The following is a 144,179-nucleotide window of genomic DNA, read 5'->3' on the forward strand; positions in this document are numbered from 1 at the left end:
TGTTATACAGAGGATATAAACAGCATCTCCTGTCATGAGGGGGGCATGATGGCTACACTTGTTATACAGAGGATATAAACAGTAGCTCCTGTCATCAGGGAGGGGCATGATGGCCACACTTGTTATACAGAGGATATAAACAGCAGCTCCTGTCATGAGGGGGGCATGATGGCCACACTTGTTATACAGAGGATATAAACAGTAGCTCCTGTCATCAGGGAGGGGCATGATGGCCACACTTGTTATACAGAGGATATAAACAGCAGCTCCACCATGAGGGAGGGGCATGATGGCCACACTTGTTATACAGGGGATATAAACAGCAGGTTCTGTCATGAGGAGGGTATGATGACCACACTTGTTATACAGAGGATATAAACAGCAGCTCCTGTCATGAGGGAGGGGCACGATGGCCACACTTGTTATACAGAGGATATAAACAGCAGCTCCTGTCATGAGGGAGAGGCACGATGGCCACACTTGTTATACAGAGGATATAAACAGCATCTCCTGTCATGAGGGGGGCATGATGGCCACACTTGTTATACAGAGGATATAAACAGTAGCTCCTGTCATCAGGGGGGCATGATGGCCACACTTGTTATACAGAGGATATAAACAGCATCTCCTGTCATGAGGGGGGGCATGATGGCCACACTTGTTACACAGAGGATATAAACAGCAGCTCCTGTCATGAGGGGGGCATGATGGCCACACTTGTTATACAGAGGATATAAACAGCAGCTCCTGTCATGAGGGGGGCATGATGGCCACACTTGTTATACAGAGGATATAAACAGTAGCTCCTGTCATCAGGGGGGCATGATGGCCACACTTGTTATACAGAGGATATAAACAGCATCTCCTGTCATGAGGGGGGGCATGATGGCCACAATTGTTATACAGAGGATATAAACAGCAGCTCCTGTCATGAGGGGGGCATGATGCCCACACTTGTTATACAGAGGATATAAACAGCAGCTCCTGTGATCAGGGAGGGGCACAATGGCCACACTTGTTACACAGAGGATATAAACAGCATCTCCTGTCATCAGGGAGGGGCATGATAGCCACACTTGTTATACAGAGGATATAAACAGCAGCTCCTGTCAGGAGGGTCATGATGGCCACACTAGTTATACAGAGGATATAAACAGCAGCTTCTGTCATGAGAATCAGAATCAGAAATCTTTTAATCGCCAAGCACGACTGGGTCGTGCCCGGAATTGGGTTTGGCACATACAATTGCTCAGAGAGAGAGAGAGAGAGTAGTATCAACATAAGAAAAAAAAAGCATAGTCATACAATAATACAGTATAAGGGCATAGTCCTACAAAAACATACAGTGTAGTCAGTGGTACATATTAATAGTCTGCTGTGCAGCGGTATAGCGGTAGTCTGCAGGGTGCAGTTTAAACAGTTTTATACTAGACAGTCCATCAGGTCGGCAACTGCAGCATTTGGGGGGGGGGGGGGGGGGCAGCATTAGAGATGAAGGGAGTTTAGAAGGTTGACGGCAGAGGGGAAATAGGAGTCTCTATGCCTCCAAGTTCTGGTGTAAATGGCTCGAAACCTGCGGCCTGAATGGAGCCGGGGCTGAAAAAGCGGTGGCCCAGGTGTGAGGGATCGCTGGCAATTCTCAGTGCTCTAGATCGTAATCTGGAGTTGTGGAGGAGGTCGAGCGAGGGGAGAGGTCTACCGATGATTCTCTCCGTCGATCTAATGACCCTCTGGAGCTTGTATCTGTCGCTGTTGGTGGAGCCAGCGTACCAGACTAGGATGGATGAGCAGAGGACGGACTCAATGGTAGCTGCGTAGAAGTTCGTCAGCAGCTCCTGAGCCATGCCAAACTTCTTCAGTTGGCGGAGGAAAAACAGCCTCTGTTGTGCTTTCCTCTGGGTCAAGGCGGTGTTTGCCTTCCAGTTCAGGTCCTTAGAGATGGTAGTGCCCAGAAGGCGGACACTAGCCACTCTTACCACCTCTGTGCCATCAATGTAGATAGGTGGTGGAGTGGGGAGGGCATGATGGCCACACTTGTTATACAGAGGATATAAACAGCAGCTTCTGTCATGAGGGAGGCATGATGGCCACACTTGTTATATAGAGGATATAAACAGCAGCTCCAATCAGAAGGAGGGTCACAATGGCCACACTAGTTATACAGAGGATATAAACAGCAGCTCCTGTCGTGAGGGAGGGGCACGATGGCCACACTTGTTATACAGAGGATATAAACAGCAGCTCCTGTCATGAGGGAGGCATGATACCCACACTTTTTATACAGAGGATATAAACAGCAGCTCCTGTCGTGAGGGAGGGGCACGATGGCCACACTTGTTATACAGAGGATATAAACAGCAGCTCCTGTCATGAGGGAGGCATGATCGCCACACTTGTTATACAGAGGATATAAACAGCAGCTCCTGTCGTGAGGGAGGGGCACGATGGCCACACTTGTTATACAGAGGATATAAACAGCTCCTGTCATCAGGGAGGGGCATGATGGCCACACTTATTATACAGAGGATATAAACAGCAGCTCCTGTCATGAGGGAGGGGCATGATGGCCACACTTGTTATACAGAGGATATAAACAACATCTATCAGAAGGAGGGTCATGATGGCCACACTTGTTACACAGAGGATATAAACAGCAGCTCCTGTGATCAGGGAGGGGCATGATGGCCACACTTGTTATACAGAGGATATAAACAGCAGCTCCTGTCATGAGGGGGGCATTATGGCCACACTTGTTATACAGAGGATATAAACTGCAGCTTCTGTCATGAGGGGGGCATTATGGCCACACTTGTTATACAGAGGATATAAACAGCAGGGTCTGTCATGAGGAGGGTATGATGACCACACTTGTTATACAGAGGATATAAACAGCAGCTCCTGTCATGAGGGAGGGGCACGATGGCCACACTTGTTATACAGAGGATATAAACAGCAGCTCCTGTCATGAGGGGGGCATTATGGCCACACTTGTTATACAGAGGATATAAACTGCAGCTTCTGTCATGAGGGGGGCATTATGGCCACACTTGTTATACAGAGGATATAAACAACATCTATCAGAAGGAGGGTCATGATGGCCACACTTGTTACACAGAGGATATAAACAGCAGCTCCTGTAATCAGGGAGGGGCATGATGGCCACACTTGTTATACAGAGGATATAAACAGCAGCTCCTGTCATGAGGGGGGCATTATGGCCACACTTGTTATACAGAGGATATAAACAGCAGCTCCTGTCATGAGGGAGGGGCACGATGGCCACACTTGTTATACAGAGGATATAAACAGCAGCTCCTGTCATGAGGGAGGGGCATGATGGCCACACTTGTTATACAGAGGATATAAACAACATCTATCAGAAGGAGGGTCATGATGGCCACACTTGTTACACAGAGGATATAAACAGCAGCTCCTGTGATCAGGGAGGGGCATGATGGCCACACTTGTTATACAGAGGATATAAACAGCAGCTCCTGTCATGAGGGGGGCATTATGGCCACACTTGTTATACAGAGGATATAAACAGCAGCTCCTGTCATGAGGGAGGGGCACGATGGCCACACTTGTTATACAGAGGATATAAACAGCAGCTCCTGTCATGAGGGAGGGGCACGATGGCCACACTTGTTATACAGAGGATATAAACAGCAGCTCCTGTCATGAGGGAGGGGCACGATGGCCACACTTGTTATACAGAGGATATAAACAGCAGCTCCTGTCATGAGGGAGGGGCATGATGGCCACACTTGTTATACAGAGGATAAAAACAGCAGCTCCTGTCATGAGGGAGGGGCACGATGGCCACACTTGTTATACAGAGGATATAAACAGCATCTCCTGTCATGAGGGGGGCATGATGGCTACACTTGTTATACAGAGGATATAAACAGTAGCTCCTGTCATCAGGGAGGGGCATGATGGCCACACTTGTTATACAGAGGATATAAACAGCAGCTCCTGTCATGAGGGGGGCATGATGGCCACACTTGTTATACAGAGGATATAAACAGTAGCTCCTGTCATCAGGGAGGGGCATGATGGCCACACTTGTTATACAGAGGATATAAACAGCAGCTCCACCATGAGGGAGGGGCATGATGGCCACACTTGTTATACAGGGGATATAAATAGCAGGTTCTGTCATGAGGAGGGTATGATGACCACACTTGTTATACAGAGGATATAAACAGCAGCTCCTGTCATGAGGGAGGGGCACGATGGCCACACTTGTTATACAGAGGATATAAACAGCAGCTCCTGTCATGAGGGAGGGGCACGATGGCCACACTTGTTATACAGAGGATATAAACAGCATCTCCTGTCATGAGGGGGGCATGATGGCCACACTTGTTATACAGAGGATATAAACAGTAGCTCCTGTCATCAGGGGGGCATGATGGCCACACTTGTTATACAGAGGATATAAACAGCATCTCCTGTCATGAGGGGGGGCATGATGGCCACACTTGTTACACAGAGGATATAAACAGCAGCTCCTGTCATGAGGGGGGCATGATGGCCACACTTGTTATACAGAGGATATAAACAGCAGCTCCTGTCATGAGGGGGGCATGATGGCCACACTTGTTATACAGAGGATATAAACAGTAGCTCCTGTCATGAGGGGGGGCATGATGGCCACACTTGTTATACAGAGGATATAAACAGCAGCTCCTGTCATGAGGGGGGCATGATGCCCACACTTGTTATACAGAGGATATAAACATCATCTTCTGTCACGAGGGAGGCATGATGGCCACACTTTTTATACAGAGAATATGAACAGCAGCTCCTGTCATGGGGGGGGGGGGGGGGGGATGATGGCCACACTTGTTATACAGAGGATATAAACAGCATCTCCTGTCATGAGGGGGGCATGATGGCCACACTTGTTGTAAAGAGGACTAGTTTTTTTTCAAGGGAGCATGGGGGCCATTTTTTGTCTGAGAGAGCCATTATGTCCATACTGCACTTGCTATATCGGTGCAATGATGCTTTACACTTGTTATATATGTGAGACTAAACTGCTGCGTAGGACAAACACGGCAGGACCAGTCAAATTACCCTAATCTGGTGCAATGCCTTGCTGATTTTTGTATGGTGGGGAAGGCAACAGACTTGAGTACTATAGCTCCATAGCTAATAGCACATCAGCGAGAATACCTGTTTGATGTCTTCAAACAAGCCCTGACCAACTGTGCATTAGTCTTGGTTTGGCAGGATTCACTCCTGACTGTTTTGGGTGCATTTTCCCACACACAAATTCACATTAGAACTTTTTGGTCCTTTTTCAATTGCAGAGTGCTAAAAAGTTATTTTAACCAGAAGATGAAAAATTATCTCCTAGGAAAAAACTCTGGAGATAAAAAGTGAATTGGATCGGGACCATACACATACATATACCATACACAGTGTAAATTCTTACACTGGCTGCAAATTCTTAAACTGGCTGCAGTTTACATGTTCCCAGTGAAATTTGTATTTGTCTCCGCTCATTGATGACCTGGCGTTGCCCGGGTATGTATTAGGCTAGTGTTGGCTGCACCCACTTTTAAAAAACCCTAACTCACAATTACTAAATGACCAAGTGTGTGAGCTTTGCGGTCTTTGGCATCAATAATTTGCATTGAAATTAAACAAATTTGATTGGCTGTTTGTGGCTCCACCACCATTTCTGAATTTGAACCCTAATCACCCAATGACCAACTGTACCAGGTTTGAGGCTCGTGCCATTAACAGTGTAAGAATAGCAGCAATTAAATATTTCCCTTGAAAATCAATAGGTGAATTTTGATTGGCTTTTGTAGGCTCCACCCACTTTTCTAAATATTAATCCCAGTCACCCAGTGACCAACTGTGCAGAGTTTGAGAACCCTGCCATTAATAGTGTAAGAATGGCTGCAGTTTACATTTCCCCCGTGAAATTTGTATTTGTCTCTGCCCACTTTTTGGTTATGGATAAAAAAAGTATCCTACATGTTATTCCAGGTAATGTACTATGTGTGTGCCAAATTTCATTCAAATCCGTTCAGCCATTGTTGCGTGATTAACAAACATCCAAACTTTCGCATTTATAATATTAGTGAGATAACGTACGTATCACATAAGCAGCAGTTTGTATCTATCCTTCACCATTTGCGGACCGACGCAGTTAAAATCTACATCCTGCATGTGGCAGTGCAGATCTGACAGGACGTAGATTTCAATCATCCTGCCGCGGAGTCGCGCCTCTCCCGCCGATCGCGCTGTTTTCTCCCCGCCACAATACACTCGCTCTGCCGCCTCTATGACGGCAGAGCTCTGTGAGGCGGTCAGGAGCCGTGTTTCATTGGTTCCTGGCCCTGTCATCACTGAAAGCCAATCTCATTGGCTTACATTGATTGACAGGGTCAGGAGCCAATGAAAGCAGCTCCTGACCGTCGCACAGCGCTCTGCCGTCATAGGGACAGCAGAGAGAGGGACATGCGGCGAGGACAGAACGTCGTGACCGACGGATTATTGCGTCGATTTGTCGGGAGGCGGCGTTTTACCGTACTAGCAGTCTCTGGTCCTTAAAGAGAAACCGTGACCAAGAATTGAACTTCATACCAATCAGTAGCTGATAACTCTTTCCCATAAGAAATCTTTTCTTTTTCACAAATGGATCATCAGGGGGCTCTGTATGGCTGATATTGTGGTGAAACCCCTCCCACAGAGTGATGTCAGGACCATGGTCCTGATAGTTTCCTGTCTGTGAACCTCATTGCATTGTGGGACATAACAGCTGTTTACAGCAGTCCAACTGCCAAAAAAGCAAGCAGCATCGCCTTCCACTGACATCACCTGCCAGCAGCAAAAATGTTACCATGTGGTAGGCCCAGTGCACACCAAAAACCTCTAGCAGATCTGCAAAATGCTACAGGTTTTTGAAGCAAATTTCAGAGTGATTCTAGGCATGTTTAGAGAGGTTTTCTAAACCTGCCTAGCATATTTTGGAGCGTTTTTGTGTAGCAGATTTCATATTTTGTTACAGTAAAGCTGTTACTGAACAGCTTTCGTAACAAAAATGCCTTGAAAACCGCACTGATCTAGCATTTTTCAGAGCAGTTTTCCACTTTCCTATACTTTAACATTGAGGCAGAAACTCCTCAGAAATCTAAAAAATGCTGCAGCCCCCGAGTTAGCGTTTGTGGAAAAAATGACCCGCTCTGGTGTGCACCATGCCATTCACTTTCATTAGCCAAGCGGTTTTCCCCCTGCAAGCGTTTTAAAAACCGCTCCAGAACCGCTCTGGTGTGCACCAGCCCGTAAACGTCAGAATGTAAATCAGGGAGAGGAAAGATTTTACAATGGACAAACACTGACTAACATTTCATACACAAACATTTAACATATAACATTTATACATAATTATTATACATAATTATTGTAAAAATGAAGCACTTTTTTTTTATTAAATTATTTTCACTGAAGTTCCTCTTTAAAGGGGTACTGTGGATCAGATAAAAGGGCAAAAACTGAAACTTACCTGGGGCTTCTATCGCCCCCTGCAGCTGTCGCCGTCGTCCTACGATCTTCGGTTTTTCGCCGCCGGCACCAGCCTATTATTCGTCTAACAAGATGAATAATGCTTGCTCCCGCTCGCATCTCCGGGAGCTTACTGCGTAGGCGAAGTATGAGGTTTTCCTGTACTGCGCCTGTGCAGTAAGCTCCCGATGACGCGGTGGGTACGAGCACACGTGCGGCCACGGCCGTGCAGCCGCAGTTGATCATCTGGGTCAATTGTTCCGGAGACGGGGAACGGGTGATCGGAGGAGGACGGCACGGGACATGAAAGCTACAGGGGGCTGATAGAAGTTTGTCAGTTTTTGTGTTTTTTTTTTTCTGCTCCACAGAACTCCTTTAAGGGGGCAGAGACTGCTGGTACGGTAATGGTTAAAGAACCACTATCACAAAAATTGTAAATCTTAAAATACATAAAAACATAAATAAAAAGTACATTTCTCCCAGAGTCAAATATGCTATAAATTGCCTTTCTCATATATTGCTATCACTTATAGTGGGTTTGAGGTTTTGGACCTACCCATCTCCTCCTGAGTGATTCTCAGGGTTTTCTTTATTTTCAAAAGCACTTATTAAGCGTCAGTTGCTCAGTCCAACTAAGTAAGAGCAGGGGCTGCCGCTGGTGGGCGCTGTGGCTGGGTCATCTCCTCTCAACCAACCAGCTAGGAGGGAATTGATGAAGGCATATATCACCACAGTATTAACAAGGATAGGAGGCAGAATACCTTCCTGCCTATACCTGGGTCTAAATTTAGATTACCACTGCGATGATCACTACATGGTTGCACTTGCATACATGTGTCTTATCAGTGAATAATGCTTCTTCCCAGCCTTGATGATTGTTAGTGAGGCTACCCATCAGTAGCAAAAAGCAGCACACAGGAAGCAGAACTGGGTGGGGCTTAGCCTCTGACGAAAAAGAAAAGTCACGGGTTTGCATTATTACAGAATCCTAGGATTTGGGGCTACCGGAAATCTTGGCACAATACATATAGATGCCTGCAGGTACACATGATGGCAATTTACAAAACTGGACCCAGGTTCACCATAAAGGGGAACCATGACGAAAACGATAACATTTAACAATACACACTATGGTGTACATGGGTTCCGGAGTAAAGTGTAAATGACTTTATTTCTATGTAGCTGTCACTAACAGTAAGGCCCTGACCACAGACTCACAGTGCTCAATTGCATAGCAGAATAATTCTGCATGTCTACTCACTGCCAATATAATTCTATAAGGCTGTTCACAGTATTGTGTTGTAACTGGTCACGTTATGCTAACTCACTGCATGCAGGATTTATATTACAGGCTGGGAACACACTAGGCAGAAGCGCAAGTAAAACGCAGCCATTATGCATACAATGTTAGTGAATGGGCCGCATAAAAAACCGCATATGCGCTTTAAAATATGCGTTTTAAAAACCTGGTTTTTTTGCATATTTTTCAAAAACGCACATAATGAAACTCAATGGTGACGCAATGTAATGCGTTTTGTATGCGTTTCTATATGCGTTTTTGAAGAATAAACTATGTTTTCTGATGTATTTGCTCTTCCTGTTGACTTCCTAGTGATTTACATAAAATGCAATAGATAAGCATATGCGATCCGCAAATGCATTATAACGAACACAAAATGAAAAAAAAAGCATGTGCGGGACCAAAAAACGCGAAACGCATGGAGAACGCAATACAAACGCATATGCATAAAAATGCATTGTTTCCCTCACTGCTAAGTGTGCACCCAGCCAGTCTATGGTCAGTTTCCACTGCATTTCACACTCATTATTACGCGTACATTATAAAAATGACCACTGTGAACCTAGCCTGAGTGCTTTTAATCTGATGTTTCCTGCCTGATACCGACTGATTTTGGGCCAGACCTTCTCCTCAAGGAAAAACTTAAAGGGCAACTGAAGTGAGACTATGGAGGCTTCCATATTTACTTCCTTTTAAACAATACCAGTTGCCTGGCAGTCCTGCTGATCTATTTGACGGCAGTAGTGTCTGAATAATACCTTAACAAGCATGCAGCTAATCTAAACCCCTGAACTGCATATGCTTGTTCAGGGTCTATGGTTGAAAGTATTAGAGGCAGAGGATCAGCAGGATAGCCAGGGAACTGGTATTGCTTAAAAGGAAAGGAAGGATGTATGGCAACCTCCATTTCCCTCTTGCTTCAGTTGTCCTTTAAAGGCCTCCTTAAAGTGTGCCTGACCTGAAGCTCGGGTACAAAATAAGATACCAAAGAGTGGGAAGCCTCAGGATCCTATTGAGACTACCCTTTGTATTCTGATGTCCCCTGTCGTTGAGTGCGGCCGCCCGGAAGATTAGCGACAAGGCATTGTCGCTAATCATATTGGGGCTGTGTAGCTCCACTCCCTGCAGTGCAGTCGTGCAGTAGACGCACGAGCCTACCCGCGCATGCACAGTAAACCGGAGCCGCTCGTGTCCAAGCAACTCCGTGCTACTTCACATGCACAGATGGGCTTGCGCGGCTGCTGCGCAGCTGAGCTCGTAGCAGAGGAAGTGTGCAGCCCCAATCTGGAGGGGAGCTCAGCTCAGCAATAGGGGACAACAGAGTAGTGAAGGAAACCTCAATAGTGTCCTGAGGCTTCCCTCTCTTAATTAACGACCGCCTAACGCCGATAGGCGTCGGCAGGTCTTAAGTGGTTTACCATGGAAACGCCCGCGGCCTTTCCATGTCAGTTCACAGAGGGTGTCTCCGTGAACAGGCGGAGAGCCGCCGATCGCGGCTCGCCGGCAAAATGTAAACACGCGGGGAAGAACTCCCCGCTGTTTACATCATACGGCGCTGCTGCTGCGCAGCAGTAAGGCAGATCGGCGATCCCCGGCCTCTGATTGGCAGGGGATTGCCGGCATATGATAGGCTGAAGCCTATCCTACAATGCGCAGGACGGATATCCGTCCTGCGCAGCCCATGGAGGGAGAGAGAGGGACGGGAAGGAAGAGAGCGCCGAAAACGCTGCGGAGGGGAGCTTTGAAGAGCCCCCCCGCAAAGCGCAGCAAGCCGGCGGCGATCAGACCCCCCAGCAGGACATCCTCCTAGTGGGGAAAAAATGGGGTAAGTCTGATCGCCCTGGCATAATACTGATCTGTGCTGCGGGCTGGAGAGTCCACGCAGCACAGATCAGGCAAACCACCCCTGGTCCTTAAGTGGTTAAGGTAAGTATCTGATTTCCACTTTAAACCCAGCCATACACTATATAACTTTGTTGTCAATCAGCACATCATGCTCGACATCGATCAAAAACCACTATTGCGGTTCAATATTTTGAATGTGATGTCACTCAAACACAAAAATCCTTGTCCAATTAGATGTTTTTGTCTAATCAAATTGGGAAAAAGAAGTGCATAGTATATGGCTACCATTATTTTTTTGTCCTGTCCTGAAGAAGCGTGACATTCACGTGAAACAGCTGTAGACAGAGGGGCTTTTCTTCTGTACCTGTGCTATGTGGCTTCAATAAAATGATGATTCTTTTGGCGTGCCGGATTCCTTGCGTTTCCTTTCAGCCAAGAATTCTTTTAAAAGCACTTCCTGGCAAGGAGCTCTACAAAGATGCCAGATAGACAGACAGCCTCCCCCTCACTTGCACACTATTTCTGGCAATTGCACTGAGCAACTGCCATTTGGTAAGTGCTTTTAAAAATAAAACTTGACAATCCCCCATGAGGAGATGGCCTAGTCCAAAACCTTTTGGTAACAGGTCAGAACCATGGGAAGAAAATCACTAAGTGACAGCTACCGAGAAAGAAAGCCATTTGCAGTGCATTTTACTTTGAGACATACTGGATGTACTTTACAGTTTTTTCTGCTAGTACCTTTTTAAAAGTATAACACTGAGAAACTTGTTATTAAACTTCGAAAAAATTAAAATGCTTTGAAAACAATAATCCGATACAAGAAGAAAGAACAGGGAAGGGCAACCTTTGTTACCGCAGCTGTTATTGAAGGCCTTTTTGGCTGTACATCATGTTATTAATGTAATGAACCTAACAGTGATCTCTCCCTCATACATCACCCATCCCTTCATTCATCTTTCCCTCCATCCATCTTAGTCAGGACATGCATTTACTGTCTGTTCTTCATGGCCTTTCAGGACAAAATCCTGGTACACACATGCAATTTTGATTGACCAATTTTACCACTTCCATGTAGTATGACAATTTACTTACACAATCTGTTCATAGTATTCACCATCTGTTGGGCCACATCCTTCATGGAGGTGGTAAGATTGACCAATGATTGGCCAACTTCAGCGGACCTCCTCAGGATGGCCAGCATTTGCTCCTTTTCTTTCTCTTCACCCAAACTTTATAGAGCGTTTACCCCTTTAGCCAGCAGGGCGGTGTACTGAGTAGCACGCTCACCTTGCAGCACTAGACTCTGTGCCTGTACAGGTGTTTGTCTCTACATATTTGCATGGATTTCCTCCAACATCCCCAAAACATACTGGCTTCCTTCCCCCCCAAAAAATGGTCTTCAAGGTAATATCCGAGATGCCTCCCCCCAAAAAATGATATCTATTTACCCGGGGCTTTCTCCAGCCCCTAGCTGATGATATGTCCCTTGCCGCAGCTCCACCCTCAGCCGCTGGCTCCCGGTCCCCGACGGTGCAGAGGCCAACCTCGCCAGGTCATCCTCTACACTCCACACCACGTGCGTGTGATTGACAGCGGAGCTCGCGCAGGTGCAGCAGAGGACGACCTGGCGAGGTCGGCCTCTGCAACGTCGTGGACCCCGGGCCGGCAGCTGAGAGCGGAGCTGCGGTGAGGAACATAGTGGCTTCTAGGGGCTGGAGAAAGCCCCGGGTAAATAAATGTCCTTTTTTTTTTTCAGCTGGTGGGTTCTAAGAATCCTAATAGCACACAGAGGCTGGGTCTGCATATACTGCCCAGCCTCTGTTGCTATACTGCTCCCCCCCAGCCTCCCTCTGCGCTCTGCTGTCCCCCATAAATCATACGCCATAGCAAAGCGCAGGGGAGAGAATGGGGGAAACAGTATAGCAACAGAGGCTGGGCAGTATATGCAGACCCAGCCTCTGTGTGCTAATAAGATTCTTAGAACCCATCTTGGGTTCTCTTTAAAGAGAACCTGAACTGAAAACAAAAAGTCAAAATAACCATAAACAGGTCATACTTACCTCCTGTGTAGTCTACTCCTCAATCTCTTTCTCCTCTTCTGTGTCCCATTTGTCCACTGTGATCAATGGAATTCTCCATTTCCATTTTAAAAATGGCCATTACCCTATAACAGCTTCCTGGTCAGTACACTGTTAAACTGTAATTATCACTTACATGAGCCATAGGGAAGCATGGACATTACCTTGCACATTCAGTTGTAACTGACAACTGCTGATATATAACTGACAACAAATGGTATATTTCACTTCTGACAAAATATTGTCAGAACTGGAAGGGATCACTGTAAGAAGAAAAGGGTGAGCTTCTGAGAGGAACTGACGGTGAGGTAAGTATAGAATATTCATTTGCAGCTACGTCATGTGTTTATTTTAAATAATTTTACCCGCTTCAGTTTCTCTTTAAGAACATTAGACCATGACTATGGAATGGATTAGATTGTGAGTTACGCTGAAGAACAGTTAGTTAGTTAATTGTGCTTGATATGCTAGTAATATTTAAATAGTAATTAAAACAAACATTAAGGACCCTTTTCTACCAAAGTTTGGAAGGCTATCCGTGCGACCTAGGAGCCCCCCAATGTTCACGCCCCTTTTCCTTGCCTACCCCTGGTGACCCATCATGCAAGGATCATAAAACAAGTCCTAATCATCAAACTCATAACAAGTGTAGCCACAAAACCCCCTGATCTGAAGCATGGACTCCTTTATCAGAGGTAGTGAAGTAGTAGTTCAGTAGTAGAGTAGAGCAGCACTTGAGTACCTAATACTGGGGGGAACATCAAACTCATTGCTCTGCCTGAGGCCCTGTATATTCTTTATCTGGCTCTGGCAGGAAGGAACATTACTAATCTCAAAGACATAGCACTAGCTCGAACGGTGTATTCTGGAGACACAACTTTCTTATAGACTCTGCATCTGTCCATTGCTAGAAACAAGGTAACTAAATATCTGACCACATGCTAAAAGGAATGTGAGTTGCATTGCTGGCTCCTTCTCTATAGTAAAATAATCTTTACAGATATATGACCCAACCCACATACGAGCTCTCCCTCTCCATGGCTTACCCTAACTGATCTCCCTGGTGATGCCTAACCCTAAGGACCTCCGACCCCTGACAGAGACCCAGAGCTACGAACTTATGCCTGCTAATTGGCAATGGCACTCGTCCTGCCCTGAGCCCCTGCGGGTTCGTAGTGCTCGTTATGCTACTCTGATAAGGTGTGTTAACTTTGATAAGGTGTGATATCTTTGATGAGGTGTGATATTTGAGTTATCACGGTTTAGTGAATCAACCCATAGGTGTGATAAATCCTATAGGAATATCATTGCATGGGGTTGCAATGATATTGTCCTTTGCAGCACAACACAACAGGACTGAAAGAAATAATTTTGCACTGTACAGGTACTCTTTTTCCACATGAAAAAGTTGGGACTTGGGAGGATTGTAAATAATGGGGTTTCCGTGAGGTACCATCGCCTATCTCACCTACTAGATCACTTCTTATTGAATATTGGCCATAATACAGAGCTGAGACATTCTTAAACATCCTTCTTTTGCATTTTCCTCACTGATAGTACATTCAAAGATATTATTGACATTGAGCTGTGCAGCTCAGACCATCTCTGGCTTTTAGCGTTGGTTTCTATAGGTGCCTTAGGGGGCTTCTCACCCCACTGGCTCCCATTTTTCCAGGGCACACAGCATATCAGGGATGGCTTGTGTATCACTTAGCAACTTTCCCACGTCCCTTGAAGTGTGACAAAGGCTGTCCTCCCCCTCCTCGCCTCTCCTCCTGCCATACAAGCACCAGTGCGGCTTTCTCAGGCAGATGCTGCTGCTAGCTAGCTGCACACCCCCTCCCTTTCTTAGCATTGTCAGGAGAGGGTCCCGCCCAGCTAGGACCCGGTTAGCCTATTACAGGCCGGCCCAGGCACCACCGCCTGCTGTGATTGGACAGTGGGAAGCACTATTGAGCCATCTATCACAGTGTGAATATAGACAGTGCTCTCACCATACGCGGACTTCCCTTTATTGATGGGGAGAGTCCGGACCCCGGGCTGATACAGATACAGTCAGGTCACTATCTGGCAGAGGGACAAGGTAAGTCCAGCCCTGGGGTTGTTTCACAAGCACCCCAGCCCTTTGTGTTTGACCTTTATTTGACAGTATTTATTGTTTCCTTTTTTGTGTTTATTAATCTGATCTTGCCTTGCAACAGAATTTCTGTCATCTGGCAGATCTGTGCAGAGACAGCAGGCGCTAATAGCAGCCAGGCCCTGCAGATTAAAAAAAAAAAAAAACTTGGATGGTCTAACCTATTGCAATATGCAAGCTGTCCTCTGCCACTGTCTCAAGGGTTAAACTTGATCACTGCTGATGCTGTGGCATGTGTGATGAGGAGTTACACTGGAGATAGTACTTCTCCTTTCCACACTTACAAATGTCTATGTACTGCCTTCACAACTGCTGAAATGTCTCAGTGTTTAAAGTGGACCTGAACTCTTGCACAGTACAGAAGGAAAACAGAGAAATGTCTTATTCCACCTCGTCTGTGACTAAGCACAAGTTGTAATTTGATCCCTCAGCTGTGTCAGCTGCCTGCCACAGCAGAGAGCAGATGTTAATGGTATGTCTGCTTCCATGAAAGCAGGAAGTAGATACACTGCAAATTTATTGCAGGATTTGTATCAGTTGTGACAAAGAAATGTTTTTCTTTAAAGATTATCATGCTGTTGCGTATCTTATAGAGCAGAGAGGAAGTTCTGAGATCATGTCCGCTTTAAACTTCTCAGTGTGCCATGTGTATGTGACATGTTACTGCATAGTGTAATACAATACAGTATATGACTTACAATGCTTGCTGGCTAAGCCTGTGTGGCGGGGGATGTGCACCTGGACTTACTATGAGTAATACGTTTACAAAAGAGGGCCTGGCAAGCAAGTCAGACTTCAGACAGAGTATCTGAGCTGCATGCTTGTTCAGGATCTGTGGCTAAAAGTATTAGGCCACATACAGACATCAGACCATAGTCTTTGGAAAATGAAAGATCACAGACCAATCTTACCACCCTTCCTGTAGTATAAGAGCCATACTCTACACAGTCTTTTCTATGGAGCTGAACTCCACATCAGGAAAAAATCTTTGCAAGATGCTGCACACACAGATGCTGTACAGACACAAAAGATCAGTATCTGCAAAAGATCTGTTCCTGCCAAAAAATCCATTCCTGCAAATTGCAATGATAGTCTATGAGATCTGCAGATCATCATACACACATGATTTAACTGACATTCATCTGCAGATCAGATCCACCAGGATGGATTTTCAGATCTGCAGATCTGCAGATGAATGTCAGTTAAATCATGTGTGTATGATGATCTGCAGATCTCATAGACTATCATTGCAATTTGCAGGAATGGATTTTTGGCAGGAACAGATCTTTTGCAGATACTGATCTTTTGTGTCTGTACAGCATCTGTGTGTGCAGCATCTTGCCAAGATTTTTTTCTGATGTGGAGTTCAGCTCCATAGAAAAGACTGTGTAGAGTATGGCTCTTATACTACAGGAAGGGTGGTAAGATTGGTCTGTGATCTTTCATTTTCCAAAGACTATGGTCTGATGTCTGTATGTGGCCTTAGAGGCAGAGGATCAGCAGGACAGCCAGGCAATTTGCATTGTTTAAAGGAGAACTGTAGTGAGAGGTATATGGAGGCTGCCATATTTATTTCCTTTTAAGCAATACCAGTTGCCTGGCTATTCAGCTAATCCTCTGCCTCTAATACTTTCAGCCATAGACCCTGAACAAGCATGCAGCAGATCAGGTGTTTCTGACAAATTTAGACAGATATGACAAAATTAGCTGCATGCTTGTTTCTGGTGTGATTCAGACACTTCTTTAGGCAAATAGACCATCAGGGCTGCCAGGCAACTGGTATTGCTTAAAAGGAAATAAATATGGCAGCCTCCATATCCCTCTCACTACAGTTCTCCTTTAAAAGTAAATAAATATGGCAGCCTCCATATCCCTCTCACTGCAGGCATTCTTAGGGTCCTTTCATAGTGCATCAGTTGTATTGCAGGATAATTCTACATGTCAACTCACTGCCCATACAATTCTATGGGCTCAATTTATAAAGGAAGCATCTACCATATATACTCCAATACAAGTCGACATCGTGTATAAGTCGACTCCAATATTCAACCCTCTTAATCTGGAATTTGTATTGACTCGAGTATTAGTCTACCCAGCAAAGTTAATTGCTGCACTTGGGGCTCAGGAGGGGTTAATGACTGCACTGCATACAGTATTGCAGCCATTAACCCCTCCTGTCCATTAAGTGCAGCCAATACCTCCTCCAGGCCCCCAAGTGCTGCAGTTATTCTCTCCCTTTTATGCAGCCCAGTGTTTCCTCCCGCCCTTCTCTTTGTTAATTGTTGTGGCCAGGACTTTCAGACCTGTGTTTTCTTGGCATTTCCTTTCATCAAAGTATCACTTACCACAAGGTACATTGCTGCACATGGGAATGTCACTATTAGTACACACATTACTCAGTGTGCTCAGTGCTGCCCGTGACTTGTGTATAAGTCGACCCCTATACTTTTATGAAGTGAATCAGTCCTACATTTCTAGACTTATACTCGAGTATATACAAGATGGACCTAAGAAGAGGGAAGCTTTTGGATCCTGCTGCCGATCACTGTGACCCTTCTTAACATCGGGGCCGCACTCTTATTCTGGCACAAGTGCAGTCATGTGGCTCTCACGTGAGCACAGCCGCGTCAGCACTGTAGCACGAAGACGCTCGTACACAAGTGTCTTTGGCCTATTGCACAGACATGGCCGCACTTGTGCCTAAAGAGTAGCACAGCCATGATGTTCCTACCAACAAGCCCTTGTCAGTAATCATCAGGGTGTCAGCAGGAGACTGGAGGGCGGCGTGGGAGGCCTCTATAGGATTTAGAGGCTTGCCTCTTCTTAGGTAAGTATGAGCTTTCTTACCCAAGGTTGACCACGGTTACTCTTTTAGCTCTGTTTTTTTGCACTATTAGCATGCTTACAGGAGAAGAGACTGCGGTGCTTATTTTAGTGGTGTAATTACAAGTCATGGGATCCCATAGCAAATGTGGCCATCAGACCTGGGCACACCTGAGCAATACCACTTTCCAGCTCCTCTATCACTTGAATATGAGTGGATATTGCGATGTCCACTGACCTATAAACACAGTGCATGGAGCCTCATTCATTTTCATCCCCCTTTTTTTTTAGGAGCCTGATGGGCTGATTCACATTTTAGAATTTACGCTAAAAAAACAGTTTGCCATTATTTTCTGGGCACTTTTTCCTGTTAAGTGTATTTTCTGCAGTCTCATTTAAATGCATACAAACGTGCCATGAAAGGTGTAGGCAGAAATGAGTGTTTTTTGCAAATGTGAACATGGTGCAATGGTCGGTTTTCAATCAGGATGGGCAGCAGAGCATCAATGTAATTGCTTCCCTATGCACAAGCCTGTTTTCACCAGATTCTGGTTTGACCATTGTGACATCATTGCAATGGACTTTTTATGTGTGAACACAGCCATAGAAACACATACAAAACTATTGCCAACTGTCAAAAACTGACAGGACTGGAAACCTTTTTCAGTGTAAACCTTGGATTTGTATATACCCACCGATTTTCCCAGTTTCTGCACATTATATATGTCCCACCCCCCTCACTGATTTCTACCGCTTGATTAACCCGTTCGGACCGCATGGCTTTGGCCCCTTAAAGAGGAACTGTTGCGAAAATCTTAAAATGTAAAACACATACAAATAAGAAGTACATTTCTGCCAGAGTAAAATTAGCCATACATTACTTCTCTCCTATCTTGCTGTCACTTACAGTAGGTAGTAGAAATCTGAGAGGGGATTCTCAGCATGGCCTTTATTCTTTATAAAGACATTCCCTGAAAAAGATTTATAGAAAGATGCTGGCCAGCCCCTGTGCTCGCTGCACACTTTTTTGGCAGTTGGAGGGAGCAACTGCCATTCACTAAGTGCTTTTATAAATAAAGAAAACCCTGAGAACCCCCTATGAGAAGATGGGCTACTCCAAAATCTGTTGGTAATGTCATATTTCTGAGAAGCAAGTGAGAAAAGTATCCAGGTCATCCTCTGCACCTCTTCCCAGTCGTGTGTCTGATAAGTATCTTCTTACTTTTTTTAATTGCTGCTTGGATATTATTTTAATGAAGATCATTGAAAAGTTGTTTTACTGCTATTGTGAGCTGCTCCTGGATACATTTTCTCTTGCTTCTGTGATTTATGGACTGTTTTTTTCTGGATTTTGCACCACCAACATGGATGTATGAAGTTTTGCAGCATTTTTAAGGTGTGCACTCGCCACATATATCTTGTCTTGGAATGTCATATTTCTACTACTTACTGTAAGTGACAGTAACATAGGAGAAAAGTAATGTATGGCTAATTTTACTCTGGAAGAAATGTACTTCTTATTTGTATATATTTACATGCATTTTAAATTTTAAGATGTTCGCAACAAAGGTCCTTTAAGGACCAGAGCCGTCCTTTCCCTATTGTGCCCTGCGATTACTGTGACTGGCTCAGGGTAATCACAGGGTCAGGAACCAATTAACTTATCTCCTGACCGAGATGCGGAAGCTCTGCTGTCACTGAGACAGCAGAGCGAGCTGGTGCAGCAACGGAACAGCGGCCAAGACAGCATGAGTGTGCAGCAGGGAACAGCTGGAATCTTCGTCCTGTCAGAACTGCACAGCCACCAGCAGGACGTATATTTCAACTATGTTGTTATGGAACCAGTTAAAAGTCCTCGTCCAGCCAAATTGTTATTATTTAGCTTTCTCACTCCCCCGGTAGTCTGGCAATAATGGGGTGAAGCTAAGTAAACACGAACTAAAGATACAAATCATTGTTTACGAACAGTTCCTGATAAACAACCCCCATGTGGGAAGGATGTGACATGCAAGGATTCTGTGCATGCTGCAACCACACAGTTATTTACAACACTGTCCAGACTTCTGAGGAATCCTGAAGTTCATGTATGCACTTGCACCAACAGCCCTTTGTGATCTTATGATATTTGTACACGGTATCACCTGAGTGATAATCACCCAACTGGATCAGCCAGGATAGACTGTACATTGTGCTTGTGTCATTGGTTGTTGTCTTTCCGCTTCATTCAACTGTTTATCAACGAGTGGTTTTCAGACAAGCGATCGTGGATCGTTGGTTGACAAAAACTTTTATCTAGCCTGCGTTTGAAGTTAACCATTTAAAGGGAACCTGAAGTGAGAGGAATACGGAGGCTGCCATCTACATTCTCTAATAATCAGTGACAGTTGCCTGACTTCTGAGGTGAAGCTCTGTGTCTTAGACTTTAAAGCGGAACTGAAATAAAAAAAAAAGTTTTACTTACCTGGGGCTTCTGCCAGCCCCCTGCAGCCGACCTGTGCCCACACTGCCACTCACTGATGCTCCGGTCCCACGGCGCGGCTCACTTTCACTTTGCGCAGTGCCCTGCGCCTGTGCGCCCTGGCCGCTCGCATCCCCGTTTACACTCCCGTAGCCGTAGAGATTTTTTCATTCTGCACTCCTGGCAAAGGGAAAGTGTACTAGCATGCGTTTGGCCAGGGCACAGTGGAGGTCGCCTCAGAAGTCGTAGATCAACTCATAGAGTGTGCACGTGGCCGGCACTATGAGAATTATAGTCTCTGAATGCAGGTTTCATATGAGGGTATAATGAGCGGGAGGTACAAAGATACCACCTTGATCTAGCAAACTACGTGCTCATGAAGTAGTAAATAGATGCATAACGTGGATCATTGAGAATAAAAACAAGTTCTATCAGGCACTGCAGTTGTTTGAAATGTATTCAATGGTCAAGCATTGAGCGTATCACAACATGTGAACTTGCTGTATACAAACGTAGGTACATAGGTCACAAGCAGTGGATTCGTGCTGTAGTGACATAAAAAACATTTCCATATGAGATAGATGTCCTGCCATATCAAAGGTGGGTGCCAGGCAAAAACAGCACGGCGGTGCTTCTTCTGAGGCTGTTCCACTGGTGAGGCTGTTCCACTCGGAAGAAGCACCACCATGCGAAGCGGCCATTAGGTTACCCGTTTTTGCCCTGCACCGGCCGCTACCCACCTTTGATATGGTAGGACATCTATCTCATATGGAAATGTTTTTCATGTCACTACAGCACGAATCCACTGCTTGTGACCTATGTACCTACGTTTGTATACAGCAAGTTTGTATACAGAAGTCGGCTTACACTGCGTGAAGAAAAGTGAGCTGCGACAGTGGCACCGAGGATCGGTCCAGGACATTGAGGGCACAGGTCGGCTGCAGGGGGCTGGCAGAAGCCCCAGGTAAGTGAAACTCCTATTTTTTATTTCAGTTGCGCTTTAAGGCTGCATTCACAGTAACATACTGCAGTGTGTAGCTTGTGAGAACACAATTGCAACAGTGGAGAAAAGTCCAATTGTGTGTTGTGTGTGCAGTGCGATGTATACAGTACCTACAAAGTACAGTAATCTTAACTGTAATCAGGGCTGGAATTACCATAAGGCACTTTAGGCACATGCCTACAGGCCCCTGATGATGGAAAGGTGAAGTACCTCCATCCCTCCTTCCCTATGTATTCAAAACATTTTATTAAGTGGTAATTTGTGATACAGAAAGGCATTTCTAACTATACAGAGTTCAGCATACCACCATTTTAAACTAAACAAGCACTTCTCTACATTATATCATAAGTACTGTATATAATATGGAATTATATGTGCTCTTATTATTTAAAACATAAGTGAAAGAAAACAATATACAGTGGCTTGCAAAAGTATTCGGCCCCCTTGAGGTTTTCCACATTTTGTCACATTACTGCCACAAACATGAATCAATTTTATTGAAATTCCACGTGAAAGACCAATACAAAGTGGTGTACACCTGAGAAGTGGAACGAAAATCATACATGATTCCAAACATTTTTTACAAATAAATATTTGCAAAGTGGGGTGTGCGTAATTATTCAGCCCCCTGACTCATTACTTTGTAGAACCACCTTTTGCTGCAATTACAGCTGCCTGTCTTTTAGGGTATGTCTCTACCAGCTTTGCACATCTAGAGACTGAAATCCTTGCCCATTCTTCTTTGCAAAACAGCTCCAGCTCAGTCAGATTAGATGGACAGCATTTGTGAACAGCAATTTTCAGATCTTGCCACAGATTCTCGATTGAATTTAGATCTGGACTTTGACTGGGCCATTCTAACACTTGGATATGTTTTGTTTGAAACCATTCCATTGTTGCCCTGGCTTTATGTTTAGGGTCGTTGTCCTGCACCCCCAGAGGATGATGCTTCCACCACCATATTTGACAGTGGGGATGGTGTGTTCAGAGTGATGTGCAGTTTTCTGCCACACATAGCGTTTTGCATTTTGGCCAAAAAGTTCCTTTTTGGTCTCATCTGACCAGAGCGCCTTCTTCCACATGTTTGCTGTGTCCCCCACATGGCTTGTGGCAAACTGCAAACGGGACTTCTTATGCTTTTCTGTTAACAATGGCTTTCTTCTTGCCACTCTTCCATAAAGGCCAACTTTGTGCAGTGCACGACTAATAGTTGTCCTATGGACAGATTCCCCCACCTAAGCTGTAGATCTCTGCAGCTCTTGATTGCATTTCTGATCAGCGCTCTCCTTGTTTGGCGTGTGAGTTTAGGTGGATGGCCTTGTCTTGGTAGGTTTACAGCTGTGCCATACTCCTTCCATTTCTGAATGATCGCTTGAATGATCCGTGCGATATTCAAGGCTTTGGATATTTTTTTGTAGCCTAAGCCTGCTTTAAATTTCTCAATAACTTGATCCCTGAACTGTCTTGTGTGTTCTTTGGACTTCATGGTGTTGTTGCTCCCAAGATTCTCTTAGACAACCTCTGAGGCCATCACAGAGCCGCTGTATTTGTACTGACATTAGATTACACACAGGTGCACTTTATTTAGTCATTAGCACTCATCAGGCAATGTCTATGGGCAACTGACTGCACTAAGACCAAAGGGGGCTGAATAATTACGCACACCCCACCTGCAGTTATTGATTTGTAAAAAATATTTGGAATCATGTATGAATTTCGTTTCACTTCTCACGTGTACACCACTTTGTATTGGTCTTTCACCGGAAATTGCAATATAAAATTGCTTCATGTTTGTGGCAGTAATGTGACAAAATGTGGAAAACTTCAAGGGGGCCGAATACTTTTGCAAGCCACTGTATGTACTGTATTACCTAATTCTCTTATGTAAAGAGAAAAAAAGAAGACTTTTCAAATTAAAAAGAAAAGAGAGAATCGATGAATATAGGTAATTTCAATCTGCTACATATGCCTTTAACAACAAACATAATTCACTGCAAATCAATACATCATGACTTTTTAAGTCCCAATGAGAGTGTAAATGAGAAGTTATCCACCTAGCTCCCTGTTCCACCAACAAGATCTCCCTTCAGCCAGGGGCAGCTCTTGCTACTTACAAGACACCGAGGTGAAAATAAACAAATATAAACAATTGTATCTATTGTCCTTCTCCTAAAAATTACTTTTACAAATATTCCACGGTTTTATTTTATATTTAAATCTATTTGTTAAGTTTTTGCTGTTTTCTTGATTTTGCTTAATGACATATTCATTGAAGTATGCCAGAGCTAAAATCTATGAACTATTAAAGAGAACCCGAGGTGGGTTTGAAGAATATTATCTGCATACAGAGGCTGGATCTGCCTATACAGCCCAGCCTCTGTTGCTATCCCAAACCCCACTAAGGTTCCCCTGCACTCTGCAATCCCTCATAAATCACAGCCATGCTGCTGACAAACAGCTTGTCAGAGCTGGCTGTGTTTATCTCTATACTGTCAGTCTGCTGCTCTCCCCGCCCCCTGCAGAACTCCGGTCCCCGCCTGCATCCCTTCCCTCCCTGCTGATTGGAGGTAAGGGACGGGGGCAGGGACCGGAGCTATGCAGGAGGAGGGGGAGCAGCTGAGACTGACACTACGGAGGTAAACACAGCCTCACAGCACGGCTGCGATTTATGAGGGATTGCAGAGTGCAGGGGGACCTTAGTGGGGTTTGGGATAGCAACAGAGGCTGGGCTGTATAGGCAGATCCAGCCTCTGTATGCAGATAACATTCTTTAAACACACCTCGGGTTCTCTTTAACACTTTTTATCTTTTTTCCTGCTCTCAGAAGCCATTTTCTGCTAGGAAAGTGTTTTATAGTTGTAATTTCTTATCATTGAGGGTCACACTGCAGTCTGACCCAGTCCAGACTTAGACAGGAACTGCCACTTACATACCTGATGTTTAACTCTTTCAGGTAGAGAAAAAAAAAGGAACACAGCATAGTTATTTGTGTGCTAGGCATTGTACATACCCATGTCTATCTCATTATGTCACTTGTCACCTCGGGTATCCTTTAATACTGAGGTTCCTCTAGCTAATACTTGGTGGCACCTCTAACTTCTTAATATTTAGGGAGCTTCTGGATACCTAATACATAGAGGCAACTGTAGCTATGACAGACAAGGGAAGTAAGGGAGAAGCTATAGCTGAGACAGCCAGCACACTTGTGGTGCAGTTTGGTGGGGGTTGGTAGGTTCATGAAGGGCGAACTCTAAGGTGCTGGACATATGTGCCTATAGGCTCCTGTGGGATAAATCTGAGCCTGACTGTAACTGTTAATGGCGTGCGGCATGCCAACACGCTGCATGCACTGCAATACGCAAACCTTGCACATCAACAGTGACAGTGGCATGACTTTCCCTTTCTGTTGCATTCCTATTCTTACAAGGAGTGTAAAGCCCACTATGCCATAGCCTGACCCTTCAGCCGTTTCACTGTTTCACCCTCTATGATTCAGGTGAGGACTTCTATGACATGTTACTTAATAGCCGACAAGTTTAAATCCAAGCCTGGTTTGAAAGACCTCTGCAGCTTGGGAGATCCTTAATAATTCAGTTATTTTGCTCTAGATAAAAAGATTTTCCCCAAAGCACACCGCAGAAAGTCCATGGCGTGTTTATTTGGCACACAGTCCTTTCATAGTGGTGGCACCATTGAATTCCATCCCTGTAATACCTCATGCATGCAGCATTTGTCCATGTCCTTCCATGGTGGCCTCTCACCAAAGCCCCCTCCTGTGCCTGCAAGTGCCTCTCTATTCCTGAGAAATTATTATCCCAAACTTACATGTACTCTGTTTATCTTCCAATCATTCCAGGAGTTCCCAGGCCTGAGGTGCTCATTATGGATGTAGCCACCTGCAGCTCCAAAACTCCAACTTTGCTAAGTCAGAATCCCATCGTGCCTGGTTCAGCTCACATGAACTATCGCTGTGCTAGAACTCCGGCTGCAGGGCTGTAAAACAGGATTTGCATATTTACTGTGTACATGGCCAGTTTACATCAAAACCTGCAATAGAACTGCTTTACTATGTGCAATCCGCTGTCCCCTCTACTGTCACACACAACGTGGCCAGCTAGGGTTGTGAGCAGAAAATACAGCACCCAGGAAGCCAGTATAATGACAGAGACCATACGCCCAGTCCGCACATCAAGCTTCATGTACTAAGTTGTCTCTGGAATGGAGAAATTGAACCTACAAACCTCTTATGCTGGGAACACACAATGCAATTTCCTGACGAATCGACGAGTAATCTGACAGGAAGTTGCATTGTGTGTAAATGTCCAAATTGTAATAACTTCAGAAAATCAATCCCGTTATCCCGTTATCGAATGGGAGCCGATCGGACATGACGGAAACTGCATCGTGTGTATCAGGCATTACTTACTGTGCAGCTGCCCTTTTTCCTGAGAAAGTACAATGCTGAATACACACAATGCAATTTCCCATCTGATTGATGGGAATCAGACAACTATTTCCGTCATGTCCAATCTGCTCCCGTTCGAAAGCAGGATCGATTTTTCAAAGTTATCATGGAAAAATCGATCCCAATTGGGAGCAGTTTGGACATGTTTACACAATGCAACTATCTGTTACATTACCCGTTGATGGGATTCCCTTGCTATGGATGAGTCCCAAGTGGCTGCTTGGTGCACCTGGGCCAAGCAGCACCCCTGCCCAATTGGTTGGTTAGGAGCTCAGCACTTTTCACTCCAGGAACCAGGCTTACTAGAGTTTGGGCTTCGGAAATGCAGGTTGGTGGATTATTAGAATGTATTTGTGTCTATATGCTTTCTTTAAAGGAATACTGTAGCAAAAATGTCTACAATCTCCTACCTCTATAGTCATTCATGTAATTATACCATCAGACTGAAATCCCACCAATATGTCCAAAAAATTGCTCAGAAATGCCACTTCTCAGCAGATTCGGGCAGATTCTGCTGACAGAAACCGGGATCCCTCCTCTCACGGTGCGGACAATAGATCGCATTCTCCACTGTATGATTCAACCAAAACTGCAACTGGTTGAACAAAAAAGTGGAAGACAAAAGAGGAGGAATCTCTTCACTTTTGGCCCTGTATAGCTTTATAACAGAAAAGGAAGTGTTCCTTCTCTGTACACCACAAACAAATGCGGAACAGAAAATGATGGACTATTGAACAACAGTTAGCGTGAAACAGATTAGTGGATTTTTATACTGACAGAATTATCATTATTACATTGCCATTAGCCAAACAGAGCTATTTTATACAGCCTTACCTCTTATGATCATTATACCTCTGCGACAACTCTGCACCAGTAGCTTATTTTACAGAAAACTAAAGTGCAGACTTAGAATTCATTTCCTCTGGGTTTTTCATGGACCAGAATCTATCATGTGTATGGAAGCCCACTGACATTGCCTATAGATCTGGGATGCCGTCTCTGTAGCGATATCCAACAACCAAGCTACCCCCAAGGGAATTATTCTTGCTGCCACCCCACCTGCCTGTACAGCGGCCCAAAACTTTTGCCAGAGGGATCGTATCTTGATTCCCTGCCGGGTCACGGTCCTCATATGTGAGTGCAAGGCTTTAGATAACAGTGTTGTGAAAAAACAATGGCAACCCCATCCCCATTTCATGACACAGTAGTCCCTTTAGGCCCAGTGCACACTGAGCGGATCTTGATGCGATCCGCCGGCCGCATCCGCCTATAAAGCCGCTCGGGTAATGTACTTCAATGGGCTGGTGCACACCGGTGGTTTGAGGTCTTTAGCAAACCGCAAACGTTTGCGGTTTGCTAAAAACCTCAAACCGCCGGTGTGCACCACACATTGAAATAGAATAGCCAAGCATTTTCACTGGCTGATGCGGCCGGCGGATCGCACACAAAATCCGCTCGGTGTGCACTCGGCCAAATATCGGCTCTCTGCTCCAAAAACCGCTAGCGTTTTGACGATCTGCTAGTGGTTTTGGTGTGCACTGGGCCTATGTCTCGCTCCTAGAACTTTGCTGCTTGCCCCTAGCATTGCCTTACATCAGCATGACCTAATGGACTGCAATGTATGCGCACACAGCAATGCTAATTACACCAGAGAGAAAATGTGTGCATTAACCACCCTGGCGTTCTATTAAGATCGCCAGGGCGGCTGCATGAGGGTTTTTTGTAAATAAAAAAAAAACTATTTCATGCAGCCAACTGAAAGTTGGCTGCATGAAAGCCCACTAGATGGCGCTCCGGAGGCGTTCTTCTGATCGCCTCCGGCGGCCAAAATTAACACGGAAGGCCGCAATGAGCAGCCTTCCGTGTTTGGCTTCTCCTGTCGCCATGGCGACGAGCGGAGTGACGTCATGGACGTCAGCCAACGTCCTGACGTCCGCCGCCTCCGATCCAGCCCTTAGCGCTGCCCGGAACTATTTGTTCCGACTGCGCAGGGCTCAGGCGGCTGGGGGGACCCTCTTTCGCCGCTGCTCGCGGCGGATCGCCGGCGATCGGGCAGCACACGCGGCTGGCAAAGTGCCGGCTGCGTGTGCTGCTCTTTATTTCAGCAAAATCGGCCCAGCAGGGCCTGAGCGGCAGCCATCGGCGGTGATGGACGAGCTGAGCTCGTCCATACCGCTAAGATGGTTAACCAAGTGAACCTGACAAATCTGGCTTTGCAAATTTGGCCTATTGGCTAATCACGAGACATTGCTCATGCAAATATGCATTTGCTTTCGCATGCCAATATATGCAGGGTCAAAAACCAAAACCGCAAAGCGATCGCCCTGCGGGAATTAGTTCATGCTACATTAGCACTATCCAGGGGCGCCACGAGGAGGCTTCCCTATGGGCCCCCCGCGGCCCCCCGGTTGTATGGGGGCATAGGGAAGCCTCCTCGTGGCGCCCCTGGATAGTGCTAATGTAGCATGAACTAATTCCCGCAGGGCGATTGCTTTGCGGTGTTGGTTTTTGACCCTGCATATTTTGGCATGCGAAAGCAAATGCATATTTGCATGAGCAATGTCTCGTGATTAGCCAATAGGCCAAATTTGCAAAGCCAGATTTGTCAGGTTCACTTGGTTGATGCACACATTTTCTTTCTGGTGTAATTAGTATGCACACAGCATATTCTGGATGCATGCTATCTAACCTGAGTTTGGTTTAATACAATATTTTTCAGTGTTTATAGAAAAGTTCCTGGAATTTCTAGCTTAGGAATACTTAGCATTTACAGTGCCGTTTTTTTGTTACACCCTTGATGTGTTGGGTATATAACCACGCTTAGGATGGAGTGGTGGGTGGGGGAAGGATGGAAATGCTCCTATATCATTATTCTTTTAACCTTTTTATCATTCATGAGGAAACTCCTATATCATATTTAGTAAGAGCTTGGCATAATACCCAAACAGCTGCCACAAGGATGGTACGTCCCATATAGCCCTATTTCCACCAAGCCGGAACCCGGGCTGAATTGGCAGCATTTCCCCACATACAAGAGAGGCTGGGAAAAACTGCCTATCTGTAGCAAGGCTTGCCGTCCAGATTGCCTTTCTATGTGAATCTGGACGGTATGCTGCAGATTTGTGCAGCATCCAGCCGAATACCTATAGCAATTCAGACTGCCGCTACACAGCAGAATGGGAACCATGACCGAATCGGAAACGGACATGATACCAAGTGGAAACCGGCTATTTCTCTTAGTTTGGGTATGCTTTGATGAACCATTTAGGCCTGAGACCCTCAGCAGCTTGTGATTTATGTTGTCTAGTAATCCCAAAAATGCTTCCCTGCTAAAAGTGAATGGCCATGATCCCACAGGAGCAAACATGGTTTGCTGCTTTGCCCAAAATAATTTCCCCTGAAATCAATTCAGAAATCTCTCCGCTTTTAAGTGGCAGAATTGCTCTCAAAAACTTTTTTTTTTTTAGAATGTTTTGCAATCACAGGTGGGTGCCAGCCAGTCCTAAGTGTTCTAACTTTGTTAAAGCAAACCTGAAGCAAAAATAAACTAATGAGATAATTAATTGTATGTGTAGTACAGCTAAGAAATAAAGCATTAGGAGCAGCACATACGTCTAATATTGTTTCCAGTACAGGAAGAGTTAAGAAACTCCAGTTGTTATCTATGCAAATTGCCATTTAGCTCCATGACTTTCAAAGTCCTAGAGAGCTCTGTATTCTGAAGGTTGTTATCTGAACTGTATTGTTTTTTCTTTTGCAGAGAACGGTTCAGGACAGGTCAAAGTTCACTGCCTGTTCTGTAAATACATTTAGAATGCTGAGTAGTGTGTAAACTGCAAATATTAGAGAATGATAATGAAAAAAAGCTGTATAACTGAAAAAAAAATTTGAGAAAACTTTTTTTTGCTACTAATGTTCCAGAAATTATTCATACTATACAACCAATTCATTATATTATAATTTTTTTTCGCTTAAGTGTCTCTTTAAACAGCCAAAAAAAAAAAGTAAAAGACAGCTAGATATAAGGTTTTACTTAGGGGAGTTCAAAGGGTCATTAATTCTGCTTTGTTTTATAGCTTACAAGACAGAGTGTGGTTTTAACACTGCAACTGTGACAGTATAATGTAATGTTATAGAAAAAAAAAGTAATATAACTGAAAATAAAAATGTGAGACCTGTTTCTTTGCTACTAATGTTCCATTATTTTTCCGTACTACACATACAATTCATTCTATCATAAGATTATTTTTTTTCCACTTTAGGTTTGCTTTAATATTCTGTATGCACACAGTAACCAGGGAGATGAAGTGGGAGCCTGGTATTTGCCAGTTACAGTCATTATGGCTCCCGGGTCTCTTGTTAAGTATCAGAGCTGCTGTAAATCACATTCTGATACAGTATTTAGTGAATACAGATGGAGTAAGCATTACTGTACATCCTGAGATGTCATAACCTAAATGACTGCATGTCCGAGGAACAGCTGTGCTGAGCCTTCTGATGAGAGGGCTGTGGATGCTGTACAAGCTGATCTATCTGCAGTGTAGTGTAGGGGAATGTCAGATTATCAGCACACTGCAGCCTTCTGCTGCGTGTTACTCATCTGTGCTCATCGGGCAGGCTTTGTAAGCTGGCTGCCATCATCAGCTTGCAGAAGAGGAAACTCTGTGACTATAGGAAGGAAGCCACTCTCCTGTCACACGCCTTGATGACAGGCCAGATCTCTAGCGGCATGTCTGCAAACAGGAAGTTAAGTGGAATTTCATAATGAACAGAAAGGACTGTGAATGCAGTGCACGCGGTGGCTGCATCTCTGAAACAGCTCACGGTGGCTCCACCAACATCTGACATTCTCCAGTAGCTGTGACACTTCAGCATGGGCTGCTGCTAATGGGCTGCTAATCTTCTCTATCCAGGACTACCGTCTTCACAAACCGGGTCAGTTCCACACCTCGAGGACACGTGTAAACTGTATGTACAGCTGCTACCCAATCAGGCTGCAAATATTAGGATCAGGTGTCAGTTAGTGATGATCATAAAATTCAGTAAAACTGCAAATTTTGGTTCTACAAAAGACAGATTTGGAATAGATCCTGTGTCATTGTTTAGCAGCTCTGAAATCTGATTAGCTCCCTGGAAAGTTCCAGCTCAGACCTGCTTATTCTGGCTTGTATGGGACCAAAATTTTCCATTTTGTTAGAGTTTTTAAGTATCACTAGTGAGAATCATATGCCCATGGCCGTATTTTAGGCAAGGCCACAAGGGCCATGGCCTAGGGCGGCAGGAAGCAAGGGGCGGACAGCAGGCTGGCACACACATGCAATAAAGCAGCCAAACATGTGTACCACAGAGGTCGGGCAGGTGTCTGGGACTCGTGGGATGAAGGGGCAGCAAATGTGTGACCTATGCTTATATTCACCATTACCGCCGGCCGCTCTTTGAGTCCAACTCTGGTCTCCACCCAGCTCCAACCTATCAGAGCGGTGGTGGTGTGTGTTGGGGGGGTTGCTGTTGGTCAGAGGGCGGCTGGTAATAGTGGCCTTTGGTAGTAAAAAGTTAAAATACAGCCCTGTATATGCCTGTCTGTTAGTGTGTCTTCACAGTAGCAGCAATAGCTGGGGTTGTAGCAGTTGCTTTAACAGTGATAAAAACTATTTTGGAGTTGTGGATGTTGTCATAGATTGTATGTTCCTTTACACTTAAGACTCACCCACTTCTCACTTCCTTCCACTGCTGGTAAGAGTTTTAACTCTTTGCAGCCAGCATTGCATCTGTAGCTGAGTCTCATAAGGCTAAGAATGTTGGCCACAAAGAGTTAAGTTCGAAGCTATACAGAAAGGTGATAGTGTGGGTGATTGTGTAATGAGGCCAATCTAGAACCATCCACTGACTCTCCTTGCAATTGCAAGCTTCTGTGAAGAGATCTCTTGTCATGTGACTGACTTTTCCAAAGGGGCTATGAGGACGGAAGTAACCTGCTTCATACTGACATACCATAGATGGTAACAGCTCCTCTAACATAGCATAGTAGCCATTGCAGCTGGAGATGCTTCATATTATGAGATTCTGCTGGTGTTTTGGATCACTGACCTTTCTGCTGCTCTAGCAGAACGTGGATTATAACCTGATGTTGTTCTTCTTCCAGGCTGTCCCTTCCACAGAGCAAGGCATGAACACATGGAGCAACCACCGGAGACCTCACTAGTCCCATGCGGGAAGGATAAGTACATTTCCAAGTGAGTTTTTCCTGCTGACATTCCCCAGCTTTATCCTTGACCTCAATAAATCCACTGTGGTTATTAAGAGTTCCTCCTGTCCTTTCCTGACCCCCAGTGTCCTGTGTGAGGAGAACTCTAGGGAACAGCCCTGCCATACAATATGGCAGCAAGCTTAGCATGCCCTCTTCTGTACCTCTAATCCTATTGTAAGGGGCTTCCTATATTTCCTTTACACTTAAGCCAGTCCTCTGTGAATAATGAGGAATAATTGACCTACACAATACAGGAACGGCGGATTAAAGGAATTTTTTACAATACCGCTCCGAGAGGCCAATACAACTTTGCGGTTTCTCCACACACTATTCATGTGACTGTTACTTCATGCTACCTCACTAGATACACGCCACAAGACTTTAATGCTGCTGCTATTTTCCATATTAGATTTATCATCAAGAAAGGAGTTTTCTTTCCTGAAAGCAGCAACAAAAAACATGTTCATATTTCACCATGCATATTTTAGGCAGTTCCCCTCCCTCATCTCCACACTTGCCACCTGTTCTAGCGTTACACAACTTCCTGTCTTCAAGTAAGAGACAAAAGTTAGCATCAGGAAACTAATCAGTTGTGTAACCTAACCGAATATTGCCAGCCACAATGGACACAATTGTTTTTATTGTCTTTGTGAAATTAGATCAGTTTTCTTTTGGTATAAATACGTTTTCACCAACTAAATTAATAATAAGGGAAGTGGTTAACGAGGAACTGTAGTCAAAATAATTTTTTGTATGTAGAACAGATGCGCCAGCAGAATAAAAGTCAATAACATTTTTAAAAATTGCTTGAAGGAAGTGGTGGGCTTGCCTCCCAAAAGCAGACACGAGATCCTGTCTTCATATAAATCAATACATTTATTATACGGTACCCCAAAAACAGTGCAACGCGTTTCGCAGGCCCAGACCGCTTCATCAGGCAATAAACATGGGGACAAAACAGAATTTCGGAAATAGCAGCTGTAGCCCTGAGGCGCACACGCAGCCGGGCATGAGCAACGAAGCATGACTCGGCTTAGCTACCAGGCCGTCCAGCGGGGGACAGGGTCCCGGGGAGACAGTGAGGGACTAAGCAGTCTCAAGGGAGCTAGAGGAAGCCGCAGGTAAGTATGCAATCTAATGCTGGGAATACACCATACAATTTTCTGTTAGATTCTTCTGTCATGCTGGGATTACACGATACTTTTTTTGTAAGAATCGTTCCGATAGATGCCTTCGATGATAAAATTCCGACATGTCCGATGTTCCGCTTGATTCGTTTCCGCTCGATTTCTTATAGAAGTCAATGGAAAAAAGATAAGAAAAACGAGTGGAAGATAAGAGAATCGAGCAGAGAATCGAATGTCTAATAGATTGCGCGCTGAATCGAACGCAAAAAACGTATCGTGTAATCCCAGCATAAGATTTTTCTGTTAGATTTTCTGTTAGAATGCATAATTAGATTATTTTCTGTAGAGAATGGTCATTATCTCTGGTGCATTGTCTTCTGTTTATCTCCTGCTAGGTAGAACAATGCCTAAAGCCGGCCATACACTAGGCCGGTTCCCGCCAGATCGACAACAGATTCGATCACTGGGATCGAATCTGCTGTCACATCGTTCCCGCCGAATTTCGATCTATCCCGTCCGATCCCGTCGATCGCTCCGTGCGGAAAATTACCGTCGATCACCCGCGGGTAGGGAGCGCGTCGCTAGCAGCGTTTGAGTGCCCGACGACCGACGCAATAGAGCCCGCATACATTACCTGCTCCGCCGGCGCGACTGCCCCCGGTCACCGCTTCTCCGCTCTGGTCTCCAGGTCCGGCATGCTTTACTTCTTCCTGCCCGGCAGGAAGTTTAAACAGTAGAGCGCCCTCTACTGTTTAAACTTCCTGCCGGGCTAGAAGAAGTGAAGCATGCCGGAGACCAGAGCGGAGACGAAGCAGCAGTGACCCGTGCAAGGGGGGGTCGGGAGTGGCGGCAGCACCGCCACAGATTGTGAACGGTTTCAGGCTGAAATCTGTTCACAATCTGTTGGCAGTAAAGGTAGCCATACGATCCCTCTCTGATCAGATTAGATCAGAGAGGGATCTATCTGTTGGTCGAATCTGATGGCATATCGACCAGTGTATGGCTACCTTAATTGCTCGGCAGATAGATGGTAAGATAGATACATTTCCAACATGGCGAACTTTATCTATCTGGCAGCAGGGCCGGATTACCGACCAGGCAACAAAAGCAGTCGCTTGGGGCCCCATTCAGAGTCAAAGGGGCCCCATTAGCACATAAACCAGCCCTTGCCATCCTGTCAGCGGTGGCTGGAAGGTATAATGGTTAAAGGGACTCTGAGCAGTGCAGTAACTATGGAAAGATGCATATCATTTTAAAGCTCTCTTTCTCCTCTTTCCAATGATATCTAAACGGCTGCTCTATGCCTTTTAGTTTTCGATATTTTCGCGATTGAAATCGCGGCCACAGGACGACTTTTCTCCAAAGTCAGCGGTGGCTGGATGGTATAATGGTTAAAGGGACTCTGAGCATTGCAGTAGCTATGGAAAGATTCATATCATTTTAAAGCTCTCTTTCTCCTCTTTCCAATGATATATAAACAGCTGCTCTATGCCTTTTAGTTTTCGATATTTTCGCGATTGAAATCGCGGCCACAGGACGACTTTTCTCCAAAGTCAGCGGTGGCTGGATGGTATAATGGTTAAAGGGACTCTGAGCAGTGCAGTAACTATGGAAAGATTCATATCATTTTGAAGCTCTCTTTCTCCTCTTTCCAATGATATATAAACAGCTGCTCTATGCCTTTTAGTTTTCGATATTTTCGCGATCGAAATCGCGGCCACAGGACGACTTTTCTCCAAAGTCAGCGGTGGCTGGATGGTATAATGGTTAAAGGGACTCTGAGCAGTGCAGTAACTATGGAAAGATGCATATCATTTTAAAGCTCTCTTTCTCCTCTTTCCAATGATATCTAAACGGCTGCTCTATGCCTTTTAGTTTTCGATATTTTCGCGATTGAAATCGCGGCCACAGGACGACTTTTCTCCAAAGTCAGCGGTGGCTGGATGGTATAATGGTTAAAGGGACTCTGAGCATTGCAGTAGCTATGGAAAGATTCATATCATTTTAAAGCTCTCTTTCTCCTCTTTCCAATGATATATAAACAGCTGCTCTATGCCTTTTAGTTTTCGATATTTTCGCGATTGAAATCGCGGCCACAGGACGACTTTTCTCCAAAGTCAGCGGTGGCTGGATGGTATAATGGTTAAAGGGACTCTGAGCAGTGCAGTAACTATGGAAAGATTCATATCATTTTGAAGCTCTCTTTCTCCTCTTTCCAATGATATATAAACAGCTGCTCTATGCCTTTTAGTTTTCGATATTTTCGCGATCGAAATCGCGGCCACAGGACGACTTTTCTCCAAAGTCAGCGGTGGCTGGATGGTATAATGGTTAAAGGGACTCTGAGCAGTGCAGTAACTATGGAAAGATGCATATCATTTTAAAGCTCTTTTTCTCCTCTTTCCAATGATATATAAACAGCTGCTCTATGCCTTTTAGTTTTTGATATTTTCACGATCGAAATCACGGCCACAGGACGACTTTTCTCCAAAGTTGGCAGCTCGATTCAGCACAATGCAATGAAATATAAGGAACCCAGGGGGATATAATTACAAACATCATGCTGGTAGGTGAGAGGATGTAATGAATTAGTTGTGGGTATGCTTAAAGGCATATCCACAGGCACTGCTTGGAGTCCCTTTAAGGGCTCTGCCGCTGACACAGGAGACCAGGGTTCGAATCTCAGCTCTGCCTGTTCAGTAAGCCAGCACCTATTCAGTAGGAGACCGTAGGCAAGTCTCTCTAACACTGCTACTGCCTATAGGGCGCGTCCTAGTGGCTGCAGCTCTGGCGCTTTGAGTCCACCAGGAGAAAAGCGCGATATAAATGTTATTTGTCTTGTCTTGTCAAATGATGCCGTGCGCTGCTGATTGTCTTCAGAGCCAGGCTCTCCTCCTAGGTCCCCCTCCTGCTACTGTGCGCTCTGCCGCTGCCCACTCCACCCTCCCTTCCCACAGAGAACCACAGCTGCAGCAAGAATGATAGCAGCAGATGGCAAACGCTCACTCACCTATCCATGATCCAAGCAATAGAGATCCCGTCATCTGAAACCCATCTGTCTCTTCTACAGTGCAGCTGCTCGCTCTGAACTTCCTGATTCTCAGATCAGACATGAAGTAGGAAGTAGTAATAGTAGTAGTAACAGAGCGGCAGCACTCTAGAGGAGACAGATGGGCTCCGGATGACGGGACCTCTATTGCTTGGATCGCAATAGGTGAATGTGATTCATCTGGTGCTGTCATTCTCCCCCACTGCGGCTGCCTTCTCTGCTGGACTATCGTATTCACTGGGGTGGAGGCTGCATGGTGGCTGTCTAGTTTGGGAGGAAATTGGTTGTTCGGTGGTGGGAGTGGTTATGTAATTCTGTCTGGGGAACGGCTTCCGGTTTGGCGGTGTCCAGAGCTTTCTGCTATTGCCAGGCTGGAGATGCAGGGGGAAAGTGCTGCTGCTGTGATATCTGGCGCCCTCTTCACAGGGGTGCCCCAGCCCCTGAGTGCAAATGTCCCAGCCATTCATCTCTCGCTCTGCATTTTGCCGCTGCTATTCCCTGCATTGTGCACCCACAGAGGAAAGCGTGCTGTTGCCCATAGCAACCAGTAGCTCGGCTGCCCGGTGTGTGCGACATATTGCTGTGCAGCTGCATCTTCTGATTCTATTACGACATGATGGGGGGGCCCAAATCAGTTACTTTGCTTAGGGCCCCGTTTAGCCTTAATCCGGCTCTGTCTGGCAGGTATATCTTAAACCCAATCTACACGATACGATTCTTGGTGCGATTCGATTACGATTCTATTTACGATCCAATTAAATCTGACATGTCCGATTTGGATTCGATTCAATTCGATTTGATTTGCCTTTGCAAAACAATGGCAAATTTAATTGAATCGAATCGAATCCCGATCGGAAATGGCGGATTTAATTGAATCGTAAATAGAATCGTAATCGAATCGCACAAAGAATCGTATCGTGTAGATTGGGCTTTAAGGTAACCATACACTGGTCGATTTGCCATCAGATTGACCAACAGATAGATGCCTCTCTGATCGAATCTGATCAGAGAGGGATCATATGGCTGCCTTTACTGCAAACAGATTGTAAATCGATTTAAGCATGAAACCGATCACTATCTGTGAAGCTGCCGCTGCTGCCGCCCCCCCCCCGCGCCGCATACATTACCTGATCCGGCCGGCGCGACTCCCCTGGTCTCCGCTGTCTTCTTCTCCGCGCTAGGCTCCAAGTCCGGCAGGCTTCACTGAACTTCCTGTCCTGGGGAAGTTTAAACAGTAGAGGGCGCTCTACTGTTTAAACTTCCTGCCGGGACAGGAAGTTCAGTGAAGCCTGCCGGACTCGGAGCCCAGCGCGGAGAAGAGGACAGTGGAGAGAGCGGGGACTCATGCCGGCGGTGCAGGTAATGTATTGCAGCTGTATTGCGTCAGTCGTCGGGCATTCGAACGCCGCTATCGATGCACTCCCGACCCGCCGGCGATCGAGCAAAATCTTCCGCACAGACAGATCGACGGGAATGAACAGGAACGATTGATTTTGGACGGAAATCAATCGTTCTGTCAGCGTTTGCGCAACGATTTCACAGCAGATTCGATCACAGTGATCGAATCTGCTGTATATCGGCTGGAAAATCGTTAGGTGTATGGGACCCTTTACAGAGAATCTTACAGAAAATTGTATGGTGTATTCCCAGCATTAGAATTCTTTTGTCTCAAGTTCATTTTAAAGAATTTGCTGCTATCGTATTGGAGCCAGATAACGCAGAACATCTTGGGGCGAATTCACATAAAAAGGTAACATTTTTGTGTGCAGGTAGTGAATTTTGCTGGGTATTGCACAAACTATGCTATGCACATTAAAGAGAACCCGAGGTGTGTTTATAGAATGTTATCTGCATACAGAGGCTGGATCTGCCTATACAGCCCAGCCTCTGTTGCTATCCCAAACCCCACTAAGGTCCCCCTGCACTCTGCAATCCCTCATAAATCACAGCCATGCTGTGAGGCTGTGTTTACATCTGTAGTGTCAGTCTCAGCTGCTCCCCCGCCTCCTGCATAGCTCTGGTCCCTGCCCCCGTCCCTTCCCTCCAATCAGCAGGGAGGGAAAGGATGCAGGCGGGGACTGGAGTTCTGCAGGAGGCAGGGAGAGCAGCAGACTGACACTATAGAGATAAACACAGCCAGCTCTGACAAGCTGTTTGTCAGCAGCGTGGCTGTGATTTGTGAGGGATTGCAGAGTGCAGGGGGACCTTAGGGGGGTTTGGGATAGCAACAGAGGCTGGGCTGTACAGGCAGATCCAGCCTCTGTATGCAGATAATATTCTTCAAACCCACCTCGGGTTCTCTTTAAGTAGTTTGCGTAACGTGCATTATACACAAAACATGTATGTTGCTTGCATAACACACGTTACGGCGCATTTGTTACTTATGTTGTGCACGTTATACAAGCAGCTTACACAATGTATGTGTAACACATTCTGCACAAACTATGTAACGCACCTTACGTAGTTTGCTTATCTCCTGCTAAAATTTACATGTGTTGCCTGCGCACGTAAATGTTACAGTTTTTTGTGTGTGAGTGGCTCCCCTTATGAGGTTTTATGGAGTCCATACCTTGAGGGCTCATTCACCCTAGGGGCATTTTCGGCCTTTTTTCAAGCGCAGGCGATTTTAAAAATCGCCCACAGAAAGCTTGTGCAATGAATCTCTATGAGAAGGTTCATATCAGCGCGGTTGGTACGCTGTGCGTGCAGAAAAGCGGTGCCTGTACCATTTTGGGGGTGATTTTGCCTCAATGGAAAGTGTAGGAAAAACGCAAATGCTCACAAAATCGCTTTGTGTACTGATTGCATTCTCGCTTTTCAGAATAAATACATTGTATTTATTCTTGTCCGGATCAAAGAGTTCACTTCCTGACTTGCTTCAGGGAGAGAATTACAAAACCGCTCTGGAAAAGCGCTTTACCAGAAACACTGTGGAGCGCCGGGGGGGGAAGCACACATAAACGCAAAATGCTAGTGTTTGCGTTTTTGATTTTAGGTGTGAATGAGGCTTAAATGTGCCTATTAATGATACAATATTTTCCTCATATGCGATCATACGATCAGATACAGTATGTGGGATCGTAGGTAACCGGAAGGTTATTATCGAATATTGTTCCCATAAATGAGTTGATTAGGGCACCATTTCTCTTCAGATACAAATGTAAAATCCAACATTCTGTTCAATGAAATTCTGTATTCCAATCAACCACAAAATCGTTTCATGCCGATTTTCTCCACTGCGTGTTTTCTGATTGAATGATCGCATCTGAGGAAAATATTGTACCGTGAATGGGCACCTTAACAGGTCAGACCTATTTTGGTGGTAAAGGGATACCTACATAGTATGAGGGATGTGGATTTAATGTTTTGTTTGTTTTCAAAACAATTTTATTAAGTGGTAGAGATCTGGTATACAAATACAATAGTATCATCTGTTTTAAAACATAAGAAAGTGAAGTACCAGCACTCTTCTTAGATTGCAGCAAGGGACTGGACCGAACTGTAATTGGCAGTAGACTGCAAGAGTACCGATCCCTTAAGTAGCGTGCACAGGCTTGGAGCAGAGAGCAATCTTGTAACAAATGGAGAGGTGGAGCAAGGCCAGCACTGCAAAGGGATTGTTTATTAGAAAATGGATAAAATCACTAACAGTAAGCGTGCAGTTGGAAGCAAAGCGGATGAAGTGGACGCCAGGTCTATGTCCCCCTGCGGACGTCCGTTTTCACAAACTGCGCTTGTTCACCGCAATGGGTGAACAAGCGCAGTTTGCGCGAAACGGACGTCTGCAGGGGGACATAGACCTGGCGCCCACTTTATCCGCTATGCTTCCAACTGCACGCTTACTGTAAGTGATTTTATCCATTTTCTAATAAACAATCCCTTTGCAGTGCTGGCTTTTCTCCACCTCTCCATTTGTTACAAGATTAATCTGTTTTAAATACCACTCATTTTGAGAAATATAGCATACTTTTAAGGTGGGTACACACGTCAGATAAAAGTCTTTGGAAAATGAAAGATCACAGACCAATTTTACCCCCTTTCGTGTAGTATGAGAGCCATACCCTACACAGTCTATTCTATGGAGCTGAACTCTCCATCAGATAAAAATCTTTGCAAGATGCTGCACACAAAGACTGCTGTACACATGCAACAGATCAGTATCTGCAAAAGATCTGTTCCTGCAAAAGATCCGTTCCTGCAAAATGCATTCATAGGGCTGGTGCACACCAAAACCCGCTAGCAGATCCGCAAAATGCTAGCAGATTTTTAAACGCTTTTTTTTATTTTTATGAGGCGTTTTGCTAGCGTTTTGCGGATTGCTGCTGCGGTTTTCAGTATAGTAGATTTCATATATTGTTACAGTAAAGCTGTTACTGAACAGCTTCTGTAACAAAAACGCCTGCAAAAACGCTCTGAAGTGCCGTTTTTCAGAGCGGTTTGCGTTTTTCCTATACTTAACATTGAGGCAGAAACGCATCCGAAATCCAAAAAATGCCTCACCCAGGCATTTTTCGTTTCTGCAAAACGCCTGCCACTCTGGTGTGCACCACCCCATTGAGATACATTGACCAAGCAGATCCGCAGCCGCAAGCGGATCTGAAAACGCCCAAAAAGCCGCTCGGTGTGCACCAGCCCATAGTCTATGATATCTGCAGACCTCATACACACCTTGTTTAACGGACAATTATCTGTAGATCAGATCCACCAGGTTGGATCTTCAGATCGGCAGATAATTGGCTGATATGCAGATGAATGTCCGTTAAACAAGGTGTGTATGGGATCTGCAGATATCATAGACTATGAATGCATTTTGCAGGAACGGATCTTTGGCAGGAACAGATCTTTTGCAGGTACTGATCTGTTGAATGTGTACAGCATCTTTGTGTGCAGCATCTTGCAAAGATTTTTATCTGATGGGGAGTTCAGCTCCATAGAATAGACTGTGTAGAGTATGGCTCTCATACTACATGAAAGGGGGTAAAATTGGTCTGTGATCTTTCATTTTCCAAAGACTTTTATCTGACGTGTGTACGCACCTTTACACTTAGAAAAACAGGGAAAAGATAGATAAACAGTGTAAAAGTTAACATTCTGGATATTATAAGTTCAAAAGTATGCAAAGGGAACTTTAAAGGGATACTGTAGGGGGGGTCGGGGGAAAATGAGCTGAACTTACCCGGGGCTTCTAAAGGTCCCCCGCAGACATCCTTTGCCCGCGCAGCCGCTCACCGATGCTCCGGCCCCGCCTCCAGTTCACTTCCGGAATTTCTGACTTTAAAGTCAGAAAACAACAGCGCCTGCGTTGCCATGTCCTCGATGCCGCTGATGTCACCAGGAGTGTACTGCGCAGGCACAGACCATACTGGGCCTGCGCTGTGCGCTCTTGATGACATCAGCGGGAGTGAGGACACGGCAACGCAAGCGCAGTGGTTTTCAGACTTTAAAGTCAGAAATTCCAGAAGTGAACCGGAGGCGGGGCCGGAGCATCGGTGAGCGGCGCGGGCAAAGGATGTCTGCGGGGGACCTTTAGAAGCCCCGGGTAAGTTCAACTCATTTTCCCCTGACCCCCCTACAGTATCCCTTTAAGCCAGGGGTCACACTTGAGCAGAGCTTGCGTTTTGCCGCATAATAAAAATGCATGCAGAAATACATATGATGATGGTCTATTGTGCCTATGCGTTTTCCGCTTAGCGAAATACTACCTGTACTACTATCCCGCACAATGCATGCAGCAGTTTTTCACTGCATTCACTGCTACTGCAAAAAAAAAAGTTAAAAGCTTTGCAATACTCACTATTGTGTGGAAAAATGCTTGCAGGGAAAGTGTGATCTCTCCATAAAGTTTGCTACTGAGGTTGTTTTCTCAGTTCAGTGCAGCTCTGGTTACTTTGGCAATAACTTTATCACTATCTATCACACCTAAATGATCTATATATTGCTTTTTTCAGTACAAATTAGACTTTTTGTGTGTGAATTTTTGTAATTACCTTATTTTCTATGCATTTTAAAGGAAAATAGGTAAATAAATGAAAAAAAAAATACACTATTCATCAATTTTAATCCATAATAAATCTAATGTAAACAAGACAAGACACATAACATTTATATCGCGCTTTTCTCCTGGCGGACTCAAAGCTCTATAGGCAGTAGTCATTCCTTTTCAACTCTAGCCTTTTTATCAGCTCAGAGATTATTAAACGGCGTTATTAGGGATTTTATAGAGGGAAGAGTGCAGTGATGTGCTTTCATGTCTTCTGGTAGGAAGTTGAATGCAGAAACTACAAACATGCCATAGCATAGATATCTTAACCAAAATAGTTACGTGAGCTCATAGTAATTTAAACAAATTTGATGAAAAACAGGATTCTTGGGATAAAAATAATCTATCAAAGCATTAAAGAGACTCGGAAGCGAGAATAAATCTCGCTTCAGAGCTCATAGTCAGCAGGGGCATGTGTGCCCCTGCTAAAACGCCACTATCCCGCGGCTAAACGGGGGTCCCTTACCCCCCGAAATCCCCTCCGAGCAGCGAGGCATTTCTTCCGGATTGAGGCAGGGCTAATGGCCGCAGCCCTGCCTCACGCGCGTCTGTCAGCGCGTATTTCCGCCTCGGGGGAGAGGCGGCTATGCGCCGCTGATAGACGCGCTGTGAGGCAGGGCTGCAGCCGTTAACCCTGCCTCAGCAGCAGCAAAATCTATGACCAAGTTGGTTAGAGATTTTGCAGGGGGGGGGGGGGGAGGGGTTGGGGGGTCAGGGACCCTTGTTTAGCCGCGGGATAGCGGCGTTTTAGCAGGGGCACACATGCCCCTGCTGACTATGAGACAACAAGAAGCAAGATTTATTCTCGCTTCAGTGTCTCTTTAACGGGTTTCTCTTTTCTATGCTCCTTTTTCTTTCTTTCTTTCTTTTTTTGGGGGGGATATCTACAAAATAGGTAGTCTATCCTCTAACCGCTAAGTAGTGGGAAGGATGTGGTATAATACAACTATGAAGAGTGCACAGGAGTTATAATGTTTTGGCTGATCAGTATGTACACAAGCCACTGAGTCTGTTCTGATTCTGAAGGAGAAGAGAGCTGAGAAGAGATAATTGTGGCTTTGCTTCTTGATTTTCTGTTCTGTGGGTTCTGCATCCCAGTCTGCCAGCATCAACAGTGACCTACATAATCCAACAACTGACTACATATCATGTTATCAGGGCCGGCGCTACCATTAAGGCAAAGGAGGCAGCTGCCCCAGGGCCCCAGAGCTTGTAGGGGCCCCCAGTGGCTACAAGAGGAAAAAAAGATTTTTCAAATCGACCTTATAGTTTTTGAGAAAATCGATTTTAAAGTTTCAAAGGAAAAAAAAAATACACATTTAAAAACCTGCTGACTTTAATGGTTAATAGCAAATCCACCTTAAATGCTAGAAACCCTAAATTTGCAGGATATGTTAAGGAGATCATTAGGAATAAGAGGAAAAAACAATTTTTCAAAAAGACCTTATAGTTTTTGAGAAAATCGTTTTTAAAGTTTCGAAGGAAAAAAGTATACTTTTAAATGCGGTAAATGTCACTTTTAGTAGCAAACCTAACGGTAGCGTAATTTTACATGCATCAAACGAAAGCGCAATAAATTTCCTGGCGGGGTTTCCAGGGGGTCTATACGTAGCCACAGCGCTTTGGCCAGGGATCGCTATACAGCCGCAATATGGCTGTATGAAGATCCCTGGCATTTTTTCCTATTTTCCCAATTTTTTTAGAGTGTGGGATTTTTATTTTTTATTTTTAAATTATGTGGGGTCCCCCCTCCTGAAACTTTGTAACCCCTTGTCCCCCATGCAGGCTGGAATAGCCAGAATGTGGAGCTCCGACCGATTGGGACTTCACACCCTGTTATACCAGCTGCAAAAAAGGTCCCCTAATGCCGATTTTTGTTCCGGGGTATATGTTGGGGGGGCCCCCCAGGTTTATTTTGCCCTGGGGCCCCATTGTTGCTTAAACCGGCCCTGCATGTTATCATCTTACCCAAGAGAGTGTCGACCTATTCTCATATGAGAAAGACTGATCATTGTCTCATCTGCAGATCTGTTCATGTAACCTGTACATAAAGAAGCGTGTGTTCAGCATGTGTATAGATGTTGTACATCGGCTCCTTACAGCTGTGCATTACAAGAACAGAACACTGAAAGAACTTGAGAGTATGTTTAATCCTCTCTCTCCAATGAAAACATCCACTTGACAGGTTGATCTATATATAGCCTGTTATGTCTGAGGGGAGCTGGGAATCTAAGCTCAGTTTTGTCTTTCTTCTCTCATAGGACTGAGCTGCTGGCACATCTGAAGAATTATAATCTGTACTATGAAGGTCAGAATCTTCAGCTCAGGCATCGAGAGGTAAAAATGAAACCACAAAAATGTACCAGGATTCTTGCACTGAAAACATCAATAATACTGTTGAAGCTCTGCCTCTGTCTGTAAACTGTACTTGGTTACCCTTCTCATGCATGAAGACGGGTCCAAACTGTTTGTTAGAAGTAGCCCTTGGACATACTGTATAACACAACAGTATTCATCTAGGTGTAGGACACTATTTTGATTAAACCTGAATTACAATCAAAATTCCCCTGTACATCAATCGACTAAGTACACTAATATAGTTGTGTGGTTGTGACATCACGCACCAGGCTGGGTGAATGAGGAGAACAAAGCTCTCAGGTGGCAATTGGCCAAATCAATCCTTCATGCTGATCTCTGGCCGACGCATCGGGCAGTGGGGGGGCGCCATGCACACACTAGATTCTCGGCAGAGGCGGTCGATATTGGATAACTTGGCTGATCTCCATCTTGCATTTGTACAAAGCTTTACACCTGCACAGATTGTAAGCAGCCCCACCCTTGGCCAGCAGGTTCCTCTATACCATGTGGACCCCCAACCTTGGCAAATAAGTCCCAAATACCATGTGCTCCCCCCACCTTTGCCAACAGGTCGCCACACCCCACCTTTGCCAGCCGGACCCCTATACCATGTGTACCTCCCAGCTTTACCAGCAGATCCCCTATACCATGTGCACCCCCCACCTTTGCCAGCAGGTCCCCTATACCGTGTCCCTCCCCACCTAGGCCAACAACTCTCCTTACTTTTTGGCCAGCAGGTTCACCTACACCGTGAGCATTCCCCACCTTGGCCAGCAGGTCCCCTATACCATGTGGATCCCCTACCTTGGCCAGCAGGTCCCCTATACCATGTGGATCCCCTACCTTGGCAGGCAGGTCCCCTATACCATGTGGATCCCCTACCTTGGCAGGCAGGTCCCCTATACCATGTGGATCCCCTACCTTGGCCAGCAGGTCCCCTATACCATGTGGATCCCCTACCTTGGCAGGCAGGTCCCCTATACCATGTGGATCCCCTACCTTGGCAGGCAGGTCCCCTATACCATGTGGCCCCCTACCTTGGCCAACATCTAACATTGCAAGTGCATGATTTGAACTATTAAAGCCATTAGATTTACAGGACAGATAGGAAATGGCATTTCTGGAAGGAGGATAAACAATGTTTCTTTAATCATTACTCAAGATTTCCTGTAAATCTATAGCTTTTTCTGCCTTGTAGTCTCTGCAAAGCCAACAAACAGAAGGTTGCATTGCAAGGAGATACAGTAGTGGTAACATTACTCTGCTATGATAAGCTGCTCACTAATGGCTCTGTAAAATGGAATCTTTGCGATATGCCAATATTTTCAGCCATCAGTCCGCTGATCTGTTAAACACAGAGTCATGATATATGATTTATGTAGCGATCAGATGAGTAAGCAGAGACTACCAGCCCAAAGTACAGATATGAATGGAGACAATGGTGCAGTTATTGCTGCCTGTGCATCTATATATATAATAGACTAAGTGCCTCAACCTTCAAACAAGAAGAAGAAGTACTTTGCATGAGAAAATGTATGCGTGCTCAAACACCAAGTTTAAGGCCTCTTTTCCACGGACTGTTGAGCTGTGTGCTCAGCAAGCAGTTACCAGGCAGCAGCAAGCAGTTACCAGGCAGCAGCAAGCAGTTACCAGGCAGCAGTGAGCAGATACCAGGCAGCAACAAGCAGTTACCAGGCAGCAGCAAGCAGTTACCAGGCAGCAGCGAGCAGTTACCAGGCAGCAGCGAGCAGTTACCAGGCAGCAGTGAGCAGATACCAGGCAGCAACAAGCAGTTACCAGGCAGCAGCAAGCAGTTACCAGGCAGCAGTGAGCAGATACCAGGCAGCAACAAGCAGTTACCAGGCAGCAACAAGCAGTTACCAGGCATCAGTGAGCAGTTACCAGGCAGCAGCAAGCAGTTACCAGGCAGCAGCAAGCAGTTACCAGGCAGCAGTGAGCAGTTGTGAGAGTTTGAGAGCCATTTCACTGCCTATTCACATGGAAAAGAGGCCTTACCCTAGCAAGTCTGACATTGCAAATCTGGCCTAATTGGCTATTCATGAGGCAATGCTCATGCAAATGCATGCACAAACCAATACCACAAAGCAGTCACCCTGCTACATGCTACATTAGCACTATCCGGCTTAGTGCACACCAGAGCGGTTCGGCAGTGTTTTGCGATCCACTTGCGGCTGCGGATACGCTTGGGTAATGTATTTCTATGGGCTGGTGCACACCAGAGCGGGAGGCGTTTTGCTGAAACACATACTCCCGAGGTGAGGCATTTTTTGGATTGCGGAGGCGTTTCTGCCTCCAATGTAAAGTATATGAGAAACGCAAACCGCTCTGAAAAACGGCAGTTCAGAGCGGTTTTGCAGGCGTTTTTGTTACAGAAGCGGTTCAGTAACAGCTTTACTGTAACAATATATGAAATCTACTACACCAAAAACGCTTTACAAAACCGCAAAATGCTAGGTGAAATGCTACAGAAAAATAAGAAAAAGCGTTTCAAAATCTGCTAGCATTTTGCGGATCTGCTAGCAGTTTTTGGTGTGCTCCAGGCCTCCAGGAGCGCCACGGGGAGGATTCCCAATGCCCCCTTTTTATACAACTGGGGGGACCTCAGGGTCCCAGGCTCTCTCACTGCCTGTAAAACCACAGCGGCACCCCGGAGGGGGAGGCTGGGTGGCGTGGACGACCCCCCACCCAAGTGTGGCCAGCGCCGGGGAGAGCCGTCTGCACCCACCTCCCAATATTAAAAACAGGCACTTACCTTAACGTCCATTGCGTTCTGCTACATGCGCATTAATTTGGGGGCACCACATGAGAAAGGAGAGAAGTATGGGTCACCCCGAGCTTTAGAGCTCAGGGCTGGCTCACATACAGCACTCCAGAGGGGGGGGGGGGGGGGGGGGGGGAACAGGCGCACTCACTCCAGGGTTCACACCACCGGAGCAAGCCATCCACCACCTGCCTCCAAAGGATAGAAACTGCACAAAATGCTTTCCATGAGAAAATTAATGCGCATGTAGCAGAATCCAATGGACGTTAAGGTAAGTGGCTGTTTTTAATATTAGGAGGTGGGTGCGGACGGCTCTCCCCAGCGCTGGCCACGCTTGTGGGGGGGGGGGGGGAGGCTGCGCCACCCAGCCTCCCACTCCGGGGTGCCGCTGTGGTTCCCAGGGAGCGAGAGAGCACTTTGCAGTATTGGTTTTTTGACCCTGCATAGTTTGGCATGCGAAAGCAAATGCATATTTGCATGAGCATTGCCTCATGAATAGCCAATTAGGCCGGATTTGCAAAGCCAGACTTGCTAGGGTTAAACTTGGTGTTTGAGCACGCATACATTTTATCATGGAAAGCCTATTTCTTCTTGCTTCAAGGTTGAGGCACGTACTCTATTACATAGATAGATGCGGCGTATGCTACGACGCGGGTTGGCTAGTTTCCTATATTTCACATGATAATTATCTATCTCACAGGAAGAAGGGGAGCTGATAGTGGAAGGTTTGCTGAATATCTTTTGGGGCTTGAGACGACCAATCAGGCTTCAGATGCAAGATGACCATGAAAGAATACGCCCACCTCCATCGTCCACATCCTGGCATTCCGGCTGCAACCTTCTCACTCAGGGGTAAGATTGCAGAACAGCGTTTTTGCACATTTCTTTAAGAAAAATCGCTCTAAACATGTACAGGCAGAACGCTCTATATTCTGTCAAAATGGAAACGCTGCAGTGAGAACACCTTCGTAGGGTAACACTGCTGTAGCGCTTTGCTGGCGATCGGCAAACTAAGCGCAATCGCAAACAGTGTGAACCAGCCCTTACACCAGGCATTTTTTTTATAAATCCAGAGAGGTTTTCTGTATCTCTTGTATTCTCCAGTGCTCTGCAGCTCAGTAGAACTTTCTTACATCAGGCCCACTGATGTATAATATAACATTTCACCAGCAATCCGGCAGTTCAGCTCGAAAGCTACAGCCTGGTTTCCATTACAATAGAATACTTTAATTAGAGTCAGCAATGACATACTGAAATAAATATGTCCATTGAGCAGAACTGTGTTTGTTACATAGTCAGACAGCAGACACAATAGACGGAGTTAGCACGTGAATGGAGCTTTACACATCGCTCATAGCAACAGAAAGTGTTATTTATCTAGTGCAGATTAGCATTGTGTCAGTGTTGCAGAAGTTATAAAGAAGCATGTGGCCAGCTTAATCTTGTGACAGATTGCCAAGGCTCTGATTTGCTGTTTACGATCATGTGCCAAAGCAGGAAGTGACCACAGCAAATCAGAACCTTACACAGTGATCAGCTGATCAAACTGATCATGTTCTCTGTGAGGTCTGCCACACACCAGCAATGCTGCTGCTTACTCCTCCCACACCATCAAGTGCCCCACTGTCACCACGCCCCCCCCCCCCCCCCCCCCCCCCCAAATCATAGCAACGGACTTGTGATCAAACTCTAAGGGATCGTGTCTCGCCCCCTCCAGGCAATTGTCATTGTGGGCAAGGGTGCCCATACATTCCTCAATATTGGAGCCCGATCAACCTTCTGATTCAATAATTTTTCAATTGGAAGAGAATCAGTGCCGCAACATGACCGGCTGATTGATCTTTTGATCTATTTCCTGCCAAAATGGTCGAATGGAAAGTCAGAAAAATCTCGGTCACAAGGGCTCAATAGAGTTGGCAGCGGTAACGCTGTTCAATATCTCAACCACCGATAGACTCCTAGCCAGTGTCCTCCCAATTGTAAAGTGTCCTCCCCCAACCCTCGTGCCGTGTGCAGTGTAAAGTCTCACTTCTCCCCTGGAGCGACTCCTGGACTCCAGTATCTGTCACTGCGACCGCCTGCACCACATGGCGTATGTATGACGTCACAACATTTGCCGAGTCACGTGCTCTCAGCTACAGCGGAACACCAGAGGAGGCCAGAAGTCACACCGACAGAGAGATGAGACTTTAAAACACAGAGCACGGGCCACCATGGGGACACAGATACAAGTGGGCCCTGCAGGCAGTGGCTCGAGGGCGATCGTGCTGAAATCTACTAGAAATCTCTGTGCAGTTTGTGCAGGCAATAGATCCCTCTCTGATCAGATTCAGTCAGAGATGGATCTATCTAATGGTCAATCCGGCCATACATTGAGTGATGTATAGCCAGCTTACGGTATTGCAGCAGTTGTTTTAGCTGCAGTCTCACTTTCCCTTTTGATGCATTAAGGCTGCTGTATGGAAAACCCTGACCTGCCCTCCGCATTACTCTTATCTGATGGCAGCAGCTGGATAGCTATGCACAGGACTCAGGACTGGCTTGTGAGAGGGGGCTGGAGGCGGGATTTATAAGGTTTTTCCTTGGCAGTGTCCTGTGACTTCTGGATTCCTGGCGCTTCTTCCAAACACAACAAAGAGGAACGCTGAGCTTCAGGACATGTGAAAATCATCTGCTCTGCAGTCCCCAATCACCCCATTCAGCTATTTCATGGCTGGAAAAACATTTTTCCATGATTAGTTTAAGCTGTACAAAGTAAGAGCTTAGCAACAGATAACATCCACAAGCTTCAGATAGCATCCACAAGCTGTGCTGCTGCTGCCTGTTAATAGCATAGTGATATGCGGACCTGAACTCACAACTTCCTCTCTGCTCTAAAAGATAAGCAATGGCATAATCACCTTTAAAGAAAAAAAACATTTGTGAGGGCTGGTGCACACCGAGCGGCTTTTTGGGCGTTTTCAGATCCGCTTGCGGCTGCGGATCTGCTTGGTCAATGTATCTCAATGGGGTGGTGCACACCAGAGCGGCAGGCGTTTTGCAGAAACGAAAAATGCCTGGGTGAGGCATTTTTTGGATTGCGGATGCGTTTCTGCCTCAATGTTAAGTATAGGAAAAACGCAAACCGCTCTGAAAAACGCCTGTTCAGAGCGGTTTTGCCGGCGTTTTTGTTACAGAAGCTGTTCAGTAACAGCTTTACTGTAACAATATATGAAATCTACTATACTGAAAACCGCAGCAGCAATCCGCAAAACGCTAGCAAAACGCCTCATAAAAATAAAAAAAAACGTTTAAAAATCTGCTAGCGTTTTGCGGATCTGCTAGCGGGTTTTGGTGTGCACCAGCCCTTACAGCTGATACAAATCCTGCAATAAATCTGCACTGTGTCTACTTCCTGCTTTCATGGAAGCAGAGAAAGGGTTATCATCCTGTGTTTACAAACTGGCTGCTCTGCCAAGGCAGCCAGCTGACATAGCTGAGAGATCAAATCACACTTGTGATTAGTCACTAATGAAAATGGATTAGACAGGCTAAACTCTCTAAATACGTATGTACTTAGAGAGTTTAGCCTGTCTAATCCACCCTCATCTTTGACTATTCACAAGTGTGATTTGATCTCTCAGCTGCTTCAGCTGGCTGCCTTGGCAGAGCAGCTAATTGCATGCATTTCTCTATGTTTTCCTTCTTTCCGGTGCTAAAATATTGAGGCCACCAGCAAAATGTTGATGCCCCCCCAATTCTCCCAATGTTCACATCTTTTCCTACTACTGGTGACCCTCACAGTCTGGGGCCTATCTTGCAAGGGTCATATGACAAGTGTGGCTAGCATGATCTTCTGAAGACATAACAACAACAGTTGTTTAGGTGATACCTTTAATGACTAACTGTACAAGATTTCTCTGCAGTCTTTTAAAACTTTTAAAGTGAACCAGAGACGAAGCACCCTCCTGTATTTTACCATATATATCAGTGGAAACATTAGAGAAAACACCTACCCTGCTCTCTGTTTCATTATTCACTGCTCAGTCTGCTTGTTAACAGCCCTGATAAAAAAATCCCTGACTGAGCATTCAGTCTAGCTTTGCTTAGGAATCATTATAGCTGAGTCTGTCTTCTCTGATGTCTTTTCAAGCCCAAGCCTGCCCCCTTCTGGCTCTGCTATAATGACTCAGCTATAATGATTCCTGAGCAAAGCCAGAGTAAATGCTCAGTCTGGGATTTTATCAGGGCTGATAACAAGCAGGCTGAACAGTGAAGTATGTAACAGAGAGCAGGGTGGGTGTTTTCGCTAATGTTCCCACTGATATATATGGTAAAATACATGAGGGTGCTTCGTCTCTGGTTCACTTTAAGTTTCTGATTCAGGCATGTATGGTTTTGATCCAGTTCTGAAACATGCCTGAAGAAGAAACTAAAAGAGACTCAGAGATGAGTCAAGTGGCCATTTTTTTTACTTACCCAGGGCTTCCTCCAGCCCCATAAGCATGGATGTGTCCCTTGCTGTCCTCACGGAATCCTCAGCCACAACCAACCCCCAGTACTCGGATCAGTCAGGCTCAGTCTGACTGAGTGACGTCAGCCGGGGTCTTCTGCGGTTGCTAAGAAGGTCCGCGCATGCGCAGAAGGCCACCCACTGACGTCACTGAGCCAAATACCGGAGAAGATTGCGGCTTAACGGAGGCACTCGGGAGGACGGCGAGGGACACATTCATGCGTATGGCGCTGGAGGAAGCACCGGGTAAGTAAAAAAAAAAACGGCCACTTGAGTCTCTTTAAAGTTTTGAAAGCTTGCAGCAAAATCTTGTACAGTTAGTCATTAAAGGGTATCACCTAAACAACTTTTGTTGTTATGCCTTCGAATTTCTCTCCATGACTAATACGGAACCACATGCAACTAGCATGATCTTCACACCCATAACTAGTGTAGCCACAAAAACTTCTGATCTGAAGGATGGGCCCCTTTATTAGAGTAAGTGAAGTAGTAGTTATGGACCCCCTGCACAGCTCTGCCCCCCCCCCCCTGCAATAGCAGCGGCTGCCCCCCCCCCCCCCCCCCCCCCTGTAGTTACACTCCTGGTGATATGTGTGGCTGGAGAAGAGCATGCTTGATCAAAACAGAAGATCATTTATCCTTGCTAACCTCTGAAATGCAGGAAGATATATCAGTATAAATAGCAGGAGGACGACTTCTCTGCTACAGAACAGAGCTGTGCACTTCCTGCAGCCCCAGCCTGGTGGCTTCATGTGTGTTATCCATGCTGATAAAACCGGGGGTTGGGGGGGGGGGGGGGGCTTTATATCAGCCAGTCACCATCTGGAGAATAAATGGCAATACGCTCATAAGTGATGTATGTGGAGCGCTGTGGGTGGAGCAAGCAAGCAATCAGAAAACAATGAGGCACTTAATTGCATGGGGCGTCTGGAAAAATATAGTTGTGTCTGAAATTAATTAGAAACAGAGATATTAGTCATACATGTCTACAGCCATGGGAAGCCACAGCTGTCTGTAACTGCTGCCGTGTTCTGCATTGACAGTATTCAGCAGAGGACCACTGCAGCGGGTACATACTAAGAGCAGATTGCATGGAGTCTGACCTTTGCCAACACTAGGTACAGCATGTGGCCAGGTACTCGCCATACCTACTGGCTGCTACAGAACCTGGCTGGCACGCCATCTTTTAGTGGAGATGGATCAATGTACCCCTAACTACTATGGTGGCATAGTGGTCAGCACTCTCGCCTTGTAGAGCTGGGTCCCAGCCGGGGCACTATCTGCACGGAGTGTGTATGTTCTCCCCCTGTCTGTGTAGGTTTCCTCCAGGCACTCCAGTTTCCTTACACTTCCAAAAAACATACAGACAAGTTAATTGGCTTTCCCCTAAACTGGCCCTAGACTATGATACGTGCACTACACAATACATACATAGACATATGACGGGTAGGAACTAGATTGTGAGCTCCTCTGAGGGACAGTTAAGTGACAAGACAATATACTCTTTACAGCGCTGCAGAAGATGGCAGCCGTATATAAATCCAAAATAATCATAATAACTGGGCCTCTAAAAAAATGACTAAAGCCCATGGTGGGCTAGATTACCTTTTTCAGAAATGTGCTGCTGCTGCTGCTGGTTGTCCTCGGGGTCTCCCCATTCCTGGTTCCCGGTGCGTTTCATATTCAATGAAATCCTCCAGTCGAATATGAAAATCAGGATGCTCCCCCTAGTGATGGCCCATAAATCAGAACTGCACAGGTTCAAGTTCCAAACCGCGCAAGCACAGATAGCAGGCAGCTCGAGACTCATGCCTGTGTACTCCAGAATAGTTCTACATCGCTCGGAGGAACTTTTAGGTAATGCGGGAGCTTCGGGGACTGGGAAAGGAGGAGACCCTGAGGACAAAGAGAAGTGGCAGCACACTTCTACAGCGGTTATCTAGCCACCACTCACTTCCACTTCCATTAATAAATGAATATGTCAGCCTCCACATGTCTCTCACCTCGGATTCCATTTAACCACCCTGGCGTTCTAGTGAGATCGCCAGTGCGGCTGCGGGAGGGTTTTTTTTTAATTAAAAAAAAACTATTTCATGCAGCCAACTGAAAGTTGGCTGCATGAAAGCCCACTAGAGGGCGCTCCGGAGGCGTTCTTCTGATCGCCTCCGGCAAGCATAAGTAACAAGGAAGGCTGCAATGAGCAGCCTTCCTTGTTTGTCTTTCCTCGTCGCCATGGCGACAAGCGGAGTGACGTCATGGATGTCAGCCGACGTCCTGACGTCAGCCGCCTCCGATCCAGCCCTTAGCGCTGGCCGGAACTATTTGTTCCGGCTGCGCAGGGCTCGGGCGGCTGGCGGGACCCTCTTTCGCCACTGCTCGCGGCGGATCGCCGCAGAGCGGCGGCGATCAGGCAGCACACGCGGCTGGCAAAGTGCCGGCTGCGTGTGCTGCTTTTTATTTTTTCAAAATCGGCCCAGCAGGGCCTGAGCGGCACCCTCTGGTGGTAATGGACGAGCTGAGCTCGTCCATACCGCTAAGGTGGTTAAACAATTACTGCTGGTTTTTGATGCTTAAACCTGTTAAATTACCCAAAAGAGGTAGTTATCTAAAAGAGTTTACCCTTGGTTTCTCTGTGTCCTCTTCCCTTATTACAGTGGGTTGCAAAAGTATTCGGCAGCCTTGAAGTTTTCCACATTTTGTCATATTTCTGCCACAAACATGCATTAATTTTATTGCCATTCCACGTGAAAGACCAATACAAAGTGGTGTACATGTGAGAAGTGGAACGAAAATCATACATCATTCCAAACATTTTTTACAAATAAATAACTGCAAAGTGGGGTGTGCGTAATTCTTCGGCCCCCTGAGTCAATACTTTGTAGAACCACCTTTTGCTGCAATTACAGCTGCCAGTCTTTTAGTGTCAGTCAGATTAGATGGACAGCGTTTGTGAACAGCAGTTTTCAGATCTTGCCACAGATTCTCGATTGGATTTAGATCTGGACTTTGACTGTGCCATTCTAACACATAGATATGTTTTGTTTTAAACCACTCCATTGTTGCCCTGGCTTTATGTTTAGGGTCGTTGTCCTGCTGGAAGGTGAACCTCTGTCCCAGTCTCAAGTCTTTTGCAGTCTCCAAGAGGTTTTCTTCCAAGTTTGCCCTGTATTTGGCTCCATCCATCTTCCTATCAACTCTGACTAGCTTCCCTGTCCCTGCTGAAGAGAAGCACCCCCAGAGCATGATGCTGCCACCACCATATTTGACAGTGGGGATGGTGTATTCAGAGTGATGAGCAGTGTTAGTTTTCCGCCACACATAGCATTTTGCATCTTTGCCAAAAAGTTCCTTTTTGGTCTCATCTGACCAGAGCACCTTCTTCCACATGTTTGCTGTGTCCCCCACATGGCTTGTGGCAAACTGCAAACAGGACTTCTTATGCTTTCTGTTAACAATGCCTTTCTTCTTGCCACTCTTCCATAAAGGCCAACTTTGTACAGTGCATGACTAATAGTTGTCCTATGGACAGAGTCTCCCACCTGAGCTGTAGATCTCTGCAGCTCGTCCAGAGTCACCATGGGCCTCTTGACTGCATTTCTAATCAGCGCTCTCCTTGTTCGGCCAGTGAGTTTAGGTGGACGGCCTTGTCTTGGTAGGTTTACAGTTGTGCCATACGCCTTCCATTTCTGAATGATCGCTTGAACAGTGCTCCGTGGGATGTTCAAGGCTTTGAAAATCTTTTTGTAGCCTAAGCCTGCTTTAAATTTCTCAATAACTTGATCCCTGACCTGTCTTGTGTGTTCTTTGGACTTCACGGTGTTGTTGCTCCCAATATTCTCTTAGACAACCTCTGAGGCCATCACAGAGCAACTGTATTTGTCCTGACATTAGATTACACTCAGGTGCACTCTATTTAGTCATTAGCACTCATCAGGCAATGTCTATAGGCAACTGACTGCACTCAGATCAAAGGGGGCCGAATAATTATGCACACACCACTTTGCAGTTATTGATTTGTAAAGAATGTTTGGAATCATGTATGATTTTCGTTCCACTTCTCATGTGTACACCACTTTGTGTTGGTCTTTCATGTGGAATTCCAATAAAATTGATTCATGTTTGTGGCAGTAATATGACAAAATGTGGAAAACTTCAAGGGTACCGAATACTTTTGCAACCCACTGTATGTGCCCATCGCAAGTTCCAGCCTCTCTACTTGTGCACAACTGGCATGACACGGTCATATGACTTATGACATGTATCCATCTTACTGAGGTGATGGATGGGAAATTGGGGGCAGTACAATAATGAGCACAGTAATAACAAGAACTATAATATGAGGACATTATTGTAAAGGGCACTATAATAAGGGGTACCATGATAAGGGCACTAATTTGCGGGAGTGCTGAAAATACCTGGTCCCTGGTTCTGAGTGGGACAAAAGCTCTTCAGCCGACCAACCCATATGGGCTAATAGGCAAGAATCTCATGAGAGATAATTCCACAGTTGGCTAACCAGTTTTCTCAAATTGTCTATTGTGTGCACTCTCTCCCCTTGCCCCTCTTCCCCTTGTCCTTTACAGATATCTTCACCACCCAGAGTGGCTTTTAAAGGAGCAGCGCCAGCTAATACACTTTGCCTATACCTTACACCGGTATTGCCAAGAACGCGCCCTCCCTGTTGAGTACAGAGGTCAAACAACCGTTTCTTCTTTCTTTTTTTCTTTCTTTCTTTCTTTCTTTCTTTCTTTCTTTCTTTCTTTCTTTCTTTCTTTCTTTCTTTCTTTCTTTCTTTCTTTCTTTCTTTCTTTCTTTCTTTCTTTCTTTCTTTCTTTCTCCATTTTAATCTTGAAACCAGGCAAAGACCTTGTATTTGCTGAATCATATAGACTGATCTCCCTTTTCACAACGGATATCAAAATCCTAGCCAAAGGTTTAGCCACCAGCTTGACCCAAATAATTACTAAATTAATGAAGTCTGATTGAACTGGAGTTGTTCAACTAAAATCCATAACAGTGAATGTTAGAGAAGCCTTCTTGAATCTACAAGTGATGCCTCTTAAGGTACAATTTTTTCATCAGATTCGATCTTTCAACATGATTTGAATGATCTTACCTAATCGGAAGGCATTTATTGATTGATATGATTAAAGGAGGTTTTGCGTTCAGATTCGATCGCACAATCCAACTTTCGAATCGATAATTGTTCCTTTTCCGGTCGACCTAAGAATCATATCTCATTGATTTACACCACAAGTCATAAAAGGTGCATCAAAAGATCAAATCTGAAGAAAAAATCGTACTGTAAATGGGCACCTTTAGGCAATAGGGTGGATTTGGTCTCGAGGCCTTTGAAAGTGCAGTGTGTTAATACCTATTTGCTGTTCTTGAAAAGCTAGGGTTTTTTTGTTATATGTATTTGTATATTGCATGACTTTCCCATTGTCAATTTGAGTGTAAAAAAATGTCTTCAACCACACCCACTTTTAAGATCATGCCTCCTGCAATACAAATCAGCAGGTTATCTGCTAATGTATTTTTATATATCAGTTCCCTCAGATCCTTAAGCTATTTGGAGGGTTCCTCCATGGTTCCTCCGCAGTAACTGAAGGCCTCTCTACTAGCATGATGGGGCGAAGCAGAGGTGTGGCCAGTCTTTCTCATAAATATTTGTCTCTTTAAAGGGACTCCGAGCAGTGCAGAAACTATGGAAAGATGCATATCATTTTAAAGCTCTCTTTCTCCTCTTTCCAATGATATATAAACCGCCGCCCTACGCCTTTTAGTTTTCGCCATTTTCGCGATTGAAATTGCCGCGGCCGCGATTTCAATCACAAAAATAAAGAAAACTAAAAGGCGTAGAGCGACGATTTAGGTGTCGCCAGAAAGAGGAGAAAGAGAGCTTTAAAATGATATCCATCTTTCCATAGTTACATTGTATTACACAGGAGGACACTTTCCCCAGTGTCAGCAGCTCCATTCAGCAGAAAAAGTCGCCCTGTGTAATACAATATAACTATGGAAAGATGGATATCATTTTAAAGCTCTCTTTCTCCTCTTTCTGGCAACACCTAAATCGTCACCCTACACCTTTTAGTTTTCTTTATTTTCGCGATTGAAATCGTGGCCGCGGCAATTTCAATCATGAAAATAGCGAAAACTAAAAGGCGTAGGGCAGCGGTTTATATATCATTGGAAAGAGGAGAAAGAGAGCTTTAAAATGATACGCATCTTTCCATAGTTTCTGCACTGCTCGGAGTCCCTTTAACATGAATTAATAGCTAACAGGACTCTCCCTCACCCTCCTTTTAGAGGCCTTATGATTTAAAGCAGGATTAAGCTAGAGTTATTAATAAATCAGTTTGGTAATGCTGCTAGATTTAGAAAGGCTTGTGGCAAAGGACGAAGTTGACAATTTGTAGACAATGACATATGGGTCCCTGCTGTGCAATTCCTTTTATTTCTCTATACGGTTTCATCTACATAACATGTACACGGCAAATGTTTTTTTTGGTTTTTTTTTTTTACCAGACTTGTGCTGTTTGATATGTCCATGAAGTGAACCAGAGGCTTTACTACTGTTATATAGCACATAGGGATATTTCCTGTGCAGTTTGTGGCACACATAGGTATGTGGGAGATAGGGAGGTAATTACTGGTGGGATTGTCAGGACAGGACCTGGTGACCCCAGCACTGGTGGTTGGCACAGGTTCTCCCAAGACACAGAGTGTAAATAATCACTGGTCTTCCCAAGAACGCCTTGCAAGGGATGATTGGTTGCTACCTCCACCAGGTCGTGACCAATGGAAACATGCTAGAGACAAAGGATGGGTGATTCTGCAATTAGGAGACTTTTAAGTCAATAAACAAGCTGAGGTCGATATTGGTGCAAATTAAGATGAAGGTGGTGAAGAGGCTGAGGTCAGGGCAGGCATCAGACAAGTCAAAATAATTTAACAGGCAAGAGTTGGTACAGGTGGCTAATAAAGCAAAGTCCAAATTCAGGCCAAGGTCAATAACAAGGTTAAAGCAGAAGGCAAGGTCAAAACATTAACAGGTTGTTACATCACAGGTAGGGTAATAGAGCTACTAGTGCTTGTCAGAACAGTCAGCACTGGCTGACAAGGAGGGTTTAAATATACGTGTCTGTTTAAGTGGCCTCCCAGAGGTGAAATGGCATCACCTAGTGCGCCTGTGCAGTAGGTTTTGCGCGCAAGCTTAACTGGAAATTCATGTACGAACAACGCACATCGGCCAACAGTAAGCAATAAGGTGCGACCAGAAATGTATACGCATATAAAACTAAAAAAACAGTAACTAGTAACAATTACAGTACAGGATCCAAGACATCTACAGCCACAGCCAAGTAAATGAGCAGTGAATGATGTAAAATTCACCCTCATTTGATTTGACAATGGGACAGGCAACGCTGTCACATAGGGACTGATGTAGACATTATCCACCACAAGCTGGGCTAGAGTTGAATAAAACATTTTTCCAGAGTTGGATCAGAAATCCAAACTGATGATAAGCTGTACACTGACCAGATAGGATACATGTAAGGAGCCAAATTCATCTGTTGAGAGTTGATGTGGCACCCAAAAAACCAAAGCGGGAAATTTGGGTGCCACTTATTGGCTGAAACTTGAGCGCCACCATAGGTGCCACTATAAATTGCGTCAGTAAAATTTGGGTGCTTGCTCTGCCCGATATATAGCAGGTGCTCCCGGGGAACCCATTATGTATCGGGCTGCACAGGCTCCCAAATTTCACAGCATGGACTAATTACACGGCGAATATGAATCATTTCTTGATTTGCAACTTTTTACTTTTGCTTACTTTTTCCTTTGTCGTGATTTTTTTTTTCCCTCAGTGCTTTCTTTCGGGAAAATTCCTCTTTAAACCAGAAACAGAATGAATTCTTGTGCCCCAGAGACTAGAGAAATGTCTGGAGCAAAAACTGTCATGTTTATTATTGTTTTTTTTTTTTCAGAAAAGTTGCCAAACCAGCCACCATCCCTGACATTCAGGTGACAGAAGCTGAAGACACGCCTCCTGCTGGTAAGTGACTAGGATTGCTTTTGGTTTTTAAATCTATTCTTTTAGTTTTGTAAGCCAGAAATGTGATTTATGGATCTTTTAAAACATTGCAAAAAAAATAAATAAATATATATAAATACCAAAGTAACCTTCCAGTAATTTTTAAAGATGCTCGATTGTATTGAGATCTGTGAAGTTTGTGGGCCAAATTCTGATTCATCAGACCAGTCCACCTTCATTCACCCTTTGCGTCCAATTTTGGTGCTTAGCCCCGCCCCATTCCATACAAGTGCATGGCGGAGATGAAGAGTGCCACAAAACGCCATAGCACCCGTCTGCAAAGAGGCGGGGCTAAGTGCACATTGGGTCTCCGAGGCTGAGTAACACTGAAAACACCTCTAAAGTTTATATATTATGGGCTTGATTCACAAAGCGGTGCTAACCTAGTTAGCATGCCTAAAGACTTTGGGCGTGTAAAGTAGGGTGCTAACTAGATTAGCACCGTTTTTAAAATGAACTCACGCGCAAAGTCCCGTGCACACAGCGCAGTGTGCGCGAAACGTCGCAGCGCGGTGCAACGAAAACAGGGCACCCGATGCGCCTATAAGGTCGACCTTATAGACACATCGGGTGCCCCGTTTTCGTTTCGCGCGCACCGCAAAACTGCGCGCGGGATTTTGCGCGCAAGTTCATTTTTACACGCCTAAACTCAGTTTAGGTGTGAAGAGGGGCTTTTCACAAGCGTGCTAACAGTTAGCACTGCTTTGTGAATCTAGCCCCATAACTTTTTTGAAGAACACCGTGCACACCAGGTCAATTTTAGACTTTATTGTCTTTTTAATTCTCCAACTTTGACACTTTAAGCGGAATTGTAAATTAATTTATAAAAAACAGTTTCACTTACCTGGGGCTTCCCCAAGTCCACAGCAACCGTCCTGTCCCGCGCCGGTCCTGCACGAGCCTCTGTTCTCCCGAGCCAACTAGTTTTGTTACCGTCGACGGCAACTGTGCCTGCGCGCCCCAGGCTACGCGAAGCTTTCTTAGCATTCCAGCCCGCTAAGTGCAGGATGCTATTGTGAGCGGGAATGCAAAGAAAGGTTTGCGTCACCCGGGGCACTGGAGAACGGAGGCACATGCAGGACCGGGGCGGGACAGGACGGCTGTTGGGGAAGCCCCAGGTAAGTGAAACTGTTTTTTTTTAATTCATTTACAGTTCCGCTATAAGAGCCAGGGGCGGAGCATAATCTCAGAATTTTGCTCAGAGTAAAATGATCAATATATATTTTTTATTTCACTTATAGTAGGTCGTAAAAATCTGACAGATCACAGGTTTTGGGCTAGCCCATCTCCTTATGGGGGATTCTCAGTTATGTCTTTATTTACAAAAGCACTTAGTGAATGGCAGTTGCTCAGTCCAACTTCTGAAATATAATGTGCAAATGAGGGGAGCTGACTGGCATTTTTGTATGGATCCTTTGCAGGGGGTTCTTTTTTTTTTGTAAAGAATCAATATTGAGGATCTCCCATAAGGAGATGGACTAGTCCAAAATCTGCCAGATCAGTCAGGTTTTTACTGTCTACTGTAAGTGGCCCTGCATTGCCATGGCCCAAACTCGCATGTGGCGCTCGTTTTGTAACCAATGTGTAGCTAACCTTCAGAGCACAGCTCCGTGTTATCCAGAACTGAGGTTGCTGCGGCAGCTGGCGTTCTGGCACGCGTTTTTTTCAGGAGGATGCTGCACATTGAAGACCGGCGGTGACGTGGAACTGTTGCCTGAGCCGGGGTTACTATGGCAGCGACGCCTCTGGCATTCAGGGACACGTAGTTGCGCTTTTGTTTATGTTTCCATGGCGACGGAGGGTCACGTGGGTGGGCCGGACTCATGTGCCGACCTATCCCAGTGCCCTATCGCAGTGCGCAGCCGCGATGCGCCACGCATCTATGAGCGAGGCGGGGAAGAGTCTACCCGATGCTGAGTGACGCCGGCAGAGGCCAGTCCAGTGCACCGGTCGGGTGGGCTCACTTACAGTGGAGAGGCAGGATTTCCGCCCCAACGGTTGGAACAGAGTGCTGGTTTGGGAGTCCTTGCAACATGACGAGCTGGGGGACGACGTGGGGGACCCAGCAATTGGTAATTGCGCCTGTTTACACTTTAGGGGGGGGGGGGGGGGGGAGTGTTCTCTCCTGATGTTTAGCAGATGTTTGATGCATAAGCATTTGAGGCTTTGTGTACATATGCTAATTATGTCTTGCAGCGGCAAATTTGAATGTACTATGGGAGTGGCTATTGTTTTGAGGGATTGCTTATAAGCAGTTAGGCTGCTTCACACAATGTCACCATTCTGTGTTTTGTTACCTTGACAAAGGGGACCCTACGGGGCCCCGAAACGAATCGTTGGTTTATGGAATGGCATGTGTCACTTTTTTTGAATTAAAACATTGAACTAGGTTCATTAAGAGTGTGCGGATTCTCTGGATTTTTTTTGAACGAATATGCTAATCCAGCACCTCTGAGGTGGTGTGCAATTCCCCAGCGGACTTTTGCATCTCCTCATGGGGGATTCTCAGTTATCTCTTTATTTACAAAAACACTTAGGGCTTGTTTCCACTGTTGCGACGCGATTTCGCCGGCATTCCGACGCTTGTAAAAACGCATGCGGATGCGTTTCCGCATGCGTTTTTACCCGCGATTTCGCGTGCGATTTCGCATGGCAGGGTGCCATGCGAAATTAACCATGACACTGCCAGGGCAAAATAAAATTGAAAAAGGTGCGAAATCGCACGCGAAATCGCGGGTAAAAACGCATGTAACAAACGCATGCGTTTTTACTATTAAATACATTAGCGGCGATTCGCATACATTCCACTCGCAGGCGAATTCGTTGGCTCTTTTGTGCGTTTTTTTACCGCTGAAAAAAACGCACCTCAACAACGCTACAGTGGAAACAGGCCCATCCACTTGCATTACATGTGCGAATCTGCCTGCGTTGGACGCATGCAGATTCGCGATAGTGGAAACGAGCCCTCAGTGAATGGCAGTTGCTCAGTCCAACTTCTGAAATATAATGTGCAAATGAGAAGGGGAGCTGACTGGCATTTTTGTATGGATCCTTTGCAGGGGGTTCTTTTTTTTTTGTAAAGAATAAATATTGAGGATCTCCCATAAGGAGATGGACTGGTCCAAAATCTGCAAGATCAGTCAGGTTTTTACTGTCTACTGTAAGTGGCCCTGCATTGCCATGGCCCAAACTCAGCTCAGCAGCCACAGTCTAATTGGTGGCTGTTGAGCTGGGGTGGGCCACAACAAGCTGGGGTGGGCCATATGCAGATGGGGTTGGTCAAAGTTTAAGAATACTGTACTCAAAAAAAAATGCAGCAACTGTCTTGGTGATGAAGGGGGCAGGGCTTCCCCTTAGATGACAGGCTCTGTCTTTTTACTCTTTAGGGCCTATTTCCACTACATGCAGATTCTGGATACAGAAAACTCCAATGAATGCCTATGGGAAATCTGCACAAGAAAAATCGCGTTTAGTGGAAACAGGCCCATAGACATTCATTGGAGTCAGTTTTTCTGCATCCAGAATCCGCGTGTAGTCTTAGTTTTGTGTAGCAACAAAGGTGGACACCAATGTCCTCCCAGATTCTTGTAAACAGTGCCTGTACTCATAATGCTACTATTCTTCACATCTTGGTGAAGTTCCACCTAGATCAGCCTTTCTCAGCCTTTTTACCCTGGAGGAACCCTGCAAATAACTTTTCGATATCAAGGAACCCCTGCAAGCAATTTTTTGATCTCGAGGAACCCCTGCATTTATTTTGCAGGAGGCGTGGTCTTTAAATGTATATGAGGCGGTTTATTTCACTACCACCTATTACACGGCCACTCATTATACTGTCTCCTTAACCTAGTGCTTTTTATTAATGTGCTCATTATTCTGACCCCCAATTTAGTGCTTCTTTTAACAGTACCCCCTATTATAATGTGCTCTATTATACTTCCTCCACAATGGGGGAAAATGCCAAGCAACCCCTGCAGAGTACTCAAGGAACCCTGTTTGAGAAAGCCTGACCTAGGTGGACTCAGACTCACCACCAGGTGGTGCTGTAGGTGGACCTGCAGATCAGTGCTTCCAGCATCTGGAAAACTTTACGGCTGTAGAAACTGTGTTTTTTCCATGTTACTATATAACGCTCTCCAAATTATTTGTGGACTTTACAGATAATGTATGTCAGGCACCGTGATGAAGATTTGAGCTCGTACAGAACATGTGACTTAAAGCCACATGTGCTATTATGAAAGAGTGGATAACAAGGAGTTATTTGTAGGATGGATCTGCAGATACGAGTGAGAGTGTACTTTCAGCTGTTACTGGTGCCGATCCCCTCACCCTGCTGAGGATGGCGAGATTGCTGTGCTGCCGAGCTCTGGTCCAAAAACTCAAGGACAGCTTGGCGGGCAGGACAGTGAGTCCTGACTATAGAATATTATTTTTATGCATCTTATTCAGACTTTTTTAAAACCCAACTGCTTCATTTCAAATCTTTCATTGCAAGATGTCCACAATCCAGGGGCTTAACTACAAATCATGGGGCCCCCAGCAAAATGTTGATGGGCCCCCTGGTGACCCTCACAGCCTGGGGGCCCATCTTGCAAAATACATAAAACAAGTGTGGCCATCATAATTTACTCGCCCATAACAAGTGTAGCCTTAAAAACATCTGATCTGAAGAATAAACCCCTTTATCAGAGGGAGTAAAGTAGTAGTTGGGGCCCCCTTACAGCTCTGGCCCCCCTGCATTCCCGGGGGCTGCTCCCCTTTAGTTACGCCCCTGCCACAACCCCCGCATAAAAAGTGACTTTGTGTACACTTTAAATAGTCAATTTGCTCAGTACCTGTGATGGTCGCTCTGTACTTTCTCAGTAGAGTTTAACCACTTTACCCCCCGCGGTACGAATTTCTCCGTCCCTTTTTTCCCCACTAAAAAACCAAGGGACGGAGAGATTATTATTATTATTGATTTATAAAGCGCCAACATATTCCGTGGCGCTGTACAAAGTAAGAAACAAACATGGGGTACATAATTTGGACAATGGTGTACACTAATATACAAGATACATAATTAGTGACAAAATACAAAAAATGATACAGCATACAGAATACAAAATAAAGAAATGGTAATGACAGTGATAAAAGTAACATGTTGAATAAAATGTATAATGATTTCCAAGACACAAAAGGGGGAGAGAGCCCTGCCCTTGCAAGCTTACAATCTAAAGGGAATGAGGGAAACAAGAGGAGGGGTAGTATACGATAAAATATATAAAGGCAGTGTGTTTTAGGATACCTAGTAGGAGTGCAATTTGGTCTTAGGACAAAGGGAAGTGACCTAGGGTAGCGCATATGCTTGTCGGAACAAATGAGTTTTTAAAGAGCGTTTAAAAGTAACAAAGGTTGGTGAGTGACGGATGTGTTGTGGGAGGGGATTCCATAAAAGGGGTGAAGCGCGTGCAAAATCTTGTAAGCGTGAATGTGAGGAGGTGATTCTAGAGGAGGACAACGGAACATCGTGTGCAGATCTGAGATTGCGATTGGGTTTGTATCTGGAAATTAGTGATGATATGTACCGGGGAGAGAGATTGTGGAGAGCTTTGTAGATTAGGGTTAGGAGTTTGAACTGGATCCGTACCTTCCATAGGGTTAGGAGTTTGAACTGAATCCGTACCTTCCCTGCTACCGCTGCTGTCCGTGCGCCCGCCGCTCGTGCGCGCGCTCCCGACGCTTGTGCATGCCGCCGCCCGCTCACCCGGAGATCAATGAACGGGAAAATCCATTCCCGTTCATTGATCTATGCCCCCGCAATGATCTGCTGCTTCTTTGAGAAACAGTGCGATCATTGTGATTTTGCCAGCCTCGTAGTGCTCCCTGTAAGCTTACAGGTCGCATGTAAACATACTCACTGTGGCCATCTTGTGGCCAAATAGTAAAACTACACCCTAAAGCATTTTACATATACAAATACATTACTTTTACACAATAAATTAACTAATTACCTCCCACACTCCCCAATTTATTTATTTTTTTGTAATTTAAAAAAAAAATACAATAAAAAAAAAAACATAAATAGTTACCTTAGGGACTGAACTTATATTTATGTCAAGAGGGTATAACACTGTTACTTTATAAACTACGGGCTTGTAATTAGGGATGGATGCAAAACTGAAAAAAATGCACCTTTATTTACAAATAAAATATTGGCGCCAAACATTGTGATAGGGACATAATTTAAACGATTTTATAACCGGGACAATTGGGCCAATACATTTCATGGGTTTTAATTACAGTAGCATGCATTATTTAAAAACTATAATGGATGAAAACTTAAAAATAATATTTTTTTCCCACATTTTTTCCTATTTTCCCATTAAAACACATTTAGAATAAAATAATTCTTGGCATAATGTCCCACCTAAAGAAAGCCTAATTGGTGGCGAAAAAAACAAGATATAGTTCATTTCATTGTGATAAGTAATAATAAAGTTATAGACGAATGAATGGAAGGAGCGCTGAAAGGTGAAAATTGCTCTGGTGTTCCAGGGGTAAAACCCCTCAGTGGTGAAGTGGTTAAGGCTTCTTTCACAGTGGGAAGTTGCGTTTTGATGCGACGTTAAAGTCGCAACGCAAACTAACAACGCAACGTCCCAAAAATGTCACAACGCAACTCTATGCCCTGTTATTGTTGCATACAATAGGGCATACAGGCAATGAAAAGTATGCTTCCAGGTCATTACTGAGCATGTGCAAACAGTCCAACGCAGTTAAAGGGAATGTCCAAGCAAAATAAAAAAAATGAGTTTCACTTACCTGGGGCTTCTACCAGCCCCATGCAGCCATCCTGTGCCCTCGTAGTCACTCATGGATCCTCTGGTACCCTGTTGGCAGCTTGTCGACCTCGGAGGTCGGCGGGACGCATTGCGTACATTTTTACGCATTCCCGCTAGTGCAGGAACATTAACACATACATTTTTACGCATTACTGGTTCAATGCGTAAAAATTTACGCATTGAACCAGTAACGCGTAAAAATGTATGTGTTAATGTTCCTGTACTAGCGGGAATGCGTAAAAATGTACGCAATGCGTCCCGCCGACCTCCGAGGTCGGCAAGCTGTCAGTGGGGGACTGGAGCAGCAGTTAGTGACTACGAGGGCACAGGATGGCTGCCTGGGGCTGGTAGACGACCCAGGTAAGTGAAACTCATTTTTTTTATTTTGCTTGGACCTTCCCTTTAATAACGTGTATAACGCACAGCATGAAGCACTTTCTAATAATGCTACACGTTACACACAAACGCAACGTGTGCACTGTGAATGTTGCACAGACTTAGTATTGCTGTGCGTTAGTCTGCGTTAAAACATTTTCTAACGTGCGACTTTAACGTCGTACTGTGAAAGAGGCCTAAAACAAAGCTATAAAATGTATCTGGGGTACAATGAGACCAGGCTGTGTAAGATAATGCTTTCCCATAATGTCTGGGGAATCAGGAATCACTGTACAGTAGCAGATTTATATCAAATTAAGTAAATTCATACCTAGAAGGACACCCAATAGTGTGAGCACCAATATGTGGCCCAATATCAGGTGGCTTGCTAAAAATCAACTCCCCATCACCAAGGCCAAGTGTGTTGCGTCTCCCCTTTCTTGTGCAGCAGCGTCCCTCCCATTTCATGTGCAGCCCCTCCTCTATGTGTATTATCAATGCACTGTAGCCCCTCCTCTATGTGTATTATCAATGCACTGTAGCCCCTCCTCTATGTGTATTATCAATGCACTGTAGCCCCTCCTCTATGTGTATTATCAATGCACTGTAGCCCCTCCTCTATGTTTATTATCAATGCACTGTTGCCCCTCCTCTATGTGTATTATCAATGCACTGTTGCCCCTCCTCTATGTGTATTATCAATGCACTGTAGCCCCTCCTCTATGTGTATTATCAATGCACTGTAGCCCCTCCTCTATGTGTATTATCAATGCACTGTAGCCCCTCCTCTATGTGTATTATCAATGCACTGTAGCCCCTCCTCTATGTGTATTATCAATGCACTGTAGCTCCTCCTCTATGTGTATTATCAATGCACTGTAGAGCCTCCTCTGTGTATTATCAATGCACTGTAGACCCTCCTCTATGTGTATTATCAATGCACTGTAGCCCCTCCTCTATGTGTATTATCAATGCACTGTAGCCCCTCCTCTATGTGTATTATCAATGCACTGTAGCCCCTCCTCTATGTTTATTATCAATGCACTGTTGCCCCTCCTCTATGTGTATTATCAATGCACTGTTGCCCCTCCTCTATGTGTATTATCAATGCACTGTAGCCCCTCCTCTATGTGTATTATCAATGCACTGTAGCCCCTCCTCTATGTGTATTATCAATGCACTGTAGCCCCTCCTCTATGTGTATTATCAATGCACTGTAGCCCCTCCTCTATGTGTATTATCAATGCACTGTAGCTCCTCCTCTATGTGTATTATCAATGCACTGTAGAGCCTCCTCTGTGTATTATCAATGCACTGTAGACCCTCCTCTATGTGTATTATCAATGCACTGTAGCCCCTCCTCTATGTGTATTATCAATGCACTGTAGCCCCTCCTCTATGTGTATTATCAATGCACTGTAGCCCCTCCTCTATGTGTATTATCAATGCACTGTAGCCCCTCCTCTATGTGTATTATCAATGCACTGTAGCCCCTCCTCTATGTGTATTATCAATGCACTGTAGCCCCTCCTCTATGTGTATTATCAATGCACTGTAGACCCTCCTCTATGTGTATTATCAATGCACTGTAGACCCTCCTCTATTCGTATTATCAATGCACTGTAGCCCCTCCTCTATGTGTATTATCAATGCACTGTAGACCCTCCTCTATGTGTATTATCAATGCACTGTAGCCCCTCCTCTATGTGTATTATCGATGCACTGTAGCCCCTCCTCTATGTGTATTATCAATGCACTGTAGCCCCTCCTCTATGTGTATTATCGATGCACTGTAGCCCCTCCTCTATGTGTATTATCGATGCACTGTAGCCCCTCCTCTATGTGTATTATCGATGCACTGTAGCCCCTCCTCTATGTGTATTATCAATGCACTGTAGCCCCTCCTCTATGTGTATTATCAATGCACTGTAGCCCCTCCTCTATGTGTATTATCGATGCACTGTAGCCCCTCCTCTATGTGTATTATCAATGCACTGTAGCCCCTCCTCGATGTGTATTATCAATGCACTGTAGACCCTCCTCTATGTGTATTATCGATGCACTGTAGCCCCTCCTCTATGTGTATTATCGATGGACTGTAGCCCCTCCTCTATGTGTATTATCGATGCACTGTAGCCCCTCCTCTATGTGTATTATCAATGCACTGTAGCCCCTCCTCTATGTGTATTATCAATGCACTGTAGCCCCTCCTCTATGTGTATTATCAATGCACTGTAGACCCTCCTCTATGTGTATTATCGATGCACTGTAGCCCCTCCTCTATGTGTATTATCGATGCACTGTAGCCCCTCCTCTATGTGTATTATCGATGCACTGTAGCCCCTCCTCTATGTGTATTATCGATGCACTGTAGCCCCTCCTCTATGTGTATTATCAATGCACTGTAGCCCCTCCTCTATGTGTATTATCAATGCACTGTAGCCCCTCCTCTATGTGTATTATCAATGCACTGTAGCCCCTCCTCTATGTGTATTATCGATGCACTGCAGCCCCTCCTCTATGTGTATTATCAATGCACTGTAGCCCATCCTCTATGTGTATTATCGATGCACTGTAGCCCCTCCTCTATGTGTATTATCAATGCACTGTAGCCCCTCCTCGATGTGTATTATCAATGCACTGTAGACCCTCCTCTATGTGTATTATCGATGCACTGTAGCCCCTCCTCTATGTGTATTATCGATGGACTGTAGCCCCTCCTCTATGTGTATTATCGATGCACTGTAGCCCCTCCTCTATGTGTATTATCGATGCACTGTAGCCCCTCCTCTATGTGTATTATCAATGCACTGTAGCCCCTCCTCTATGTGTATTATCAATGCACTGTAGACCCTCCTCTATGTGTATTATCGATGCACTGTAGCCCCTCCTCTATGTGTATTATCGATGCACTGTAGCCCCTCCTCTATGTGTATTATCGATGCACTGTAGCCCCTCCTCTATGTGTATTATCAATGCACTGTAGCCCCTCCTCTATGTGTATTATCAATGCACTGTAGCCCCTCCTCTATGTGTATTATCGATGCACTGTAGCCCCTCCTCTATGTGTATTATCAATGCACTGTAGCCCCTCCTCTATGTGTATTATCGATGCACTGCAGCCCCTCCTCTATGTGTATTATCAATGCACTGTAGCCCCTCCTCTATGTGTATTATCGATGCACTGCAGCCCCTCCTCTATGTGTATTATCAATGCACTGTAGCCCCTCCTCTATGTGTATTATCGATGCACTGTAGCCCCTCCTCTATGTGTATTATCGATGCACTGCAGCCCCTCACTTTCATGAACAGCTCCCTTGGGCATGTTTTTCCTTTTTCATGTGTTGCTCCCCATTTTCATCAATTGTTTGTAACTATTTGTAACCTCTGAACATGAAAGACCCAGGAGTAGATTGATGGTGGAAGTTTTGCAGCCTATGCCTGATTTATTGTTTTCTTAAAGCAGACCTGAAGTGAAAATAAACTGATGAGATTAATAATTGCAGCTATAATCCTAATCCTTGATAGCACTGTGGAATCCAATAGTCTTATTTTGTATCTAAAAGTTTAAGATATAAAAACATGGATTTGAAGTTTTTACAGTCTCAGATGAATTAAATATTTTAACCAGTTCCCCACCGCTGTATCATGTATCTGCACGGCGTTTACATCGTGTACATGTACCGTTTTATTGTGTACATGTTATTGACACCACAACGAGCGAGCAGACATATTTCAGGCAAAAATGTGTATAGTAGCCTTATTGATACCTAAAATAGGTTAAATAACTAGGAGGAAAGAGGTCGTCGACCTCCAACTATAACACTCACTAAACAAAAGAACAAAGCTCCTCCTCAAATAACATGTAATTAACACTATAGAGCAAATGGTCAATCAATGGCCTGAGACAAAAGCATCAAATATGAAAAATCTTTATTCCATAACCAACTCAAAATTAAAAACAATTAAAACCAAGCAGCCCGCCTAGGTCACAGGCCCCTGAATAATGAATATTATAAATAGCTGAGTCATATGTCAACCTGGTATACACTAAATAACTCGATTGCTTGCCTGGGGGATCATGTGGAAAAATAAAGGTGGTGTCCCCTATGTAAAATAACAATAATTATGGTTAGAGACATCCACCCCACATCTTGACCCACAGGGAAACAAGACAATAAAACAAATAACAACTCTCCTCACGGATCTCACTAATAAGGTGCTAGTGCTAAACTGTGATCACCAATAGGTACTGATAATAAACATCATAATTGACAAAAATAGCCAATAACATTAATACAAACAATGTGCAAATATGCAAATGAGGTAGATAATCATATATCGTGAAAATGCAGATAAGGTGAAGAAAATAACACACAAATAACCATACAGGTAAATCAGGCATGTGCTGTAGTTTAAGGAAGATGGCGACATAAGAGACGCCAATGAGAAATATGAGTGAAGTTCAGGGTGAAAACCTGGAGTCAGAAAGGAGAGGACATGGAGACTCACCCAGTGAAAGAAAGATGAAGGACCTAGGAAGGCTGCAGTAGCGCTGCCCGCGCTATCCCACTAGTTCCGCCGAAGCTGCCAAGGGACCTTATTGTGTACATGTACCGCTGCGTTTACAGCGACGAGCGACCCCCCCCCATGACATCTGTCACGACCCCCAAGTGGCAGATTACTGATTGGTACTCACCGATCACTGTCCCTGCAGTGAATCATTTTCTGGCATCAATGAAATACCCTGGGGATTTCTCATCTCTTCACTACTTGCTGTGTCCCGTTCAGCACACTGAATTATGATGTATTGGGACATCTAGTGGGCAAAAATAAAGATACACCTACAAATGTTAATACACGTACAGATGTAAATGAATAAAAAAATACCAAATTTTAACCCCTTACTTCCCCCTCCTGTCTGTATAATTATAGTTATTGTTATTGCTATTGATTAAAAAAAGGAGTACAGCATAAAAAAATTCATACATAGTTACCTTAGGGACTCAGCTTTTTTAAAGGGATACTGTAGGGGGCAGGGGGAAAATGAGTTGAACTTACCCGGGGCTTCTAACGGTCCCCCGCAGACATCCTGTGCCCGCGCAGTCACTCACCGATGCTCCGGCCCCGCCTCCGGTTCACTTCTGGAATTTCAGACTTTAAAGTCTGAAAACCACTGCGCCTGCGTTGCCGTGTCCTCGCTCCCGCTGATGTCACCAGGAGCGTACTGCGTAGACACAGACTATACTGGGCCTGCGCAGTATACTCCCGGGGACATCAGCGGGAGCGAGGACAGGGCAACGCAGGTGCAGTGGTTTTCAAACTTTAAAGTCTGAAATTCCAGAAGTGAACCGGAGGCGGGCCGTAGCATCGGTGAGTGACTGCGCGGGCACAGGATGGCTGCGGGGGACCGTTAGAAGCCCCGGGTAAGTTCAACTCATTTTCCCCCGACCCCCCTACAGTATCCCTTTAATATGTATGTCATTAGGGTATATCACTATTATGTTTGCAAATTAGGTCTAGTTATTGATCTGGTATAAAGAAACGCAAATGGAAAAAATACACTTTATTTCCAAATAAAATACTGTTGCAACACATTGTACTAGGGACACAATTTTAACGGTGTAATAACCGGGACAAATGAGCAAATAAAACATATTAGATTTATCTATCGCAGCACATCTTATTTTAAAACTATAATGGCTGAAAACTGAGAAATAATACTACCTTTAAAATGCAGCTAAAATAAAATAATTCTTAGCAAAAAGTACCACCCAAAGAAAGCCTAATTTGTGGTGAAACAAAAACGATGTCTAGATAATTTTGATGTTATAAGTGCCGATAAAGGTAAGGGTGAATGAATGGGAGGAGCGTAATGTGTGAAAATTGCTCTGGTTTTTAAGGGGAAATAACCAGTGGTGGGAAAGTGGTTACAATGTTCTTCAGCTCCCACACAGACAGGTCTATTGAACTCTTTTTCATCTGTCTCCTGCTCTCAGAAGAGTTTCTAGGGTCTAGTTCACACGGGCGGTAAATGGGGCGTCATTGGTGAGCCGCATTTCCATCCAAATGGATGGAAGTGTTTTGAAACACCTTTTGCTGTGTGTATATAAGAATGCTGTGTTGTCGGTTATTATGACATCGGCTCCCATTTCAAGGATCGCTTTAAGGATCTTACAATCGAATTAGCATTTTTATTAAGAAAGTCTAAAAATGTACGGTTTGCAAAATCACGTGGACAAAGATCCATAAGTAGTGAAAAACAGCATACTCTATGTAGACAGTTACAATCAATACATTAAGAATTACCATACAAATATGTCTTACATATTGTGCTGAGGAAAAACATCTGTTCACCGTTACTAACATGAAAAACAAATAAACCAAACTAGTTGAGGGTTTATTGTTCCCGCAAGTGCAGTGAATTAGTGCTATTTGTATTTTCCACTGACCCACTCCTCCAGAACTCCTCATGCAAATATGAATATCAAACTTTGGAACCCAGGGGATACTCAGTGAGGCATCCCTACCATGTTTCTCTCTCCCTAGAGCAGGGCTTTTCAACCTGTGGTATGCATACTGCCTTTGGCCAGGTGGTGCACTCCGGGTTTGCCTGCCACTTAATTGCCTGCTTGTCCTGGTCCCGTCCTGCATCCACAAAGTTCATCACTCCCTCGCTTACTCCTCGCTGTGCTGCCCTGCGGCATTCTAGTTCAGACCCCAGAAGCTCTTTCGGTTAAACAATTTTGTGATGCTAGCTGTACCCATGGCATCCATGGTCATCCAGCAACACTGCATGGATATAGCATTGACTGTTCAGTTCTCCCCTTCTACTCATTGTGAAGCCACAGTTCTGGGCAGATGCCAATCTCTCAAGCCGTATATGAGCTCTTGTCTTCCTGTGGGACTGGATGACAAAACATGTGGAACAGGACAGGTGCATGATGGACCTATGTGACTGCTGACAGAAGTTAGGTTCACAAAGAACTGACAGTGTATTTCAGAGATCTTTAACTGCTGTGAGTGGATGCCTATTTATCTATCATGTGAGCTTATTGCTGGTCACATGGCAGGAGCACAGCTGGGGTTATGCACTGATCGGAAGATCATACTGATCTGCTGCTGTGTCCTCATAAATTATTCATGGCATCAGCTGGTCACAGCCTGGCCACCTAAATTATTCAAGCATTTATTCTCCCACTACAGGCTCTGCATTGTCTGCTGGCTTCTGTGCTCTAATGCTGGGATTACACGATACGTTTTTTTGCGTTCAATTCGGCGCGCAATCTATTAGCCATTCGATTTTCTGCTCGATTCTCTTATTTTCCACTCGTTTTTCTTAGCTTTTTTCCATTTTCTTGTCTTTTTTTTTCCTTCTATAAGAAATCGAGCGGAAACGATTAGAGCGGAACATCAGACATGTTGGAATTTTATCATCGAAGGCATCTATCGGAACGATTCTTACAAAAAAACGTATTGTGTAATCCCAGCATTAGTGAACAGTGCTGCTCAGATACCACTTTTCACTATCTGGATCTAATTCGGATCCGGATACCCAGATATCCGATCCGGGTCGGATATCCGAGTTAAAAATGTTCCAATCCGGATCTGAATTGGATATCCAACCTCAGTATCCGGCCGGATTCGGATATCCGGATAGAAAACCGGAAGTGACCTGAAAACGGCTAAAACCCCTTTCGGAGGTCTCTCTCTCTCTCTCTCTCTCTCTCTCTCTCTCTCTCTCTCTCTCTCTCTCTCTCTCTCTCTCTCTCTCTCTCTCTCTCTCTCTCTCTCTCTCTCTCTCTCTCTCTCTCTCTCTCTCTCTCTCTCTCTCTCTCTCTCTCTCTCTCTCTCTCTCTCTCTCTCTCTCTCTCTCTCTCTCTCTCTCTCTCTCTCTCTCTCTCTCTCTCTCGAAATCCAAGTTTGTTTGGATAGTCTATTCGGCTTTTAAAAAATATCCGAATTGCTATTCAAAGTTCGGATAGTTGAAAAAGTTCGGATTATCTGGGTAGTTCGGATATCTGAAATGCGGATGAGCACCACTGTTAGTGAACCTGTGCTGTGTCCTCTGACTTGGTGTGTGACAAGCTAGTTAAAATATAGTAAATAGCGCCCTCTGCCAATGGCATCTGTTTATTACATCCTCACAAAAATGAATTAGGAAAGTTTGAAAGTACTGTACTTGATTAATGGATTGATTGAAAGGAGTCACTTGATCTCTATGTGCTAGTCTGTTTCAAAACTATTGAAGCTGATAAGTAATGCTATTTTCTGAGTTTGGGAAGTTCAAGCCAGGTTAGGGTTTTAAGGAGGGGCTGTCTGGTAATACATGTGTTGATGTTTCCAGCTGATTTAAAGTGTACCTGAAATGTGGCATGTGACATGATGAGATAAACATACGTACATGTAGTACTAGCCCTACTAAGAATTTATCTGAAGTCCCTTTCTGTTTTCCAGTACAACAATAGTGGAAAAAAGAAGAGTTGTGTTATCTATGGCAGAGCTTGTCCAACAGCTTTTTAGTTCAGTCAGTTTACAATAATATATATAGTCTTACAATGAAGTACTTAAAGTGAACATAAAAACATAAGATTCAATACCCTGTTTAATTTACATTTAGTAAAACATATAGAATTCATCATCCCATACATTTATTTTCACTTCATGTTTGCTTTAATCATGATGGAATCTCTGCCAGGGATGTTTTGTCCCTAGCATGTCAGATGGGTCAACCTGATTGGGAAAGGTATCGGGCGGGCGTGCTTGAAGGTCACATAATAGTGTAGTATTGCAGTGTAGTACAGCACTAGTAGTGCAATCCATACTTGATTCGATTTCTGCTGAGATCTGGTTGAAAGTGGGCATCGCAGTAAAATTAGACACTGGTTCCCCAACAATTCCTTCCTTGACACCTGGCTGCCTACGCCTGCTGTTAAAGGACACCTGAACTGAGAGGGATATAGTGGCGGCCATTTTTTTACCTTTTAACCACTTCACCTCCAAGGGTTTTTCCCCTTAAAAATAACAGAGCAATTTTCACCTGTCAGCGCTCCTTCCATTCATTCGCCTATAACTTCATTACTACTTATCACAACAAGACATCTATATCTTGTTTTTTTCACCACCAATTAGGCTTTCTTTGAGGGGGGGGGGGGTACTTTTTTGCTAAGAATTATTTTATTTTAAAATCGTTTTATCAGGAAAAAGAAGAAAAAAATGGAAAAAAAATCATTTCTCAGTTTTCGGGCATATAATTTTAGAATAATACATGCTACCTTAATTAAAAACCACACATTTTATTTGCCCATTTGTCCCGGGTATTGCAACATTTTAAATGTTTCCCTAGTACAATGTATGGCGCCAATATTTTATTTGGAAATAAAGGTGCATTTTTTCAGTTTTGCATCCATCCCTACTTACAAGCCCATAATTTATAAACTAATAGTAATATACCCTCTTGACACGCATATTAACTTCTTAATGACTGCGTCACGCCGATTGGCGTCAAGTCCTTTGGGCAGGATTTGCAGGATATTGTGCACGCCGATGTGTGTGTATCTCCACTTGAATGACGGATCTCCACTCCATCATCAGTTTCCCAGCAGTGATCGTCTATTTACACTGTACAGTGCTGCGATCTAAGGCAGCGCTGTACTGGGGACAGCCATTTGGAGGCACAAAGGCTGATGCCTATGACAGCTGATTGCTGTGATTGGCTGGCGGGGGGAGGAAGGGAGGGGCTAATATAAAAAAGAAAAAGAAATAGTAATATTTATTGTAAAAAAAAAAGAAGAAGAAAGATTTATAGAAAAATAAACCTCCTGGGAGCGATCACAGCCCACCAACAGAAAGCTCTGTTAGTGGGCAGAAAAGGGGGTGGGGAAATTACTTGTGTGCTGAGTTGTGCGGCCCTTAAAGCTGCAGTGGCCTTCATGGAGAAAAATAGCCTGTTTACTAGGAGCGGTAAAGCCTGTGGTCCTTAAGTGGTTTAAAAAGTTGAGTCCATAAGGTAACTATTTATGTATTGGTTTTTTTTTATTGTAAATTAAAAAAAAAAATTTAAGTTGTTAACTATTGGGGAGTGTGGGAGGTCAGGGGTTAATTTAAAATTTAAAAATAAGGTCTAAATAGGTCTTTTATTGAAAAAAAATATGTAGATGTAGTTTTACTGTTTGGCCACAAGATGTCCTTACGGCTGACTTCCTTATGCGTAGTATTACTACACAAAGAGGAAGTGATGCGTGGACCGTCTTTGTGAATGAAGGCGCCGTCTCGTGGATAGCTGCGTTCATTCACATGGGGACTTAGATCAATGAATGGGAACTCTGTTTCCATTTATTGATCTAGCGGCTAACGATCGGTGGCAGTAACGAGCACAGAGGGAGGTGAACGGGAACGCGCGGCAGGGAGGGGCATAGTAGCTACACCCGTGCAAGCAGTTGTGGCATTTTGCAGGGATGTAGTGACTCATCTCGGGGGAGGGGAAGTGGTTAAACAATACTAGTTGCCTGGCATCCTCCTGATTTTTAGCTACAGTAGTATCCGGATCACACTCCTAAAGCGAGCATGTGGCTAATCCAGTCAGAGTTCAGTCAGAAACATCTCATCTGCATGCTTGTTCAGGGTTTATAGCTGAAACTATTAGAGACAGATGGTCTGCAGGACTGCCAGGCAACTGGTATTGTTTAAAAGGAAATAAACATGGCAGCCTCCATATTCCTTTATTAGGTGTGCTTTTACATTTCTAAATTTGTGTTTATTGTTTTTTTTTGTTACTATATAGAATACTATACTATATTATACTATGCTATACTATATAGAATATATCTGTACACGCCGGAATACTATACTTTACTATATTATACTATGATATACTATATAGAATATATCTGTAAACGTCGGAATACTATACTATATTATACTATGCTATACTATATAGAATATATCTGTACACGCCGGAATACTATACTGTATTATACTATGCTATACTATATAGAATATATCTGTACACGCCGGAATACTATACTATATTATACTATGCTATACTATATAGAATATATCTGTACACGCCGGAATACTATACTATATTATACTATGCTATACTATATAGAATATATCTGTAAACGCCGGAATACTATACTATATTATACTATATAGAATATATCTGTACACGCCGGAATACTATGCTATATTATACTATATAGAATATATCTGTACACGCCGGAATACTATACTATATTATACTATGCTATACTATATAGAATATATCTGTACACGCCGGAATACTATACTATATTATACTATGCTATACTATATAGAATATATCTGTACACGCCGGAATACTATACTGTATTATACTATGCTATACTATATAGAATATATCTGTACACGCCGGAATACTATACTATATTATACTAGGCTATACTATATAGAACATATCTGTACACAGAATACTATACTATATTATACTATGCTATACTACTGAGCGCGCTCAAGATGGCAGCCTCTCTTTTTACCTGCTCCACACCTTGTCTCGGCTCTGGGAAGCATTAATCACATATATGCACAGAAGAAACAAAAATACTTAGAGATTCCGCACCATGAAATCTCTGGCTACAACTGGAACCTTCTGGGAAACGTGGAAGATTATGGATGGCTAAGCTACAAGCTGGATTGTACTCACCATCAAAGTCCTGTGTAGCTGACCTTGGTTTTGGAGTCCTGCATGGGATTGGGAAGCTGATAATCCACACAAACAAACAAAAGCCTTCTCCACTCCTACAAGGGCACACAATGGGTTAGGATTTCTCCACCAGGATACTCATGAGGTCCACAGCTTCAAACAAACCAACACATCAAAAAAGCATGTCCAGGCAACACAGCAAGCAGATCTCCTACCTTCCCAAGTCCTCTTCCCAAGGTAAGGGAATTCATCCTCCTTCCCCAAACACCAGTAATATCTTCCAGCTGGCAATCTGTTTTTTGCAGACTGTACAAATACTTAAATGCATTCAGAGGCTGAAATTATATTGACTCCATTGCCTTTCTAAGTGAACCTTAGTAGGTCCCATGTTTCTGCATATCAATGGAATTTTCACACCTCTCCTATTTGATTCACAAGGCCAGCAGTTTGCTTTTGTCTACCCCCCACTGATAAACAACAACAATCAAAGGAAGAGCTTACTTAACCCATTCCTTCCCAAAGAGCAATGTTAATCTATACAGCCAGCATCTTACTATCTCTCAGGCCATCAAGAGCTGCATCTCACATTGGGAAAAAACAAGCTAATTTGCTGCAATCTCTAGGGATTTTAAATAAAACGCACAGAGGAAAAAAAGGTGTCCAGGCCCATAAAAAATACCACACTCCGACTCAGTCCAACTTCAGGGACCCAGGCCCATTCAAGGGAAAGAACTTTCCAGCGATCTCCAGTGATGTGTACTGGAAATCAGAGGCTGAAAGTAGCAGAAGTTACCATGTCCCTAGTCAGAGATGCAGTAACAACCCGGCAGTGATCCCAGTCGCCAATGCTAAGCCCCATGCAGTCACGGCATTGCTCTGCAATGCCCGCTCTATAAACAATAAGACAGCCATTATTGCGGACCTTATTCAGACATGCGATTTTTCATGCATCACTGAAACCTGGATTGATGCCAATGCGGGCCCCACATTGGAAGCAACCATCCCATACAATTACTCAGTCCTAAGTGAGGGAAGACGAGACCGCAGAGGAGGGAGTGTAGCAATTTGTGGCAAAACAACTCTGCAGCTCAGAGCCCTAAATGTTGGCTCAACAAAGTCTTTTGAATGTATAGGTGCCCAGATCTCAGCTGGTAAAGGCTTCAAAATTTTAGTGGTTTATCGTCCCCCCGGAGATGCTGACCCATTCCTACAGGAATTCTCAGAACTTCTGGCAATGCTAACTCTGTCTTATCCGAGATGGATCATCCTTGGTGACTTCAACGTCTGGGCTGATGACACTCAATCACAAAATGCAAATGAACTAATAAATCTCATGGGTGGACTAGGCTTCACACAAGTTGTAAAATCTGCTACCCACAGAGGAGGGCATACGCTAGACTTACTGTTCCACCTTGGAATGGACATTAGTAACATAACAGTAACCCCAGTGGTGTGGTCAGACCATCACATAATACAGTTTACTATTGAACATCACCCTATCAAGCAGCTCCCTAAAGAAACAATCAAAATCCGTCCCCTGAATAAATTAACACCGGAGAGGATAACTGCCAACCTGGATTTTACAAATCTGCTCCACAGTCAAATGGACCCAAACACTCTAGTAACCCAGTACAACAACACGATATATGAAACACTTGACAGTATTGCCCCATGGCGCACCAAATCAGCAACCAAAAAGCAGAAAGCTAATTGGTTTGACAAAACCATCATGGATCTAAAAAAGAAAGGGCGCAGACTTGAAAGACAGTGGCGTAAATCAGGGTCTGAGGAGCACAAATCTAGCCTAATTCAACACCTCAGACAATACCAACAAGCAATAACCAAGAAAAAATCAGACTTTATCTCGCACAAAATATCTACAGCCAACAACAGAACTGGTCAACTCTTCCACACAGTGGAATCACTCTGCAATCCTTCCTGCCTAAAAGCCCCAATTACATTCTCCAGGGAAAGGTGTGAAGAATTCTTTGCCTTCTTCACAAACAAGGTGTCTACCATCCGTGCCAGCATTACACCAACATCAACTGACCACTGGACTTTGCATCTGCCTACTACCGTACCACCATGGCAAGTCTTTGACACTCTGAGTGAAGAAGATTTTGGAATTCTCATTCAAAGTCTCCGCCCCACTACCTGTGACCTGGATCCTGGCCCAACTGGATCCTTAATGCAGTGCCCAGAGCTGATCAGGCCAGCACTTCACAAAATCACTCAGTGCTCCTTGCAAAATGGACTTTTCCCAGAAGAACTAAAGAAAGCAATCATAAAACCCCTCTTGAAGAAACCATCACTAGATCCTGATTCTGTAACCAACTACAGACCTGTTGCGAACTTACCATTCCTATCAAAAGTTATCGAGTAAGTAGTCGCCAACCAGCTGGAAGCCAGGCTTACAGATAACAACATCTTTGATACTTTTCAGTCAGGATTCAGGAAAAGGCACAGCACTGAAACAGCATTAGTCCGAGTAATGAATGATCTACTTACTGCAAGGGACAAGGGTGATTGCTCAATTTTGATTCTTCTTGACTTGTCTGCAGCATTTGATACTGGGGATCATGAAATACTAATCCAGCGACTGAAGAATTACTGTGGCCTAAGGGGTACTGTTCTTAGCTGGTTTCAGACCTTCCTATCTGGCTGGACACAGCAAGTATGTCTGGGCACACACTACTCTAATCCAGTGCCACTTCCCTATGGAGTTCCACAGGGTTCTGTACTATCACCATTACTCTTTGCAGTCTACATGCTCCCACTGGGCAAAATAATCCAGAACTATGGCCTAGGATACCATTGTTATGCAGATGACACACAACTGTATCTGTCCTTCAAGCCTGGCACTCAAGACCCATCAGGATCCATAAATGCGTGTCTAGTGGATTTACAAAATTGGATGAACATCAGCTGGCTGAGGCTGAACTCTGACAAAAAAGAGGTGTTGGTGGTAGGTGGTCCACACATGATGGATAAAGTTCAAAACGCTCACCACCTCAAACTAGCAATTGGGGGAGATACTGTACAGTATATAGACTCTGTGCGAAACCTTGGGGTGATCCTGGATGGAAATCTAAAACTCAAACAGCAGATATCAGCTGTCGTCAAGTCTTCCTTCTTCCATCTAAGAAATATAGCGAAAATCAAACACCTTATCCCAGCTGAAGACCTACCTGCCCTGGTTCATGCATTTGTATCCTCCTGCCTAGACTACTGCAACGCCCTGTTCATCGGATCTACAGAAAAGGTTCTGCGCCCCTTACAGCTAGTACAGAATGCTGCAGCCAGACTCCTAGCCAATGCCCCCCCGCAGCTCACACATCACCCCAGTACTGCAAACTCTTCACTGGTTGCCAGTAAAATGGAGAATCAATTTTAAGATCTGCCTGCTGACATTCAAGGCTCTACACCACATGGGACCCAAATACATAGCGGATCTATTGGAACTTTATGCCCCTCCACGCACCCTCCGCTCTGCCAACAAGATGAAGCTGATTATTCCCAGGATACACTTAACATTTGGTGCTCGGGCCTTTTCCTACGCAGCCCCTACTCTATGGAACTCACTTCCACTATCAGTACGAGAGGCTCCCTCTCTGGACAGCTTTAAAAAAAGGCTAAAAACTCACCTCTTTTCCCTAGCCTGTGAGACTGCATAATGCAGGGTAACAGCGCTTTGAGTCCCCAGGGAGAAAAGCGCTATATAAATATTATTGTTATTGTTGTTATACTATATAGAATATATCTGTACACAGAATACTATACTATATTATACTATGCTATACTATATAGAATATATCTGTACACAGAATACTATTAATATTATTTATTAGATTTATATAGCGCCAACATATTACGCAGCGCTGTACAATAAATAGGGTTACAGACAATGATAACTGGGGTGAAAGAACAATACAGGTAAAAAATCATAGATACAACAATACAGGTAATAGCAATAAGATACACAACATAATGCAGACAGTAGTACATACCAGATTATACACTGGAGTGGTAGTGGTAAAAATTACCAGTTTCCAAATTCTGGGTAAAGTGCACACAGTCACGTATGATACACAAGGGGAGAGGGCCCTGCCAAAGGCTTACAATCTAGAGGATTGCTATACTATATAGAATATATCTGTACACAGAATACTATACTATATTATACTATGCTATACTATATAGAATATATCTGTACACAGAATACTATACTATATTATACTATGCTATACTATATAGAATATATCTGTACACAGAATACTATACTTTATTATACTATGCTATACTATATAGAATATATCTGTACACAGAATACTATACTATATAAAATACAATAAAACAATTCTGAAGTTTATAAAAAATAATTAGGAAAGTTTATCCCATTACATTTTACCTGGAAGGTGCAAAGAAATTAACTCTGCGACCTACTTGTAAAGCAGATGAATGACTTTTCCTGATAAAATATCAGCCAAGCAGGGGTATCCAGCCATTAGGCATTGGGTGACGCATGTTCCCACTGACTTGCACTGACTGTGTCATCTCCAGGGTGGCAAAGTCAATGAGCAGCAATTAAGGCAATGAGACAGTATACCTGGCAGTGGCTGCCAGTGATTAAGGCGGTGAAAGTAGGAGAGGACCAATACTTCTGCATTGTCCTATTGATTGGAGCTTGATGAGTAGAAGACAAAGGTAAACCATACCTAATGAAACTGCAAAATACACTCTGCTAAATTAGCATAGATTTCCAATGATGCTTCTAGGTGTGAGGCTGAAAAATAGTGTGCGTTCCACCTGCCCAAGTCATAGCCTGATGCTCTGGTCTGTGCACCATGCAGAGGCTAGGGCATGATGAGGATCATGAAGGGGTCATTCTTCAAGCAGGTAAACACACATTAATGTGGTAGATGGAGGAATAAGAGAGGAGGTGCTGTGTCCACTGGAGCTTCGTTTAAAATAACTGCTGGGTATGTAAAGTTGAAAACTGAACATGTGTAACGATTGTGGAACTTTCTCCGTGATCAGCGCACAACGCGTGCGCTGACACGGCGGAAATCCTCCACAAGCGTATATTTGCAGGCACCCAGCAAAAGGTGCTACGCACCTGTAGAGGGAAATTCCTGTCGGCAGATGGCGCTGGGGAGTGCAGAGGAACCAATCCTCTGTACCTCCACAAGTGCCAGACAGGAATTGTACGAAGCGCAGAACGCAATCGCAAGAGAGGCGATTGCGAATGAGAGCGAGCAAAGGGACAGGTTGTATGTGTGTGCGCCAATCCAGTCGCCACCCCGCGACCGCGCACACACAACAGCAGATATGAAATAGGAACGCGATCGCGAGAGGTGCGATCGCCAGACGTGACACAAGGCAGATCAGAATAGAATACGAGGGTAGCAAAGGCACAGCAAATAATACAATGAGAAGATGCGGAAAATAACAAACGCTAGCTAACCGCGAACACCGCACTCATTCGCAACAGTGCACGCGGTTATGCGCGGTCTCCACGTGATAAGCACAATAGAGACAAGCACGCCTAACTAACCATCGACAGACAAACATGAAACAGAGGACGCGAGCGCTTGCTTAACGGTTACCTCACCGAGCCTCCAGCAAGCGTAGCAGACAAGACAGACACACAAAAACAGGGACAAGCGAGAGATAGGATCCACAGCACCAGCGAAAAGTAGCTAGCGCGATCCCAGGAGACAGAACAGAAGAGATAGCTGGTAGCAACCGCTGCACCAGCTATACTCCAAGAACAGAGATCAGAACCATTTCCTGTCGACCACCGTTGGGACAGGACAATGGCAACAGGCAAGACAAGACAGAACAGGCAATACAGATAATACAACCTGACTGGGCTAGAAGGGGAGCCTAAAGCAACCCCCAGGAATTAACTATACTAGATAGCAATGGCTGACACTCCAGCAGTGTCCATCAGGAACATACCATGGAAGGGAAATGACCAGCAAAGCCTTCTGGGAAACATAAAGCTCTTATAGTGCCAGTCATCAAAGAAGGCAGGTAGGGGATTTGCATAACGAATGTATGCAAATTCCCCAGCAAGAGAACAGACCAGAAACTTGCAACGGAAAGACAGGTCTCTGTTCCAGAGACCTGCAGCCCACAGACTAGAGGAATGGACAAACAGCTGTCTGCCTGTGCAGCCAGCTGTGCGGATCATCACAGTACCCCCCCCCCCCCCTCTAGGGATGGATTCCAGACATCCCTCAAAACTGGTATCATCACAAAACTCTAACTGAAGACTCATGAAGGTCGGGACAGCCCGACAAGGCCCAATTCCAGAGTCAGTCCATCCGAAACCGACCTCATCGGAAGCAGAAGCCACCGAAACATGCCCATCAGCACTACAAGTCTCAGCCATCAGGACTGTGGACACCAGAGAAGAAGCAATCGACACCCTCCAGACAATACCCACCACCTTCCAAGGAGCGTCCAAGAATACCAAACCTGCCGCAATACGTGTTCGAAGTGTCCCTTACAACACCAAAGCCATTGCTGATCGTATACAGGTGTACAGAGGCGCCGGAAGTATAAAAATAGCTAAAAAGTTTAAAATGTTTTGGTTGCGGTGGTGGACCAGCTAACCATAAACGGACAACAAGGCTGTTGATTTTCAAAAATAAATATACACAATTTATTTGATTGCTCCCAATAAACAGTCGCAACGCGTTTCACGGGCAAAAACCCGCTTCTTCAGGCAATAAAGGACAGGAGCAACAACACTGAAAATGACAGAGATACATAGCAGGCATCAGCATACTGTGTGTGGTACAATTGTATAGGTACATTAAATTGTATGCATACATAATCTTTATGGTATAAGTGATGCTAACACAAATATACTATCGCTGAAGTGTCTTATATTACACCTAGTTTTGTGTTGATAATTGCTTAGTTGCGGGGTATGTGTTCAAAATGTATGCCTAAATAGTTGTATTTGTATTTCTAACTGTGCATTATTCCCACAGGGAGAATATATTTGTGGGCTTGTGCTGCCTTTGTGGGGAGTTATATTGTTCCATGGTGGAGTGACTATGAATGAATAGCGAGGTGAAGTGAAAATAGTGCCCCAGGGTGATGATAAAGAGTAACATGAGTGATAAGGAGTAAAAACTTACCAGCGTCTGGTCTGAATGATGCTTGGCACCTCTGTGCCGGTATATCGTGTTTGTGGGGTTTATAAGGTGAATAGGGAGGCTACGGAGGACGTAAGGGGGGTGGGGCCGTGTGAGGAGCATGATTGGGCCGCTTGCATTGTGTGGCCAATGCGGAGGGGCTGGGCGGGGACCTGAGCACGGCTGGGATGCGCGCGCTGCATCACTGAGATGAGCGGACGCATGCAGGGGATTATGGGGCGAGTGTAACGTGGCTATGTAGTTGTGCGCATGTGCGCACTCAGTTACGTTATGCGGAGAGTGTGGCACGCATCTCACACTTCCGCATACAAGGTGGGAAAGTAGGCAGAGGGGAGGGGAGGGGGTGGAGTGGAGGGCGAATTGCCCAAACTTGATGCATATGCGCATTAACCCTTCCATCCGGTGAAAGTAACTGTTTGGAAGGAATCTTGAATCCATTTAACTAAAACTTCTAGATTGCGTGTGAAACTTCCCTATCTAGTGGTACTGTATGGAGAGCGCTGCTGCCCTCCAGTGGTCAAGACATAACAACAGTTTATAACAGTCATACATTTATAGAACAAAATCACTGCTGTATTACGAGAAGATATTCTAGCAAAAATAAAATGTCCATAGTACCAATTCATTCTATAGGTTCGGGATCAATCTTTTTCGACACAGACAAACTAAAAAAGAGTATACATATGTGTGTACATCAGTATCAACTTGCATTTGGGTACATCTGTGTGTTGTTTACCAGTTTAAAGACATCATAACAACAGTGTTCTGATTATTATGGCCATGATATAAAACTGTCTACATTAGGGTAACATTCTTGATTAAAATATGACATAAGAAAATCATAAAATATATGAACATAAATATACAGTACAATTTATATTTAAAAGTCGAGGTGACTACTTCATAAAAAGAGAGGACGGATAAAGACTGAGACATGATCTGTAGAGGGGTGATATATTAATAGATTTTTTCCAGCTGCTCGTTAAGGCCTCCTGGAGTGATCGATTTTAGGATTTGAATCCAATACATCTCACGTGCTTTAAGGAGCTCAAACGAGTTGAATCGGTTTTGTGGAATTGTATCAATAAGTGTAATGTGGAATAGTTCCGGATTACTGTCGTGGTGGGTGGTGAAGTGTCGTGATACGCTGTTTAGGGGATATTTTTTGATTATATTCCTTTTATGTTGTCCGATTCTCGATCTCGCGGGTTGAGTGGTTCTGCCCACATACTGGAGCTGGCATGGGCATGTGATGATGTAGATTACATATTTTGATTCGCAGTTAAGATGGTATTTGATTTGGTGCTCTGTTTTAGTGACCTGGGATTGGAATGTCGTGGTCTGGTGAATGAAACTACATTGCTGATCGTATTCAGGGCACCAAGCAAAACCTTTCCCGGAATCTCCCAGAACGCCTTGAAGCTCCGCAGAGATCCCAAGAAGCCAGAACGCTCACCAGGCTCACATGGAGAACCACCAAGAACCCCTATGGAACCTATGATCATTCCAGACTCAAAATTAGCAGGACACCCATCAAGATCAGGACTTTCAGGGACCACTTCTGGGCATGCAAGCAGGCAGGCTATATCAGAACATGTCTCCACTGAGGAAGCATCTGAGTACGCTGGTAACCGAGGCACACTTGGGCTTTCTGGGTCACAGAGCACATCGGGGTACACTAGTACAGATGAAACCTCAGGACATGTCGGGGAACTGCCAACCTCAGAGTCCGACACGACAAGACCAAAACCAGTACCGGGCAGAAAATCATCACGAGTAAAGGTCACAGATACTGGTCTTTCAAAAGAAGACTCGGACTCAAATTCAGAATTTTCTGTAACTGTAATATCATCATTGACTACACATGAATGAAGCTCCACAAGAGCTGCAAAAGTAGTCAGCAAGGCAGCAATGCCTACTGAAGTGGGCAACACCTCAGAAGGACCTGGGGGGCAGGAGACATCTCCTACAAGTTCTGCACCCTTTGGGAGGAACTCGGAGACCTTCAGATCATCAAACAAGACCTCAGGAACATCATTTTTCAAGTTGTCTAAGAAGGATTCTGTACTATCCATGTTACAGGGCAAAACTGGAACTTTATTTTGAGAACAGGGCAGATGTCCCAGGGAAGGTTCCACCATAAACTGAGACTGAATTTCATCATCATGAGTGGAACGTACAGGAATATTCACTGGACCACACACTGACTCCCTAACTTTAATCTCGCTGCACCCAGAATTCTGCGTAGTAGTCAAACTAGCTTGCAACTCCAAAACTGCAGAAAGACAGGTAAAAATAGCAGCAATACCTAGACGAGCCTCTAGGGGCAGGGCAGGAGATATTGTACAAGGCAATATTGACTCATCCAGAGTACAGGGTGGAGAGTCAGAACTTTCTTCAAAGCAAGAAAGGGACTCCCAAATGTCAGTGTGATTGGACATCGTTTTGTTAGTCATGGTACAGGGCAGGCTCAGAGAAAGCGTCTCTGAATAAGGCAAAGAAGGTTCAGCATCAGATTCGCAAAACCGAAGCGCTGTCTCACTCTTAGATTCGGCTAACAATGTCGAATCCAAGGAATCAGAACGCAAAACCTGCGAATCAAAATTCACTTTAGGTTGTGAAACTGATGCTTCCATAGCGCAAACCTCCGCGATCTGCGGAGCAGACTGCAAGGCATCTAGGACCGAAACACTGGAGCAACTGTCTCCAGGCAACGGGCCCTTACAGGTGAGAACAGGGTGAGACAGGGAATCATTTGCAGAAGAAATAGCAAAATCAACAGGATAAACTTTATTAGGCATATTAATTTTACTTTTGACTCTGCACAGTCGAGAAACTTTCCCCATAGCAGGGTCACAGATGGAAGATCTCAAAGATCTGTTTCTAAATGACAAAGGATCCCACACATCCTTGAGGAAACCGGCAGACTCATGCCGATCACCATCTGCAGGAACATCCGAGAAACAGGCATCAGATCGCACAGATTCAAACTGCACACTGTCAGGAGAGAATCCTTCAGGATTCGCACAGGAATCAACCACAGCAGCACACTCATTCATTTCAGATTGCACAAAGTCAAGACTCTCATGCTTTACCCCAGAAAGGCAGGAACAATCATCCGACAACGATGTCTCTTTATTGGAATCAATTGGTTGGTGTGTGTGCAACTCATCCAAAATCGTTTGCCATACATATATCACCAGATCCACATCATCCTTGTCACATTCATCGGAATCAATCAGAAGGTACATAGAATCAAGACAAGCATTCAAGACATCTTCGCTTTTTGCGATGTAAAAATCGCAAAAAGGCTTTCCAATCAAAATCGAATTCCTCCAGCAAGGCCCCAACATCCCAGGAAGCAAATGGGGGTTCAAACAGGCCAGTATCCAGATAATCTCCATAGGGGTGGAGTTCAGGAACAAGAACAGATTTTTTAACTGCTTTAATGTAGTGTGCGATCCTACCTATAGCAGGATCCACATAAGCTTTGGATTGGGGCAAAAAAACTGGAAACTGATCAGCAGATGCATTATAAACATCATTATCATACTGCATGGTTTTGCCCATTTCAGACTTGACAGAAATAACCTCTCTATCTGTGGTTGCCATGGGCAACGGATCTTTCCGCTGGCAAGCCTTCCTAGATCTTTTACGTTTAGACTTAGAGGCTTTGGATGGCTGCTTTATGGATGAAAGAGTAGATGGAACAGCTGATTGAGCTGCTGACAACAACTCATTAAGGGGGTATGGTAATTGAGGTAATCTCAGCCAATTGTGAATTAAAAAGGCCAAGAATTCCAGGGGTCTTTGACTCAAGGTGGTATGATCTAACACATCATAACCCCACATTGACATTTCGCCCCCCAACAGAATGTAGACCATTTGGGGGGCCCAGGTAGACACTGGGCTGCATTGGAATTCAGGGTTCGCTAACAGTTTCGTACACTCAGACAAAAATTCGTCTGCTGATTCAGGTTCAAGTTTTTTAAATCTCTTAAAGGTACAAGAGCCATATTCGACAAAATCGTACAAATCGGAAATTCCGTCTACACTGGGGTTTTGGGTTTGGCTGGTCATTCTGTAACGATTGTGGAACTTTCTCCGTGATCAGCGCACAACGCGTGCGCTGACACGGCGGAAATCCTCCACAAGCGTATATTTGCAGGCACCCAGCAAAAGGTGCTACGCACCTGTAGAGGGAAATTCCTGTCGGCAGATTGCGCTGGGGAGTGCAGAGGAACCAATCCTCTGTACCTCCACAATTGCCAGACAGGAATTGTACGAAGCGCAGAACGCAATCGCAAGAGAGGCGATTGCAAATGAGAGCGAGCAAAGGCACAGGTTGTATGTGTGTGCGCCAATCCAGTCGCCACCCCGCGACCGCGCACACATAACAGCAGATATGAAATAGGAACGCGATCGCGAGAGGTGCGATCGCCAGACGTGACACAAGGCAGATCAGAATAGAATACGAGGGTAGCAAAGGCACAGCAAATAATACAATGAGAAGATGCGGAAAATAACAAACGCTAGCTAACCGTGAACACCGCACTCATTCGCAACGGTGCACGCGGATAGCACAATAGAGACAAGCACGCCTAACTAACCATCGACAGACAAACATGAAACAGAGGACACGAGCGCTTGCTTAACGGTTACCTCACCGAGCCTCCAGCAAGCGTAGTAGACAAGACAGACACACGAAAACAGGGACAAGCGAAAGATAGGATCCACAGCACCAGCGAAAAGTAGCTAGCGCAATCCCAGGAGACAGAACAGAAGAGATAGCTGGTAGCAACCGCTGCACCAGCTATACTCCAAGAACAGAGATCAGAACCATTTCCTGTCGACCACCGTTGGGACAGGACAATGGCAACAGGCAAGACAAGACAGAACAGGCAATACAGATAATACAACCTGACTGGGCTAGAAGGGGAGCCTAAAGCAACCCCCAGGAATTAACTATACTAGATAGCAATGGCTGACACTCCAGCAGTGTCAATCAGGAACAGACCATGGAAGGGAAATGACCAGCAAAGCCTTCTGGGAAACATAAAGCTCTTATAGTGCCAGTCATCAAAGAAGGCAGGTAGGGGATTTGCATAACGAATGTATGCAAATTCCCCAGCAAGAGAACAGACCAGAAACTTGCAACGGAAAGACAGGTCTCTGTTCCAGAGACCTGCAGCCCACAGACTAGAGGAATGGACAAACAGCTGTCTGCCTGTGCAGCCAGCTGAGCGGATCATCACAACATGCCTTCCTTAAACATTGGTCAGTTTTTCCACTATATATGTAGGCTTTAAAGCGACGTTACGGTTGAAATTTGCATGGACTACATGCAACTACAGGTACATCAGGTTATATACTATATTTGTATTTGGAAGTGGCAGAAAAGTAGTGGGACATATATGTCCTAATATAGCAATTATATTTAATCAAAAATAATGTAAACCTTAGAAACATAAATCAAAAAATATCAAAGAACCACGCGTTCAGTCCCGAGAGGGGCTAAGTTAGCTCTGCGCTTAATCCAAAATCGATACAATAAAAATCAGTACAATAAGAGCTACAGGTGTCTATTCTTATTTTCTGCAGTCCAGCAACTACATCAAGTTGCCAACAAACAGATATCTGAATCAGTCCAGTTAAATGCTCCAATCACTTTCCTAATTCAGAAATATAAAACATATAAAAAGTCCCATTCAAAGTGACTTCTAGTTTCGCTGTAGTCAAAATATATAGGCGAGTTAATCCTTTATGTAAAATCATATGACAAGCTTGACCAGCGCTGCGTATACACGTGTGTCACTCCCACCACCAGCACCTAATGGAGAGCGACTCACCCATTCAGTTGGACCACTATTCACAATGGTCAAATGCGCATACGGGGCATTCAAAGGCTCCCCTCGCCTATACGAATCGTTCCGCCCTTGCTGCAGCCACCATTGATGAATGAAGTCCCAGTTTCCACTTTTAAAATTTCCTCAAATAAAAAGCATAATGCTCATAGCGCAACACTGTGGGCTCGATTCACAAAGCGGTGCTAACCCAGTTAGAGACTTTAGGCATGATAACCTTTGCACCACGCTGGTGAAAAGCCAGTTTAGGTGTGATAAGTTTAGGCATGATAAGTTTAGGTGTGATAAGTTTAGGCATGATAAGTTTAGATAAGTTTAGAACGCGCGCAAAGTCCCGCACGCAAAGCAGCGCCATTAAACTCTATACGAAGTGCACCAGACTTTGCTAGCGTAAAACTTTTGATCAGCTGTGCACTGCGGTGCTAACGCAGTTGGCGCTTAAACTTATCATGCCTAAACTTATCACACCTAAACTTATCATGCCTAAACTTATCACACCTAAACTTATCACACCTAAACTTATCATGCCTAAATTAAGTTTAAGCATGATAAAGGGCTTTTCAGCAGTGTGCTAACTGTTAGCACCGCTTTGTGAATCAGGCCCCGTATGTACTTTAAAAACTTTTATTTCAGATTTACACTTACAGATTCCGCGGTTCAGACAGCACATAGAGTTTTTCCCTTGGGCTCTCCACCGTTTGGCCTCCTGGTATGGCCAGATGGTGTAATCAATCCCTGCATATGGGGAATCCCTGTTTTCATCATACACAGTGTTGTAGTTGTCTGAATTCTCAAGTATTGGCTGTCGCTGTTGATAATAAATCATTCACTTGTAGGAAGGTGCACGCTTTTATCCTTTGTCCTGATCCGAATCTCTCTTGCCACCCGCCGTTTGCCTGTGTGTTCAGATGCGCCGTTCGTAGCTCCACCCAATCGATTTCGTCATCACCATGACTCATCAGATGCCCCTCTATGTGCTGTCTAACCCGTGGAATCTGTAAGTGTACATCTGGAATAAAAGTTTTTAAAGTACATACAGTGTTGCGCTATGAGCATTATGCTTTTTATTTGAGGAAATTTTAAAAGTGGAACCTGGGACTTCATTCATCAATGGTGGCTGCAGCAAGGGCGGAACGATTCGTATAGGCGAGGGGAGCCTTTGAATGCCCCATATGCGCACTTGACCACTGTGAATAGTGGTCCAACTGAATGGGTGAGTCGCTCTCCATTAGGTGCTGGTGTTGGGAGTGACACACGTGTATACGCAGCGCTGGTCAAGCTTGTCATATGAAAAAATATCAAAGGTTTATTGAAACATCAGAGATTAAAATACATTTATGCATAAAAAGCTCATAAGATGCCCCCCCCCCCCTCGTACCAAACCCTGCAAGCAAGCACACATGCACCCAGGCACACTTGCACAGCAGCTAGGTTATAAATTAATGATGTGACAGCCCCTTTAAGAGAGGATGAAAGGATGTTGCTTAGTACAGATTTCCCCAACTCCTGTTTTATCCATACATATACTAAGCCAGTGTTCCCCAACCCTGTCCTCAAGGCCCACCAACAGTACATGTTTTACAGAAAATCACAAACATCCACATGTGAGGTAATTAGTGTCTCAGCAGAGCTGATTAACTACCTCTGTGGATTTCCACAAAACATGCAGGTGGGCCTTGAGGACAGGGTTGGGGAACTCTGGCTTAGTATATGTATGGATAAAACAGGAGCCAGTCCAGTCCTACATCAGGTTACCCAGCTGTATAGGATATTGCCCTTTGATGTATTATTATTAATTGTATTTATAAAGCGCCAACATATTACACAGCGCTGGACAATAAATATATACAATGATACAAGGATGACAGACATAGGGTTATACACATAGAACAAAGTTATACATGCAAATTGCACAAAATACATGATCATGCAATATGGGCTGGTTAGGTAGGCCCAGTAATACAAGTACAGTCTGTCATAGGACAGGAGCACATGATCCTGTAGATTACACTAGGGAGTGGAGGACCCTGCCAGAGGCTTACAATCTAAAGGGAGGGGTGGAAACACTAGGTGGGGCTGTTAAATATTCCTTAGAGAGTTACTGTGTGGTAGGAGGTGGGTAGGCCATCATAAAGAGGTGGGTTTTGAGGGCTTGCTTGAATGTGTTGAAAGAGGGAGCAAGTCTGATGGGTGGTGGAAGGGCATTCCAGAGGGTGGGGGCAGCTCTTGAGAAATCCTGCGTGTATTGAAAGGAGCAATTCTCCTCCATGTATTGAAAGGAGCAATTAATTAAGACTGTTTACAAACAAAACTGGTGTCTTTCCTGAATAACTGAATACATGGCATCTCGGCACCAGTCAGTTCCGCGCAGGGAGAGCCAAATGACAGCTCTCCCTGCTAGCTCTCCCTGCTGTCACTAAACTCCCCAGCGGAGTTAAAGACTATTCCGCCTCTGAGTTGTTCAGGGTCTAGAGCCCGGAATTACTGTTACACAGGGCATGCAGCATAGTATTGCTGCTATGACGGCGCCCAGCTTCGGTGCACTGCGCTCATCGCCGCACACCGAAATAACCTGATTCTGTATAACTGATGGAATAGCTGCACAAATCCCTTGCAGATCACGGCTGTTTTTCTGACTATACAACTTTCTGACAGAATCGAATATTAGCTTTACATGCAAGGTTCCTAGTGGCAAAAACAGAACATTTATATTGCGCTTTTCTCCTGGTGTTCTCAAAACCACTAGGGTGCGCTCTATAGGCAGTAGCAGTGTTTATGAAGCAAGCAGTTTTTAGTACAAAGCTCAGTGGGGAGGAGGTCTGGCAATGCATACACCATTTCAGGTAGGAGAAAAAAAAGAGTAAGGGAGGAATTGAAATCACGATTGGCTTTAGTCAGAGGCAGTAAAGATGGAAAATACCTGGAACAGTTTTCTCTTTATTTACTATATAAAATTAACTGAAATAAAAATGTGGACAGTACATTACATATGTTGGTAGAGCAAGTTTTTATCTACGTATATATGTGTTTTCTTTCCTGGGATAGTATGGCTGTCCCTGCTGCTTTAAAATCAGAACAGCTCTGTCACTAAATCAGCGCTGATGTATTTGTCTTGCAGTTGGGGAAGAGGGGGAGAGGACCTCCCAGGAGGAGGCCCCTCAGCTCATGCGCACACGCAGTGATGTTGGGGTACGACGGAGGGGGAACTTGCGAACTCCAGGAGAACAAAGGCGGATCAAACGCCACCGATTCTCTATTAATGGGCACTTCTATAACCACAAGGTATTGTGTAGTCACTGTGTGGGACTCCTATATTAGCCCCATCTGTATTGTGTGATCACAGTGTGTGACTCCTGTATCTGTATAAGCCCCATCTGTCTTGTGTAATCACTGTGTGTGGCTCCTGTATAAGCCTCACCTGTATTGTGTAATCACTGTGTGAGACTCCTGTATAAGCTCCATCTGTATTGTGTAATCACTGTGTGTGACTCCTGTATAAGCTCCATCTGTATTGTGTAATCACTGTGTGTGACACCTGTATAAGCCCCATCTGTATTGTGTAATCACTGTGTGTGACTCCTGTATAAGCCCCATCTGTATTTTGTAATCATTGTATGTGACTCCTGTATAAGCCCCATCTGTATTTTGTAATCATTGTGTGTGACTCCTGTATAAGTCCCATCTGTATTGTTTAATCACTGTGTGTGACTCCTGTATAAGCCCCATCTGTATTTTGTAATCACTGTGTGTGACTCCTATATTAGCCCCCATCTGTATTTTGTAATCACTGTGTGTGACTCCTATATTAGCCCCATCTGTATTGTGTAATCACTGTGTGTGATTCCTGTATAAGCCCCATCTATGACTGCACTAATTGTATACTATTTTACTATTCAGACATCTGTGTTCACACCAGCATACGGATCAGTCACCAATGTGAGGATAAACTCCACCATGTCCACCCCGCAGGTCCTTAAACTGCTGCTCAACAAATTCAAGGTGAGACCTGAAAATGTGTTATTATCACACTACTACACCCTGAATCTGTGTAAAGAATTTAGATAATTGCTGGGGCATGATAAGTATGAGCTCTCTGTTATATGTAGTGCTACTGGTACAGAACAAACATGCATGTTCACCTGCGCTATACAGTACAGTCCAATTTATCCAGAACTCTGCTAACCAGCATTGTCAACCAACCAGCACAAATGTCTGGCCACAGCGGTGAAGGCCAAATTCTTAGGCCGTCTGTAGGCTCTGCTGTGCTTAAAGACTGGATTCCATGGCCCTCACAAGGTTAATATACTTTCATTGTACTGTATACCTCACTGTATGGTTCCACCACAGCGGTAATGCGCGGTGCATATTTTTGGCTACATTGCACAACACAATAGAGTTGGTGTGGAACGGCCCTAAGTGTTGTGAACTGTGTCTGCACTATATAAATACATAGTAATGATAATAGTGTACTATCACTCAAGTATACTGTATTCAAAAAAATATAGCAATCACCACTCTGTGACCAGACTCCTTTATTTTTCCAAGCTAAAATGAGCTCAGGAATGATGACCGCACAACAGACCAAACCAAACATCATGCATCTGGAAGACTTGTGGTTCCCATTGAAATTAAATATCAGAAGTTCAGAAAGTGACAAAATTTAGCTGCATCCTGATGGTAACCCCACTTGTTTCTCTCACCACTTACCGTATATCTGCTCCCCAGCATTACAAATTAACAAGATTTGCTGAACTATTATTTGCAGATAGGGTCAAAGCTTCACAAAAGCAGAAATTAAATAAACATTTGTGTCTGACATCAGAATACAGAAGCATGTAAAATGCAGCAAGAATAGGACAAGTACCATCTATAAGACGACCCCTGAGTTGTCAGAAGATTTTCAAGGGTTAAAAAGTAGTCTTATACGCCAGAATATTCGGTATGTCTGGTCTGAAATAGCTAATGGTATGTGCAAAAAGATCCCCAAATAAATGCAAACAACTACCAAAACAGGATCAAAAGTTGTATACCGCACAAAACCATATTATATTGTGATAACCTCAAAGGTTATTGTACAGTTGCTGCAGTTCACAATTGTTGATCCTCTTTTCATAGTTGCTTGCATGTAAATAGTAAGGTTGGGTTCACACTTATTAAAAATCGTGTGCATTTTCCAAATGTGCAAAAATGCAGCTGCTGCACATCTGAGGCTGCCTTCAGACTTCCAGCTGGCAGCAGGGGCTCGGGTCCTCACTGCACCGCCAAAAAACAGGCCTTCGGGGATTACCTCGTTAGTATGTGAGATCCAAACAGGAAGTTATACTCACTTGCGGTCACTTCCTGTTTCAGAAATACGGAAGTGCCCGGAAGCGCCAACATTTTTAAAAATACCTGTGTCGCCATAGACTTACATGACTTCTGTTTGGAACGCAGGTCGCCGCAGGAGCTGCTCTGTGACGTAGGTATGTCTGCCCATTAGATAGGGCACTTCCGGAGCAGTGTACCGCAACGTAGGTAGTATGAAATAACCCATAGACTTTCATTAGGCTACGGTAGCGGTGCGGTCCCAGGGTGAAAGGGCCCTAATGAAAGTCAATGCAAAATTGCACTTCTACTAAAATTTGTGTTTTTCACAGTTTCGTTTTCACATGTGTAAAAAAAAAAAAAAAACACTTCTTGCAGCATAAGTTTGCACACTGCATGCTATTTCCCATTGACCTTCATTATCTGCAGGGAAAAAAAAGGTTTGCGCATACAAATAAAAATAGTGACAGGAAAAATGCAGCTAAAAATGGCAGGGATAATTGTGAACCATCATGATAAAATTATTATTGTTTGTAAAGCAAGAACACATGTAACGTTTAAGAAAATCATTAATCTTATACTATTCAATACAAGCAAATGCACATCATTTCTGTTTAAAGGCACCATGCAATTTTCCTGTCAGATCGACTGATCGGTCAATAATTTTCAGCATGTGTGATCTGCTTCCGAACGAGAAAGGGATCAATTTTAAAGTCATTACTAGACAAAATCTATCTCTTTCTCGATCAGAAGAGGATGGGACATACTGGAAATTATCGATCAGTCGACTTGATGGGAAAATTGACAATACACGAAATGTTATTTTATTATCATAATGGCATTCTGCAAGCAATTATATTTAATGTCTTTGCAATTTGATTTCAGATTGAGAATTCAGCATATGAGTTTTCCCTGTTCATGGTGCACACAAGTGGAGGTGAGAGATGGAATGTATACATGCTTATCCATTTACCTGAAGCAGTGTTGCAGTTTCTGTGTAGTCAGGGGAATAATGTAATAGGCTCTTGGTGTACATACAATACAGGACACAGTGCAATGACACATAAAGAGGCAATGTTGCAGACAGAGGCAATATCATTCACAGAGGCAAAGATACACACAAAGCAAGAGGCAGTACCATGCACAGAAGCAATAACATTCGCAGAGGCAATGATAAACACACAAAGCAGAGGCAATAACATGCACAGAGACAATAACATTCGCAGAGGCAATGATACACACAAATCAGAGGCAGTAACATGCACAGAAGCAATAACATTCGCATGGGCAATGATACACACAAAGCAGAGGCATTCAAATGCACAGAGACAATAACATTCACAGAGGCAATAACATTCACAGAGGCAATGATACACACAAAGCAGAGGCAATGACATGCACAAAGGTTATAGAATTCACAGAGGCAATGATACACACAAAGCATAGGCAATGACATTCACAGAGGCAATGATACACACAAAGCATAGGCAATGACATTCACAGAGGCAATGATACACACAAAGCATAGGCAATGACATTCACAGAGGCAATGATACACACAAAGCATAGGCAATGACATTCACAGAGGCAATGATACACACAAAGCATAGGCAATGACATTCACAGAGGCAATGATACACACAAAGCATAGGCAATGACATTCACAAAGGCAATGATGCATACAAAGCAGAGGCAGTAACATGCACAAAGGCAATGATGCATACAAAGCAGAGGCAGTAACATGCACAGAGGCAATGATGCATACAAAGCAGAGGCAGTAACATGCACAGAGGCAATGATGCATACAAAGCAGAGGCAGTAACATGCACAGAGGCAATAGGGTTGATTCACAGAGCAGCAGAATCATGCTGTAGTGCATGGATGTATTTTACATGTGTAAAGTTTCGCATGTAAGTAAAAGTTTGCGGCCCATGTGCAATAAACGTTTTCTCCTAGGTGATATCGTCTTACCTCGTCTATATATATTTTTTTAAACCACCATCAAGTGAGAAAATACTCAAAATAATTTTCTACCTTTTTTCTGAACCAGCTAATTTCTGGGGCATTGCTGTGCCAATCGTTTCAGAGCCAGCACTGGGTGTCTGATTTGGGTACCACACAAATTAGTAAAAATAAAAGTAATTTGGCCAATGCCTGTATTGCGTGTCCACCTGACTTGCTATAACATGTAGGGGGAATAGTAATCAGCGCGGGCCTGGGGTTTGTGTGCGAGCAGGGTGAGCTGTTTTTCAGCTTCACCCTGTGGCCAGATGGCCCGCACTGAGAATTAAAATACCCCCTTCTTCACGTACTTGTTGGTACTTTTTCAGTTGCAAAGTGCTGAAAAGTTATTTCAAAAATAAAGTTGAAAAAATATCTTCTACTGATAGAAAACGCAGGAGAAAAAGTTAATTGCATATCAGCCTACATGTTTAAAGTCTTAAAGTGAACCTGAGGTGAGAGTTATATGGAGGCTGCCATATTTATTTCCTCATACTAATATATATACAGTATATATATATATATATATATATATATATATATATATATATATATATATATATATATATATATATATATATATATATATATATAATGTGTGTGTGTGTGTGTGTCTGACCTACAAATCTGTCCAACCTACATTTCCAATCTTACTCAGAGGTACACACCTAGCCGCTCACTCCGCTCTTCCAATGAACTTCACCTAACCGCCCCCCCCCCCCCCCTCCTGCATCACCCAGTCCCATGCACGCCTCCAGGACTTCTCAAGAGCTGCTCCAACACTATGGAACTCCCTACCTCCACCCATTAGGGTAGCCCCCTCCTTCAACATCTTCAAGAAAGCCCTCAAAACTCACCTTTTCACTCTGGCCTACTACCCCTCACAAGTGTTCTAAACCCACAGCTGAACTCTGGTCCCCTACCGTTCGTGTCCTTACCTCTCCCTCTAGATTGTAAGCCTTTGGGCAGGGTCCTCCTCCTTTTGTGTCCTACCTGATCATGCACCTCCATTACTGTGAACCCATGCTATGCATCTGAGTGAACCTAACTTGCCTAATCTCCATGCTCCCATCCAAAGACTGACTAAGCATTACCTGGTACTCATACTGTGCTGTGTGATCTGGTTTTCTTGTATTCCTGTATTATCTTATTGCTGTATGTCACCCCTAAATATTGTCTGTAACCTAAATTAATGTACAGCGCTGCGTAATATGTTGGCGCTTTATAAATACAATAAATATATAATATATATATATATATATATATATATATATATATATATATATATATATATATATATATACACTTATTTCCAATACTAGTTGCCTGGCTATCTTGCTGATCCAGGGTACTTTCAGCCATAGACCCTGAACAAGCATGCAGCAGATCAGGTGTTTCTGACAATATTGTCAGAACTGACAGGATTAGCTGCATGCTTGTTTCTGGTGTACTTCAGCCACTGCTGCAGCCAAATAGATCAGCAAGGCTGCCAGGCAACTGGTATTGTTTAAAAGGAAACAAATATGGCAGCCTCCATATACCGCTCACCTCGGGTTCCCTTTAAACCATGAAGGCTCAAAACTTATCATTAGTGATGGTCATGTCTAGGAGAACGCATGTAGAGGCATGGGATCAGTTTGGTCAGGTGATACATATGTAAGTCTCTGATTTGCTGCTAAAGCAGGATGTGATCACAGCAAATCAGAGCTTTGAAAGTCTATCAGCTGATCAAACAAATCACATGCTTCTCCATGAGTTCTCCTAGACCTGACCATCACTACTTAGCATTTGTTAACTATATAGCTCAAAGCATAACAGGCAGGTAAGCAGATAGCAAGTGCAATATCTATGCCTGCACATGCTTTATGCCTTGTATAATTAACAGGCATTACATTTTGAGCGGTAAGCCTTCAAGAACATATCTTTTTAGAAAGTGTAATACGTAATGGTTCATACTTTTGTTGAAGTGTCAGTCTCTCCCATCTGACTCTCCCTGCAGAGAAGGCCAGGCTGAAGGACACAGACTATCCTCTTGTAGCTCGCATTCTGCACGGACCGTGTGAACTAGTGTGTAAAGTTTTCCTCATGGAGAAGGATCAAGTGGAAGAGATCACTTATGATGTGAGATTGCTCAGCACATACGTGATGTGATTTATCTAATAATGCCAAGTAATACCTTCTCAAATTACAGCAACTCAAGCAGTTCTGGCCTGATGTACGTCAGATCGGGTCAGGAAAATATGGCGTGGGGAAAAAATGGCGCACAGTGATAAATCTTTTAAAACGGTATTTATAGTTTTAAGGATATGCAGTAACTTTATTTAAAACGCTATTTATCGTTGGTCTGACCCCCGCCCCTCATGTCCTGCGGTGTCCCCCGGTTCCTGTCTGCCTCCCCCGCCCCCCCTCGCACGTCCAATTTTGTCTCCCAGTGATTTCATCTCTGCCCCGGACTGGAGTGTAATGCTACAACAGTCCTACCTAAGCAGATCTTACGAACAGCTGGTGGATGTATCTGCTCGCTGCCGCTGATGACTTTCTGATGCACCAATCACGCTGGGGGCGCTGCTCCAGAACTGCCAATCACCGCTGCTCATGTCTCTGCTCCGTCTGCTAATTGGACCCAATGCTCCCGCCTCCGAGACCATCGCGTCCAATTAGCAGACGGAGCAGAGACATGAGCAGCGGTGATTGGCAGTTCTGGAGCAGCGCCCCCAGCGTGATTGGTGCATCAGAAAGTCATCAGCGGCAGCGAGCAGATACATCCACCAGCTGTTCGTAAGATCTGCTTAGGTACTAGGTAGGACTGTTGTAGCATTACACTCCAGTCCGGGGCAGAGATGAAATCACTGGGAGACAAAATTGGACGTGCGAGGGGGGGCGGGGGAGGCAGAAGACAGGAACCGGGGGACACCGCAGGACATGAGGGGCGGGGGTCAGACCAACGATAAATAGCGTTTTAAATAAAGTTACTGCATATCCTTAAAACTATAAATACCGTTTTAAAAGATTTATCACTGCGCCATTTTTTCCCCACGCCATTTTTGACTGTACGCCGTCAGATAATTAGTGTAACCGAAGCAGAGTAAAATAAAACATAAGATGCTTACCTATGAAGAGTGAAGCCTCTGGATCCTGCTGAGGCTTCCTACATCTCCCTGCAGACCGTAGTTGCTGCGTACGAACCACCGGAACCTATCTGGCAAGAGCTTGTTGGATATGTTTTCTGTTCTTGTAGCCGTGCTCTCTGCTGTGTACAAGTGTGGCCTTACTGCTCCTGTGCGCGGACAGTCCTGGCTGCTCAGTAAGCTGAAGCTGCTCATACACAAGCAGCTCTTTGCTACTCCGCAGGTGTGGCCATATTTGTGCTGCACAGCCACACTTGTGCATGAAGAGGGAGCGTGATGCCATCTTAAAGGAGTTACGAGGTGAAAATAGAAAAAAGTTCTGTTGAGAAGCAATTTTTTTACAACCATATCTGGAGGGACTGTGTCTTACTTAAGAAACAGCGGATGTTTGTATACAGGATCATGGGACTGGTTTCCCTCCCCATGTGTTTGAAGCTTTACATTACAGTATGATTATATCAGAGCGCCACAGCATTAGTGTTTCTAGGATCGGCCGATCCAGATCTTATGTGTGTGGGTTATGAAAGTGTTCGTGTGCACTAGGAGTACTCCTGTGTGATACTTGCCCAGGTCCTATTTGTTTTTAGGGGTTTTGGGGGGTTATTTAACCACTTGAGGACCTAGGGCTTTCTACCCCTTAAGGACCGGCCACTTTTTTTCCATTCAGACCACTGCAGCTTTCACGGTTTATTGCTCGCTCATACAACCTACCACCTAAATGACTTTTGGCTCCTTTTCTTGTCACTAATAAAGCTTTCTTTTGGTGTTATTTGATTGCTCCTGCGATTTTTACTTTTTATTATATTCATCAAAAAAGACATGAATTTTGGCAAAAAAATGATTTTTTTAACTTTCTGTGCTGACATTTTTCAAATAAAGTAAAATTTCTGTATACATGCAGCGCGAAAAATGTGGACAAACATGTTTTTGATAAAAAAAAACCCATTCAGTGTATATTTATTGGTTTGGGTAAAAGTTATAGCGTTTACAAACTATGGTGCAAAAAGTGAATTTTCCCATTTTCAAGCATCTCTGACTTTTCTGACCCCCTGTCATGTTTCATGAGGGGCTAGAATTCCAGGATAGTATAAATACCCCCAAATGACCCCATTTTGGAAAGAAGACATCCCAAAGTATTCACTGAGAGGCATAGTGAGTTCATAGAAGATATTATTTTTTGTCACAAGTAAGCGGAAAATGACACTTTGTGAGAAAAAAAAAAAAAAAAAAGTTTCCATTTCTTCTAACTTGCGACAAAAAAAAAATGAAATCTGCCACGGACTCACCATGCCCCTCTCTGAATACCTTGAAGGGTCTACTTTCCAAAATGGGATCATTTGTGGGGTGTGTTTACTGTCCTGACATTTTGGGGGGTGCTAAATTGTAAGCACCCCTGTAAAGCCTAAAGGTGCTCATTGGACTTTGGACCCCTTAGCGCAGTTAGGCTGCAAAAAAGTGCCACACATGTGGTATTGCCGTACTCAGGAGAAGTAGTATAATGTGTTTTGGGGTGTATTTTTACACATACCCATGCTGGGTGGGAGAAATATCTCTGTAAATGACAATTTGTTAATTTTTTTTACACACAATTGTCCATTTACAGAGATCTTTCTCCCACTCAGCATGGGTATGTGTAAAAATACACCACAAAACACATTATACTACTTCTCCTGAGTACGGCGATACCACATGTGTGGCACTTTTTTGCACCCTAACTGCGCTAAAGGGCCCAAAGTCCAATGAGTACCTTTAGGATTTCACAGGTCATTTTGAGAAATTTCGTTTCAAGACTACTCCTCACGGTTTAGGGCCCCTAAAATGCCAGGGCAGTATAGGAACCCCACAAATGACCCCATTTTAGAAAGAAGACACCCCAAGGTATTCCGTTAGTAGTATGGCGAGTTCATAGAAGATTTTATTTTTTGTCACAAGTTAGCGGAAAATGACACTTTGTGAAAAAACACAATTAAAATCAATTTCCGCTAACTTTTGACAAAAAATAAAATCTTCTATGAACTCACCATACTCCTAACGGAATACCTTGGGGTGTCTTCTTTCTAAAATGGGGTCATTTGTGGGGTTCCTATACTGCCCTGGCATTTTAGGGGCCCTAAACCGTGAGGAGTAGTCTTGAAACGAAATTTCTCAAAATGACCTGTGAAATCCTAAAGGTACTCATTGGACTTTGGGCCCCTTAGCGTACTTAGGGTGTAAAAAAGTGCCACACATGTGGTACCGCTGTACTCAGGAGAAGTAGTATAATGCGTTTTGGGGTGTATTTTTACACATACCCATGCTAAGTGGGAGAAATATCTCTGTAAATGACAATTGTTTGATTTTTTTACACACAATTGTCCATTTACATAGAAATTTCTCCCACCCAGCATGGGTATGTGTAAAAATACACCCCAAAACACATTATACTACTTTTCCTGAGTACGGCGGTACCACATGTGTGACACTTTTTTGCAGCCTAGGTGCGCTAAGGGGCCCAACGTCCTATTCACAGGTCATTTTAAAGCATTTGTTTTCTAGACTACTCCTCGCGGTTTAGGGCCCCTAAAATGCCAGGGCAGTATAGGAACCCCACAAGTGACCCCATTTTACAAAGAAGACACCCCAAGGTATTCCGTTAGGTGTATGGCGAGTTCATAGAAGATTTTATTTTTTGTCACAAGTTAGTGAAAAATGACACTTTGTGAAAAAAAAACAATAAAAATTAATTTCCGCTAACTTTTGACAAAAAATAAAATCTTCTATGAACTCGTCATACACCTAACATAATACCTTGGGGTGTCTTTTTTTTCTAAAATGGGGTCACTTGTGGGGTTCCTATACCGCCCTGGCATTTTACAGGCCCAAAACCGTGAATAGTCTGGAAACCAAATGTCTCAAAATGACTGTTCAGGGGTATAAGCATCTGCAAATTTTGATGACAGGTGGTCTATGAGGGGGCGAATTTTGTGGAACCGGTCATAAGCAGGGTGGCCTTTTAGATGACAGGTTGTATTGGGCCTGATCTGATGGATAGGAGTGCTAGGGGGGGGACAGGAGGTGATTGATGGGTGTCTCAGGGGGTGGTTAGAGGGGAAAATAGATGCAATCCATGCACTGGGGAGGTGATCGGAAGGGGGTCTGAGGGTTTGGCCGAGTGATCAGGAGCCCACACGGGGCAAATTGGGGCCTGATCTGATGGGTAGGTGTGCTAGGGGGTGACAGGAGGTGATTGATGGGTGTCTCAATGTGTGATTAGAGGGGGGAATAGATGCAAGCAATGCACTGGCGAGGTGATCAGGGCTGGGGTCTGAGGGCATTCTGAGGGTGTGGGCGGGTGATTGAGTGCCCTAGGGGCAGATAGGGGTCTAATCTGATAGGTAGCAGTGACAGGGGGTGATTGATGGGTAATTAGTGGGTGTTTAGGGTAGAGAATAGATGGAAACACTGCGCTTGGGTGGTGATCTGATGTCGGATCTGCGGGCGATCTATTGGTGTGGGTGGGTGATCAGTTTGCCCGCAAGGGGCAGGTTAGGGGCTGATTGATGGGTGGCAGTGACAGCGGGTGATTGATGGGTGGCAGTGACAGGGGGTGATTGATGGGTGGCAGTGACAGGGGGTGATTGATGGGTGATTGATAGGTGATTGACAGGTAATCAGTGGGTTATTACAGGGGAGAACAGATGTAAATATTGCACTGGCGAATTGATAAGGGGGGGTCTGAGGGCAATCTGAGCGTGTAGGCGGGCGATTGGGTGCCCGCAAGGGGCAGATTAGGGTCTGATCTGATAGGTAACAGTGACAGGTGGTGATAGGGAGTGATTGATGGGTGATTGATGGGTAATTAGTGGGTGTTTAGAGGAGAGAATAGATGGAAACACTGCGCTTGGGTGGTGATCTGATGTCGGATCTGCGGGCGATCTATTGGTGTGGGTGGGTGATCAGATTGCCCGCAAGGGGCAGGTTAGGGGCTGATTGTTGGGTGGCAGTGACAGGGGGTGATTGATGGGTGATAGGTGATTGGCAGGTGATTGACAGGTGATCAGTGGGTTATTACAGGGAAGGACAGATGTAATTAATGCACTGGCGAATTGATAAGGGGGGGGGGGTCTGAGGGCAATCTGAGCGTGTGGGCGGGTGATTGGGTGCCCGCAAGGGGCAGATTAGGGTCTGATCTGATAGGTAACAGTGACAGGTGGTGATAGGGGGTGATTGATGGGTAATTAGTGGGTGTTTAGAGAAGATAACAGATGTAAACGAAACATTTGGGAGGTAATCTGACGGCGGGTTTGCGGGCGATCTAATGGTGTGGGTGGGTGATCAGATTGCCCGCAAGGGGCAGGTTAGGGGCTGATTGATGGGTGGCAGTGACAGGGGGTGATTGATGGGTGATAGGTGATTGGCAGGTGATTGACAGGTGATCAGTGGGTTATTACAGGGAAGAACAGATGTAATTAATGCACTGGTGAATTGATAAGGGGGGGTCAGAGGGCAATCTGAGCGTGTGGGCGGGTGATTGGGTGCCCGCAAGGGGCAGATTAGGGTCTGATCTGATAGGTAAAAGTGACAGGTGGTGATAGGGGGTGATTGATGGGTGATTGATGGGTAATTAGTGGGTGTTTAGAGGAGAGAATAGATGTAAACAATGGATTTGGGAGGTGATCTGATGTCGGATCTGTGGGCGATCTATTGGTGTGGGGGGGTGATCAGATTGCCCGCAAGGGGCAGGTTAGGGGCTGATTGATGGGTGGCAGTGACAGGGGGTGATTGACGGGTGATTGATGGGTGATTGACGGGTGATTGACAGGTGATTGACAGGTGATCAGGGGGATAGATGCATACAGTAAACAGGGGGGTGGTGGTCTGGGGGGGGGGGTCTGGGGAGAATCTGAGGGGTGGGGGGTGATCAGGAGGGGGCAGGGAGCAGGGGGGGGGGATAAAAAAAAATTAGCGTTGACAGATAGTGACAGGGAGTGATTGATGGGTGATTAGGGGGGTGATTGGGTGCAAACAGGGGTCTGGGGGGTGGGCAGGGGGGGGGGGGGTCTGATGGGTGCTGTGGGCGATCTGGGGCAGGGGGGGGAGAAATCAGTGTGCTTGGGTGCAGACTAGGGTGGCTGCAGCCTGCCCTGGTGGTCCCTCGGACACTGGGACCACCAGGGCAGGAGGCAGCCTGTATAATACACTTTGTAAACATTACAAAGTGTATTATACACTTTGTATGCGGCGATCGCGGGGATAACATCCCGCCGGCGCTTCCGTATAGCCGGCGGGATGTTGCGGCGAGCGAGCGGTGACAGGCACCGGCGGAGGATCGCGTCACGGATGACGCGATCGCTCCGCCCATGCCCTTAAATGGACCGCCGCCTCTGTGGGTGAGCCGGTCCTTAAGGGCTCCACTTCCCGGCCGCCTCTGTGCGTTAGGCGGTCGGGAAGTGGTTAATGGGTTGGTTGCAATGTTTTTCCTATAAATAAAGTGATTCTTTTTGGCATACAGTTCAGTGAGTGGCGGTTAGATTTTTGAATTTTTCACCTCGTAAGTCCGTTAAAGGGAATATCCAAGCTCATTAAAAAAAAAACATCTACTTACCCGGGGCTTCCTCCAGCCCCTTGCAGCCGACATGTTCCATGCTGCAGCTCCGCTCCCAGCCATCGGCCCGGGTTCCCTGCCGGTGCAGAGGCCGACCCTGCGAGGTCATCCTCTACTGCGCCTGCGCGAGCTCCGCTGTCAATCGAGCAGCGGGGAAGCTGACCGCAATGAAGAGCAATGTGGTAAATGTAAAATGGGCCTAATTATTATATTTTGAGTCAAGTTTAGGCTATAGTGGCAATTTACAAATAATTGTGTGGGTATCCACCTAGGTGCATGACATGTTTAATGTTTGTAAGTTATTTGATTGGAAAGTATTTAATAAAGTGGATCTAGAGATTTATCACATACAGCCAGCCCTTCCTGTGAATGCGAACTGTGTGCACCCAATAATAGTTCATGCTGAAACCTACTGGAAATCTGTTTATAGTGTGTGGCACGTAATAGGTCTCTCTCTCATCAGATTCGATTGGAGAGGGATCTATCAGAGATAGTCGAATCTGGTGGCCATCTGCCAATGTATGGCTACCTTAATTCTAGAGAGTGAGGGATAATCTGTAAAGTCAGGACATAGACCATGTTAAAAACACAAATAGAGATACTCCGATATTTCCAAATGTACCTTCATTGACAACTTTGCTCTGCTTGTCAGGTGGCGCAGTACATTAAGTTTGAGATGCCCGTCCTCAGCAGCTTCATTCAGAAACTGAAGGAGGAAGAAGACAGAGAGGTCATCAAGCTGATGAGGAGGTAATGTGGGGCACAACTGGCATCAGGGGATTTCCTGCACTCACCATCAGTCACTTTGAATCATGTAATAGCTGCACAGACTACAATTCCAGCAATGATCGTATACAACTTTCTTCTGTGTCCCTGACATTGACGTCACACAGGCTTCTGTACATGGAATGCAGAGAGGACACACAATGCAGATATGGCATGCAAACGTATCACATTCTCATCCCATCCACCACTGCAGGTGCAAGATCCAAATACAGCACCACAGAACATACAGTGTTTGGACAATCGCAATGCAATGCAAATATAGCTTAAATGTGGCTGAAATGGAAGGAAGGAAGAATATTATGAAGCTTTGCCCAGTAGAGATAGTGCTGATTAGTTCAGCATATCCTATGAGCGAATCAGGTGGTTTGGGTACCACATTCAGCAGGCGTCTAATTGACACCTGTGTTAAATTTCGGCTGTCAGGCCAAGTGATGATTTGAACGCCCGATATAGCTATGCATTAAATGGTTGTAGACAATCGGACGCGATCATCTACAACCATTAAATACATAACCGCATCTGGCAACCAAACCATCGGCAGTTAGGATTAGGCATTCGGCGAGGGGTTAGGCACCCACATCAGAGAGTTAAGGGTTAGGTTTAGACTAGAGTAGTATGTAGTTCAATATCGGTAACTTCAATTACTGATATTTTACTATTTGCTGCTCCTCCCAACGCCCAGCTGATGCTGCAATGCCCTAATACCTGCTCTCTTAAAGAGACTCTGTAACAACAAAAAGATCCCCTGGGGGGTACTCACCTCGGGTGGGGGAAGCCTCCGGATCCTAATGAGGCTTCCCACGCCGTCCTCTGTCCCACGGGAATCTCGCCGCAGCCCTCCGAACAGCCGGCGACTGTGCCGACTGTCAGTTCAATATTTACCTTTGCTGGCTCCAGCGGGGGCGCTGTGGCGACTTTCGGCACGGAAATAGACGGAAATACCCGATCTCCGTCGGGTCCGCTCTACTGCGCAGGCGCCGGAAACTTGCGCCTGCGCAGTAGAGCAGACCCGACGGCGATCGGGTATTTCCGCCTACTTCGGCGCCGACAGCCATCAGAGCGCCTGCGCAGGAGCCAGGAAGGTAAATATTGCGTCACGGCTGTACGGAGGGCTACAGCGAGACCCCCGAGGGACGCAGGACGGCGTGGGAAGCCTCATTAGGATCCTGAGGCTTCCCCCACCCGAGGTGAGTACCCCCCAGGGGCCGTTTTGTCGTTACAGTTCCTCTTTAAAGTCTCACCCTTCAAAGTTTTGTATTTGCTGCTTCCCCCACCGTCAGGACCAGGGCACCTCATACTGACAGATAACCTGATGGTAGCCTAAATCAGCCAGGACTGGCAGAAGATACACCAGGAATAGAGGTGGTGTCACGGTCCTGGCTGTGAGAAAGGCAACTGCTACAACAGCAAATATCAGGCTTTAGAAGCATGACACGTTGCGAGGGTTAAGACTTATATAGCAGTGCTGAACAAGCTTGCACTATCCTAGCTGGGTGTTTGTTTGTTTTTTTGTGTGTTATTATTGGACTTAGGAGACTATAGTCAATTAAGTTTTTTTCCATCCCTGAAGCCGAACCCTCAAGAGCATATTTGAGAGAAAAATTCCAAAATACCTTCATTTTTTTGTCTCAAATCACAATTATAGGACCTTAGAAGAGCTTAAGAACCCCTCTCGTTTGTATGTCCTTAAGTCCCCTCCAATGCATGTTGTAGATCCTTGCTGCACAGTGGACAATAGCAGTCACTGGACCTTCATTTCTACAAAGAAGATCTCTGGTTTATGCCATTAACTCCTCCCCCTCAGGTCTCACTTCATTTACAGTTACTCTGTCATGTATTAAGGAAATATTAAGTGGATGGTCACAGAGGCGGACATAGGTCATGCAGCTGCACAGGGGCCCCAATGCCCTCGCTGGCCCATGCATGTGCTCCACAGTTAGGGCATGATTATTCTGTAGGTTCTTCTCTGTGTATTTCTCTCTGAAACCCAGGAGGAACAGTGATACTAGCTTATGGCTCAGTCATACACAAGTATGAAATGTGTGCTACATTAACACAGTGCCCACAAAATGTAACCTAGATTCATGTACTTTTACATTATCAACATTATTTGGATCCAACCGTAATCTGATATGATTATGGCCACTCGCATGGAGCCCCTTAATTTATTTTGCACAGGGGCCCTCTGTTGGATTTGTCCGCCAGTGGTCACAGACCATAAGTTTCGCTGTTGATTTAAAATTGAATTATTGCCTTAGGTAGAGTAGTAGGGGTGTCTCAGCACCCTAGAGAAAAAGACACAGGAAACAAAAAAACGGGAGCCCAATAGCGCTATATGTTTTCATATACGGGATATCAACAGGTAAGGTAATTGTACTACTCACAAAGGTGGGTTGCAGAGGGGCAACTGACCGCAAGAAGCAGGGGGAGACAACAAACCCAACACCAATCAGGGTGGTCCAGCTGGACCTGGGTGTGGTCGCTCTCCTTGGTAAAAGTGACAGATTATCGCTATGGTTTAAACCATGAGTGGTCTGTCTAGACCGCTCCAATGGGGTGTGTTGGGGGTAAGTAAAGCACAATTTGGGTAAAGAGTCACCCCAGCAAGAATAAAATTGAACTAAAAACAAGATAAAATTGAAAAAAATGAGGTGGCTTACTTCAATGACGAGATCTTTGTATAGACAAAGAAATATTTATTTCTATAGACAAAGATGAATAATAATAAATATTTCTTTGTCTATGCAAAGATCTCGTCGATTTTATCTTGTTTTTATTTTGAATTTTATTTACACTGGGGCGCGATCAAGCCCGTCCGGAAATCCCGTTCTGAACGGGATTTTCATTAGGGCTTCCCCATCGCCATGGCGACGGACGGGATGACGTCAGACGTCGTGACATCAAAGGTAGTCCCGATCCACCCCTCAGCGCTGCCTGGCACTGATTGGTCAGGCAGCGCATGGGGTCTGGGGGGGGGGGGGGGGGGTTGGCGGTGCGGCGAATCGGCGGGTAGCGGCAGGGCTACCGCCAGGAGGGTTAAAGAACACCTGAAGTGAGAGGTATATGGAGGCTGCCATACTTATTTCTTTTTAAACAATGCAAATTGCCTGGCTGTTCTTCTGATCTGCTGCCTCTAATACATTTAGTCATAGACCCTGAACAAGCATGCAGATCAGATGTTTGACTGCATGTGCCGTATGCTTGTTTTGGGTATGTTTTTCAGACACAACTGACACTACTGATGCATGAAGGAATCGGATGCCAGGCAACTATTATTGTTTAACTCTTAGAATTGCTAGCAAAATGTCATGATACAAAAGCTATGATTATATAAGTCACTGCCTTCCACAGAACAACTGTTCAATTGTGATGTGCCAGAAAATATTCTAGGAACTGATATTTTTGTTAGGAAAAAGAACAAATGAGGCGTTTATATATAAAAGGTCAGTCTGTCTTCAGAACATTGAGGTTATGGGTTTATTGGTAATATTATGTACTGTATAATTCCAAATCTGTGTCAGCTGATCAGAGTCCACATGGGAATTAGCGTTCAGGAGTATTCCATGCATGTGAGATATGTGTTTATTATTGGTGGAGTGGAAAAGTATTTCAAGGACAACTGAAGTGAAAGAAGGCTGCCATATGTATTTCCATTTAAAGTGGAACTAAACTTTCTCTCTGCTCTAAACGGTCAGCCACAGTATGATTAGCTTTATTGTAAAAAAACAAAAACACAAAAAAAAAAATGTCTTCATTACAACTTATGGAAATCCTGAAAAAACCTGAAGTATTACTCGGTTTCACTTTTGCAGAAGGCGTTGAAAGGGTTAAGCCTCAGTGTTTACTATATGGAGATCTGCCTCAGCAGAGCTCTCTTAAGGTTCATACACACCTACCAACTATCTGTCCAACTATCTGTCAAACTTGTCTGTTAAAGGGACTCCGAGCTCAAGTAAAAAAAAGAAAGTTGTACTCACCCGGGGCTTTTTCCAGCGACGGCATCCTGGCTCCTCTCCTAGTCCCTGCTCCGGAATGGCTGACCGGCCGCAGCCCGGGCGACACTCTGCTGAGTGTCGGGCTGTTCCTTCCGCGTATGACGCGGCTGACAGCACACGCCGGCCGCCTCGCGTCATCACGGCGGTCGGCGAGAAAGTACTGCTCATGCGCGATTAAAGCGCGCATGCGCCGTACTGCCACGCCGGCCGCCGTGATGACGTGAGGCGGCCGGCGTGTGACGCCAGCCGCGTCATACGCGGAAGGAACAGCCCGACACTCAGCAGAGTGCGGAAGGAACAGCCCGACATTCAGCAGAGTGCGGAAGGAACAGCCCGACACTCAGCAGAGTGTCGCCCGGGCTGCAGCCGGTCAGCCATTCCGGAGCGGGGACTAGGAGAGGAGCCAGGACGCCGTCGTGGGACCTCCCGACCAGCACTGGGCTGGAAAAAGCCCCGGGTGAGTACAACTTTCTTTTTTTACTTGAGCTAGGAGTCCCTTTAAGCCCCATTCACATCTCAACAGCAGTCTTTTATGCAGCACAATTGTCAAACAGCTTTTGTTGTGAAACAAGTTGAAACAACTAAAAGTATTTTGCTATTGTTCAAACAGCTGATAAGACTGATAAGAAGTAACTCCAACAGTTGCATTTACTTCTTATCAGTCTTATCAGCTGTTTGAACAATAGCAAAAGACTTTTTTAGTTGTTTCAACTTGTTTCACACCAAAAGTTGTATGGGGCTTAACAGTAATGTTTGGTAGATAGTTGGTAGGTGTGTATGAACCTTTGGAGTCTATTCACAGTTGCTGATGAGAACTAATTAGACAGGTTTATCTGTCTAAAGGCGCATACACACACCATACTTCCGCAAACGACGGGTCCATCAGACCCTCCCACTGGGCGGACGTTCTGCCGTCAGTAGCACGTGTGTACGCGCTGTCGGCAGACTGATAAGACTGTTTCTGACAGATCCGCTCAGCGCGCCTTAACCAAACACAGAACACAGAGAAGTGAATTTCTTCAGCAACTATAAGTAGAGTAAAGACACAGGGCCGGTTCTTGTAACAATGGGGCCTCTGGGCAAAGTGAACCCCCCGACAGACACCTCCCTTCCTCCCAACCATAAAGCAGCATTAGGGCCCCTTAGTTGCAGTTATGTTTCCCCACAGGGCCACTGAGCTGACTGTGCTCCCTCCCCACTCACCCCCAACTTAGTTGTGGTCCTCAGGGCCCCACAATGTCTTTGACAGAGTTGCAACTCATCTGTCTCAGCAGGCATGTTCCTCTGTCACCCACGCCCGCTAGGACAGGGGAAATGCTACTCTGCCAAAGATGTGGTAGGGGAGCACAGTTACGTTGGTGGGGAGACACCTTGGGGGCCCCAATAGGCTCTGGGGCAAATGCCCCCTTTGCCTCTATGGTAGCGCTGGCCCTGTAAAGACATGTAGTGTCATAGCAACACAGAAGAACACAACATTCATTAAAGTTGAAGGGTATGAATATAACATTGTGCTTAAACATCACTACAGTATACCATTCTATCAGTAACAGTATTATATGCATATACATTTAACATTCTTATTATTGAGAAATTAATTAAAAACAATACACATCCTATAGGAATGTATTAATATACGCCATAGCATACATCCTGTTGTGTATATAACTCTCAGTGACAGCCCTCCTCAGGTGCTACACAAACCACATAGCTAGAAGAAGAAGATATAAAGGAAAAAAAGAAAATAAAAAATAAAGTGAAAAGAGAAAGAAGAAAAAGAGGCCCCAGACACATTCTCGCTCCCTTCCTATTTAGTGGCCTTAAATGGTGCTAATGGATCCATACCCATTGTTATGCCAACATGCCCATATCTGCTCACATTTCTTGGGGCAGTTCCTGCTGATATGTGTCGGGCTGTACATGGGCAGTGCCTGCAGGACATTCTCAGTAGAGGGATTTTACATGTATTGAGTCCCACCATCATTACTGTGTGCCAGGGTCGTCACTATAAATCATGGGCCCCCCAGAAAAACTTTGGTGGGGCCACACAATGGTCACACCCTTTCACTTGCCTCCTCCTGGTGACCATCACAGCCTGGGGGGCTCATCTTGCAGGGGTCATACAACAGGTGTGGCCATCATAATCGACTCACCCATAACAAGTGTAGCCAGAAAACAGTTGATCTGAAGGATGGATTCCTTTATCAGAGGGAGTAAAGTAGTAGTTGGGGCCCCCCACAGCTCTGGGCCCCCCTGCGGCCGCAGGTGCTGCTCCACTCTAGTTACGCCCCTACTGTGTACCCTGCGCTTCAAACAACAACTAGTACAGTACAATCCCTTTATAGTAAACTCCAAGGGCCCTGGCCAAGTAGTTTACTATATTGGAAGTGTACTATATTGTTTGTCCATATCCTCGATGTGCTTCAAACAATCGGTACTGTAATAGCAATGTATATGCGTGACTTACTCTAACCTCTGTTTTTGTGTAACTGAGAGTATGTTATTTCTGTATTACAGGTACACATCGCTCCGGGGGCGTATTGAGCAGCGCTTATATGAAATGTCTACCAGCCGGGCGAGCATGTAGACCCCAGACCCGAGCGCTCTGCCAATGAGCCTACATGATATGCAGCCATCACCTTCCTCAGCCTGGTTCTAAGAATCAGCTGTGGAAGCTCCACTAGAGAACGCACATTCAGCTTAACCTCTCTCTCCATTAGTGGAGGGGACTGCACCGTAATGTAATGCTTCCTGTATCTCATTGAATCTAGTAGCATTGCACTATTTCCAAGGTATGGAAACCTGGATGCCGAGCCTTCGCTTTGTTATTGTGTAACCTCTCTGTGCCACATTCCATACTGTAGAGTTCCCGTGAACCAATGTGGTGTTACAGATTACCCAGCAAGCTCATGGTGAACCCAAACTCATTGGAGTGTGTAAGGGGCTAAAAAGGACCAAAAAGCCCTCTATAAAATCTTATGCAAAACAAAAGTTTGCCTTCTTAAAACAGAAGGTATTTGCGATAATTCAGGTTGGAGTGAGCATATGATGTCTCCCGCGATGCATCATTGCTAAATATGCAAATCATTTTTTGTTATCCCTGTAATTTAACCACACCTCCAGAACTGCTGGAATGCAATGATGGGTCACCTTGTTAATTGTACAGAGCCACAATAATCCAACATGCATATAGACTGGATTTTGGATTGGTTGATCCTCATCAGTGCATGGTATGGATTAATGTGGCTCTATGGGGTAGGACTTGAAGCACCCAGAGTCACAAATTACCCAGCAAGCTCATAGTGAACCAGAACTCCTAGGAGTGCGTAAGGGGCTACAAATAACTAAAAAGCCCTTTTACTAAAATCAGTGTGGTGCACAGTTGCAGACATTCAGAGCGTTTGCTTGAAGTGTCAGAGTTTAATCAGGTCAATATAAAATGGACCAAGTCTTGTTATACTGATTGAGCAATTGACCAAATAATTGTATGGTTTGTAAAGAACCCCAGATGAATGTATATCAAGTCCTGCTGCCATTGTGATGTCAGCATGTTGATACATTTGATGCTTGATTACAATGATGCAGGAACCAGAGGCCTCATGTGTGGATGCTCACTTGTGCATTGTGGACGGGACCTGTTTGTTAAGGAGTTACTTAGCTTCACCTGTAATGATGGTCGTGTCTAGGAGAACTCATGGAGAAGCATGTGATTTGTTTGATCAGCTGATACATTTGCAAAGCTCTGATTTGCTTGCTGTGATCACATCCTGCCTTAGTACATAATCATGACTAGCAAATCAGAGATTTAATGTGGCCATACATCAGGCGACTTGGCAGCCGATCAACCATCCAATTTGATTATTATAATCAAATCGGATGGCTAGGAGCGATGCAACCAATTTTGGGCCAAAATGAGTTGCATGTATCGATCAGGCATTCTGCAAAATATAGGGCCAACATGCTCCATCAGGTGCGATATTTGGATGAACAACGAATGCAACGGAACCCCGGGGGTGTTGTCACCCCTAATGTAAAATGTGCCCTGTGCAGTACACTTTACCTGTCGGTGTCTGCCACTGGCTCCGTGCTCCGTCCACATACATGTGCCCCATGTGGTTGCCAGTGTAACATCACAGACGCGCCCACGTATACGGCGGAAACCAAATATACTGCACGGGGCACATTTTACATTAGGGGGACAGTGCCGGTGGCGGAGTATGCAGCGTCACAAGGCCAATTTCCAAGAGATTTAATGCTTAAATCGCTCGGGAATCGTCCTGTGGTGTATGGGCAAGCAACAGGTCTCTCTCTGATCAGATTCAGAGAGATCTGTCTCTTGGTTGATCTGCCCCTAGATTGTCTGATGTATGGGAACCTTTACATATCTATCTCCTGACCAAACTGATCACGTGCTTCTCCATGACTTCTAGACATGACCATCACTGTTCACCTGTAGATTGCATATGATGATATTGGGCAGGAATACTGTATGTGTCTCCATTCAGTTCCAGATCATGTCAGTTCTCAAACTTCCAGATGAACTTGTAGAATGTTCTTCCATAGGGGTCCAGAAATGTCAAATGTGAGCCAAGAGACAAAGACCCCGAATCAATGAAGGCCAGTAAAATTTCCATAGGGCGCACACCGCACATGGGAATTCTACCGGTATTTAGGCAAGTAGTGTAACATTTCACGACATGCTAGTATAATGCGCATTAAAAGTCCAGCATGCATTATGTGCAATGCTGATAAAATGTACGTGCGCTGCCTGGAAATTTTACATTCACCTTTTGTTAGCCAGGGCCAATATTTCTAAGTGAAAAGCACACATCTTAATGGACACCTGAAGGGAGAGATATGGAGGCTGCCATATTCATTTACTTTTCTACAATATCAGTTGTCTGGCATCCTGCTGATCTGTCATGCATCAGTAGTGCCTGAATCAGACACCTGAAACAAGCATGCAGCTAATCCAGTCAGACTTCAGTCAGAACCATCTGATCTGCATGCTTCTTCAGGTTCTATGGCTAAAGGTATTAAAGGCACAGGATCAGCACAATAGCCAAGCTATTTGCATTGTTTACAAAGGAAAAAAAAATATGGCATCCTCCATATCTCTTTCATTTCAGGTGTCCTTTAACAGAGAAAAAAATATCCACTACTGGCACAATGTGGAAAGAAAATAACTGAGAATTATGAATGATAAAAGATAGGATGTGTATGACAAATGATGTTAGCATACCTTTGGAGTTTGTATTTCATTAGGTATACTAGAATTTGATTGGTTGCTGTGGGAAGCACGTGTCCTTCTGAACTTGTATCTTTTTTTTTTTTTTTAGCCCAATGAAACTATGGCCTGGCTTACTTAAACATCTCCAGGGATCTCCTGATTTATTAAGGCCTCTGCTGACTTACTTAGGGGTCTCCAAGCGAAGCCAGTAACAAGGGCACCCGAGGCATGCTGAAAAAAGGGCGGATATGATAAAATAAGCAATTAGTCGCAATGATTTGAAATTTGTGGGCGCTTGGAGGAGAAAATAGAGCGGGGGCGGGGGGGGGGGGGGGGTCAGGCAGGGGGGCTGCAATGGTATGAGTTAGGCAGAGGAGTTAAGGTTTAGGCACTACAGGCAGGTTAAATGTTTGGCATCAGTAGAGGGAGGGTTGAGGGTTAGGCATCGGTAGAGGAACGGTTAAGGGTCGGGCATCAGTAGAGGAAGGGTTAAGTATTAGGCATCAGTAGAGGGAGGGTTAAGGGTCAGGCATCGTTAGAGGAAGGGTTAAGGGTTAGGCATCAGTATAGGAAGGGTTAAGGGTTAGGCATCATAGTTACATAGTTATTTTGGTTGAAAAAAGACGTACGTCCATCGAGTTCAACCAGTACAAAGTACAACACCAGCCTACTCCCTCACATATCCCTGTTGATCCAGAGGAAGGCGAAAAAACCCTTACAAGGCATGGTCCAATTAGCCCCAAAAGGGAAAAATTCCTTCCCGACTCCAGATGGCAATCAGATAAAATCCCTGGTTCAACATCATTAGGCATTACCTAGTAATTGTAGCCATGGATGTCTTTCAACGCAAGGAAAGCATCTAAGCCCCCTTTAAATGCAGGTATAGAGTTTGCCATAACGACTTCCTGAGGCAATGCATTCCACATTTTAATCACTCTTACTGTAAAGAACCCTTTCCTAAATAAATGGCTAAAACGTTTTTCCTCCATGCGCAGATTATGTCCTCTAGTCCTTTGAGAATGCCTAGGGACAAAAAGCTCATCCGCCAAGCTTTTATATTGCCCTCTGATGTATTTATACATGTTAATTAGATCCCCTCTAAGGCGTCTTTTCTCTAGACTAAATAAACCCAGTTCATCTAACCTTTCTTGGTAAGCGAGACCTTCCATCCCACGTATCAATTTTGTTGCTCGTCTCTGCACCTGCTCTAAAACTGCAACATCTTTTTTGTAATGTGGTGCCCAGAACTGAATTCCATATTCCAGATGTGGCCTTACTAGAGAGTTAAACAGGGGCAATATTAACTCTCTAGTAAGGCCACATCTGGAATATGGAAGTTCTGGGCACCACATTACAAAAAAGATATTGCAGTTTTAGAGCAGGTGCAGAGACGATCAGTAGAGGAAAGGTTAAGGGTTAGGCATTGTTAGAGGAAGGGTTAAGGGTTAGGCATCAGTAGAGGAAGGGTTAAGGGTCAGGCATCATTAGAGGAGGGGTTAAGGGTTAGGCATTGTTAGAGGAAGGGTTAATTATTAGGGATCGGTAGAAGGAGGGTTCTGTGTGAGAGTAGGTTAGGTCAGGTCATAGGAAGATATCTGTAAATATTAACAATATTTTACTATGGTAATTTACAGATTTTTACAATATTTTACTATGGTAATTTACCAATAATCTTACCGATATTCTAATAGTAGAAATATCCGGCGCCCTTTTTTCCAGGCGCCTTTATTACATCTATGTGTCTCCAAGTGTTTCATCAAATCTGCACTGGATTTAAGAAAACTGCTTCTCGGTGATACCGGCATGCAGCCCTCACCTGTTGTATGGGCACATTGGGGATTGCAGAAATGTTAGTAAATTGACAGATGTGTGATTTCAGTCTTATACGGGTGTCAATACTGTAGGAAGGGACGTTCTTTTCATCTACTGACACTGTCCTGGTTTATTGAAAAGAAAAAAGAAATGATTCTGGCTGTGGCACTACATAGGGCCGTAGTCACACCACTACTTTATAAAAATCACATAGCTATTTATTTACTAACTTTTTTTAATACACCCAGCCCAGTTTTGTTGAAGCACTGAGGTATCTCCTAATGCTTCAGTAAATTAGGAGATACCTCAGTAAATCAAAAAAGGACTGAAATGTAACAGCTGATAAAAAGGATCATGCTTGATATCTCCTATGAGTTACTCCGCTATTAGCCAAAATAAAAGAAGTTCTTATAAATCCTTAAAGTACTAGTTCACCCTTTCAGATCTTTGTTAGTAAGAGTAACAGGGCACTGAGCCATTCCTCAGTTTCTGTATATTGATGCAGCTCTTATGGAGAATTCCCTTTGGAGATGTCAGTCATTGGATCTGAGATCCATTCACAGAAAGTTTGCAGCTGCAAGACGATAGGGTGTTCCCTGGCTAGGGAATAGCTTTCACTGCTGAGCACAGAGTCACCCACCTATCTCCTCCCTGTGCTCTTTAACTATTTATGAACAGCACTGCAGCTCAGCAGCTTATTACTAGTAGACTGCTGAGCTGCAGTGCTGGCAACAAAGATATACTCTCTTACAAGCAGAGGAAGGAGGTGGGCTAAGCCAGATGATATGCAAAGAGACTGGCTGGTGCCTCCACCCTGACTTGTGGATGATGATGGGATGGGGGAGGAGATTAAACAGCAGATTGTCCAGTAAAACAGCACTGTTGTCCCAACAGGAAATAAGACTACAGGAAATGTAAACAGTGCATCGCTAATGAGTGCAAGTTTATTTTCGTATTAATTAAACATGTGAGGCTGAACCGGGACTTTAAAGACGTATTGCTCAGTTGAGGATGCTGTGTTTGCCCATGGGATTCAACCAGGCAAATGACCTTGTGTAATAATACATTGTCTAATGTGTGTTTTGTAATACTGCTGAGCTTCTGAAATTTATGTTGTTTGTGTGTGTTTTTTCTATCTAACAAATGTGAATTTTTGCAGCAAGAAATGCTGCTTTGATGCCCAGCCTCCCCTCCCCTCCTTAATAAAGCACTTTGCAATAACGTTTATTCAGACTTTATTGTTTCTGTTATGCTTGGTGACACGGCTAAATTGCTCCTAGGGCGAGGGTGTAGAAATTACAACCCCCCAATGCAGTATAATACTGGGATGCAGTATTTAGCCCCCAGTGTAGGTAGCCACATATAAGTGCCCTCAATACAGGTATCCAGGTAAAGGTTCCCCCAGTATAGGTTAGCCAGGTATAGGTACTCCCAGCATAGGTTGGCCAGGTATAGTTGCCTCAGTATAGGTAGCCAGGTATAGGTGTCCCCAATATAGGTATCCAGGTAAAGGTGCCCCCAGTATAGGTTAGCCAGGTACAGGTGCCCCAGTATAGGTAGCCAGGTATAGGTGCTCCCAGTATAGGTTAGCCAGGTACAGGTGCCCCAGAATAGGTAGCCAGGTATAGGTGCCCCCAGTATAAGTTGCCAGAGCTAGCTGCCCCAGTATAGGTAGCCAGGTATAGGTGCCTCAGTATAAGTAGCCAGATCTAGGTGCCCCAGTATAGGTAGCCAGGTATAGGTGGCTCAGTATAGGTTAGCCAGGTATAGGTGCAGGGGGGAGGGGAGAAGCAGGCACACATTGACTAAGCTTCGGGGAGGGAGGCCCGACTCCTCCCTCCATATCCTCGGGCTCGACTCCTCCCTCAAATGCAGGATGGTGGAGTAAAAGACTGCTACCACTGACCATAAATTCCTGCAATAGAGGAGGGAGGAGTCGGGTCCCCCTCCCCGGGGCTGAGTCCCCATGTGGCTACTGCTCCCCTCTATCCTCACTGTGCCCCGGGCAGACACCCGCCTCGCCTGCTCCTAGAAACGAGACTGCTTGGTCAATCTGATTGGGGAAGAAGGCCTTCTACCTTTGTTGGAGATGGTGTCATCATTTCCATAACCTCCTCTTTCCACAGCCTGGGCTATACATTATTCCATCTGATCATCATGTCTTTGCAAGCAGCCAAATGCGAATGACAAAGTTTATTCCTTCCACAGTTTTGATGACCATTAAACTAAACATATGGGGACTTCAATCACAAGATCTCATTTTTTTTTAACCTAATCATCACTGCAATCCTTTTCAAAAACAGGCTTGCAGTGACCTCTAACCTGCATATTTTGAATGTGCCACCTTTACCTTACCCAGAAGTGTTTTTTTACTCCCTCCCCTGTTACATAAGGGAGTTCTGTATAATGCTGGGAATACACGTTTCGTTTTTGCCTTCGTTTTAGCCTTCGTTTTGATTGTGCCTTTTGTCCTTTTCGTTCCCGAAATAATCGAACGTACGGTTAATATCACCACCCACGGTTTCGTTTTTTTTTTCGATTCTGATGGTTTCGTTTTTCCAATGATCGAAGGCTGCAAAGAAACGAAACGAAAATCCCTTTTTACAGGGACGGACTAACATAAACGAACATATACTCGATCTGAACAGCCATCAAGCCTACCAATGGCTCGATTAGATGGATAAAGAGAGATAATATCAAACATGTTCGATCACTAGTCGTTCGTTTTTGGGGTCTATTAATCGAAACTATAATGAGATTATGACTATTTTCACATACGTTTTCAACACTCGATTCGTTTACTGAACGAATCGAAGGCTAAAACGAAGGCAAAAACGAAACGTGTATTCCCAGCATTTATACAGACCGATGCCCATTGCTGCCAAGTTACCGAGAGACTACAGGAGTCAGTAAGCCACAGGAAAACACTGATCATTTACTGAGAAACTACACATCGCCCTTGCATAATGCTATTATTAATATCGAATCAAAGTGATAGGCTTTGTTCACACTGCAGTTCGCTTGGCTGTCAGCTATAGTTTTTTTTTCTTTTTTACCACACTCAGACTGTATGAAAGACAGTAGATCAGCCTTACCCTGGAGGAACCCTAAAAATAAGTTTGGATCTCAAGGAACCCCTGCAAACAATTTTTTGATCTCGAGGAAACCCTGCATTTATTTTGCAGGAGGCGTGGTCTTTAAAAGTAGGTGAGGCTGTTTATTTCACTATCCCTTATTACAGTGCCTCTCATTGAGTACAATTTAGTGCTTATTTTTACAGTATTCCCCATTATAATGTGCTCTATTATACTCCCCCCCCCCCCCCCCCACGAGGGGAGAAAATGCCAGGGAACCCCTGCAAAGTACGCAAGGAACCCTGGGGTTCCAGGAAACCCTAGTTGAGAAAGCCTGCAGTAAATCTTTAAAGGGAAGGTTCAGGGAAGCTACGAAAAAAAAAAATCCACATCCACTTACCTGGGGCTTCCTCCAGCCCGTGGCAGGCAGGAGGTGCCCTCGGCGCCGCTCCGCAGGCTCCCGGTGGCCGACCCGACCTGGCCAGGCCGGCGGCCAGGTCGGGCCTCTTCTGCACTCCATTGTGCGTTCCACGCCGGCGCGCTGACGTCATCGGACGTCCTCCGGGCTGTACTGCGCAGGCTCAGTAGTTCTGAGCCTGCGCAGTACAGCCCGGAGGACGTCCGATGACGTCAGCACGCCGGCGTGGAACGCACAATGGAGCGCAGAAGAGGCCCGACCTGGCCGCCGGCCTGGCCAGGTCGGGTCGGCCACCGGGAGCCTGCGGAGCGGCGCCGAGGGCACCTCCTGCCTGCCACGGGCTGGAGGAAGCCCCAGGTAAGTGGATGTGGATTTGTATTTTTTTCGTAGCTTCCCTGAACCTTCCCTTTAAGAAAATTTGTAATGAAAAAAACTCCCCTGGGGGGTACTCACCTCGGGTGGGGGAAGCCTCCGGATCCTATTGAGACTTCCCCCGTCCTCCTCGGTCCGGCGGCGGCGAAAATCCTCCCGGAGCGGCGTCGATGTAAATATTTACCTCCTTGGCTCTAGCACAGGTGCAGTATCCGCTTTCTGCACGGAGATAGGCGAAAATAGCCGATCTCCGTCGGGCCGCTCTACTGCGCAGGCGCAAGTCTCCTGCGCCTGCGCAGGAGAGCGGATCCAACGGAGATTGGCTATTTTCGCCTATTTCCGTGGGAAGAGCTGCAACAGCGCCCCCGCTGGAGCCAGAAAAGATGAATATTGCACAGCCCGACAATTGTCGACTGTGCGTTCCGTGGGCTGCAGCGAGACCACTGTCGGACCCAGGAGGACGGGGGAAGCCTTAATAGGGTTCAGAGGCTTCCCCCTACCGAGGTGAGTACCCCACAGGGGAACTTTTTTCAGTACAGGTTTTCTTTACTGTAGCAATATTGACCGGAGCAGTTAGGGAGCGGTACAGCATGCTGCAGGTGTGGTGAAAGCGTAGATAGGTAGTTTATTGCTTGGTTTTGCATTTTTGGATTCCTTTATAGCATAGCTAAATAGCCTGTGTTAAAGGGCCACTATCAGGGAAAATTGTAAAATGTAAATCATGTTTGTACAAGAAGTGCATGGCTCCCAGATTAAAACACACTATAGATTACTTTTCTCCTGTGTTGCTGTCACTTACAGTGGTCAGTAAAAATCTGATAGATCTGACAGGCTTTGGGCTAGTCCATCTCCTCGTGGGGTGTTCAAAGAGTTTTCTTTATTTTCAAAAGCACTTACTGAATGGGAGTTGCTCAGTTTAACCAACAATATACAGTGGGTTGCAAAAGTATTCGGCCCCCTTGAAGTTTTCCACATTTTGTCATATTACTGCCACAAACATGAATCAATTTTATTGGAATTCCACAAGAAAGACCAACACAAAGTGGTGTACACGTGAGAAGTGGAACGAAAATCATACATGATTCCAAACATTTTTTACAAATAAATAACGGCAAAGTGGTGTGTTTATAATTATTCGGCCCCCTTTGATCTGAGTGCAGTCAGTTGCCTATAGACATTGCCTGATGAGTGCTAATGACTAAATAGAGTGCACCTGTGTGTAATCTAATGTCAGTACAAATACAGCTGCTCTGTGAGGGCCTCAGAGGTTGTCTAAGAGAATATTGGGAGCAACAACACCGTGAAGTCCAAAGAACACACAAGACAGGTCCAAGACAGGTCAGGGATCAAGTTATTGAGAAATTTAAAGCAGGCTTAGGCTACAAAAAGATTTCCAAAGCCTTGAACATCCCAAGGAGCACTGTTCAAGCGATCATTCAGAAATAAAAGGAGTATGGCACAACTGTAAACCTACCAAGACAAGGCCATCCACCTAAACTCACAGGCCGAACAAGGAGAGCGCTGATCAGAAATGCAGTCAAGAGGCCCATGGTGACTCTGGACGATCTGCAGAGATCTACAGCTCAGGTGGGGGAATCTGTCCATAGGACAACTATTAGTCATGCACTGTACAAAGTTGGCCTTTATGGAAGAGTGGCAAGAAGAAAGGCATTGTTAACAGAAAGCATAAGAAGTCCCATTTGCAGTTTGCCACAAGCCATGTGGGGGACACAGCAACCATGTGGAAGAAGGTGCTCTGGTCAGATGAGACCAAAATGGAACTTTTTGGCCAAAATGCAAAACGCTATGTGTGGCAGAAAACCAACACTGCTCATCACTCTGAACACACCATCCCCACTGTCAAATATGGTGGTGGCAGCATCATGCTCGGGGGGTGCATCTCTTCAGCAGGGACAGGGAAGCTGGTCAGAGTTGATGGGAAGATGGATGGAGCCAAATACAGGGCAAACTTGGAAGAAAACCTCTTGGAGACTGCAAAAGACTTGAGACTGGGGCGGAGGTTCACCTTCCAGCAGCACAATGACCCTAAACATAAAGCCAGGGCAACAATGGAATGGTTTAAAACAAAACATATCTATGTGTTAGAATGGCCCGGTCAAAGTCCAGATCTAAATCCAATCGAGAATCTGTGGCAAGATCTGAAAACTGCTGTTAACAAACGCTGTCCATCTAATCTGACTGAGCTGGAGCTGTTTTGCAAAGAAGAATGGGCAAGGATTTCAGTCTCTAGATGTGCAAAGCTGGTAGAGACATACCCTAAAAGACTGGCAGCTGTAATTGCAGCAAAAGGTGGTTCTACAAAGTATTGACTCGGGGCCAAATAATTACGCACACCCCACTTTGCAGTTATTTATTTGTAAAAATGTTTTGAATGATGTATGATTTTCGATCCACTTCTCAAATGTACACCACTTTGTATTGGTCTTTCATGTGGAATTCCAATAAAATTGATGCATGTTTGTGGCAGTAATGTGACAAAATGTGGAAAACTTCAAGGGGGCCGAATACTTTTGCAACCCACATCTTTATATAGATCCTAATCAGGGATTGCTTTTGTAAAGAATAAATTAGATACTGAGAATCGCCCATGAGGGGATAGACTAGTCCAAAACCTGTCAGATTTTTACTTCCTAAAGTAATTTATACTGCATTTTACTCACAAAGAAATTTACTTCTTATAAGTATGTGTACACATCTATTTTAATTTTACCTTTTTTCGCAATAGTGGTCCTTTAAACATCACCGGTAGGAAGGGGTTACATACCAGTATACAGCAATATATACATATCCGAAGTGTTTATAATGCTATAACCAGGACAATTAATGTAAAAGTGGGTATGTCACTGTGTAGGAAGCCATTAAAAGGCAGCAGAGATAAGATTTGATGAGAAAAGCCACTAATAGTTCCTGTTCATCACTACATTGAACAAACATTATCAGTTCATACCAGGTAAAAATGTTGAGCCCCAGCGCAAGTTATCTGATTTCTTTTAAGAGGCATTTCACAGTGAAAAACTGTAGCAGTAGCAATATACAAAAAATCCACTAGATGGCATCAGCAAAATACCTGGATTACTGAAGAGAGATATAATTTTTTTCTAGTTTGTCTGGAATAAGATTAAAGCAAACCTGTCAATTTGCAAATGAATAAAGTTATATACTTACCTCCGCCCTCTGGATCCTCCAGAGCAGAGTTGTGTAGTCGGAATCAAGGAGTCTGAGCAATTTGGGGCACCTGGAGTCAGTGGTTTCATAAACTGAGGAGTAGGATGATTTTAATAGCGACTCCACAGCCCTGCTCCAGAGGCCTCTCCCATCCTCCTGCAGCCCACCAATTTTTGCCTGGACCCCAACCGTGAACGATCGCAGCCACACTGCACAAGCGCACTGACTGACTTTCTTCTTGAAATACTGGAGATCTTTTTTGTTGAAGCAGGTCTATAAGTGCTTTGTGTGTTTTGTGTTTTTTTTTTTTACCAGCAGCAGTTGGATATCTGTGATATACAGATATTAACAAAGACATCCAGATATTTATCAAAACTTGAAAAGGGGCGTAGCTAGAAATGGTTGGGCCCCATCGCAGATTTTTCTCTTGGGCCCCCCGCCACCAGCGGCTCCTCCCGGGGGGGGAAGGGGGGGGGGTTATCTTGGGCGCCATAAAAGAGGAGGGGAGGAGAGGAGGGTGGTACTCGCGAGGAGGGTGCCACTGGATGGCAAAAAGGTGCCAATGGTTGGGGAGGTGGGGAGAGGAGGGTGCTACTGTGTGGGAGGAGGGTGACACTGGGTGGGTAGGAAAGAAGAGGAGGGTGCCACTGGTTGGGGACTAGGCTGCCACTGGGTGGGGAGGAGGGGAGAGTAGGGTGCAACTGTGTGGGAAGAGTGTGACACTGGGTGGGGAGTAGGGTTCCACTGGGTGGCAGGGAGATAGCACTGAATAGAAAGGAGGGGAGAGGAAGGTGTAACTGTGTGTGTGTGTGTGTGTGGGGGGGGGGGGGGCACTGGGTGGGGAGAAGAATGCTACTGGGTGGGGGGAGAGGAGGGTGCTACTGGGTGGGGAGAGCAGGGTGCAACTGTGTGGAGGGGAGGGTGCCACTGGGTAGGGAGAAGGGTGCTTGGGTATGGGGAGAGGAGGGTGCCACTTGATGGAGAGGAGGGTGCCATTGGGGTGGGGAGGAGGGGAGAGGAGGGTGCCTCTCTGTGAGGAGGAGTGAAGAGGAGGCTGCCACTGGGTGGGGAGGAGGGAAGAGTAGGGTGCAACTGTGTGGGAAGAGTGTGACACTGGGTGGGGAGTAGGGTTCCACTGGGTGGCAGGGAGATACCACTGTGTAGGAAGGAGGGGAGAGGAAGGTGCAATTGTGTGTGTGTGTGGGGGGGGTGCCACTGGGTGGGGAGAAGAGTGCTACTGGGTGGGAGGAGAGGAGGGTGCAACTGTGTGGGGGGGAGGGTGCCACTGGGTGGGGAGAAGGGTGCTTGGGTAGGGGGAGAGGAGGGTGCCACTTGATGGAGAGGAGAAGAGGGTGCCATTGGGGTGGGGAGGAGGGGAGAGGAGGGTGCCACTCTGTGAGGAGGAGAGAAGAGGAAGGTGCCACTGGGTGGGGAGGAGAATGTCACTGGGTGGGCACCATATTGCCTCCCTCCTGTGCAGGTGAGTAATTTGGGGATGCAGGTAGGGAGGCCGACATAATTGTTACCTCCTTTCCTCCCCATGGGCTCCCCTGTTATGCCCCCCTGCAGAGTACAGGAGCAGCGGTGCGTTTATCTGTCAACTGCTGCATGAGTTCCCAGCCGCCGCCTCCTCTCTACTTCTCTCTACTTCCTGTTGGGGAACAATTCAAAAGAGTGCGTCCGCTACTCCCACATAAGCCTGCAGTGTGCTAGAGTTTAGACAAATATGCACAATGGAAGAAAAGAAAACCCTGTATGATAGCACCACTCAGGACAATTATAGATAGTATCAAAGAAAATATATCTTTATTATTAAATAATTGTGTTTATAAAATACTGCAATTCACAAATTATCCATGATTTAAAAACAATTAAAATTGGGAAACAGACCCATCAAATACTCTGCCCATTACAATATATCCGCAATGCATAGTAAATACCTACTAAATATAATAAAAAATGAATCAGCTCCTCAAAGGGCTCAGTAAGGCCTGGTGCACACCAAAATCCGCTAGCAGATCCGCAAAATGCTAGGAGATTTTGAAACGCTTTTTCTTATTTTTCTGTAGCGTTTCAGCTAGCGTTTTGCGGTTTTGTGTAGCGGTTTTGGTGTAGTAGATTTCATATATTGTTACAGTAAAGCTGTTACTGAACAGCTTCTGTAACAAAAACGCCGGCAAAACCGCTCTGAACAGGAGTTTTTCAGAGCGGTTTGCGTTTTTCCTATACTTAACATTGAGGCAGAAACGCATCCGCAATCCAAAAAATGCCTCATCCCGGGAGTATGCGTTTCTGCAAAACGCCTCCCGCTCTGGTGTGAACCACCCCATTGAGATACATTGACCAAGCACGCTGTAAAAGCCGTTCGGTGTGCACCAGCCCTACATGAGCCCTAATCGGAATGAACCCGGGTTCAGTGTTGAAAGACAGTGTTTAGATGAGAATAACTCAATATACCAATTGTGTTAATGTACCAATAGATTATATCACATAGTTTGCACAAAACCTACAATTCCAAAAATATATTGGGAAACAGGGAATAAAGAGGAGGCGGCGTATGAGACGCACGCAGCAGATGAGAGATGATTGCACCGCAGTATCTGTGCTTTGTAGGGGGACACAGGAGAGGGAGGGAAGAATTATGTGCCCCCCCCCCTGCAACAAACAAAGCGCCGGAGCCTGCACTTTGGCCCCCACACACACAATGCCCCCTGCCATTTAACACACAATTTCGGGAACCGCCGAGCATTACTGTTGCTATGGCAACTGAAGGCAAAGCCAGGTGACTGTTCTACATGCAGCCGCTGCATGTAGAGCAATGGCCCAGCTTCTGTGTTCAGTTGCCGTTGCAACAGTGATGCTCGGCGGTTCCTGAAACTGCTGTGTTAAACGGTGGGTGAATAGTGTGTGTGCAGACCTAAGTGCAGGCTCCGGCGCTTTATTTGTTGTGGAGAGAAGGGGGGAAGAAAAACAGCAGCAGGGCCCCGGGTCCCACCTCACCTTCCTTGGTTATGGGCCCCATAGCAGCTGCTCTGGCTGCTATGGTTATCCCTATGCCAGTGCCATCAATGCTACAATCTTGTCTGTGCAAATTTACCAAATCTATATAGTAGAAGGGTAAACTGAGTGAATATACATTATGGATACCTAAAAGTGTTCTGGCTTGCACAGTACTATTCTCCGCTGGAGAGAGACAGAGAGAGCACACTGTGCATGCTACGGGATCCAGTACCGGCGTTGGAGAGGCAGCGTGGGGCTGGATGAAGCCCTAGGTATTTATAAAACTTAGTCTCTGGTTTCCTTTAAGTCATTACTCATTTACATAGAAGTGGTAAGATTGTACAATCAAGATTACTGTAACAGCCACCTTAAAGAGTACCTCAATTATAAAAAGACAGAATACTTACCTGATCCAGTGTAATTGGGACACTGGTGACATCCCACCCCCTCCTCGGGAACACAGTTGTGGCCATGTTTCAAAGTCCTCTCCAGAAACCTCTGCCTGAGTTGCCCCAGCCTGCCCTCAGCTCGCCAGCCACCAATTAGGTCGTGAATGCCAAGCTGGGGGTGGGTCGCAGCAAGCAGGAGGGGGTGGCCAGAGCCTCAGATGAAATTTTTTAAAATAAAACCCACGAGGAGTCCAGAGCCATCACCTGCCTGAGTGAAGTGCGTCAGAGACAACACCCCCGTCCCCGTCCTTTATCATTAAGACAGATTTCGGTCTGAGAGGGATCTACTTTGTGGACACGTTGGGTGAGACCATACCACCTTAAAGCACTCAGCAGAGCCATAATAAAATGGACGTGCCACCTTCATTAGCACAATTCCTGGATCGCTTCATTGTTCATAATGGCACTAGTTACCTTCTTCACGTCTCTTGTGTTCGTGTTTGAGCTGTTTGGCAGGAGAGTGCTGTGGTTTGTGGGCTGCAAAAAACACTTTATTCTCAGCTAATGTCACATAACTGATACCTACATGTACTCATTCTAATGATCGATCTTTGTATAATGAGTGATTCTGGTAATTGCAGCTCCTCCTGTCTGCCAGAAAAGGACGTTTTACACTTTTCCCCCCCAAAGGAGCCTGTATAATTATGAGTAACCACCTCATTTATTAGTGAAGCTGATGCATTTGTGTTTCTCAGGAACACTTCAGCATTAATATCCTAAATGGACTAGAAATAAATAAGGAGACCAGGAGAGATAGGAACATTCCATCTATACGCAGTGCTTGAATTGCATTTCCAGGAATATTTTTACTAACCTACCTAACTAACTTGGCATTGTACTCAGGGCCGGATTTGTACTCTTTACTACACAAGGCCACAGTCACCAGCCGCCCCCCCCCCCCCCCCTTCAATATAGGTAGCGAGGTGACCCCTCCCCCTTCCTTCCAGGATAGGTAGCAAGACAACCACCCCCCTTTCTTCCACTATAGGTAGCGAGATGACTCTCTTAATCCCCCCTCCCCCCTTCAGTATAGGTAGCCAGCTCGCCTTCACACCGCAGCAGCCATCAGTGTCACTCATTTCTTCACTTGTTTCCAGTGCAGAAGCTTTCTCTTCCTTTCTCTCTCCAAATCTGCCCAAGCCCATAGCCGCCGGCCACAATGCAAACGTACACAGAGAGCAAGGTGGCTGCTGCACAGGCAGCTCGCCTGATCTCCCTGCATTGCAGCATTTGCAAACTTGCACCAGTTTAGCTTGCTACTTTGGTGCCCTTGCTGCTGTGGTGCCTAGCCTAGGCCATGGCCTAGGAGTCCTTGCCCTAAATCCGGCCCTGATTGTACTTTCCAGGCCCATACTCACCTCGGGGGGTTCCTCATCTTCAGGCCCCCTACTATCTGTATCTGAGTGGATAGCCATTCAGCATGAAGCAGTTTAGAGCCATTTTGGATTTGAGGTGTTTTCCTGACTCCTGCTCCCCCCAGAGAATTCTTGCATCCCAGGATTCACTGTGCCACTCCCATTGACACACCCCGTATGGAGTCATCCACTGAAGCCTCCCAGTATACTGCAGGTGGTTCCAGCCCCTCTAATAAGCAGTAAAAGGGCAGTGTGAGTGATGTGAGCAGAAGGAGGCCCAAGCTTCAATGACGGGGTGACATGCCTTCATAAGAAGAGGAAGCCCAAGACAGAAGCATGGGGTGGTGGGCACACCTTTACTTTGGGAATGTGGGAGGGAGGGTGTAAAAAAACAAAACAAAACATGTTGATTGACGATAATTAGGTGGATTAGATTAGGGTGAACAAAAGGAAAATAAGTCAAGAAGCTACAGATGCTGGAGGCAAGCCTCCTTGTTTTTTATTCACTCTACCTTATCACTAGTCTCAGGGGTGCAGCTAGGTCCAGGCAAACCAAGCAGGAGCTTGGGACCTCACCCACAGCAGGGGCCTCCCATGCTGCCAGGGCCACCCTCTCTGTGACTTTTATGGCCACCGCTGCCTCCCCTTCACTTACACACAGAGGTCAGATCAGCGGTAGCGTGCCCAGAGGGTAGAACAGCGCAGTGGTCATGGAGAACACTTCAGATGCGGAAGTGAGGTTATTGCTCATTTCCTGCATTAGAAGTGTGCCACACAGTTACTGATCTGCAGGTCTGTGAGTGCTGGGGATGGGGAGGCAGCAGGAAGCTACATACCCCCACTGACACCAATGCCCTATAAGGGCTCTTTTCCACTATGAAATGCGATCTCGTTTCAATTTCCACCATGCGATTGAGCTACTATACTCATTATAGTACAACTCAATCGCATACAAAACGAGGCAGGACGGCGCTTTGACCAAAATCACAATCGGATCGCACTAATGGAAATTGCTGCTGCAGTTTCCATTAGTTTATTGTACCTTGCGATTTGCGTTCAGAATCAAATCGCAGGGTAGTGGAAAAAGGCCCTTAGGGGGAGGGGTACTCCTTTGGCTACCTATACTGGGGGTGGCTATCTATACTGGGGGACCCTAGGCTACCTATACTGAGGGGACACCTTGGCTACCTAAATTGGGGGTGGCTACCTTTACTGCGGGGGTGCACTTTTGGCTACCTACCTCTACTGGATGGTTACCTTTTTTTGTGGGGAGCACCTTTTGGGTACCTATTATTATGGGAGAAGGGGACAATGACTGGGGAGGGGGGCGGGCGGGAGGCACGAATCATGTGCTGCTTGGGGCCTCAAAAATCTAAACAGCATCCCTGACTACTTTTTATAACCACTTGGTAATGTGTATGAAGACGGTAAAAGGAGCTATTTGGTTTTTACAAAAATCATTTCTTCCCTTTCTATTTCTAAACCTAAGAGGGACAAGAGGGCTGATAAAATGTCTGCACAACCAAGACACTACATTTTCCAGAGCATCTCCATCCTTATTCCATAGCCCCTGCCCACTAGTTAATTTATAATCATATGTTGGCCACCAGGGACACCTTCATTCAAACTCTATCCTAACCACTCGACTGGTTCTATTCCCACAATGTGCCCGTTTGTACTCCCTAAACATAAAATTGGCCATGGGTGGCTCTGGAAATTGTTATTCATGTCAAATGTAAAAACACATTCCTCAGCCTTTTAAACTATTAAAGAGAATCTGTAATGACATAGATTGCAGTAAATTTCAGTAAATTATTCAGGATACCCACTTTTACATTAAATATCCTGCTTTCAGCTTCAGAAACACTACCTATGTCTATATATTGATGTATATTGGTATGTAGTCCCGCCCTCCCGCTGAGGCTGAGCCTAGGCTGTTTATTATGCAGAATCCTTTCCCTCTGTCCTCGGAGCATTCCAGGAGACCAAAGATAGATTCCACTGGCTTTAGAACTCTCAGTAAATGAACATTTCCCTGCAAGTACCAAGGATGTCGCCACCAATAATACATTTCAGAAAGTAAATCAGGGAGAGGAAAGATTTTACAATGGGCAAACACTGTCTGAATAATTTATGAATGAATATTGTAAAAAATAAGCGGGAGGAGCGGGCCAGGAGTTTGTGCGGGAGCAGAGTGAGCGGTTTTTCGGGTCCACCCTGCACCGAGATGGCCTGTGCTGAGAATAAATAGACCTGGACTGCCATAGTTTGGTCTGCCACACTGCATCGTGCCGCTAGACATCAGGGCAGTTCCTAGGCTAAATTGCACCCAGGGCGAGGGTGTAAAAACTGCAGATCCCTCCCCACCCCCATGGACTTGCAAACCCTTACTCTTTAGAGACAGCCACAGGTCACAATTAGAGCTGCCTACTCACTAGTTAACAGCCACTCATACAGGAGGAGGCAGGAAAACACATAGGTAAAGAGAGCCCGGAAAGCCGACTCCTCCATGGGTGCCAATGCACTGACAGCCTGCAGTACCGCTACAGGACATGAGATGTCATCACAGGACATGAAATGTTATCACACGGTGGTCATCACTCGGTGGTGACGTGATGATGACTTGACGTCGGACGCAGGCAGCCCAGGAGTCAAGGAAGGTGATTGCACTCGTAATCTTCTTTCTTCTTCCATTTGGCTGAACTGCGCATCACTAGCTCCCTAGCGGTTATGTCCTTCTGCCTGCGCCCCCCTTCTTCTACTTGCTGGTCTGCTCCCAGGGCGGTCGCCCTGCCCGCACTGCCTAAGAAATGGCCCTGGCTGTAAGCTGCTGTAGAATCCATCCTGCCTGCTAATAACAGTTACAAAAATTGGACACAGGATACATTTACAATGGCTCATATCAGCAGTTTGAGCAAGAATGCATAAGGGTTGGTTCATGACTGTGATGTGATGCAAATTGTGCTCTAAGCGCATAAGCTCAGGATGGTATAAAAAGAGAACAGTGTGGCTGGTCAACCTCTGTCTTGCTTATGTGCCCTCTCTCTCCTTGTGGCCTTTGCCATGGATTTTGTTTTTTGAGTTTTTTACCTTTGGATGTGCCCAGCCATAATGCTCTCTTTTTATACCGATATGATGGTCTCCATCTGGGCTTAGAGTGCTCCATTGAGCTACAGTAGTTGGACCTGTGAACCTTTTTCTACCAGTATCGATCAGCTCAGGATGCGCTGGCGTTGTTCACATTGCTGCTATTTCCATCCACTGCATTTGTGTCACTGCTCCCCCGCTGTGTGGTCACTGATCATCCCAAAACCAGAGACCAGAAGTACCAATGGGCTCCCTGTTAGATTATGAAAAAAAATTATGTGAATCCTACCTAGCAACAGGAAGGATGCTCAGTGGCTACCATGAACCAATGAGAATTTCCCTGTTGCAGCAGGATTCACATTGGTCTTTTGCAAACCAGTGGGGTGCCCCATGCTTCTACTGGTCTCCGGTCCCCTGCAGAGAACTGAACGGCAGCGAGAGCCTCCCATTCTGAAATAATTGTTTTGGGTTTTTTTTGTATTAAACCTTCTTTAGCGTGTCAGATTAAATTGGCTTATGTGAGTGCTTTAGACTACATGGGAGGGTTTGACTGGCCTTTTTTTAATACACACAATCATTTTGGAAAGTTTTTATTATATCCACTTAATTGTTGCCTCTTTGGTAGGATATAAAACATAACTTTTAATAAATAAAGATATAAAATACACCCAGAGCTGGCTGTCTTAATTACAAACTCATAACTTATGAACTAGGGGTCTATAATAAGCAACGCTGGAAAGATTACTTCCCCCCCTTACAGTTCATATCGTCAATAATAAATTACACAAAACCCCCACCAAAATAACCCAACATGTTTCACTTCCTAGCGGAAGCTTTTTCAAGGGAACAAAGTGAAGTGCAAAAGTGCATTGGTGCTAAGGTGCAATATTATTAAAACAAAGAAAATAACATGAGTCAAACAGCGTGTCCGCTCATGACAGCAGCCTAAATGAACTGGCTTATTTAGGAGTCCTTTTATACTTCCTGGACAGTCACATGGGTGTGGGTGTGTTCCCAACTCCACCCATTTGTGAAAAAAGTCCTGGTGATTGGTCCCTAGGCTTGTCAGAAAATGGCCCAGCCAATCAAAGAGACTCTCCATTAGGACCCATTGATACCAGATATCCCCTTATTCTATGTCCACTACACTCCTTAGATCAATATTTCATTTCCCTGTGTGTTTAAAATACTCTATAATCCATAGATTAGTCGCTCCTGGTAGCGCTAATACACAGAGTAAGAAGTATCGTATTTCCACGCTCCCCATTGGCTAACACCTTTTCCAAGCTCAGCAGCAGAGTGCCCAATCAGATTCTGGTCACACCCATCTCCCAACAAATCCTTAAGTATCATCCCCTATTGTTCAACCTTTGCCCCTTCCCTGCGTATGGATTTATGGGGTGTTGGGGGTAGAGTTGAGCTGAAATTTTCGTAATTTCGCATTACTATAATTACGCATGCGAAATTTGCGATTACGATGCGAAATTAGCGTAGCGAAATTGCCATTAAAATCGTAATTGAAAATACCGTAAGCGTAATTTTCAACGTGACATTTCGCGTTTCGTTCATGCCGTAATTTCGCATTAAACGCTACCGTAATTTCGCGTTAAACCGTAACGCTCAGTATAATATAAAAAAGCCGCCGACTTTAAGGGTTAATAGCAAAGCCCCCTTAAATGCTAAGAGCCTCAAATTTGGAGAATATATTAAGGAGATCAGGAGGAATAAGAGGAAAAAATTTTTTTTCAAAAAGACCTTATAGTTTTTGAAAAAATCGATGTTAAAGTTTCAAAGTAAAAATGTATACATTTAAAAACCCGCCGACTTTAACGGTTAATAGCAAAGCCTGCTTAAAGTTTAGGAACACCAAATTCCTAGGGTATATTAAGGGGATCAGTGGGAATAAGAGGAAAAATTTTTTTTTCAAAAAGACCTTATAGTTTTTGAGAAAATCGATTTTTAAGTTTCAAGGGCGAAAATGTCTTTTAAATGCGGAAAATGTCAGTTTTTTTTGCACAGGTAACAATAGTGTTTTATTTTCATAGATTCCCCCAAGTGGGAAGAGTTTTACTTACTTCGTTCTGAGTGTGGGAAATATAAAAAAAAAACCACGTGGGGTCCCCCCTCCCAGACCTCTTTAACCCCTTGTCCCCCATGCAGACTGGGATAGCCAGAATGCGGAGCACCGGCCGCGTGGGGCTCCGCACCCTGACTATACCAGCCCGCATGGTCCATGGATTGGGGGGTCTCGGAAGGGGAGGGGCAGCCAAGCTTTCCCCTCCCCCTCCGAGCCCTTGTCCAATCCAAGGACAAGGGGCTCTTCTCCACCTCCGATGGGCGGTGGAGGTGGAGGCCGCGATTTCCTGGGGAGGGGTTCATGGTGGCATCTGGGAGTCCCCTTTAAAAAGGGGTCCCCCAGATGCCCACCCCCCTCCCAGGAGAAATGAGTATAGAGGTACTTGTAGTACCCCTTACCCATTTCCTTTAAGAGTTAAAAGTAAATAAACACACAAACACATAGAAAAAGTATTTTAATTGAACAAAAAACATAACCACGAAAAAAGTCCTTTAATATTCTTAATTAACCATTAATACTTACCTGTCCCTTTAAAAGCCAGTTCCCACGCAATATCCTCGGAAATATACTAATCAGTTACAATGTAACAAAGTTATTACAATGTAACAACTTTGTTACATTGTAACTACGCCGCACCCGACGTCACTCACCGCCGCCGCCGCCACCGCGTCTGTGCTGCAGGACCCGACAGAGCTCTGAGCTATAGCTCAGAGCTCTCGAAAGCATCTTTGTATTTGGGCTCCAAGGAGCCCCATTGGTCCTTAGCAGACCAATGGGGTTCCTTCTGATTTGAAGGAACCCCATTGGTCTGCTAAGGACCAATGGGGCTCCTTGGAGCCCAAATACAAAGATGCTTTAGAGAGCTCTGAGCTATATAGCTCAGAGCTCTGTCGGGTCCGTGCAGGACGCTAAGTCCCCGCCGGCTCCGCTGCCCTCCCCGCCTCTCCCACATGTCACCCACATGTCACCCACATGTGGGTGACATGTGGGTGACAGATGTGGGCGGGGTGGACAGCGGGAGCTGCGGGGACTTAGCGTCCTGCACGGACGCGTATGCGGCGGCTGAGCGGCGAGTGGCGTCGGGTGCGGCGTAGTTACAATGTAACAAAGTTGTTACATTGTAATAACTTTGTTACATTGTAACTGATAGAACATTTCCGAGGATATTGCGTGGGATCATTTATTTAAAGGGACAGGTAAGTATTAATGGTTAATTAAGAATATTAAAGGACTTTTTTCGTGGTTATGTTTTTTGTTCAATTAAAATACTTTTTCTATGTGTTTGTGTGTTTATTTACTTTTAACTCTTAAAGGAAATGGGTAAGGGGTACAAGTACCTCTATACTCATTTCTCCTGGGAGGGGGGGTGGGCATCTGGGGGACCCCTTTTTAAAGGGGACTCCCAGATTCCACCATGAACCTCCCCCCCAGGAAATCGCGGCCTCCACCTCCACCGCCCATCGGAGGTGGAGAAGAGCCCCTTGTCCTTGGATTGGACAAGGGCTCGGAGGGGGAGGGGAAAGCTTGGCTGCCCCTCCCCTTCCGAGACCCCCCAACCCATGGACCATGCGGGCTGGTATAGTCAGGGTGCGGAGCCCCACGCGGCCGGTGCTCCGCATTCTGGCTATCCCAGCCTGCATGGGGGACAAGGGGTTAAAGAGGTCTGGGAGGGGGGACCCCACGTCGTTTTTTTTTTATATTTCCCACACTCAGAACGAAGTAAGTAAAACTCTTCCCACTTGGGGGAATCTATGAAAATAATACACTATTGTTACCTGTGCAAAAAAAACTGACATTTTCCGCATTTAAAAGACATTTTTGCCCTTGAAACTTAAAAATCGATTTTCTCAAAAACTATAAGGTCTTTTTGAAAAAAAAATTTTTCCTCTTATTCCCACTGATCCCCTTAATATACCCTAGGAATTTGGTGTTCCTAAACTTTAAGCAGGCTTTGCTATTAACCGTTAAAGTCGTCGGGTTTTTAAATGTATACATTTTTACTTTGAAACTTTAACATCGATTTTCTCAAAAACTATAAGGTCTTTTTGAAAAAAAATTTTTTACTCTTATTCCTCCTGATCTCCTTAATATATTCTCCAAATTTGAGGCTCTTAGCATTTAAGGGGGCTTTGCTATTAACCCTTAAAGTCGGCGGCTTTTTTATATTATACGTAGCGTTACGGTTTAATGCGAAATTACGGTAGCGTTTAATGCGAAATTACGGCATGAACAAATAACCATTGTAATGCGAAAATTACGCGAAAATTACGCTTACGCGAAATTTCGCGAAATCCTTCTTCATTACGATTATGTACTTACGGCCATAATCGTAATTACACTAATTACGCGAAATTTCACGAAATCGTAATTAGGTCATTACGCTCATCTCTAGTTGGGGGGTTAAGAATTCTGGAGAATATGGATATGTTCACACATACTCTTTTTTATAGTGATCCTCTAGCTGTGTATTTCCATCTGAAGCTTCGGCAATGACAACTAACCTTAGTATACATGTGGGTTAATAAGAACAATAATGGACCCTCCCCTCTTCCACTTCCCCCTCCTTTGATCATTAAGAGCATTTTATGGGCCCCATTGTATGAGGGTGTATGAATGCCAAGATCCTCCATCTGCTATATGATCTTCCTAAAATAAACACCTGTGTCGTTTTTACCTACCATCATATGAGCTATACAACAATAGAACAGACATTAATATATATTCCCAATTGAGGACTACACAGTAATTTCCTCCCATATAAATATGAGTTAATAATACAGAGGTATAAAATATTTTGCTGAGGGTGGGAGTCGAACCGGAGATGGAGCAGCTGTTCAGCACTGACTCCGATGGTGGGTCACTCTGCGAGATGAGCCACTCGCATGAGTAGCAGTGTTGCTTGCGAATTTTCGCCAAAGCCATTTTCGCATCGAAAATCCCATTTTCGATTTCGCCGAATTTTCGCGAAAAATAAGAACTATTTTTGCTTCGAAGGCGAAATTTCGCATTGATATTTTCGCATTAATTTTCGCCTAATGTCCGTTTTTTCGCATTGAATATCTAAGCCCCCTTACAAGCTAGAATCACCAAATTTGCAGGGTATATTAAAGAGATATGTGGGTACAAGAGGAAAAATAAATTTTTCAAAAAGACCTTATAGTTTTTGAGAAAATCAATTTTAAAGTTTCAAAGGAAAAAACTATACATTTAAATGCAGTAAATGACAGTTACTTAAAGAGAAACTCCAACCAAGAATTGAACTTTATACCAGTCAGTAGCTGATACCCACTTTTACATGATAAATATAATGCTTTTCACAAACACACCATCAGGGGGTGCTGTATGACTGATTTTGTGCTGAAACCCCTCCCACAAGAAGCTCTGAGTACCGCGGTACTCTGGGCAAACTGCCACAATGTAACAAGGTTCACAGACAGGAATTAGCTGTTTACAGCTGTCTCTAACAGCCAAAACAGCTAGGAGCAGCTACATAACCTGCCCACAGTAAAAATGTCACCATGTAATAAATGTCAGAATGTAAATCTGGGAGAGGAAAGATTTTACAATGAGCAAACACTGACTAAATCATTTATACATAATTATGGTAAAAAATGAAGCACTTTTTTTACTACATTATTTTCACTGGAGTTCCTCTTTAAGCAAACCTAGAGGTAGTGTAAATTTACTAATATCAAAAGAAAGGGCCAACTGCCAAGTGCAAAGGACAAAGGGCCAAGTGCAAAGGGCCAAGTTTAAAGGGTCAAGTGCAAAGGGCCAAGTGCAAGGGCAAAGGGCCAAGTGCAAAGGGCCAAGGGCCAAGTGCAAAGGGCCAAGTGCAAGTGCAAGGGGCCAAGTGCAAAGGACCTAGTGCAAAGGCAAAGGGCTAAGTGCAAAGGCCAAGTGCAAAGGGCCAAGTGCCCAAGTGCAAAGGGCCAAGTGCAAAGGCAAAGGGCCAAGTGCAAAGGGCCAAGTGCAGGTTCAAAGGGCCAAGTGCAAGTGCAGGTTCAAAGGGCCAAGTGCAAGTGCAAAGGGCCAAGTGCAAAGGCAAAGGGCCAAGTGCAAAGGCAAAGGGCCAAGTGCAAAGGCAAAGGGCCAATTGCAAGTGCAAAGGGCCAAGTGCAAAGGGCCAAGTGCAAAGGGCCAAGTGCAAGTGCAAAGGGCCAAGTGCAAAGGGCCAAGTGCAAAGGGCCAAGTGCAAGTGCAAAGGGCCAAGTGCAAAGGGCCAAGTGCAAAGGCAAAGGGCCAATTGCAAGTGCAAAGGGCCAAGTGCAAAGGGCCAAGTGCAAAGGGCCAAGTTCAAAGGGTCAAGTGCAAAGGGCCAAGTGCAAGGGCAAAGGGCCAAGGGCAAAGGGCCAAGTGCAAAGGGCCAATTGCAAGTGCAAAGGGCCAATTGCAAGTGCAAAGGGCCAATTGCAAGTGCAAAGGGCCAAGTGCAAAGGGCCAAGTGCAAAGGGCCTAATGCAAAGGGCCAATTGCAAGTGCAAAGGGCCAAGGCCAAGTGTCAAATGAAAAGGGCCAAGTGCAATGGCAAAGGGCCAAGAGCCAAGGGCCCTTTGCACTTGGCCCTTTTCATTTGACCCTTGGTCCTTTGCACTTGCACTTGGCCCTTTGCACTTGGCACCCGGCCCTTTGCACTTGGCACTCGGCCCTTTGCACTTGGCACTCGGCCCTTTGCACTTGGCAGTTTGCACTTGGCACTTAGCCCATGTCACTTACACTTGGCCCTTTCTTTTGATATTAGTAAATTTACACTACTGCTAGGTTTGCTACAGTAACTGTCATTTACTGCATTTAAATGTATACTTTTTTCCTTTGACACTTTAAAATCGATTTTCTCAAAAACTATAAGGTCTTTTTGAAAAAATTCTTTTTCCTCTTGTACCCACATATCTCCTTAATATACCCTGCAAATTTGGTGATTCTAGCTTGTAAGGGGGCTTAGATATTCAATGCGAAAAAACGGACATTAAGCGAAAATTAATGCGAAAATATTCGGCGAATTTTCGCCTTTCGAAACGAAAATAGTACTTATTTTCGCGAAAATTCAGCGAAAAGAATATTTGCATTTTCGCTCTTCACTGATGAGTAGTGACTCATCCTGTGCCTCAGTACATAGGCTTCCGCACGGACTTATTGGACGTGTTCCGTGGGGAGAGCTGATTGGTGATTTGTTGGGAGATGGGTGTGACCAGAATCTGATTGGGCACTCTGCTGCTGAGCTTGGAAAAGGTGTTAGCCAATGGGGAGCGTGGAAATACGATACTTCTTACTCTGTGTATTAGCGCTACCAGGAGCGACTAATCTATGGATTATAGAGTATTTTAAACACACAGGGAAATGAAATATTGATCTAAGGAGTGTAGTGGACATAGAATAAGGGGATATCTGGTATCAATGGGTCCTAATGGAGAGTCTCTTTGATTGGCTGGGCCATTTTCTGACAAGCCCAGGGACCAATCACCAGGACTTTTTTCACAAATGGGTGGAGTTGGGAACACACCCACACCCATGTGACTGTCCAGGAAGTATAAAAGGACTCCTAAATAAGCCAGTTCATTTAGGCTGCTGTCATGAGCGGACACGCTGTTTGACTCATGTTATTTTCTTTGTTTTAATAATATTGCACCTTAGCACCAATGCACTTTTGCACTTCACTTTGTTCCCTTGAAAAAGCTTCCGCTAGGAAGTGAAACATGTTGGGTTATTTTGGTGGGGGTTTTGTGTAATTTATTATTGACGATATGAACTGTAAGGGGGGGAAGTAATCTTTCCAGCGTTGCTTATTATAGACCCCTAGTTCATAAGTTATGAGTTTGTAATTAAGACAGCCAGCTCTGGGTGTATTTTATATCTTTATTTATTAAAAGTTACGTTTTATATCCTACCAAAGAGGCAACAATTGTGTTGTTAGTTTAAGTAATCAGGTGTTTGTGAATATTATATCCACTTACCCAGATTTAGCTCCCACCAGTTTGGGGTTTTGTTAGACCTCGCTATCATTGTATCTGCAGTAACTCGTCCTAATACTTTTATTTCGGTTTCGATGAGTGTGTGTTACATCTATTTCTGGGTTTTTACTGCTGTTTCCTTTGGGGAGACATTTTTCTACTGCCTGTCCAGACCAGAAGTTGGTAAATATAGATGCAAAGACAAATATAAAAAACAATGGTGTTGATTCAATATAACAAAAATAGCGTGCCTTATCAGAGTTAACATGCCTTATCAGATTTAACACACTTTATCAGATTGAACACGCCTTATCAGAGTTGTGTAGCGAGCGCTACAAATTATGCCTGCTATTTGGCAGTGACGAGAGCTCCACTCGTCCTGCCCTGAGCCCCTGCGGGTCCAGTCGCTTTAAAGGAGATTACCCCCGCACTTTGATTAGCACAATAGGCTGCCTGTCATTTGACAGGAAACTTGACAGGCAGCCTATTGGGCCAATCAAAGTGCGGGAATAATGTCCTTTAAAGTGATTGCACCCGCAGGGGCTCAGGGCAGGACGAGTGGAGCTCTCGTCACTGCCAAATAGCAGGCATAATTTGTAGCGCTCGCTATGCAACTCTGATAAGGCCGGTTAACTCTGATAAGGCACGCTATTTGTTATAGTAAATCAACCCCAATATTTAGTATTATTTGGTAGAGTACGGAATGGGTAGAGTTTCCTTCAGATTTTCACCACTGCTTTTATATTTCTCACTTTGTGACATTCTTTGTAAAATGGGCTGATGCCAGATAGGTGTGCTTTCTGATTGCTTGAGACTCAATGTTAAAATAGACCCAGCTAACACAGTACTATACCCCACTCTATATACATACCATGAACTCTGTATTCAATGTTAAATACATTATTGAAAGTGTATTAATCTTGGGAGAGCTGTGGAACCCAGTCCTTAAAGGAATACATAAGCCAAACAAAAAAAAATGATATTTACTCACCTGGGGCATCCCTCAGCCCCCTGAAGCTAGATGGTGCCCTCGCAGCCCCGCTCCGATCATCCTGTCCCCGCCGGCGGCCACTTCCGGGTTCGGCGACAGCCGCTGACAGGCTGGGAACGTGGCTGATTCTCCGCGTTCCCAGCCGCTATATCACCCTCTATGCTGCTATAGCGTATATATATATATATATATATATATATATATATATATATATATATATATATATAGAGGGTGATATAGCGGCTGGGAACGCGGAGAATCAGCCGCATTCTCAGCTTGTCGGCGGCGGTCGCCGAACCCGGAAGTAGCCGCCGGCGGGGACAGGACGATCGGAGCGGGGCTGCGAGGGCACCATCCAGCTTCAGGGAGCTGAGGGATGCCCCGGGTGAGTAAATATCATTTTTTTTGTTTGGCTTAAGTATTCCTTTAAAGTGTACCAGAGACATCATAATAAAAAGATTTAATACTTACCTGGTGCTTCCTCCAGCCCAATGAGCAGTGATGTGTTCCTCACTGTCCTCCAAAATGCATCTGTTCATCCGCAATCAGTCCCAGTAACTGTCTCAGACGCACCAGTCGGCTCTTCTACGCATGCACAGAGAGCCGACTGGCGCGACTGATTGTGGCTGAAC

At 44.9% G+C, this 144,179-nt stretch overlaps 1 protein-coding gene across 2 annotated transcripts; it reads left to right on the forward strand.

The window, feature by feature from the left end:
* The first annotated feature begins 14,736 nt into the window (after positions 1-14,736).
* On the forward strand, positions 14,737-118,090 carry RASSF2 (Ras association domain family member 2). 2 transcript variants are annotated; one of them, XM_068274821.1, is made up of 11 exons: positions 14,737-14,836; positions 31,782-31,872; positions 44,364-44,439; positions 47,943-48,094; positions 59,729-59,796; positions 94,872-95,035; positions 95,651-95,752; positions 97,943-97,994; positions 101,058-101,179; positions 108,423-108,520; positions 115,066-118,090. In XM_068274821.1, exons 2-11 carry the CDS (start codon positions 31,814-31,816, stop codon positions 115,133-115,135), a joined length of 963 nt encoding a protein of 320 aa, XP_068130922.1. In that variant the 5' UTR covers positions 14,737-14,836; positions 31,782-31,813; the 3' UTR covers positions 115,136-118,090. The 2 variants fall into 2 exon arrangements, with proteins under 2 accessions (XP_068130922.1, XP_068130921.1); XM_068274820.1 differs by lacking the exon at positions 14,737-14,836 and adding an exon at positions 30,287-30,574.
* Positions 118,091-144,179: the final 26,089 nt, after the last annotated feature.

The sequence above is a fragment of the Hyperolius riggenbachi genome, chromosome 3, assembly GCF_040937935.1.
Source record: "Hyperolius riggenbachi isolate aHypRig1 chromosome 3, aHypRig1.pri, whole genome shotgun sequence".
NCBI classification, from domain to species: Eukaryota; Metazoa; Chordata; class Amphibia; order Anura; family Hyperoliidae; genus Hyperolius; species Hyperolius riggenbachi.

Bases quoted from the DNA above. Each gene is read 5' to 3' on its own strand.
- RASSF2 (XM_068274821.1), top strand. From the start codon at position 31,814: ATGGAGCAACCACCGGAGACCTCACTAGTCCCATGCGGGAAGGATAAG. The intron at 48,095-59,728 runs GTAAGATTGCAG...TTTTTTTTTCAG, and splicing joins TGCAACCTTCTCACTCAGGG to AAAAGTTGCCAAACCAGCCA. The intron at 95,036-95,650 runs GTATTGTGTAGT...TTTACTATTCAG, and splicing joins GGCACTTCTATAACCACAAG to ACATCTGTGTTCACACCAGC.